Raw genomic sequence first — 144,179 nt, forward strand, 5'->3', positions numbered from 1 at the left:
TGAATTACATATATTTGTAGGGCAAAGAAGGCGTAAATTAGTAAATAGGAAAGAAAAAAGTAGGAAAGCATGGCCTGAAGTGTGTATCTGACACTTGGGAAGTTATGCATAATGAATAGGTAAATGTGCTGTTGAATTTGGATGGTTTGTGTAGGTGGATGATGGAAATTGCACAGCACTGATGTGTAAATAATGCACAATCACTCAGTAACTCTGACCTGTTACTTGAACAGAGGAGAATGTGCCGGGAAGAGCCTGACAATAATGCTCAAAATGAGTCTCTAAATGAACACACACAGCTCCCAGCAGCCATTGCTAAGGCTGTACGACAATTTGGGAATGGTATTTTGATGATTCCTTCACCTCTCCTGCCCTCACTCATCACAAGGGGCTTTTTGCARCTCTCTGCATGAGGGCCTCCATTGCAGGATGTTCAAATACTGAACTTTTCAGTTGCTGGAGGGAAAATTCACTTAAAATGTGTGTCCTCTTTGTGAGCAACTGAAAATAAGTACATACACAGTCTAATTTATTTATAAAATCTCAGAAATGGGCATGTGCTGCTGTAGATGAATCTAAAAGAACAGCTGGCTCAAACTAGATGCTGTGGATTGAAATACTAATTAATGTTTTTCTGAAGGCTGCATCTCATACTGCAATTCACCCCAGGACTAGAGAAAAAAGAAATTCACAGCAAGAGGCTGARCATTGCCAGTGTTTGTATGCTACTGAAACTTCATTCAAAAGCAGCACAAATTTACCCTGAGCTCTTCTTCTGCTTCCACATCCCTAAATGGCTCTTTGCAACAGACCAGTGTTTGTATTTGGGGCAAAACAATTGTAAACACAGAGGCCAGTAGGCAATGTAGTTGTTTTCTATATTAGTGTTTATACTATAGTKCTTTCTATATTTTATCTACTGCCTCTCTGCTCTGGTAATTGCCATGGTGTCAGCAGAGGAGGGACCCCGGGTGACTCTTTTTCATGCCTAGCAGGAGCATGAAAAATTGTGTTGTCTCCAAGAGGGACCACATGCTGGGAAGTTCTTCTTCAGACCTTTTTGTTTTGGTAAGTAAAAATAATCAGATCTTGTGAAATCTGAAGAAAACGAATCGTCTACATATTTTTCCAATTACGAGGATGAGAAASCCCCTTTACCTTCTCTTTGATTTCYACAGATTAACTGGGGGGAAGTGGGRGTACTTAGTTGAAGGCCTGGGTCTTTCTCCAGTTTTGGTCTTTATTTCAGCCCCCAGCCTCTGAGGCACCAGGACTCCTGCTGTCCTGGCAAGTTGCTCCAAAATAAAATAATGCTTTGGTAGCCTCCCATTAGGCTTTTTATTGCTTCACTGGTGAAGTGTCCCTTCCTTGCTGTTTGTGGAGAGAACTTCAACAGCCTCATTCTTTCTGTGTGTTAATAAGAACAAAGGAAGATCTTTCCACAGTACAGACACCCAAAGCTTTGTCCCTGTCTGACAGGCCAGCCAACAAAACTGATAAAGGAATTAAATCTTCCTGAAAGCATCTTAAATAGATGTCATATTTGTGTTTGAAGGTGATGTATGTTTGTCTCTGAATATGGAAAACTAGCTTCCGTCCAGTGCGTTCAGAATGGATAAACAAGTTGTCATACATAATTTCAATGGTGAAAATAACTTTTCATGGGTGACAGAATCAGGATAAATGCATTTAATATGAAATCCTGGTTTATACATGGACATATAGGCTATATTTCTCATACATGGTGGTTTTTGTAACTCCAGTTCTACTCAAAAGAGAATTCACCAAACCATGTGAAAACTCTCCCCTGCCTTCAAGCAGCTTAATACACAGGCAAAACAGGCAGCTGCTGAAGGCAGAAGCCTGACAGGAACAGCAAAAACACCACAAGAGGCAGCAGCTGCCTCCTTTGCTGCTGGTGGTGAGGGTCTTGCTCTGCTGGAGGGGCAGAGGCAGCCCTGCCCCATTCTTCAGTGRGAGCTGTATCAGGAGATGTTCACTGTGAGGAAACAGAAATTCAGTTCTTTCTGCTCCAATCAGGAAGACTTGCTCAGTTTTGTCCTGTCCTGACCCGTGTGAAGCTGAACCTCTGAGGATGACAGTCTGTGTTTGTAACATGACCCTCTGGTCTCAGCTGAGCTTCTCTGGTGTGGTGAGGGCAGCAAATGAAAGCATGAAAAAGGGTTCAAATATATTTGGAATCTTCCTCCCTGATGCCAATGGCCATGATTGCTGCTGAAAGCAGGCTTTTTCTCAATCAAAACACAACAAAAGGGAACAACTCTCARTCTCAGCACTGCATTTTCATTTCTAATGGGTTTTCTACTATCTGAAGCAAAAGCCCAGCACTGCCAGGGGGCTCTTGCATGGTTTTGACTAACATAAACAAGTATTCAGATGTGATTCTTCCTTGGCAAGCTGATCCCATAGTGTATTCACCTAAGCCATTCTCTTCTGGAGGTAGCTTGATGACACACTTCAAGCATAAGAATCACTAAACTAGATTTAGTCATGCATACTTGAGTCACAGTCTTGTGTTACTTAATTTAGTACAGGCCATTAAATATTTTTACCTCTGTATTAGGGTCAGGATAGGAGAACTAATCAAGAGAGATTCACTGAGGCTTTATGTGTCATACAAAGTACTCAAGCTAATCTTCCACACTCAAACTTACTCCTCACCACATGTGACAGAGGAAAACACACAGAGGTCACTCATTTCATGCATATTCACATGCATTTACGTGTGAGTTTGCTGAGACAAGTGTGCATGTGTGCAAGGGAAATATTAAACATGAAATCCATCTTCATTTCAAAGCAAAGCTTTTCAAGGTGAGAATAAAGATGTTCAAGGTGACAGCCAGTGCAGAGGCACAGAATCCCCAGCCTGGTCTGACTGAAGATGTTTTGTTGATACAGATACACCACTGAAGCATTGCAGTGGCACAAAGTACTGCTTAGTTCAGCATGGCTACCTTGGAGCAGGATATGCTGCTTGGGGTTTCAAAGCACAMGGTTTATTAATATATTAAGAGATGGTTACACTGCTGGAAACATCCTTGCTACACAGAGGCCTGAAGTAAAAAGACACATTTGGCACAATCATTTTGGAAATCTTAATCTATTTATCCTCTTTAGTATTCATCTTGTTAAACATGTACAGCACTAGATAAATTGGTGCTACTTAAATATTTATCAAATGTCTCCCTGCATGTTTAAACAGCAAGCAGGCAGCCAGTCATAAACATCACCTTTTTTTTAATCATTCTTCCAGGATCATCTACATTTCTTCTTCGCCCCTCAAAGGCTCAGCAGTGCAGTCAACCCAGTGCCACAGAGCAGGGGGACAAAGGGCAGGGTCTGTCAGGCTGTGCTGAAGAGGTTTGGGAGCAGAGCCCAGAACCCCCTCGGGGTTGAGCCCCAGGACYCTGGCACAGCAACACATCCCCTGAGTGGGGTCAGGGCTGGGGCTGTGCTCCTTCTCCTCGGATGGTTACCCRGTGCTCTTTGTGGCACCAAGCAAGCATTTCAGTGCATTTTTATTCGGAACGAGTTTTATTTACCCCCATGATTCCAAATCTCACTGCGGCTTCAAGCTGTTGTATGATCACAACCTTTTTCTGTAAATAAGCTTTGAAAACCTACTTTGCATCACTATCGGGAAGCTTAAAAGCAGAAAGGAAAGAAGACGACTATTTTAATATGAATTACAAAATCATAGCAACAACCATGAACACAATCTCGTCCCACCTCCCTTTCTCACTGGTGACTGGTACATTTTAGCAGAGCTGAAGTTTGTGCCAGGTGCACGCGAGGAATGGCAATTAGGATTTGTTTCAGCCACGTTTCACACAGCACCACTGCCAGCCAAGCACAAACGTGCGTTCCGCTGCAAGGGACTAGAAGAGGAAATCCAAGCAAAGGATGCTGAGCACACCAGGGCACGGTACAAACCTGGGTTGTGACACCAGCACAGGGCTCCTGCAGCTTCACTGGGCTCAGCACTGTTTGTTTGAATTGTGCGAGGGATGACAGGGCCAGGGCTGCAGTGGCATCTTCCCCTGGGGAGCCATGCACTTCACAAGCGTCTTTGTTTCACTTGCAAAGACAAGGAAATCAGTGAAAAGAGGGGTTATAATAACTTTCTGCCATTAAAAGCTGGGGACAAACAAACCAGCGAAACCAAACCTCTCTGACTCCTAGTTTTGTCCTATTCCCACAAAACCGTGTGGGAATACCCTGATGTGTGTGCAACCAAGAATACTGATGGTGTGTTATTCTTTTAATTGTACACAACGATGTTCAGTATCRATGGTTCAGTGACAATACCTGAATTTGTTTCAAGTAGAGATTTTGGGGGCCCAATTCTGCMTCCTCCAAGACTTTGCTCAATGATACAGGTAAATGAGTGGAGGGTGTCCTTATAAAACATGCAACATAAAACATAATAAAAATTTAAGAGACAACAGCAAGAATTTTTGAGACAGAATTATTCCAAATARTCATTAGAAACTGGGAAAGTTCTAAATCTGATATATGAAATCAAATAAAGCAAAGTGAAAAGGAGGAAAAAAAGCAAACAAGACCCACAAATCCCAACCCCAAAAATACATACCTTAGTAGCAATATTGCATAAGAGATTTGGGATATTGCAGGGACCAAGACACACACTGAGGATGTGCCGACCAAGAAGGCAGATTGTAGGTTGCTTTCCACAGGAAAGGAGCTCTCRGCTGGAGTAGCATGTTTACACAGAGGAACTATATGTTTTAAAGGACACATGCAAATTGGAGAGAGGTCACAAGACAGAAATGACAACATGACTCTTAGGATAGCTTTGAAGAACTGGGCTTTGATCCAGAAACAGAAGACCAGGGAAAGGACAKGAAAATATGTTCCAGTGCATGTTTCAGTTTTCAAACAGGGTTACAAAAATGACAGTCAATTATTTCCCGTGTCCACTGAGAGAAGGATGAGCAGAAATTAACCTAATTTTCRGCAAAGAATATTTAGGTTAAATATTAGGRAAACTTTCTTATTACGGYATAATTAAATGTCRGACCAGACTGCCTGAGGGACACAGTCTGAGGCACTGCCTTCAAGCGAGGTGCTGGAATGCAGGTTGGGCAAGTGCCTCAGAACACCTCAGGAAGACTTTGCAGCTGGGAGGGGGAACTGGGGACCCTTCCCACTCTCTTTCTCTACTCATGTGCTATTTCTCCTGTTGTGAAATCTACTGTCTCAATGAAATATAATATTCTTGATACTACTATCTGTCTTAATAGTCATCTGGTCTTCATAGGAGCTTTTCTGGAGCAAAAGAGAGCAGCTACAAGTTTGTTCCAACTGATTAAACAACTCAGTTGATAAGACTGRATAGAAGTGCTCTAGAAGAATTATTTTGGCCACAAGTTCAAAATGACTTCATACTATGATCAAAGCATTGCTAAATCTGTGCTAAACCTCTTCCTGCCCACCAAGAAGAACTGACATTCTGCAGATTTGAAATACAACAACTGAGGCAGCCTGGATACAAAGGTTAACCTAGACAGATTAATATGAGCTTGTATAAAGCTCTTAATGCTATTCCAAATGCTAATAATGACTGACATTATAGGGTTTCCTGGAACTGATTTAGAAAGACAAGACCTGTTTGCAATAAAAGTCTGTTTATCTAGTAAGAAGAGCAAGAATTCCTCGACTACCCAGGAATTTAACCAATTATGATCTCACTTAACAGAAAAATCATTTCTAAACGTGGCATTTATCTATCTGATTTCCCAAGACACYGTACTGTACCATACAGTGCTCTTCAAACAAGGCTCCAGAAGCTCTGCTGAAACATCTGTTGGCAGAAAGCTGTGAAAAAAGACAAATTTTGTTATAACCATTTTGGCAGTCAGTATAATGAACTGCAGCAAGTGCAGTGCCTTTCTCAAGGTCAGAAACAGTGGGACAGAGAGATTCACAGGGAGGGGCTTTAGATTCCCAAYGTCCATCCCCATGTCTGCTGTTCCAAGCCCTGGGATGCAGAGCTCCTGGTTAAGCAGTAAATGATTCTCAGTACCCTGTGCTCTATGGAGGTGCTTTTAAAGGTTTTCAGCCATGTACATTTCTCCTTTTTATTTCAGTCAAACACATAATTTTCTCTTTGCTTTTTTTTTTTTTTTTTTCTTTTTAGTGAAATAACAAATGCGAGACTATTGTGAATCTGGCAAAGGCATAACAGGAATTTTGAGAACCTCAGGGAGCTGAGCCATTTCACTGAGAGTAATCTTAGCTCACAAATAGAACAGCAGTCCCTGGTAGTATTGCAAATCCTGCTTCAGCAGCAAAAATATCTTACTTTTTTCCCCTCCTCTTAAAGAATGAGAGAAAATTTATACTTTCAATCTTTTAAGTGCTTCTGCCAAGAAGTTGGGACCAGATGATCCTTGAGGTTCCTTCCAACATGGTATTCTATGATTCTGTGATTTAAGCTCACAATTTTAAAATAGTATCTCCCCTCCTTCCTCACAGAAGAATCTCAATGTCAAAAAAGAAATTGAGATTCTCAGTCAAAATCAAAAGACAAAATACTTACAGAAAATAAATAASAAAATGGCTATAATATAGACAAAATACTTACAGAAAATAAATAACAAAATGGCTATAATATAAACTAACTTAGGCTGGAAATTCAACTGGAAGAATTTTTCAAGTGTATGTGGTATGCTGTGTCATTAAGTACAAACTAATAASATTTGATGCACACCAGAATTCAAATTTGGCCAACAGCTAAACACACATATATCTCCTCTTGCTGAGTTCAGTGTAAACTGTATTCATTCCCATCCCAGGGAATGTTTCCCAGTATTTCTGGGAATTTTCATAAGGTCACATAGGCAGGAAATAATTTTGATGTGATCTCTCTGCTCTTGCTTTGGCAACTCTTGGGTGGAATTACTATGCACACTTTCTTATAACATTTTGCTGGGTTTTGCTCTGTGTATTGAGATATTCTGCAATCTACTTAAATCCAATTACAAAACCACTGCACTGTGCATGTTTCATAATATGAAACAGCTGCTAAGGAAAGCTCAAAATACATCTCATGTGCACTTTTTAATTACATGCCTTTACTGTATCAACTCTCAGCTCATACAGAATATATAAACTAATACATTTTACTGCAGTGMATTGTGGATTACTTTTTATAGGATGATTGCTTCTACAACTACAGCACAAATTGGGAATKTATTTATTTCCTTACTACAAATAGCAGAGGGTAACAACTACAAATCTGCAAACACAAATATTCAAGCCTGTACAGAGGCAAMTGCTAGGATGAGCAAGGTTCCACAGAAACAGAGAAAGCTTAACGAAAATATGGTGAAAATTACTATCACTTTGACTATGCCCCTAATTCCCTTGTAAGGCCTTTCTGTGACTGCCTCATCAAGTGGGCAGAATGAAATGCAGAGAAATTTAATGAAGTGGCCKTTTAGTGAGAGAAAAGGGAACAGGAGTTTACCATCTAAGCTCTAAGCTATTAGACCTCAWTTCTTCAAATATCTGTGATTCAGTGTCCAGGGAATTAAAGAGCAGAAAGACTGCTACAATATGACTGAGGCTCAGATTTATAGATAAAGCATTATAATAATAAATAATGGCTTCCAGATTTGTCAAAAAGCCTTTTCTACCTGAGCAGCTCTGTAGGATTTGCAAGCTTCATATACTGAAGAGAATACTGCTGCTTTCTAGCTGGAATTGGCACCAAAATCCCAATCTTTTATCTGCCATGTCCACTTTGGACCACTGCCTGTTCCAAGAACAGACCCTCTTTTTAAAAACTTGTTTTATTATCTAACATGTTTTTTTCCTAATACATAATTCAGAAAAAAAGAGAAAAGCATAGAAGTTCTACCTGGCAAGATTCAAGAATGGTGCTACACTATCCTAGTGTCTTCAGCTTGTCAGGGAAAAGACTAAAATAATCTCACAAAGGTCAAATGGCACCAAACAGTGTTKGGCCAAGATGTAGAGGGTAGACCTGAAAACTTACTGTTACCATTGAGTGGTACCACACCTAATGCTTTGTTGTTGCTTGATTCAGTGGAGCCACTACACCGATCATCACTATGACAAGGCTGTTCAAAAGAGGGAGAAAGAAACTGGAAAATTAAACTAGACTACTGAGGTGAAGGCTAAAATTTTAGTCTTTAATGAGAGAAGATGTCCATTCAGACATTTCACAGTACTCCAAAGTCTACTGTCATCTGAAACCCAGGGACCTCTTCCCAGGAGTCAGCCATACCTGCTTAATATTGAAACTAGTATGAATCTTCCTGGCTTGGTRTCTGCTGTGCATGTGAATCACATGCAAGGCAATCAGAACAGCCCTCTCTGGCTTAAAAAGTAAAAAACCTATAAATCAAGGAGCTTATGAAACACCACCTGACCATTCCTTTCTTCAYAGGATACAGCACAGACCAAAGAATGCAGGACTTGCTTTAGTCCCTTTTGCAAAAGCAGGTGATGAGCAAACTTGATGATAGTCTTAGTTTTGCTCAGATTATGTTGCAATGCCTCTGTGTTCTGTGCCTATGTGGGCCTCTATTYCCAGGCCAAAGGCTGCAGGATGTGCTCGGATGAATGACCTGCACCCCCAGACTTCACTGCTCCCTGAACTGTACCAGCCTGGAGACTATGAGTGAACCAACACTCATGGAGCCAGAGACTGGAAACTTGAGCAAAGAGCAAAAATGCACAACAAGATGGATGTACCCCTGCTGCACWCACCAGCTCGACTGTGAACTCAAGCAGAGATGGAGAGAAGCTGTAGCCTGCAGCAGGGCAGAACCAAGAGGCACTCTGCTGCTCTTGGAGCATGAGGCTGATTCTTGCTCTGCTGCCTGCACGAATACAGCTGTGTGCCACCTTACTCAGGCTACACTTCAAGATTACAGATTAACTTTAAAGCAACAAACCTCAAGTGTCCTCCAAAATGTATGTTCTCTGTTCTCAAAGGCTTAATGTTGGCATGAAATACCTACAGTATGAAAATCATTTGGTATTCTGACATGCAAAAAGACAAAGAACARGGTTAAAGGTCAGCTTTTCTTTTTTATATCTTACGTGATATAAATTCTTGGTCTCTTATAGTTTAGCATCAGGAAGGTAAAACACAGCAAATAATTAATTAGAACTAGGGAAAGAATGAGCCAATCTTCACAAAATTCTGAAAACACCTTCCTTGAAAAAAAACTTCATTATATTATAGGAAAAAAAAGTCATTTTGATTGGATCATGTTATCATCAGGACTGCAGTCTTCTGCTCAGCCATAATGAACAGTTTTGTATCCAACTTGAGAAGGCCAAGGAAGGAGCTGGAATTGTGAGGTGGAAAATGGGAGAAGTTGCATTTCTATTTTGTGTGATAACAGCTTGTGGGTAGTAGGCTGCTACCCCAACAGTTCAGCAGAAATTGGGAACTTGGGATGGAAAAGGACAGAAATGTTGGGGGGATTTTTAATTGTGGAGCTGAGGAGAGGGAAGGAAAAGTTCATCACCTGGACCATAAAACGGACAATGATAAAAATTGCACTCTACCCACACTGTAAGAACCTTACAGCTCAGGTATTCAACACATCTCTGTGAAGGGTTTATAAAACCCAGGCCTTCACTATCCTGCTAATACATTCTCAGCTGAAGAATAGTCTGTATTAGATAAATTGTTATACCTGAAACAGTTCATTTGAGGAGACTTGCACTAGGTGTAAAGTTAATAATAGAAACTAGAGCGAAGGGGCCCTGTCAGGTTAATCCTGCGATGTGTTGTTTATGAGCTTCCTACAAGATGTTGTAGGTGGTGGTGTCATTCTCCCTGAAAACATAATGAACGGATGCCTTCCTTTCTTGTGTTTTGTTGTGCTAAAGATTATTTTATACTGATATTAAAAATAACCTTCTTCCAATCTTCTTTACTCACGTCAGACAGAATTTACTACAGAGCAAGCAGACAAAAGAAGGTCACTGCAGCAGCTAAGCTCCTGAGGTAGGATTATGTTTTGTGGAAAGCATGGGATAGTCACCCTGTGCTGAGGGGGCTTCTGCTTGTCATCGGGCTACAAACAGAGATGAAAACAGATTTTTTTTTTTTTTCCTGACAAGTCACTATTCAGAACAATGACTTTGTTCCTATGATAGCTTTTATGTGTGTACTTGGTTCRGCTGATTAAATATTTCTGTAGTGTTCTGTTCTTACTGACATACAGATTCTTTTATAGGATTCACGGTTTGCGTGAACCATGTATTGCAGACTCTCTTGCCTCTGTACAAGCAGTCCATCTCGGGTCCTGGCTTTCAGAAGAAATTTATAAATGCATTCATTAAAAAAAAAACAACAAACAAAACAACAACAAATAAATAAACCACAAGAGAGAGGAAGAATCTCTCAGTTCTCATTTCAGGTATCCATGACTATAGCCTGWAGTGGGGCCATTGTCTAGGCTCATGCTGTCCCACATACAGCTGCTGGTCACTGGCATCATGACTTCATTAACCAGGGATCARCCTTGTGACTGTGACTGTGCCTGTGGGACCCAGCCCAGTTGAAGCTGGAATATCCCCCACAAGATACCAGTATATCACAAAAAACAGCTGTATTKGTTGCATGTGCTTAACTGGTCACAAGCAAGGAATTATCAGTATTGAGAACAGATGTGTCCCAAGGCAGGACCCTCATTTTTGAAGAGAAGGTACCAAACTGGGTGTTCAACTTTGGTAAACAGGATAATAAATTTTAATAAATCCTTAGTTAAAATTTCTATTAGGTGAAAGTACACATGTGCAGGAGGTTTTCAGGACCTCATCTGAAAGCGTTTATTCAGAGCCATAAGTTGCTTTCTAACAAACTGAAATATTCTGATGTGGCCATATTCTCTAACAGACTCATTACATACAGTTCCCACAGAAAGAACCTTGGGGACCAAGGAACCAGGACCTTTTTGTCACCTGAGAAGCATAAGGTGCTGGAGTTGGAACCAAAATCTGGAGTGGTAGCTGGCCATTGGTCCCTAGTCTGTTACCAAACAGCATCAGAACCAAGTCAGGAATTTGAAGAGAATATAAAATTACAGARGAGAAGAGGGTGGAATGAAGTTGCCGAAAATCTTGACTTGCTGGAGCCAAAGGCATTTAAATTTTCTTTTGGGTTACTAATTTTGTTCCAGTGTCAAAAAGACATGTGCCTTTCCCATTTTTGTTTCAAGCTTTCCTGACTTTGTAGTTTATTAGGATGCCAAGAGCCAAAGCTTGCAAACAGAAATAAAACATAGAAAAGATGGAGAAACAGAGTGGGGGTGTGTGGGGGGGGAGCTCATAAAAGAAGCTACAAGCTCCAAATACATGCATCATGTAATCCCTGTCATTTTGTATCTTTGTTTAGCTGTGAAATCTGTTATAGCAACTACTACTGGTTTGTTTCCTCAGATGAAAAACAACGAATATAATTTTAARGTTTCCTGACGAGTTGACGTGCAGATCTATCACAGTCACAAGAAAGGGGCACAACAGAGTGTAATGGCAMGACATGTGTAACTGAAAAAGTATCAGCCCTCTGAAGGCATCCTAAAGAAATATAAATCTTCCATTCAAATGAAGGCAATCCTTACTGAAATAATCTCCTAAACTGGCATGAATCAAAGCTCTGCAATGAAATGTCACATTGTTTTTCAGGCTTGAGAATTAATGTGAGTAACATTGTCCATTTCATTTTTTATTTTTCCTCGGGAATAAGAAATTAAGCAAATACGTCAGAGTATTCATAGTACACAGCAATTGTACTGTTTCCCATCATTCTTATGTATTCCAATAATTCTTTCAAATTTCATAAGTTTTGTGTCTAATACATCAATGTGTTCCTACTGCTTGCTCTAACCCCAGTTCTCTGCTCTCAGAGAGCCTAGAGAACCTGGGTGAGCCTGGCTCCAGCCTTGAAGGGTTCACAGCTTGGAGTTCGGGTTGTGAACTCATACAGCCTGTAATCCTTTAAGCCTTGCATCCCACAGGAGAATTAAGGATGAGGAAGGCTGCAGCTGTGGATGTCACAGAGAGGAGAAATGGTGACWAYGGAGAGCTGAGCAGAAGGAGGGCATGGGCTATGCAGGTAGCTGGTGGGTGGTGCTGGGCAGCAATCACTAACTGGGAGGGCTGGCAGAATCCTCGGGGCTAAGCCAGGCCTGAAGGGAAGGGTGGTATTGAATGGAAGGAGGGGGTGAAGAGCTGGGCAGGGTGGATGGGGGCAGAGGACAGGGAAGGACTCAGGGGCTGTAACCCCCAGAAAGCAGAGCAAAGTGGGCAGGCATCGGGATAAAGGGTAGAGGTGGCATGAGGGATGGGTAGACTGGCTCGATTTTGGGATGCTGGCAGAATGCTGGACGCTGTCACTCTTTGACACGTTCTTGGCAAAGGGTGTGAGTAAATCTCTTTTCTCCACAGCCCTGGTGCAGGGAAAGCATGCTGCTTCTCTGCCACACTTTCATGTACCTTTCTCTCCCTAAATTAACATCCAGAGGAAGACTAAACACAATATAAGAGGTTTTCTACCTTGTCCTTTTTCTTTTTGGGATGTGGAAAGTTTGGAGTTATGATTTTAAGTCTCTCCAGGCAATATGTCTAGCTTGACTCCAACTAATGAAATAGGCTATTTATCTAATAGACCTTTAATCACAAGCTCTACTTWAAAATCAATTACATGATACAACCATTATAGTTAAGCTCTAAATCTCATGTATCTTCCTGTTATCTGAGGATTTTCCTCTGAGATAACAGAGATGTTTGATAGGCAGCCAGATTTTCAAATGCTCACCACAGAGTACAGGCCAGGTTTTTTCATCCAGCTGTTCCTGTTTTGGATGCTTATATAGCAGRTTTTCTGAGGTCTGAACACCTACTSTGCTGTGGTTTGAAAGACTGCTTCCTCATTTATGTGAGCAATTAGGGGCTCAGCTGCCTTGGGAGCCTGACCTCAGCTCTRAGTGCTGAGATCATTTAAAAGTTTTGGCCATAAAGAACAGAGTTAGAMGGCATCCTGATTAAATTTGGCCCAGTCGCCCTAATAAGGCACAAAGGACCACAGATAGAAAATAATGCATTCCCTCAAGGACAAGTTTTCTTGATGCTCTCTGAGCTTGCTAAGACTCCACAGTTTCACACATTCCGCCTCTCTAGTGTGTCTGTGTTCCACATGCAGGCAAACCACAGACGAGCACATCCTCTGCCGTGCCCACAGGAGTGTGCAGCTAAACAAGCCCAGGCACAGCTGGGGTTTGGATKGCAGGGAGACAAGGAGCAAGGGAAAGGGCTGCAAACTGGGGCAGTATTTCCCACTCCACAGCTGTCTGTCTCTACCTGACRTGCAGTTAGCAGAGAAGAAACATCAAGGAAAGGTCACCAGCTGCTCAGAGCAGTTTCAGGTCAGACACGTGCTTGGGGTTGCCGGCAATGTAATGTGAGGCAGCTGAAGAGGTCACGCTTCCATTTACCATCTCACAATGACAAGCTTTGACATTTTAACAAGGTGCTACCCAGAGAACACATTTTCAGTACCTAATACAATATAAATTATCTTAACTCAGTCACTTCTAGACACCTCAGGCAAGTTCTTTATTGCAGGCTAGACAYCAATAGTACAAAAAAACTCAGATATGACTGGAAAGCATTCTTTTATTGATAGCAACATCCAGGAAAATAAACAGGAGATATGCCATACATGGGTAATAATAATCATAAGATAGGTGTTGGCTTAGTCTGCAGAAGAAATGCCTCCGTTAGTAGTGTTGGTCTTGATTCAGGTTCAATCTTTCTCTGAAAGCTGGTATCTTTTTCCTGTAACTCAAGTTTCATGTCCTTGTTTATGCAAACTACAGACATTTCTCATCCAGAAGTACTGTGGTAGCCTACCATAAATGGTAGAAAGCCTATAACTTGTATAAATTAGTAACCCAAGAGAAAATCTGGCTCCAGCAAGTCAAGATTTTCTGCAGCTTCATTCCACACTCCTCTCCTCTGCATTCCCACATCCTTGTCAAATTCCTACAGACTGTTCCACCCTTGCAGATATCTACCACTGTAGCCATATGCCTTCACTGCATTTTAAAATCAATCCATGAGGCACTGAGGTCAGTAAGACTTGGCCTTTCTGGTCTAACCCTGAATGGAAGCAAGGGCATCAAACTCACCATACTGTCTCTTTAATAGGTTGGGTATTCACAGCCCATTGTTTGGAATGAAAATTCTCTTGTATTTAGAATATGTTTCATCCAAAGCTTAAGACAGGAACTGTAGTTCTCTTTTTTAGACTATCCGACTAATTTAACACATTTGTCCATCTGCCAGGGTGTTTTGTTTTCCTCAAGGCTACTGTGTTGTTCTTCTGTGACACAGGGCTTAGGGTGCTTATGACAACTGTAACAAGAACCTGGACAAAAGCCTTTATTTGAGTTCTGTACCACTCCATTTTGGGTTGTGCCTTTACCTGTCCTCCTGCTGAACAGGACAAAATTAGCTCTGGTCAGGACAATTGCTCTATGTGCAGCCACTTGTTCTTTGATGAACATTGCTGGCAAATGCCCTGAGCTGAAATACAGATAGACTTCAGGAGAAAGAAACACCACCTGTGGGAAAACTGTTCGATGTTTGGCCAAGCTTGAATTAGCAATGCAGAGTGCTGCCTTATCTGCAGCCTTGATTTGTTTCTGCCTGCAGAAAGGAGACTAACTGCCTTCTTTATCAGTTATTTTACTAATTTCCAAGGAACCAGCATAACCTTGGATGTCCAGCAAAAATGCTTGCTTTGTCTAGCAATGCATTTGTGATGATGAATAACAGAGTGCAGTAACAGAGGCAACAATCATGTTCATATTTTAATATTGCAATAGAGGAACCATATTAATATACCAAAGTTGCAAATAAAAATCAAAAGMAAAAAAAAAATCTGCACAAGGCRGAAGGAAAGYAAAGCAGCTTTTAACAGTGYGTGTTRCTGCCTTGCAACCTGTAAGAAAAACACTTCTCATTTTACGAATAAATCACTGGCCTTCAGGAACAGAGAACACTTAGGAACAYAGATAACAGCCCTAAAGGAAATGCTAAACCCATCTGGAAATAAGGACRCCTCTCGAGACGAGTAAAACAAGATTTTTTTTTTCAAAAGCTAATGAGGTAAGTCATCTTGATGGGGTAAGGAAACCCGCCTGACCTCGACCCAACCCCAGAGAATATCGTCAAGGGGAGATGGCACGGCCACGTCTCGGTCGGCGAGGTGGGATGTGCCTCGGCGGAGGCCGGTCCCGGGTCCCGGCGTGGGGAGCACCTTCCCGGCCGGGAATGGGGCAGGAGCCCGCCCAGGATGCAACAGGTCGCCGATCGCTGCGCACTCGCAGGGCTGCGGGTTCATCCTGACCCGCTCAGCTGCCTTGGACCGGCCGCACCACGGTATCTTTCCATATCGCCAGCCCCGCTCGCCCAGCACATCCCGCCGGGGTTAAACCCCTCACGCTCCTCCTCTTCCTCCCCCCTCCATCCCGGCCTGTCGGGGTGGTCCTGCAGCCCCGGCCGAGGGCAGAGCCCGCCCTCCATAATCCATGCGCGGGCGGCACCGCCACCACGGCTGCCGCGGCGTTCTGAGGCGGAGCGGAGCGGTTGTGCTGTGCTGGCCGTGCCCCGCCGCTTCCCGCTCGCTGTCCCCGCTCAACCGGTGAGTGCTGCGGGAAGGGGGGTGCGTGAGGAGGGGTCCCGGGGCAGCTCCGCTGGGGCCGTGGGGGGCAGCAGGCGGGGATGCGGCTTCTCCGCCTTCTCCCGTGCGGGCGGGAGAAGCTCCTGGTTGGGAGAGCGCGGCCCCTTCCCTCGCGGGAGGAGAGGGTCGGCGGGCGGCGGAGCTCTGTAGGAAGCCGGGCGGAGGGGGGCGGGTGGCCGTTGAGGGAGGCAGGTGCCCGGGGGAATGGGGCCGCCCGCGGGAAGGGATCCCGGGGGCTCAGCAGGGGCTGGGAGAGCGACCTGTGGGAGCGGCGGGATGGAGGCGCCCTGAGAGCGCGGGGTGAGGCGGGGGCAGAGCGCGGCCGGCGGGCAGGTCAGTGCCGGGGGGCGCCGGGGAGCGGGATGGCGGGAGGGACGGGTTTGGCCGCGGGGAGGAGGCTGCGGCACGGCGGGGGGATGCGGCCGGTCCGCGGGGAGCCGGGGCGGGTCCACCCGCCGAGAAGAGCGGGGCGGCGGGCGCGGGGTGCGGGTTCCTTCCCCGGTGGCCGTGTGTGACAGCGGCGGCTGGGGAGAGGTCGGGGACAGCTGTGAGCCGCCGGCAGATGAACAGAGAGGAGAGGCAGGAGCTGGGCTGGGAGAGCCCCGGTGATCTCCCGGGAGAGGGGGAGCCACTCCACGGGGAGGAGGAGGAGGAGGACGGCCGCTGAAGACACCTGTCCGTGGCGAGGAGGGAGGCTGGCGGTGGGGCCTGAGCGGTCTCAGGGAGGCGGACGAGGACGGGGCTGTGCTCTCCTCGAAATCGGCTCGTGGGCGAGGAGGGGGCAGGGAGGCGAGCCCCAGGCTGGGCTCTGCGGTGGATGTGAGCAGGGAGAGGGCCCGTGCTCTCCTGCCGGCTCCCCGCTCGGCGCGGCAGCGCTGCGGCGGATGCCACCCGCCTCGGAGGAGTTCCCTGAGGCGCTGCTGCCGCTGGCTGCTCGCTGTGCACCTGGGCAGATCGCGCCAGCCCACCTCGGCTGGTCAGACGTGTTCCTCAGCAGAGGTGAGCTCTGCAGTGAGCCGGGGACCTCATCCGAGAGCTGGGGACAAGGGGCAGTTGTGGTAGTAAACACGGGCTGTRTCTTCTGCACACACATGCAGAGGAGCCGCTGAAGAAACTACCACATCGGTCGGTACTCCAGCAGAGGCWGAGCTGCAGTACCCGCGCTCCTCTGCAGTTTGCAGATCAAGGACTAGGCAGCGTGTTACAGGAGGAGGAGGTCTCTACAGTTCAAGTAATTGGAAAGGCTTGGTCCCAGCTCCTAGTGAGAAACCTGGGTCATGTTGCGGTACCTTGGTGTTAGGACATGTACACGGTGCTCAGCAGTTCACATTYGCCCAAAACTGTTTATGGGCTGGACTCACCGTGTTTTAAAATTTTCTGTGTAATACTGAAATTAATTTCACGAGTAATGCTGTATGAATACTGGAGTAAATGCATCACTTAAAATCAAGCTAAAATATTTTGCTTAGTTAGTGAAAAGCTACTTGAAATATTTAGGCAGTCTGCTGAAAATCAGACCTGCTTATGCTTGGGGGAAGGTATCTCACCTGGAATTTTTACAGGTGTGTTTCTGCTTGCAGATGGCTGTGACTTGTAAAACAGAAGGATTTTTGATGTTGCTTTTTTTAGTTTATTAATTTTGAAATTATTAAGAAGCTACTCAGAGCAAACTGGATTCTGAATGTCCAGTTTTTCTTGACCTGAGCCCTTAATCGTTTTGAGTAAATAGCAAGCGAGTCAGATGGGTACCAGGGCTGCCTTGTGTGGAAGATGCTACTTGTTTAGTTTTTCTCTCTGCTGCCAAGCTCTGTTCTGCAGTCCCTACTGCTTMCTAGGTTTGTTTGCTTCTTAATCCTCCTATGGCAACAGGTTGTAATTGTTAGTCGGCTTAGGGCAAATTTTGTAACAGAAAACTATTCCTTTTTAACCTGCCAGTATCTAATTTGGCTTGCTGTAATGGGTCTCTTGAATGGGAAGGTGGTGTTGTGGGTTTGGTTTTTTGTAACATACTTAGGAGTTTCAGTTTGCCTGTAACAATCTGTTTTGTGGCTGTGTTAATTTCACTTCTGGTGGTTRCTGGCACTGGTGCCAAGGGGATTATGGACTTGGATTTTCAAATGTGTAGTTAAATATATGTAACAAAGGTACGCAAAACCTTTGTCTGGGCTTCCTATGGACAACTGCATTTACCACCACCCCAGCCCATCCTGGTTCACTGCCAGCAGGCTCCCCCATTGAGCTTTAGCAGTCTAGCCCCTGGTTGATTGAATTTCAGTTCACGGGGTTAATCATCGTTGCATCACTGCACTGCAGTGTTGTATTTGCATGGATTGCAGTGTTAAACAGAAGGAGGCCAGTCCCATTGGAACAAAGAGCTGGACATCATGCTGCCTCTGAGCTCTGTTATTCAGGGTTAATATATGGAAGCTAGATGCTGAACTAAAGCATCTAGCTCTGTCTCCTCTTCCCTTGTTAAACTTAAAGCAGAGGGTGGTTTTGGCAAATATTTTTAATAACAGATAGGACAGGATATATCCAAGATGATAATGCTGCTGCATCTTTGGGTGATGGTGTTCTCCAGAGGTAGTGTTTAAAACACCAGGAGTTAYGCTTAGTGACCTGCACACATAGAGTATTAGTGTCAACCACAAAATAGAATGCAAAAGCTTGAGTCTTTTAGAAATGGACATTTGCAAACCACACACATATAATAATTAAGATCTTTACCTTGTTAAGTACTTCACAGGGTGTGTAATAATAAAATTGGCAGCTTATTTGATAATTACTGTAAGCATTCCAAAGTTTCACAGAGCTTCTTTTCATTCACTGTTTAGTTGAACTTGGGGAGAGTTGTACTTATAGTTCCTGTAACTCATTGCAGTGATGCCACACTGGAAATGTGATGGCCACATGCTCCAATGAAGATTAGCATAAACTGCTATTCAGTTCTCTTTATTTGTGTCACTCCTGTGTATGTCATTCTTACAGTTCTCAGAATTACAGATTTCATGGATAGATTTTTCCTCTTTAATGCTGTTTGTATGGCATATTTAACTACTAATATGCTCCCAGCTAAGTTTCTTTTAGATATCAAGAAAAGGAGAACTGCTGGAAGCTTTTTACATCTGAGTTATTTTTAGATAGATTGAATACATATTAGATGCTCAGAGGCATCTTAAGTTATAGGTTTAATAGTGTTTCTGCAAGTTCCTGATTATTATTAATGTAATCTTGAAAATATTAGTGTTTTATGTAGTAAAGAGAAGAACTGGTGTCAGTCTGGAAGAATTGCCCAGTAAGATTGTAGGTACCATGTTTACTGTGATATATTTGCCAAAAAAGGGAGAGGAAGAGAATATGGCGAGTTCTGCAGATTCTTTGATTTGCAGAAAACTCACTTGAATTTTATAAATGCTTGATTGAAAACTGTGTAAATTTGGAGACTTAAGTTTCTCCAGTTAGCAGAACATTGTTCGTTTTCGCAGTACAGGGAGTTGTCCTTGGAATTTCAGTTGTGTCCTTGTCTTGAAATTGCCCACTTTGTCATAGTTAATACATGACTGTGTATTTCTAGCAAGTGTAGAGATTATTCTGTTATATTGGGAGAGCATTTTTAACAGTGTTTTGTTTGACTGTTTGTGCAATTAGATAGACTTTGAATTATCTTTAATCTAAAATCTTACCCAAAAAAGTTGTGTACTTTATCTTCTTCTGCCCACTCTAGTATAGCAGAACACAGTACATACAGCATGTCTTCTAGCTTTGCCTTAGGACATCAGTTAGAAAAGTCGTCATCTTCTCAGTTTCATCTTTCACAACCACACCTGACATTTGCCTGAAATAGATGCTCTAACATCCATTTCTTTAACTTTTGGTATCAAAGCCCAGTTACCATGTGTGAGCCTTTTCTCTTGGCTYGTTGAAGTGTTGCAACTGTACTTGAGAAATCTCCAGAAAACGAAACCTTAGAAAAGCTGTTCAAACCTCATTTTAAGAAAACCGAATTGAACAGTGGTGTATCAGACTTGCACAGTTTTCACTGTTTTGTCATAAAGGCAAAATATGTTTTTCTGAAGTAGTTCTGGTCTTGTGATATTTTGTCCTGTAGAGTTTCTGGAGATYTGGCAATAAACTGCAGCCTAAGCAGTTTTCACTTTCTGACCATTTCTATGTTTAGCCCTAGAGTAAGACATGCAGATGATAAAATTTCACTAAAATATCTTTTAGGCTGAAGAAAACTTGTTTCAGTTAAAAAATTAAAGGGGGGAAATTAATACTTTGGATCTGAACTTCTTTTTTTTTTTCTTTCATTTCATTTATCTTTAACAGAACATTCTTTTCCAGATAGAAAAATACTCATGATATTACGTTTTCTAAATTACTGTGTGCTTATGTTGAGATCATATTTCAGAGTGGTTGTTAACATCACCTTTTAGAATAAGAGTTGGGTAATTGTGCTAATCATAGCCTTTTTACTGTTCATTCTTAGTTTTCATAAGCCATGAAGAGAAAAGATAGGTTTGAGTGTTCTCTCTTAACTCATTTGAACAGTGGATAAACAAAACTGTCCCTAGGTCTTTGATCTGATCTTGTATTCCTTTGTTTTGTATTTTTCTTGCTGGTATTTTACCAGACTGTAAAGCATGGGAGAGCTTTAAGTCTCACCTTACTACAGATTTAAAGTCTTCAGTCTTCAGCMTCTCTTTGACCTGTACCTTGGAAGTCAAGGTGTTGGTGTAGCATTGGTCTGATTGAAGCCATGAGMTGTTTGTGTTATTTTGCTATCATTCTTGGCAGTGAATGTTCTGAACATCAAGGTGGAGATTGAAGGTGATTCTCTTGGATAACGCTGCTGAAGAAGGYAGCAGAGGCCCAGCTGTGCTTGGGGAAGGCATTTGGTCCTGGGTGCTCCCCAGCTGAAAGTCCWTGTCTTGTCATGAGCAGTGTGTTCCCACACGGCCCCACCAGTGGCACTCTGGAGGACCACCAAAGGCATCTAAAGAGAAGCTGGCATGATGGGTGGGAAGGTCAGCATGGTCCTCATTGGCACACTCATCAAGTATGTGCAGCTTCCAAAATTGGAGAAGGGCAGCAGTTTTTCTGTTGCCTTTTATTTGGTTGAGTTTGGTGGTTTCCTCAGAGGCTGCTGTTGCACACTGCAGTGAAGGAGTCTTACCTGGCTTCATGAAGGTCAAGATGTGGGCACTTGATTTGTTGGAAATCCAGGGTTGTTTCTGTTTACATTTCTTAAGTGGTGTGGTAAATTAGGCTTCTGTGATTTTATAGATTCAGAATGTTCTCAAACATCTATAAACCAGAGTCATCTTAATGACACTTGACTTTAGCAAGCTGTGAATAAAAATTGACTTCTCCAATTCCTAGGGAGAGCCTGGAGATAGCTTGAATTAATGGAAAGTAATTGTTGACACCCATTGTCATCTATCAAGAGGGTGACCTTTTGCTGATTTTGAGGGTTTGTTTTGGTAAYTTTTCAGGGACATAATTTTTTTCTTCAGTCTCGGAAGACAGGAGTATCTGGCGTTGAAGGTTTTGTTGAAAGGTTTAGAATAAAAAAATGCAGACTATGACTTGTAATAATTGTCATCAACTATAGAACCGTCAGTTGGTAATTAAATGCATTGTGTAATTGTTGTGACATGACATATTGTACTTAGTCAGAAGCGCGATTCATACACTGCTCCTTTAGTTTTGTTTCCCTTGGAGCTGTACCAACGTTCTGCTTTGTTTTTGAAAACTCACTGACCTGGAACTGGGCATAATTGTTTTTTCCACCTCTTTCAAGTACAGTGTATGCAGTATAGCATATTATTCACAAATCTCAGGTTTTTTTTTTCTTCCCTGTCCTATCTGGCTCACTTTTGCAACTGTTGATATATTCAATTTCCACAGAAGATTGCAGGTTGTCGTGCACTTTCCTATTTGCATATGCGTTAATTAGCTGCTTCTATTTTTTTTTTGGCCAGAGATGGTGTGCTGAGTCATTTCCAAGAGAGGCTGCTGTACCACTCTGAAGTACCTATGAAGAATACATTTAAGAATTGAAGGTGTGAGAATTCACCAGCATTCTCCTGGCTAGAAAGCTAGCCCCCAAGTGAATGTATTGAAGATTTCTAGACTTGGCTGGACGAATATCTCTACCTCCAGTTTTATGAATACTGCTYGCTATGGCTGTGGAACTCTGTTTGCTGCTGCTGCTGTGTTGTGGAAGTACTCTTTCAGAGGTACAGCCTATATACAAACCACCTCCTGGAACTTTGGATTTTGGATTTGTACCAGCCAAGACGTATGATACAGGTGCATACCATGAACCTGGGGCAATTGGAATTTTGTTTAAAATAGTACATGCATTCCTCTACTTAGTGCAGCCAAATTCTTTTCCTCAAGGTAAGCAGATAAACTACTTTTTTTAAAAAATACAGATTTGTTACTAATGCATTCACCCTATTGTAGATACCAAGACCATAATCAGGAAGTAAATGATGTGAAGGGCTTTGTCAGTAGCACGCTTTATGGCTTGGAAATGTTTACAGTTTTGTATAAAACAACATTTTTCTGCTAAGCGTAGTGGGGAGGACGTTGTTTATGAAAATGAAGTATCGGTGAAATTTCACAGAACTTTGCTTACATTATCTTAAAGCTGTCATTGATGCATTTGAGGTTTGTTTTTTTAACTGAAACAACATGAGATAGAAGTAGAGGATAAGCTGCTCTGTATGTAACATTAAATCCATAAGACAGTATTCTGAATTTTGCATATTATGATTAACAGTCAGATGGTTACAATATCATAAGATTTAACCCAGGAAATGGAAAATCTAAAGTAAATTTTATTTGTTTCCATATCTGTGCATCCGTGGTCAGGTTTTATGTAAGAGCAGTTCCATTACACAGCCATGTGTAGCTTCTTGTTGCTTTGAAAGCTGTCAAATTAAGACTTGAAACTGCATTTGTTTTAATAAARTTGTTTTTCCATTCCTTTCCAACTAAGTTGTCCGTTCTAAAGGAAATTTTAAGATGTTGGAGAAGTGGGTGCTTGTTAAGGTTGCATTGTTCAAAAGGTGCTTTTGGAAAATGTGTTTTAGTGGCTGTGGTAGTTGTAKCATACTTTTCAACATACTTTGTGTTTCTTTCAGCTCTTAAAAGTGCAAATATGTTTGTATAATATAATATTTAAAATTGATGTGAACTTTTAATAAATTTTAAGAATGACTTGTAAGTGATTGCTTTTGGTGGTTTAGCTGCAACTGTGTATAAAAGGTGTTTATGTTATTTGTAATACACCTTTCAATTTATACATTTAAACCTCTAGTAATATAAAGCCTCAAATTCTTTAGTCTGCTTGGTCACATATGTATATGATATCTGTGAACTACTGTTTGCTTGGATTTTTGACRCTTCTTCATGCATCTCTGAAAAAATTGTAGAAGAATGAGCTGAAATGAASTTGAATGAATGAATTATGTTTAGACAAGTGCTCAAGAGTCCCAGGGGTTAACCAAAATTATAAGATCTTGGCCTGTTTTCCTGCGGGATCTGTCTTTGGAGCAGGTCTTACACAAGGTGTAATGAGGGCAGTTGCATGAAGGTGACACTAATCTCACCTTCGGGAGGCACTGTTTCCAGATTCTTCTGCTGCTTTTGCCTCTTTCCTTCTGTTAAATATGCAGGTGAACTATTTGTGTCTCTGTGAGACCTGATGGTGAGAATTGCCATCTGGGTTCAGCTCCTAGGCACAGGCCTCCATTCTGCCTGAAGCCCTGCGTGAACATACTGTTCTTTTATGATTGTGGAAACTTGATTTCATTGAGACATTTACTGTTTTTTTTATATTACCAACAATTTAGTCTGTAATCTTGTATATAAAATTTAATATCCTCTGTCCTAAGCATGTGAATAATTAGTGAGTGTAGAATTTATGATCAAAGTTATTGTCCCATGGGGCTGCTCATAATAAGTTCTGCCTTGTGTTGTGAACTSCAGTATTAAAGAAAACATCCAGAAGCAAATAATTTGTTCTTAGCATGTAAATTTTGAACATCTCATACTTCTCCTTCCTTMCTGGTTTGCCAAATCAGTTATTTTCTGAACTTTGGGTTTGTTATTTGCATTAGGTGAAGTCATGTTCCCATGGCCCCACATACTTCACTGCARAATACAGATTTGAAGGATCATGTCAGTTTGAGTCATACCGTTTAATTGGCTAATCCCCATAATCTCTTTTGCCATATGCTGTTCTATTTTCACATTCAGTGTATTAATGGTGTAGTTACATATTTTAAATGGTCGTTYTGTTTGGKTTTTTTTTTAAATTCCATCTTGAAATAGAGTTAATTCTGATTCAGAGATGAAAATAAACATAATGACAAATGGGCACAGAAATCAAGCCTTTTGATGTTTCTATTTCAAACTTCACCGTTCTGATGGGACTGGTGCTTCACAAGAGGTGGCTCCAAGTTGCTGCCCCAGTGTATTGCCTATAACCACAACATGGAGAAGTATCATTTGTCTTCAAGACTTGGCAACAATCTCTTTAGACCTTTGATCTTAGTAGTCTTGTATCTTTTCCTAATTGTTGGAAGTACTCAGTGTTCAGTTTTCCAACCTGTTAGTACTCTTAGCTGGGAGGAAAAKAAGTGATAGGATTGTCTAATTGCAGGTAGTGCATTAGATTGTCTAATTGTCCTGTCTTTGCAAGACATCTTGCAGTAGTGCTCTGAGGGGGCTGAATATGTTACAGGATAACATTCATACTCCTTCAGTCCTAAGTATGTCTTTTAGGAAGGCAGCCAGTATGAACTTTATACTGCTATAATAAAACAAGATATGAAGCATATGAAAGTCTTTGGGAAATGTTATTCTTAATTGTATGCTGCTAAACCTCAATGGGATCACTTCATTTAAAGAAAAAAAAATCAGTCAAGAAATATTTTGTAAGATGGTTTTTAGTTAATCTAGATAAGTAATTATTTATTCCYGTCTAGATTTGTTCATGCCATCAAGTTTGTGGAAATATATCTTTAATCTAAGTTTAGGTTTAATAAGTGAGTTATTAATTGGATTAAATTAGTTCCCATGTAAAGTACAGTAACAGAATCAGGGTAAGGAAATGTAATGCCTTAAGTTTTTTGAAATTGCTGAATCTTTAACACCAGCACTGTGCTCTTTGGATATGGCAAGAGATTAGCTCAAAAGAAGTGAGTTAGGATATCTGATTACAGTGCTTCAGTGAGTCTAAATAGATTTGGCTTTCAACTCCACCAGTCAAATACTTCTGTACTTATTATCARATGATGTACTGCTGTAAGTGGGAGTGAATTTACTTAAGTGTGAACTGTTATTCAGGGAAGCAGCCTCCACCTTGAGTTAATGATACACTGGAGTGGAAAAGACTGTTTGGCCATTGGTTTGCTACCTGAGGCTCAGTAGGTCACTTTAATCTCAGTGTGCCTTTGTTCCTGCATGGTAATGATTGTGCCACTACTTCTTTTGCTGAGGACAGTTTAAGACAGGGCATCATTTTCTTTCTTATTAATAATACCACTTAAAATGAAGAGATGATAATAAGAAAATTACAAGTTGYTTCTGTTACTTAGCTAAGAAAGAGGACATCTGACAAAAGGAATTGTCAGTTTTTCTCTTGTGTAGAAGTTGGCATAAACTACAGCACTGATTTATTAAAAAATATGTCAGTTCAAGACTGTGAGACTGCATATAATCGGTAGTGTTGGAAACCTTCACATGTGAACTTGGTATGGATAGGGCATGGTCAATATGGGGCTGTGGCCGCTATGAATTATCATAGTTTTGTCTTTGTTCCCATGGAAACAGTTGCTAGTTGCAGTAAGAGGATGTTAATCTGAGATTCCACTTGCMAGTAGGATGTGCCCAACAAATCTTGGTCTTCACAGCTTGTCACTTGTAACAAAAATATGAAAAGTTCACAAAGGAAAGAAGCTGAGAATAAAGCTCCTGCTCCTATTTTTAGRTGAAATAAGACAAAAACTTACCAGACTGTTTAACTTCTCCTACTGTAGCTGAACGTACTGCAGAACAACTTTACCAGTTAACTTACAGCTGCCTTGCTCCAGCTTCTGACTTTTATTCTAGATAAGCTGTTCTGCTGAAGCAGGAGTACAACTTTAACGAGAAAGTCAGTTAGTGAATGCTGGTACTTCCTGGGCAAAAGGTAGTATGAAGAGTTAGATGTACTATTTGTCTGTGGGGAACATCAACAAACTGATTTTTAGACCTGGAGTACACCTTTCAACTTTTTCTGACTGTGGAACCTTGCTTGCTGAATAGTTTGAGAATCAGACTGAGGATCACAACTTAAATATTTTGATGTCAGGTCCTGTGTCTGACCCCTTTTGGTCTTCCTTTCTCCTCTTCTAGTCAGCCTTTAAAGCCGCTACAGATTGTGAAGTTAAGCAAATTAATCTTGCTTTATCTCTGTAAGGAATCATGAGTGTATTCAACAATTAAATTATTTTAATATATTTTCAAGAATAAACATGTAACTTGATGTGAAAATAAATTTTATCTGTAGCTATAGTAGAAAATGCATATGCAAAACCCTGTTCTGGGTAGATTTGATGAGCTCCTGAAATCTATTGGCTGTGTTRAGTGTGAAGTTCTAAAGCAAGTGATGAAAACACTTTATCACCCTCTCTTATAAACTCAATAAGACAGAATTATTTTTTGTGTGTGTTAAACCAGCTTCTCTGCCTTTTGTAACTAATTCATCAGTGCCCGTTTTTTATGTTAGTTTTGCTTCCTGTTAGTCGTAAGTCTTCAACAGCTTCCCTACAAAAACAAATGCATGTGTCTGGATGTTGGAGCTAAACTCAGTCATGCATAGTTGGTAGTGCCCTTTTGTTTTTAAACTTAAGGCTTTCCCAGGAATGTTGGACATGTCTGCATGAGGTGAAGGACCGTGCTCTGACTCTGACTCTGCAGATGCTGCAGTCCAGCACCACAGAATTTGGCACAGGTATCTGTAGCCATTAGGACGTTTCATGAACAGKTAAATTAGGATATCCATTTTTTCAGTTGTGTGAAGTCTCAGTTTTCGTTTGGATGTGATATACTGCATTTTTGAGCTAGTGTTTGATAGCTACCCCTCTGTGCAGGTGCATTAGTTTTCTCAAAGCTTACATCCTGGAGCTGGGTTGGGAGCACAGGTGGAGCTGCTTGTGCAAGAACTGAGGGCAAGAGCAATATCTGCCCTTTAGTAAGTTCACTGTTGGATTGGCATGTTAGATTGGCTAAGTTCTGTTGTCAAGTGGCRGTTGATTCCTTCACCACATCCCTCTGTTTTTTTTTCCTACAGCTGTGAGGAGAGCTGTGGTGTGAATTTAGAATAGTGGCTAAGTGTGTGTATCAAAAATGCAAGTGTGACAGGTGCACTGCAAAATGCAGTGATGGGTGTCATATGCAGCAAGGACTGGTGGTGCMATTTGTGAGAAACTGGGATAAGAACAGTGCCCTTTTATTTGGTAATAAGGTGTATACATTGAAAGAAATTTCTTGTGTGTAATGTTGGAAATACTGGTGAAAATGGAGCAGTAGGAAGATACAAGATAATGTAGCCTCTTCTTTGCCCATTCATGTACATTTAAGGAAATAGTGTTTAAAAAAATCACTGCTCATTTCATGTTGGGAAGTTAAGAGCTGCTCTGCTCAGTGATATGCCCATGTAAACGAGGAACCGTCTGAGGACATTTCTGAAGCAGATTTAAGTCTGGCTTTTTAATTTTCTTAGGCATCAGAAGAGTAATTCTTTTTCCCCTGAACTGTTCAGCAGACTAACAGATTGCTTGTCAAAAGGACTTTCAGTGGGCAGGGAGGAGATAGAGGTTTTAGGAGAGGAGGCTTATACAGATTATCTTCTAGAGGCTACACAGAAAACTACAGTGGCAAATGTTAAGCCTTCTCTGATGTCTTCATGCCCACTTCTTTCGGATTACATAAACAAGGAATCTCTTTTGCAGACGGGTATTATATGGAAAATTGGAAGTAATTTTTTAATCAGCATAGCTTAGATTTGTGGAGATCATAAATTCTTCCTCTTTATGCCCATCTGGAATCCTTTCTCTACAGTGTCCTCAGTACTTGCCCTGATCTGATATAATACTGCCTGCCAGCAATTGGAAAACAACAGTTCAACTTTACAATTTCAGCACTGTCAGGAGAGAAGGGAGAAACTAACAAAAACAAACCTCAGGTAGAGYTTGAGGGCATTGGGTTTCTTTCTGTGGGAAGGCTTCTTGAAAGTGGCATTAGCACAGATGGCTGTGATAAATTCCTGCTGGGTACTTCAAACAGCAATGCTTCTTGGAATCTAATAATAATCATAAATTATATAGGTTTACAGTTGTGTGGTATTAAGACAGCTCATATTTCCAAAATCTAAACTGCCTTCTCCCCTTTCCAAATGATGCAGCTATGTGCTTTCTGTCTGTGGGAATATCTCTGGCAAGTGGCTTGGGCACTTTCTATGTGGAGTACTGAGGAACTCAGGAGACCTGCTGGTAGTCACAGCATGGGCAGTCCTTAAAATTGTCATGACCCTGTTCTTTTTGTCTGTGGACATTATATATTTATATTATATATACATATATATTTATATATATGTATAACCAGAGAGCTGGTCAGCAGCATTTCCGGCTTCACTGCACAAGGGATAAGTTCTGGATACAACTAAATCCGGGGCTGCTAACTAGGGAAGGGAAGGGTGTGCAGTACAAGATGGTATTGTAAGTGAACATGACCTTGTTGTTTGTTTATCATTCTAAGAGTCTTCATTGGTGGGATTTGCATATTTTTAAAGAAAAAGCAAAGGTACCATGTTCAAGAAATGCATATATTGYGATAATTAGCGCTAGTGTACTTTTAGGACCACTAAAAGCATGATAGCTTGTTTGAGACTTGCTGGGTATACCTGCAGCATCTTCTGTAGTGAAAAGGGGGACAGAACAGGTTTTGGGTCAGCCACATTGTTTAGTAAGGTGCACCATGGGTGAACCCCTTTGAAAATTACCTGCAATTGTAGACATGGGTTTTCAGGCAACTCTGCTGAGGCTCCATAGTTTTTCCAGCTTAACAGTGGCTACTAATTTGTTTCCTCTTCATTTAATTTTTATAGGCTTATCTATCCAGGTAGTGCTGAATTTCATTCTCATTTCTAACTTGTAGCTCATGGAATTGTTGGGGAAAGAAGTCACTGAATTTAATGGAATAATATTTTCACAAGTTTTTAAGGGACTTCTCAGTTCCTTCATCATCTTGGCTGTTATGAAGCATTTTGYGTTAATCATGTGAAATATTGTACGGACACTGCTTGTTACTGTAAAAGCAGTCATTTGCCCCTCTCTTTTCCTTATTACAGGCCATCATAATAAGATAGCACAGCCTAGCCCCCTTATTTTTGTCTGATAATTTGCTTAGGTGGTTTTTCACAGAACAACAAGCTCCTAAGTCTTGTTCACTGATGGCTTTTTCTTGGATGATATCAGCTGAAACAATGACAGTTCGATAGACCTTTGGAACAAGTCTTTCCACATCATAGTCAATGTTTAGTTACATTGAAAATTATGACAATCAGTATTTTTTCCTCGCCCTGTTTGTCTCTGTTGTTTTTGCTTCTCAAGATGGTCTGTATAACTTTAGATCTTTACCAGAGTGGTGCATTTTCCAAGTGAATGTGCACTTGGAGTTGCTGGAGCAAAATAAATGGGTAAATATTAGTTTTAGTGGGTTTTGTAATCATTTTAACAAAATTAAATTTTTCCATATAGGTGTTAAAGCTTTTGAGTATACTTCTTTTTCCAACAGGGAGTTATCTTCATGTTAGAAAGGAAACCAGCTGCCACAAATGTCAGCCACTGTAGTTTAAGCTGATTAATCTATAAGTATATACATCTTAGTGTAAGCCTGCCAGTTATAAAAAAGCCCCACAAACCTACTTTGACATCTTTTTCAATAAGCAGATAGATTTCTTATCTAAAGACACTTGTGTGATTAAATTATAACTTGTATTGCATCATAACATTGTCTAGATCTGAAAATACACCAAATTATTTTATTTGCAAATAATTACATTGAATCCCATTTAAAATGTTATTCCAGATGTGAATGTGAATATTGTTACTATGATTAAGTATTGTTTTGTCTCTTTAACTCAGCTGAAAGATACAATATCTGTACCGAATAAATCCAAGCATCAGGCCTAATTAGCTCTCTTCAGAGTAGAAACCTTCACTTTTGCTTTGATTTTTGAGTGAAGCAGTGGTTTCTGTAGTATTTCGAATCAATATTTATGCCCCACTTATCAAACATGTGTAAAATTGTGGCTCTTGCAAAAATGGGGAAGCAGAGAAAGGGAATTCTGAGGATCTCAAGGAAGCTGCCCGAATGCYAGTCACTGAGGTAATCTGGTCAGCAAGGCACCAGCATGTCATTCCTGATTAAAGATCTGTGTTCATATTTCCAATAATCCAAGTTATGCAAGAGARAATTTTCTGTGCATTCCTCAGTTTACAGCAGCTCCTGAGGACATAAAGARAAAAAATGTTGTTCATACAGTGCAAATATTTACTTCTTTGATCAAAGTTACAAGTCCAATATGTCTGTGCAACCCAACCTGTCAAGAACTTGCTCTGCCTGTGTAGTGGGCTAAACCAGACAAACATATACAGTGCACCAAGTTAAATCTTTGCCTGTAATCTGTTGTAAATCCTTACCAGATGGTGGCCTAGGGAGAGCTTGAGGTAGCTACTGCAAACAAAACAAGTGGCAAAAAATAGCTGTCATGGCACAAACTGTGTGCTACAGAAGTTTTGTTGCCTTCAGAAAAAGAATGCAGTTTCTGTGTGGAATACTTCTTCAAAGCTTTCAACTTCATTTTGTGTCTGCGTGATGCATGCAAATTCATTGCAAATTCCTAGGGAAGGAGTTTTCTAAAGACTTCTCTCTCTTTTTTCTTCTTCCAAAACTTCAGCAAGAACGGAACTTTCTTTGTAGCAAGGAACAACTAAAAAGCCCCTGCAAAAGTTATTTTCAAAGGAGAAATCTTTCATTCTATGTGTCCTGTCACGGTCGATATTGTGGCTTTTTCTTTTTGCTTCAAACCGTTCYTTGGCCAGGCTCTTTAACGTTGTCTATGCATGTCAATGGAAAGCAGAATGTGCCTGAAAGAGAAAATGTGACTGCACTAAAGAGTAACCTTATGTTAATAACCTCAAGTTTGGGGCAGCTCTAAGGGGTGAGAATTTCCTCTGGAAGACTTAAATTACTGTTTGGTCTTCCTGACTAGTAACTTCCATTTTTGGGAAATGGGGAACTTTTCTGTAAGCATGAATGAAGTTCATTGACTGTTACTCTTATCTAGTCCACTGCTGTATAATTACTTCCTTCAGTAGACCAATGTCATTTTCTGTCAGGAAGAGTGTAGAGGGAGTCTCCTTAATTTCACATTCTAGTTACCTCAGAAGCTGTTGCTGTCCTTCAGTTCCTTGTCTTCAGCAGCTCCACCATGCTTAGTCCTACCTATGGTCTCCCTGTTAGGCCACTCCTACACTTTGAATCCTGCTCATAGCTGTTGATCTCTTCATTACCTCTTTCATATTGCATCTCCGCTCCCTGCTCTCTCATTTTTCCCTGCACTGCATGCAGTATAAGCTAAGGTGCATTTCTAGGTGGTCTGGTAGCTCGTCCTTTCAATTATGAATGAAGCACCATGTGCTTTACAAGTCTGCCAAGACCTTGAAAATGTATTTACTGYGTTTTTGCATGTGTCATACTGTATGTTGTTGGATTTTCACAGCTAGAGTGCTGTATGGTAACAACATCAAATTAAAGAATGCAGAGTCAGAGAATGGGAATGGACAGTGATCATGTTGATGAGAGCAAACTGCATACTGAAGGCAGAAGAGGGTGACATAGCAGSTGAGAGGCTAAAATACTTAAGCAAGTTAGTATGTGTTGAGTTTTGACCTCCATTTGATGGAGTTTTTCTGGGCATTGTGAAATAACAGGCATTAGGGCTTTGTTTTACACGTTAGTGGTAAGGTACAGTAGCAAATTTCCTTTCTTGCCTTTTTTTCTTGTCCAAAAGGCATGGTGATTTTTTTGCTCATTATTTCTTTAATGCATGTGAATAGGCAGTTGGTTGAACAGAGAATTTCCTTTCACCACCTCTGTAATGGAAGCAGGTGATCTTGCATGTGGGCTACAGAAGCACAGGAAGGTCAGTGTGTTGTTCAGGATTTGTGCTTGAAGGGAAGAGGGTCAGAATGGCCTCTTGCATGAAACAGGAGGGTGGAAGCTGAGTCAACCAGATGCTCCCAGTAACTTAGTGGAAAAAACTGCCCATGAATTGTATAGAGAGAGACCTTGCCTAAAAAGAAGGGGGAGGAATTATCTAAGGAGGCTCGGGTTTTTTCTTAGTTCAAGTACAGGGGCCGTGGCCCAGGTCTCTCTGAGAATGATATTGTGAAGAGGGGAGCCAAGCTTTTAAAGTTGGAAAGGAATGGTCTGGACAATATGAGTGAATGCCTGGCTTAGATTCCTCATCTGTGGGCCAAAGTGATCTGTTACTGTGTGGGAATTGGAACATCTCCTTGTCTATGAGATTTCCCACTTGTCCTACAGAGTGAGTTTTCTTCCTGCACTGAACAGAGAGGACAGAGTTTACAGGGTTAGCAGTGTGCCAGGGCCCTCCCTCTTTGCAGTCACCAACCGTGCAKGATGGATTCTTCAGCTATCAGCATTCTTGAGCTCTCACCTTGCTCTGCAGTGAAACCAGAGGGAAGCAATGCTGTGGRATTAGGAAACGGTAAGAGTGAGCAGAACCATAATGGAGGTAGTGACAGTAAAGAGGACAAAGGTAATCTTGGGTTACCTGATAAAGGAGACCTCTTCAAYAGGACCAAATCTGACCACGGTAGAGGCCATTGGCTTGAGGCTTTGGTGAAACACAAGTCAAAGCAAGTATTTTAAAATGTCAATAAGCTGAACTTGCCATAAAATGTGCTGTGAGATACCTAGAAGATTTTTTAAGTCCAGAAGGCTTTCCTGTTTTCTTGGGCTTGCAGGAGATATTCATTAGTGTGACGCATAATTAGGAAAAATTTGAAATAATTTTAATTCATTAATTTCTGGCTGACCTATATTCTGAGAGGTTCTGAACTATTCAGTTGTGTATGTAGTCCATTGATTCTATCTATTATAGATGAACAGGAATGGACTGAAGTATTGTTTTATATATGAGAACTAGATAGTAATAAAGTAGTTATTAATTGATCATTTGTATTAYCTATGTAATTCTCCTCTGTTGTTTGAGAGAAGTCTCCATTTTGTGTGATATGAATGCTTCAGTCATGGTTCTTATTGGCTTATTTGAAGACCTTTYAGAATAGAAACCTAATATATTATGCATAAAAATGCATTGATTTCTGGCATAATTTGATTAATGCTGGAGTTGCACTACAGCTGAACTCGCTCAGTGGAATTTCTTGAGTGAGGTGGAAGCATAGCTTTCCCAAAGGTTTTACTCCAGCTATTTTCCTGTCACCTAGATTTGAAAAGGTTCCTTGGCAGAAGAATTTGTAATTATTTTATGTTGGTACTCARTAGCTAGACAGATTATTTTTAAATCTCTATTATTTTTTCTATCCCTTTCAGTAGAGCAGTTCTAAGAAGCACTCTTAGTGATAACCTAATTTTCTTACCAGAGTAATGAGATATTGAGTGTATACACACAGTATTCTTGCAATGCAGGAGTTGTGATTATGTTTTCTTAACTGTGGATTCTCAGAGGTACTTAATATTTCTTCACAAATTGCATTGGTAAATTAGCAGTTCATGTGGCTAGTTAGATTTACTAGGGCAGATGGCATTTCGTATGTGTGATGAGAGCAGGAAGGAGTCAGCAAAGCAGTAATGTAATTAGCTGTGTAAATGAGCCTCACAAGGTAAATCTCTTTAACCCCAATGATAAAATGTGTTCTGTGCTAAAGCCGTGGATTAGTGGTSCTGTGAAACAATGTGTACAGCTGGTCAAGCCAAGATTTCAGAAGTAATCCAGTTAAATTGAAAATAAAGGACGCCACTTTTTATCACATTTTCCTGACATATATTTGAAACAGAAATCAGCCTCAAGATGGCACTTWGCCAATAATACGAGAGAAAATTGTGTAGAGTTACCTGAATTTAGCTGTAAATAAAAGCTTATTTGAATGCTAGAGATGAGGTGTTCTAGCTAGGGAGGAAATATGCTCCATAAAAGCAGACCAAAATCCTTGGCTGCATAAAATGTGAGCTGAGCTGTGTCCCTTCATTGTGCTACAGTGAGCAGTGTAGCCATATATAGCTCCTGTTTACACAGTACCTGGCACAGGATGTTCTCCAGTTTAACCCTTAAGCTCTGCAGTGATATCTGTGATTACCAYTGATGTGCAGTAAAACCTACACAAACACAATAGTTTGAGTTAGAAGGGACTTTTATAGATCACCTAGTCCAACCATCCTGCAATGAGCAGGGAAGTTTTTGGTGCTGCAGATTCACCAAGGCCTGTATGCGAATGACTGCAAGTAATCTCACATTGAGTTCTAGCCAGTTTTTGTTTTGTTTTGTTTTTTTTTTATTTAATGGGAATATATAAAACTTCCACATTTCATTTGAAATTAATCAACTGGGAATATGTCTAATCCTGTTAATACTGAAAACTATTGAAATAATAAATTTATGATAAAGGCTGGTCAGTTGCTCTGTGCTGCCTGGTTAGTAAAGCACTCYGGAGCATCGTATTACTTAGGAAAAATCATTGCAGAGTAATCTAAGTAGAGAATCTTTATTCAGCAGGGCAATCCCGTGTTTTGTAAAGTTAAGGAGAAAAAGTGAGCTGTGTAGCAACCATTGTTTTATGCCTGAAGCCTGTATTGTTCTTACTATTAAACTTATTCAATTCATGTGGGAACCTTTTGTACCTGTTTTCAGGCTTTCTTTCTAAAGGTGTTTTACTCTTTGATGAACAAGCTTTAGAGTCTCTAAATTTAAAAAAAATGGTACAAAGTGTTTTTTTTCCGCATAAGGTTGTCATAGTGTATTCAGGTTGAYKACTGTAATTTTTTTTTTACTCACASGCTATAAAATATGGGAACAATATAAATAAAACTGTGAATCAGGAACACTGAGCAGTATAAACATATCACAAGGAATCAGAGCAAGTTKTGRATTGKTTTGGYTTGTTGTTTTTTTTTAAGTATTGTCTCTTCTTCTTGGAGATGCTCAAAACCTAAGCGGACATGGCCCTGGGTAACCTGTGGGGGGTCACTGTGGCCTGAGCTGGGAGGTAGGACTGGATGATCTGGAGGGGTCCCTTCCATTCTCAACCATTCTGTTTCTCTTGAGTAGTTACTTTCATAYGCARAATGTATGCCTRTAGAGGTCCATGAATGTGTGTGTGYGCGCRTGTGTGTTTTTATACAAGTATATAAAACTTCATGTAACATCTTTGAGATTTTTTTTTTTAATGTTTTACTTGTTATGGGGACAGACACTCAACTAGGAGAATTGGTAAACACACCCATTTTTATTTCACAGAAAAGCTAGTGCTTGCAAGATTTTCTTGTACCAATTGGCAACAGTAGGAAAWGTATCAAAGGACATTTTTGTCAATAATAAAATCTTACTTTCTTACATGCTTCCTGGTAGCGTTTTCACTGCTGCATTAAATAATTATAATAGAAAGTCATTATGMTTGCAGGATAACTTTGGAATAAATCACATTGGAAGAGGCCTTCAGACATAAAGTCCAGTTGTTTTCCAAAGCAAGATGAACCTCAAAATTAGGAGCAGCCTTCAAGTGAGAGCAGGTTGCTGGGGGCCCTTCTGATTGCCTTCAGAGTAGCATCAAGGGGAGTGATGCCACAGCATCCTGGCAGTTGGCTCCTGCATCTGCTCACCTGCATACAGTTTGTTCTGCTTCATGCACTGAGGAKCACAAAAACTATTGCTTTTTATTCCTTCCTATTACATTCTAATTTACACTGGTCAAAGTTTTTCATCAGTGGCTCTGACACAGGGCTAAATAGTGAATCAATATGTAAAGAAGAKAGTTGTTTTAGCTCTTCTCCTGTATGTTGAAAACCATCTGCCTGTAAAAAAAATTATTGCATTTATTATTTTATGCAGTGATATTTCTTAAATTTATTTATGTAGCATAGATATCAACAGGTAGAAAGAAGTATTACCTCTGCTGAAGAAGAAAAAACTGCTCAACAACCAGTGTGTATTACAGCTTTGGGGTTTGTGCAGTTTTATCTCACTTGGCTTTGTATCTCCTTGTTGCTGAAACTTTTGGAGAGTCACAGGTGCTCTTCAGGGAGAACTCTGCTGCTCCTAGGGGCTGAAATGTTTCAGAATTGTGGCAGTGGATCAGTTGTGTGTTGCCCAGTTATGGGTGTGTGCCCTTTCCTTCAGCAGTCTCATGAGTCCCAGGATGCAGAGCTTGAAAGGAATTGCAGGGGTTCATAACCCTTTTATACTTCCCAGGTGCTTATTCTACACATGTTGTGCTTTTATTGCTCTTATTCTGGAATTCAGCCTTATCGTGTACTTTCTGTATGGTCCTTGCAGAAGGTGGTTGCCTCGGCATGGAGTCCTTGCTTATCCTGCTACCAGCACTCTGAGTGTTTTGGAATGTACTCCCTGTTCAAGGAAGGATTTTTGGCTTGGCATTTCAGTGATGCATTAAAAGATTTTTACTTTTTAATTGGCGGTCTTCATGGCTGCAGCTCTCTTGCAGGGACTGCCTCCCTTAAACCAGCAGTTTGTGCCTTGCTTCTATGTCTTTCTTTGGACAGTTTTCTATGAGGAACTCTTCAGGATCTCTTTAATTTGCACGCCAGTCAAGTCCATGTTCCAACTGCGGGGTGTTGAGGGACAACTATGGACACTGCTTGCTTAGGAATTTGTTTTCCTGAGCCATGTGTGGAGTGAAAGAGGAGGSAGATCATAACCTCTGTGCCCTCCCTGAACATGTTTCACAAGTGCTACAATAAATGCTAAGASGCCTTGGATTTTTGGGAAGTGAACAATCAGTTTCACACCTTTGAGTCCTTTGTTGATCTCTGGGTTAGGTAACTTACTGGCTTTCATCAGCTGTGTTAATTTGCACATGGAGAGACTAGAAACAGGGCAGTAATAGTATGAAGTCCAACTCTGCATGAACATAGCAGGTAGAGTTCCTCCTTGAGCTCTTTGATGTGAGGTGTGCTCCTTCTTAATGTGCTTCCTCTTGATCAGAGGAGACCAAAAGATCAGTCAATTATTTCTCCCAAACATTCAAACACTGTTGTTTTTACACAGCCTAGCATGGGGCATGCCCAGAGCCACTGGTGCTTCTCTGAGGCAGAGGGTCTACAGAGCTGTGGTGCCCCTGCCCCTCAAGTGCAGGGTGTCACAGAAGTGACTGGGAGCAACAGTTCCCATGGGGTTGTCAAACCTTGACAAGGGTAGGCTGGTGATGTCCCAAAAAGGAGATTCATTTGTTGCAGCTGCCAGAGTTTACTGAAGGTGGCACTAGTTGTGTTAAATTCCTACTTTGTGTTTTTGATGATTGCTGTATTTTTTTTAATGTTGTGAACAAGTTAGACTAAGTGCTGGATCGATGCATAGTAAATAGTAACACGTTAGGCTTTCTGATTTGTTTTGGTGGTGTTACATACTCACTGTTGGTCCAAAGATGAAAAAAAAGAATATATAAAAATAAAAATGGGAAAAAAGATTGGGATGATGCTGGCAAGATAAAGGTCTTTGTACCCTTCAAAGTGAAGAAGTCATCATTAGCATGCTTGTTTTGCACATTATGTATCTAATGCTCYGTGTATGTGTACATTTATGCATTTATATACTTGACATAAACATAAAGCAAAGCTGATACCGAAAACATTGTCCAAGTAATTGATACAAGTGTGATGAACTTTTAATCATGATTTTATGGCTCAGAGGATGACCTTGGAAAAACCTTCACTGTATTTCAGTAGTAACTAATTCATTGATAGACAATCTGGCTATATTCCTGTGAGCTCATAAAACACGCAGTTGATTAAAAATGTTGTTACTAGATGGATTTATGGGGACACTTAGATGCCTGCCTATGCTGTTGTTTTCTGTTCTTAACTTCATCTTGCCTACCTAAAAGTAGAACTCATACTATTCTCTTTCCGCTGCTTTTATAAATTATGTTGTTTAAAACTCTGGAATATTCCTTCTTATTTTCAGATCTCATCAGAAAACTAGCACAGCAGCAGTTGGGAAATACACAGGGCGATTATCAAAAGGTAAATTGTCTATGTATATCTGCATACAATAATGAAAATTATGATTTTGAAATTCAGTTTTATTTCTAAACCAGGAATTAGTATTTTAAAACTGTATGTATAGGGTACAAATACAAAATTTTTGAATAACAAGTACGGTGTTTTCATGAAAAATGTTGGGACCAATTACAAAGACAATTCCACTAGCYAGTGTAAGGGAACTACTCACAGTTAAAGCTGATCTGTAAATTCCAGCTGTAATGTGATTGTTTGCACAAAGATTGAAGGCTCTTTGTATTGAAAAATGCTGCTTTTATTTTTAAAAACTTAGAGCCGTTACTGCTTAGCTCTCATGTAAGCTTCCACTATTGTTTCAAAATCATGAATTTATATTACAAATATGTTATTTAGATATTGTCAAGAAGATGGAATGGAATGAATGTCTGATCTTCAGGCTCTTCTGGAACACAGCCTTCTGCTTTTGAAACAGTGTCAGGAGTTGAGTTTCTGCAGTAGGAATTTAAYTGTGCCCAGGCAGCAGACAAGTTATTTAATATGAGCTACTTGTTTCTGGTCCCTGCAGAATGGTTTACCCATACATCAGAGGATGAGTATGGTATTTGCATGCAGACACTGAGCTTTTGCCATGAATCAGGGTAGCCTTATGGTGCTTCCATGTCTTCCCAACAATAGCCTATTTCTCCAGTAGCTTGATAAGTTCTTCACGACATCCTGGTGTGTGGGTATTGTCGTTTTGCTGCATCAAGTGACTCTTAYTGATCCCATCTGCTTGTTTGGTGGGGCTCTGGAGAGTGGTGCATCACAAATGTTCCTGCATACCCAGGAAAGAATGTAAGGTAGGGCTTGGATGGGAGAGTCTTAGAACAAAACTGTTACACTGTAGGTGGTATCCATGACCATAAGCACAGTATTAAGTAACTGGTAGTGAGAAATCTGAGACTAGTCCTTTGTAGGAGATGTGATTATAGGGTGGCAGCTAAAATATTAGAAGTGCTTGAGCAGCAGAACAGATACAGGCCATGTGTCAGTGCAAATTCTCACCTGAATACAGTGCAAAACTTTGAAAGAAATTTGGAAAAGGAAGTTATATCAGGACAAGTAAAGTATCCTTCAAAAGACACAAGCGTTAGTAAGGGTCAGCTGTGAAGCAGCCATCATGGCTGTAGATGTGCTCCTGGAGGACTTTACAATGGAGATAGCAAAGTGTGAATCTTGCTGAAGGGTGTGGATAATGTTAGAAATGTTTGCTTATGGTTTTGATCACTCAGATTCAGGGAGAATAAATTCAGGCTAGGATGAGTTCAGGAAGTGTCCATTCGGGTGGTCTGGGAAACCTGTTTATCTTCAGAGGAAATTGGAAGAGATTGTTTAGCTTAGGAAAAGAGTTAAGAGGTGTGATTATTCTTTTAAAATACATATGGAGAGGAAGCACTAGGAAAAAGATTCTGCTTCCTGGGYAAAAGACTGTGCTAGCACAGAAGCAAGGGGATCAGAATCGACATGTGAGAGGACTTGCTCACCAAGCATTGAGAGCAGCCCTTCAGTAAGTAGCAGGATCAAGAAATCTGCTTCTCCTATTTATCATGTTAAATTTCTGTTGTCATTGCTCTGTATCACTTTTTTTAACCTATTTATAGAATGTATTAGTGACCCAGGAGGCCTTTCTCACTTCTGTGCTCTGTGTCCTAGTGTTCCCACTTGGACTCTAACCATGAMTGTGTCCCCATGCCCTGCCAGGGGCAGCAGTCTGCCAGGACAGCCCAGCAGCTGAGCCGTGCCTGCTCAGGGGAGCCAGCTCGCTGCTGCTGCCATTGCTTTGCTTCTGCTGGGAGGCTGCTTGCTTGAAACGTTCAAAATCATATTTGGTACCAGATTTATAAGGGAGGGGAAGCGTTAGTTATTCTCCCTTTAATACARAAGAAAATGTGTTAATATATTCAAAATACAATTTTGAACATTTWAAGTAGTGCTGTACAGTAGAGGTTTCAAAAGGATATATGTGATGCTGGAAAAATAATCTCTAAAATATGAATGTTTCRGATTCTCACACATCAGACTTTGCAGAGGGGTTTTGCCATCTTTAGCTTGTCTACTTCTCTTCCAGTTAGGAGWAAGGGGAAAGCACTATCAGCTGTGAACTTGTCATGCAGAGGTGAAGGGGAAAATACAATAAATTAATTTTGCATTGTGGAAACAATGGGGAAATTAAGTTCTTCTGTATTTCCTGTCATTGAATATTTAGTTTTCAGTGTTTTTCTGGTCTTACAGATAAGAAAATAGGTAAGAACTGTTAAATGCATTTCTTCAGTCTTTCTTGAATTCCTTTTCTTGTTTTCTTTTGAACAATTTATATTAAATCTCTAATTAAATAACTAATTTAAAGTGAGGTTGAATTTTGTGTGTTGAGTTAAGATCTTAAAACTGCTATTGGAGCTACTAAAATAAAATAAGCACTGAAAATAAAAAGTTAGTCAAGAATATCATATCAGTTATGACAGGTGGAATTCATGAAGAAATCACCAAACCACAAAATAATGCAATCTCTGGCCTTTTGTTATGCTCAGTGTGGAAGTAACTGGTCTGTCATTGTTTAGAGATGGCAGTATTTGTTGGACAAATCCTAGATTCCATTCACTCATCATGGAAACCAGTAAATAGCTGCTGTGTATTTTATTTTAAATATTTCTTCATAATTATTTAACGGTGCTTCTGTGCATTATTTTACTTTAGCAGCGTGTTTGTAATTGTTTCTGTGTTGTTAATTGTTATGGTCTACTCATGGTTAATTATTCATTATTCACGGGATTTATTTTTTGTGCATGCTGCCTGTGTATTATACACACTCTCCATTTGTTTTGACTTCCACAGCCAGAAAATGTTGTCCTGACTCTTCAGGTAATGTCTTATGGTAGATGTACAGCTTTGAAAAGAAACTAACCATATCTGCACTGCTTCTGTTAAAACATCCATAGCCATTTTTAATGTTACTTTAAATACTGTTTTTCTGTCTAACCGATCTTAAAAKAACGTATGCTGTCAAAAAATTTTTGAAGTGTTCAGATAGCTAGGAAACAGTAATTCTTTTGCAAAATCTAGCCAAATTCTTCTCTCAAGCATTCTAGTTCATATTCAGAAGGAAGCACAGGTCTTAATGAGCAGTTAATAATAACTAAGAAAAACAGTTTTCATCCTAGAATTGGTAATTAGGGCAGAAATTTGCAACTCTGCTAATGGTGGTAGTTGCTGTATTTGGCTCAGTTGTTTATTAGGGATTGAGAGGAAGGGCATCAGCAAAGCTGGAACTAGAGCATGATTGATATCTTGTGAGAAATTGTAACTTATTTTGCAGGACAGTTACACAGCCTCAATTTTATCCTTCTGTTGCCACGTTGGCCTTGTGCTGGTGGATCTGTAAAACAGAAGAGCATTTGAAGTACTAGTGTGAGAATTAGTTCTAAGAGAGGGAAAGGAAAGGAGAACAGAGATTTACCAGGGAAGAAGGACTCCTGGGGCGTGCCCACAGTGTGCTATCTCTGTGTGCAGACACCTCCCTGGTCCAGTTTCRGGTGCATTGTGTTTTCAGCAGAGGTGAACGGCACGGCCAGCTCGCAGCTTGACCCTGGGAACCACATTGCGGCTGTGCCAGGGCTGCCTGGCCCAGCTTCTTGGTCCCTGGGCTCTTGCAGTGTGAAAGCAAGTCAGGGTATTGCATTGCATTGTTCCCTTTCACTCCTCCTAGCTTTTGAAAGTGTCCTTTTTAGTTGCTGCTGCTTTGCTGTTTGGCAGCAGAATAAATGTCTTTACCTGACAGATCTTAAAATCTGTCTGGTTCTTCATGTTTTCCAGTCCCTAAGCAGTTTTAAGTTCAGCAGTTTGGAGAAACCTCTACCRTTGTAATTGATCATCCAGTGAAATACTTCCTTTTGGGGTTCATATGAATTTTTCTACTCTTAACTGATAAAAAGGAGAAAAAGCTAAGCCTCCTTTTCCTCCTGATAAAGCGTTGCTTTAGTTAGCCTTGCTGACATTTGTGGAGCCTTTTTGGAAACAGATGTGAGAAACAGTAAATTTGTGGTCTGGGAATTCAGATGTGTTCATTTTTAACCTGTTTCCATTGCACTGATTCACATTTATTTCATGTGAGCCTTCTTTTCTCTTAGCGCTTAGTCTCGTAGTTTGCTTAGCTAATAGTACTAGACAAATAATCATTAGCTCTCAGTATATACARTGTTACCTATCTTTTTGTCAGAAAAGTTGTCAGTTATTGACAAAATATGCCAAGTCCATAACCCCAGTAACTTAGCAGATGGTTTAGTTTGTAGTTTTGATTTTTAATTATTTGCTCTATACTGATTGCAGTTACTATGTTATATCTGCTATTACCACTATTTTTGTCTGAATTACAGGCCATCTACTATGAAATCGGTTTTATAGTCTCCGCAGCCTTGGGATTGCTATTTATTTTGTTACTGCCTCTTGTGGGACTTTGCTTCTGTATGTGTCGTTGCTGTGACAACTGTGGTGGGGAAATGCACCAAAGACAGAAGAAAAATGCTGACTGTCAGAGGAGCTGTTTTGCAACATTTCTTTTTGTTGCTTCTTTAATAATAAGGCAAGTGTGATAAAGAGAACAATATGAACCTTGGTATAGCACTTATTTTGCAGTGTCATATAAAAATACTACTGTATTAACCTACAGATGCAGAAATTATTTTATGAGACTAAGTAAGATTATTGCTTATTGAAGAAATGTAACTGCATTATGAAAATGCTGCTACCATTGCTATCCACAGGTCATCATGTACTTACATGGGCAGAATGTAGGTGTRAAACAGACAAAATGTGTGTATTTGACATTTGACGTTTTGGCCAGTCTCAAAACAGCCGTTGCAGAATATTACGTTAAACTTGTGACTGGAACTGTGTCCAGTTCCCATCCCACAGAAAATCTGAGATACCACATACTGCTGTGTTCTTGGTAGCGTTACAGTGATGAGAAAAGTAATTAAATKACTTCCTTCAGTATTTGCTGCACTGCAAATGTTCTGACTAGTTCAAAACAATGTGTTTTCTAATGGGTCCTGAGTTGTTTAAACCATGCACGCACTCCCAGTAAATCCTGGCGTTTGGAGACATTTTTGCACTGTGGTTTTTAGGAACATAATCTGATGCTGGGTRTATAATGGGTGATGAGGAATTACACCCAACATTTTTCCTTGCTTTAGCTTCTTCATGTTCTCCCTATTATCCTTATTTTGTGATTATATTAAAAGAAAAAAAAAGTCTTTTTGATCTATACTGTATGACTGTTCAGTCAGGTGGGATGTACTTTGTCACTTCACTGTAATCTAAWTTTTTTTTTTCTGCTACTGTGTATCCTGTCAAATGGTGACCTTGCTTATRCTCAAATAGAGGACAAGCTATGGTCCCAAATCAGTATGGGAACATGCTSTTTTCTCCCAGACATCACTAACAAACATGACTCTGAAGAATTTGAAGGCTCGAAAACTAAATGGTGTAGGTGATAGGTGCATCCCTGCCATGATGATAGGATAAAAATTCTTCATGGTTCAAGGGTGCCTTGAACACAGTAAGTTATTAAATTACCTCTCAGCATGTTGAAACTAGAGGTAGGTCACAGAGTTTGCCAGCTGTCTTTCCACCACATTGCAAGATGCTGTGTTGCAGGATGCTGCTTTCTGGCTATAATGGCTGAGGAATGTTGTCTGTTAGTAGAGAAATTACTGGTTTGTCTCCCTTGTTGGTCTCTTTAACTTGTGCGTTTGCTGCCAGCTATCCTTGTGGGATTAAGCATACCTAGCACTGGCAAATGCTTCTTCCCAGTTCACGACTGGCAGATCAGTGATCCCTAGTGATGAGCTTTCCAGAACTAAGAAAATTGCCTCTTTCTCTTTTTTAAAAAATTTAATTTTGTGTGAGACATCAGGAGTATCAGATACTTACCCTTACCCCAAATGGGGGGGTTGAGATCAGTCTGCAGATTGAGTGTAGATAATCTTATATGACTCCCTGGTTAAATCTAATGCTGTGAGTGATGTGCAAAGGGAGAGAGAACTTTACAAGGCTAATATTACTGATCCCAGACTGACTGAAAGCTCATATCTCCAGTATGCCACTCTACAAAGAGAGATTCTCCTGCCCTTCTTGGATCGTCTTTAACAAGGAAGGAGAAGATGCCATGCCTGGATCTATTTAAGCCTTTGTCAGGTTGCTTATTCCTGTGTTGTAACACAGAAGGACAATCCTTCTGGTAGCCATTGCCCCAGCAAAAGCATCAGAGGAAGCCGGAGGTTTACTTAAAACTTAAAACGTGTTTCTACATGTCTTGTACTGTACTCAGAAAAATCTCCTTGTGGATTTATCATCTGATTTTTCCCCAAGTTCCTATGCAAGGTTTACATAGAGGTCTTCCCAAAATCACAAATCTCGAGGACTGTGCCAGAGCTGAATAAGTAAGCTGTGACAATAACCAAAAGGGTTTAGTCTTGTGGGAGTGAAATGCTTATGGCTACTTGCAGACAGAGCCAAAAGAATGAAAACTTGAATGATCTCCAATACRGGGTTACATCGAGATGTGCTATGAAATTACTAAGGTGGGTCATTGTTTGAGTATAATTTTAAGTTCATGCATCACTGGAGGCCTTTTTTGGGAGCACATCTCCTAGACCCCTGCYGTGTGACTGGAATGTCATAGACTGCTTCACCCAGCGCTGTGCTACTTTAGAAGATGGATTTAGCAAGGCAGGCATTGCTCAGAGTACCCTGAGCTCAAACCTCTGCCAGCAGAGCTTTGCTTTAAAGGCACTCCTATGGAATGTACATGTAGACAGCTGCTGGAGGGACTGGGAAGGATTTCTAAGGGGGTGGACTTCTTCAGGATTAGCATTGAAGTGTAAGTTCTCCATCTTTCTTCCCTCTCTCTTGCAGTGCCAGTCATTCTGGGATTCTCTCATTGAGCCTTTTTTTTTTTCCTTTTTTTTTTTTTTTTTTTTTTTTTCCCAGTCCTTGATATGAAAAAATGGTTCCAAACTGCCATTCCTTGGCTGGGAAAGACAGGTTAAACGAACAGTGGAGAGTATTAGCAGGGGAACGACTCTGAATGTGGAGCTTGCAGTAGAGTGTGTATCTAGGCAACAACTCTGGAAAACTCTGGTAACATGGGGTTAGTTCTTCTTGTGTGTCAGGATACAATTTCATACTAACATATATATGATTTTACTATAGATTTTAGACTATTTCAGCTAGTAGGTTTTAATAACAATGAACATTTCTTCTCACTTTTTCACTGATTTAGTACTCTGGTAATTAGAATGAGGTTTTAGACTCAGCTTACTGGAGTGATGTGTAAAGGAAATAAAAGTTTGAGACTTTACTTTCAATTTAAAAAAAGCTCCTACAATATCTGCTTTCTGCAGGTGGAGCTTAAGGTGAGAAGTATGTTGTCCTCAAGGATGGGTATATAAAGCCTGTGATTACATATGCAGTTGTTTATCTTAAACTTAATAGGCCTTTAGGGTGTCATTTTCCAGTGCATGCACTTTCTGTTTGAAATATTTCTTTATAGATTGAGTCAAGAATACATGCGGTGGTTTTGATGGTTCTCAGCTTTTATGCATGAACACTGTCCTACAAAGTAGGATTCTATTGCTAAAAAGTAGAAGATGTGCAAATAATCTATCAAATACATGGCTAAGTAATTYTGATGTTCCAAATTTACCATGAAAACAATCACATGCTTTTCTTCAAACATCAACCGAAAGTTTAGGGACAGAGACCTGCTATTACTCACTAGTCATCTGCTGGCTTAGGCAAACATGTTTTCTCTGGGAAAATAATGTTATTTCATTAGTTCCTGTACATTACAAAGGCAAGGGAGGAACGTTTGAGTTTTAAGAARCCATATATTTCAATACCGAATTTGCTGGTAATAGAAAATGTCCTGTGCATTGAATAGAAAAACACATAGTCAGTTTTCAGTCCTTCCAGAAGAGCTTGTGTTGTAGCATCTTTCTTGAAGTGATGGATGTTAGGGAAAGCCAAGTCTGGAGGAAGGGAATGGTGTTTGGCATCTTGGCAAGTACCTTGAGCAAGCTTCACATTTGTCCTCTTGGCTTTGGAGGDTTGGTAATACATGCTGTTCAGAACCTGGAAATCAACATTCTCTGAAAGAATTTGTTGGAAAAGCTGATACAGAAATCTCTATCCCATTATTTTCTTAAATTCATTATTTAGTAGCAAGGAAGGGGCTATTCTTACGATATGTAAATTGGTTCAGGGTTTCTATTCTATTACTTGAAATTTTTTGCAAGCTCAGCCAAAGGAAAAGCTTGGGTTCCCCCCTGCCACTGGTTTAGTAACATTCATATCCATCCGTGAAACCCGACAAGAAAGTTTTGTGTGGAATACTGGACTCCTGAAGAATTGTTTAGACCATTTTCTTAACCTGTTACAGAAAAAGCATGTCCTTTTTATTCCTGATTTATGACTCTCTCCTTGTAACTGCTTATTGAATGTTGACTCAAGGCTCGGTTACGTAGTAAACAGATTTTTCCTCTCACATGTTTGTTTAATTACATTCAGAGTATWGTCACCATTGTTCTGAATACCTTGACTGTGCAAAGTATCTCTACTATCTTTTTTTGCTCCCATTCCTTTCATTAGGAAGCTGAAGAGAGAGATAGTTGTGCTCAGATCTTACAAAGTACTGTTTTGTTAGCTCCCAGTTGACCTTTCTGATCTCTGAGCATAGCATTGAAAGSACATAAAAGTGCTGTCTGTCTAAAGAACAAGGATGTGATTATAAACTCTTAAGTCTCAGAGCAATATACAAATGTTTGCTTTTCCTGATAGCTTGAGACAGTTTGTCTTCTGATTAACAAAGAAAAGCTTAAAAAGTTTTGATAGCAATTGCCATCACAGTAGAGTGAAAAGAAATAATATGTTGCCTGTATCCAAAATGAAACTGTTTACTATTCTTATCATGGAATTATGAAGTGGTTTGAGTTAAAATTTACTCAGTTCCTTGGTATTTAGGCATTCTGAGTTCTCCTTCCTTAAGTGGTAGCTGATGATAGTGGCTGCTTGAGTGTTGGTTATAGTGGAAATAAAACTGTGCCATTTGCTGTAGGTTAAGTAGGAGGATAAATGTGTGTGTCCCTTTGTTCCATAGTGACTTCTGGAGGTTAATTATTAACCAGTTTTGAAGACACAGCTGAAATTTTGGGTAGAGAAGCTGCCTCGTTGTGTCAAACTCTGTCATCCTGTTACAAATATTTTTGGATATTGAGAAAAATGTTAGTGAAGGAATTGTAATAGACCAACCTGTGGTATATTAGCTTTCCACATCTCCCGGTAACATGCTTTAAAATCAGAATTTTCCTTCCGAGACTTTTTCAGAGCAACAGAAATTCTTGTACTTGAGAGCTGTTTAACCAGAAGAACTAGGCTTTACAATGTTTGGAAAAGCTGAAGTAGGAAGAGCAAAATAAGGATGAAGGTTTGGTTTTGATCCACTGAAGAAGGAGATGAGCATCATGAATTAGAGTGTTTGCTCCTATCTTGCCATGATACACAAGTCATGCAATTTTAGGTACCTATTGGCTCTCCATCATCTCATTTATATGGCTGTATTATGCTTCCTTTGAATGCACATTCTTTGGAACACGAGTTACATTTACCATCTATCTTTTTCTCCATAGAGAGCCTGAATTAGGCTTTTTAGAAGTCTTGTTTAAAAATAGTAGTATGTAAGTCTTCTTGAAAATCCAGTTTAGGAAGTTTGACAGTCTGAAGGAGTAGAGTACCATTTGTACTTGTGAATCCCTTCTGCTGTGTTTGGATGTCCATAATGGCCTTTCAGGGTGCTGCCTCTCTAGTGCTGAGCTGTTGAATTGCAATATGAAGTAAGAGACTGARCAGCTGACTGCAGCCTCAAGGAAGTGTCTGCCCTTTAGGGATATATCCTGCGTGTGGTGAGTGGATCACAGCTTTCTGCTGGCTAAATCTCAGAGTTGGTGCTTAGCTCATCAGATGGGTTTGTTGTCAGCCTGATTTTGAGGCTGTTACCACTCCGGTGGTTATGCTTGTCTTTTCTGGGGCTTGTCTGCAAGGTTAGCTGTTGTGAATGTGAGATGTTTAAAAACTGAAGTCATCCTTCTCTTTAAGTCTGTTTTACACCTAAGCTAAACAAAAAACTGAGGTTCRTGTGTTACAAGAGAGCTTTGAAGTCTCTCATTCAACCTTTAATTTCCTTTTTACTTAYTGTTTATGCAGATCTGCCATGCCATAATGAGACCTTTATAGTGAGGAATGATCAAATAGAAAATTATCACTAGCAGAGCTGACAGGAACTCCAGCTCGCTTTCCACCTTTTGTTTCASTATCAGGAAATGCTTATCATTATAGCATTAATAGGAGCTATTCATGTGCTTTTGAAAGATCCATGCAATTATGTATATAAATTGTACCATTATGAGTAAATCTTGCTCAAGTTATCAGATGAAAAATACTCCTTTTCAGAGTTAACTTAGGAGCATTTGCTTGTAGCTGTGTCAAGGTTAATGATACTTGTAAAAGAGCCTAATGTTTCTGTCTCATACAATTCACCTATTCACATTTTCTAACAATACCCATGCAAATAGATTAGTAATTGTATGTTAATAACTTCAGAAGACTTTGGGTTGTCATAGCTTTTCCTTTCTTTTATTCGAGTTGGTAGTACAATATTGGCTCTTTTGGTTCAGTCTTGTCGTCTGTCTCTACATCCCTGTGAGAAGCTGTAGTAAGAAAAAGCAAATGTGTAAATTTATGGAGTCCTTTCTTTCTTTTGATAATGTTGGCTTTTTTTTGGCTATAGTTTTTTCATTCTGTTTTATGTTAGAATGCGCACTTACATTAACAAATATCTGTTATCTATATTTTTTGTAGCGTTGGAGTGCTCTGTGCATATGCTGCCAACCAACATTTAACTAACCAAGTCCGAGGCGCAAAGAAACTGGTTAACAGTAATTTTAAAGATCTGAAAATTTTCCTTAACGACACTCCAGCGGTAAAGAATTTTTTTCTTTATGGGGAATGATGGTGGGAGGGAAGAGGTATAAATAAGACATACTGCAGAAAAGAAAATAATTCTTTATCTTTTATATAAACTGCACCTGCAGTATTTTGTTTATCCATTGTCTGTCTCACTAAGTAGAATAAAYGGTGCAAGGTGAGATGTTTTTATACAGCTCTAAGTGCTTGGGAGTTATCCTCATGGATCAGCATTCCTTGARCAACTTCTCAGCTGTGCTTTGGGAGTATGCTGCTCTGTTGCTTGTAGTCCCTTTTCCTCCGACTGAACTAATGTAGATCACAAGCAGAAGATAAATAATTGGTAAAAATAAAGTTTTAAAAGTAAAATGTAAAAATTTATTACATGAAAACTTAGATTCCTTGTTGCTCTTTCCTGTTTCCTTTTATTTTGGACATACTTCTGTGTGCTCTGGGACAGAGCCGCAATAACTTATTTTCCAGGAATATTTTTGACTGTTTTTTTTTTTTTTTCTGTAAACCAGAGTACCACTGTACCATACTGAACAGGAAAGATTCTCTCTGTTCAAATTTTCCCTAAAGTCCCATAAGCAGTCTCCTCTGCATATCTTGTTTTGTGTTGGGAAGAAAAAAGGGAAATGCTAGTTAGGGAGACTTGTAGACAATGTGTAATTTCAATTCTTTGTGAATTTATAGGGGGAAAAAAATCTGACCTTTGCTTTCATCAGTTTGAATTATTTGAATTCAATTTCATCAAACTATTTTACTTCTGCATGATTAATAAATAAGTGGAATTCATGCAGTTACATGAAATCCACAAGTGTAGTAGCATCCCGGTCACAGTAACTGTGGGCTCCTTTCTGCTGGGCTGTATGAGAGCGGAGACATCTGGGGGATGCCATCAAATATTTTCCGATCTGGATATGTTCCCCAAAAAATTACTTGTTTGCACATGTTGTGACAGATGGGTGGTGGAGTTATGTGGCAAGAAACAGAGRTCATGCCAATAATCCCACTTGAATCAGTGCTTTTGGTCAGTCTGGATCTGACAGTGGGCACAGGAGGATCACTAAGTCACATTAGAAACCACCAGAGTCCCCTTGATAGCGTGCTGGGTTCTCACAGTCAGAAACATCAGAGGAGAAAATTTGTTATGTAGAAGTGACTACCTTAATAGAGAAAAAATAGACACTATCTAAAATGTTAATAAAAACACTGAATTATTAAATTTAGAGATGTCAGGAATTGAACACTTTTGCCAGAGGTTACTCAAAGTTTCACTTAGTAGTTCTTCAGGTTCAGTGTGGGATTATTATTTTTCTTTTTTAGACTTGGTGCTGATGCAGTCATAAGCTGTATCTCCTGAGTCATTTTGTCACACCAGGCGCATGAGTATCATACATACATACACATTTGTAAAATTTTCTTGAAAAAATGAGGACTTGTTTTAGTTTCTAACTATTGGCTACAAAGCTCTGAAATTTGAACTGATGTCCTTGACTCATCAGTATGAGGTATGTACAGCATGTAAGAGGATTTGGAGAAGTCCTGTATAAAGAGTCCATGTCACAGGAGATTTGCAGGCTATGAATATTGAGCAATAACGCTATCAGTTATACAGAATCATCTTTTGTCTGTGACATTGTTGGAGACAAAGCAAAACCTGTAGCCCTGCAAAATTTTAGTCCTTCAGTTAGCCTAGATAGAAAGAAAAACCCCAAAAAAACAAAAATAGACCTACAACCTTCTTAGTAAGAAACTTTTTTTTTTCCTCCTGTTTTATAAAAAGGAGGTCCACTTCATACTTTGTACTACATACATTCACTGCTGTATGATCAATAGATTGTTTGGAGGGAGGGATTTTTGTCTTCTTTATTTAACAGAAATCCTGAGACTGCAAGCCAGATACGCTTTGGTACATATTTGAATCATGCTTRAAATTGCAAGTCCATTTGTCAAATGTGTTAACCTTTATACCAGTTTTACTTGTTTTCAATAGAATTCAGAGTGCACTATTTTAAACATGCAAAGATCAATAAAGGTTATGTAGTGTCTTTTCAGAATTAGTTGGGAGGGTTCTTTATTGTCTTTTGTCCAAACCCAGGATTTGGATTTGATGGTAACTGAATTGCTGGTTTCTATTGTTGTGGTATCTTGGTAGACCTTAAGTTGAGACTGGGCTAAATCCACTTGGTGGGTAAAGAAAACTATTTGTATTAAGACAAATCAGCCAGCTCCTTTCCATAAGAGAAGCTTTGAGAGGATACCCAGATACAAGTTAGTCTGGTTGGTGAATTGTTTCAAAATTGCCACCACTTCAGTGCCAAGTCTTTCCATGAAGGAGGAACTAATGCCACTGGAAAAGCGAGTAACAGAGTGGAAGGCATGGAAAACTTTATTGGCTTGAAACCTTTATAAGCCTGCAGTTCCTACTGGTTAATATTTTTGAGCCTGATCCTTTACCAGAGAGATATTTTCCATTTAAAGAGGTGTCCCAGTTAAACACCTTTTTTTTTTTTTTTTTTTTTTTTTTTTTTTTTTTTTGTGCAGTTCTGCTAAGCAAATAAAATACTTAGTTAACTGAAAACAGTAGAAAGCTGGTATTTGGACATAAGGCACAAATATTTTGATTGTTTTAAAGTGAAAGTTTGACTGTCAGAAGCATTACTTTTTTCAATTTTTCTAATAGTTTTTTAAATCATCTTCTTCTCAGCAAATTGACTACTTGGTGAGCCAGTACAACACAGCTAAGGATAAAGCACTCTCTGACCTAAATAGTAAGTATTTTTATTTAAAGGGGGTTAGCAATGTGTATTAAAAAACTTCAATAAGATAATTAGCTTATAGTGCAAAGTGAAACTTCATTTATGAAAATATGGTTTTCAAATAGAAGTGCTATTCTCAGTTGTAAATGAGACTAAAATCCTTTTCACATAAAATCACTCAGARCTGGTATAATGCATAATATCTCTCAAAAGTATTTTATTAAACTATTATACAATAAGCCAGGGTAGTATTTTATTTCCTTGTTATAGTTCAGTAACTAATACAGCATTTTTTGGAATATTATTTCTCAGCTTTTAAATTGGAGCGAAATATCAAGGAACAGAGCTACTAGCAGTTATGATAGTTCCAATGAGAGAGTTCTCTGTTTATTTTTCTTGTTCTACCTTTGTCCTCTGTTCAGCTCGGAGGTGAGGTATAAGCTTATCTTCTTTCTAAAGCTGCTTAATGTATTTGCCATTTCAAAATGAGCAGTTGGAGAGCAGGAGATAAAACTTTAAGTAGAACTGCTGCACTTTCCCCATCAGCACAGTTGCAGTATGAAGCATCACTTTTAAAGCTTTCAGTAAACAAAACCAACCAGAAAATGGATTATTTTTTTTTTTTTTTAATTTAGGATTCACTTTCCAAAATTCKTAATAGAAAGGGCTGACCACAGTCAGTACAGATTACAATTCAAGGTGCATTGGTAGCAGGTATTAATAAATGCATACAGGCTTGCATTGTTGGATCAAAGGATTGTTGCTGGGATCAAACAGTTCAACTGTGGCATTTTGCCACTTATAATAAATTGACTTCTCATGCCCAGAATCKCTGCTTCTTTGTGGATTTAAAACGTATTTTAAAAGTTGTTTTCAATGCAGTCAACTTGGCATACCCTGAGGTTGATGTGTCTTGTCTGTGTGAGGCTATACTGCATGTTGAATTAGCCTGTGAAAGCAGTAGTAGCAGTAGTTGAGTAGTCTTCCTACTTAATTCTTAGCAGGAGCACTCTGGTCTGAAAAAATGCATGTAGTCTTTAAGTCTATGATARTAATAATRATRATGWTKATWATAATAATAATAATAAACAACTGACATTTGCATTTCAAATATTAGMTTGAATTAGTTTTCCCAGCCACTCCAAACTGAAATTTCAAATTAAATGTTTGTTTTCAAGGCCAATTTATGGTGTTAGTTAACAGAACCTAGGTGGATCTGTGATGAGAGCAATCATTAAATAAAGATAGCTTTTATTTTCTTGAAATACCAGAATTAAGTGTGTGACACCTGGGTACAGAAAGATTTTTTTGTAAGGGAATCAGCAGTAGCAGAAGTCTCCAGAGAGCTGTGGATGAGTTCAGTTTGCTCACCCTAAGGAAATGCTGAAAAGTGTTTTCTGCTTGGTAAAAATTCTCATTCCCAAGCCAGACATGACAGTGCTTATAGTAAGGGATGCTTCTGTACCATGCAGTATTTCCATCTCATCAAAAGGAAAACAACTGAAAAATCTGTTTACTGGGATCTGAAAATGGAGAGGACCCAGTAATAATCCAAAGGATGTGTCACATTAAAATGCTTCACCCAACTCTGCCTAGCGTTTCTCTGTGGCTTTGCTGAACTAAGGTTCATTTCTCTTTGTGGGCAGTGAGACTGGAGGGTKTGGAGGTGGGGGTAGCTGTGGCTGTGAGGATCCGTGTTGGATGGACTGCATGAGGGTACAGGACTGGGGACATGGGCTTAACACGCTTAAGGGATTTCAGCAGAGCTGACTGGCAGGTCTGGCTTGTGGGTGACCTTGATGCTGCTGGATACACGAAGAACAGGAGAAAGGTCTGAAGTTTCTCTTGCACTATGAAAACATATTGTGTAGTGAAAGAGCATGCCACAAAATTCCTGTCCAGATRCTGGACCTCTTTAAGATAGATTGTGGAAAAAATCCTGTTCCCAAAAWAGTAGTAAATGCAGTGAAATACATATTGTGGAGTTTGTTCAAACTCTGTGTGTCTTTACCTACGTAGTCGAGTGTTAGTGAATATTTTCCACCATATTTTAATTTACTTCTTTTGTTTATAGGCCTGTAGCTAGTTAAAGCAGAACTGTGTCCCTGCATTACCTTTTGTCACTTAAGTCCTGACTGTCAGACCTTAGAAAAATTTSAATAATATRTGTATATRTATTTATATGCATATGTATGTATATATGAAATTGTATATATAATATATATGCATGTATGTATATACATAATATATGTATTTGTTAAGAGTCTGACAGCATGTAGTTTGATAGACAATTTAAATTGAACTAGTATGTAATGTGGGGTTTTTTAATCTCTCCATACTACAGATGTTGGACCTGTGCTTGGARCCAGAGTTCAGGAACAGCTGGGAAAAGAAGTGCGTCCTGCACTTGATGCAGCTCTGTCAATGGCAGGAGGTAAATATGTACACGTTGATRTATAATGTTCTGTTGCCATGGTAAAACAGGCACAGCATGGGATAGCTTTATGCAGTACCATGAGCCAACAACCATTTTTATGTATGCCTTGATGTTTCTTCTAAACTGAGGATTTCAGACATCTTAAGATTTATAAATATAGTTAACTAAACCAAAGTGTATGGAGTATTGTTGATACTTAAGTWTCAACAATCAATRAAGAGGGATGAAATCTGGATTTCCTGCTCCATGTTGCTGTCCCTTTCTTTTGAATATGAGGGATACWAGGAAAACTGTCCTTTTAGAGCTGTTTAACTATTAGAGCCATAACTATTTGCAGATTAGTCTTCAACAGGTCAGGAAATTTGTCGTGTACATTGCCAAGTTTATTATGAGAGTGCTAACCAGCATTTCATCATTGTATCTTTGAGTTTGTCATTGCTYATTTTTAGTTCTCTCTCCCTTTAGAGAAAATATCCCTTTATTATTTTTTTCATTTAAGACTTCTGTTTTCAGGAATGAGGTACAGCTTACTGAACAAAGGGAAGGCACCCATGAACTTGTCACTTTGGTTTTGGGTTGGTTTTTTTTTATCCATGAATTCTTTCTTATTCACTTGTCATCGTTATCCTTTTTTTGCTTTATTTCTCTTATTTGTCTTGAAGTCAAAGTGGAAAGGGCTATCAAAGGTAAAAACCACGATGAAACCTTGTGTTATGTGAAGTGCACTTCATTTTTGTAACTTGTGTATTTTTAGTTGTGTTTGTGTGGTTCTTTGTCTACTAAACACCTATTCAGTGTTCAGGGTTCTTTTGTTTGGTGTGATTAGGATGAAATCTAGAGCCAGACAGTGTGGAACACTCATTAATGCTTGGCAGATGCATCATGATCTTACTGTTCATCTTGTAGCTACATGATTTGTGAGTTGATTATAAGCAAAATACTGAAAATAATGTTTGATGGTTGTGGGCATTTAGTTTCTGATGGCCAAGCATTAAAGTTCTTTACTGAAACCACTGAGAAAGGAGAGCTTGGGAAAGGTTAGAAAAGTGGCAAGTGGATGAAATCTCAGTAAGAKTAACCTGAGCACATTAATTTCTTTGTAGGAAAGCATAAGTGATGTTTTTTTTATGTGCAATAAGTACATATTCTATGCTAGAGGGTTTTTCTGGGAGAGAGGCAGTTATAAAATCAGTATTGTTAAGAATATCATATCATTGATGCGTGTGCACTTTCTCTTCATATCTGTATCACGAGGCTGCTTCTAACACATGTTTTAAAAAAAAWTCATCCTTGCAGCCATCAGAGAGACAAAGGAAGCACTGGAAAATGTGAGTGTCTCTGTAGAGGTTTTGCAGGAGGGAACWGAGAGACTTCATGCAAACCTGACAGATGTTAAAATGCACCTGAGCAACACCCTCAATGACTCCGCRTGCAGTGCGGCCCAGGCTGCCTCAACTTGCAATATCATCAGGAATTCATTAAGTCAACTGAGCATCAATGCCAATTTTAGTGGGGTAAGACCTTTTAAAAAATATTTTTCAGACTCTTCAATGCAATTGCCTTGAATAAGCCCAGTAATATTTCTTCAGGTCAGTGGCTTGGTGTGTGCCATCACTAGTGAGATAAGTGATCTTCCCTTTTTCTGTGTTTCTGGGTAATTCCAGTCACTATTTTCCTCTTCTGTGTAGAAAAGGATAAAATGTGTGTCAAGCAGMTACGTTAAAGTGCTGCTCTGGGCAATGAAACAACCTGCCCTGCCAAAAATGTTGAGAGTTAAGCTTTCCTTTTGTACAGCAGAGGTTTCATGAGTGTGTTAGGAAGATTCTACTACAGATCACTCTAGTTTCTCTGTCCTCTCTCTTAACTTTGAAATATTTACTGAATGAGCAAAACTGCTACTTTGATGTGACTCAGGCATGTTTTTTCCTTCCTAGTTGCCAGGCGTGAGCTCACAGCTTGCAAAGGTCAATGATGTCCTTAAAATAGACCTTTCTAGTCTGGTTCAAAAGGTACGTTTCTTGACAGACTTGTRAACTGTTAAGTAATAAACTGGGATGTGTGTATGACTTGTTTTCCCTTGATTTCTCAAGCAGTATTCTTTTGCTCCCAACTCAGCCTGCGTCTTGGTGGATACCTCTCATTGTTTGGCCAAGATTTAACACTTGAAAGTATTAATATAGTGCTTTGTATCTCCAGGATACTAAAGATCAAAAATGTATTCCGAGTTATCTGCTGGAAAGAACAGTCCCTAAAAAAATGAAAAGACAGAAATGTGGACCCAGTAGCATGCTCTCTACTTTTTGATTCAAGCTACAGAAATTTAAAAAAAATCACGGTTTCCAAATTAGTTTTATTGTATTCCAGCTATTTTAAAATATTTTGAATTCTTTATGTGCATATTTAATATTAAATTGGGTGCAATGGACCAAGTGTAATTGCTATTAGTATTTTTTGGAAGACTTTCCAGAAACACTACAATTTTCACCTAGAAATAGAATGTATTAGTTTGAACAGTTGAAAAATTTAGGAATATGAAAATGTGTACTAGGAACAGGAGGCACTTTCTGAAACCAAAGGCTGTGTGTAGGSGTTTAGACGCCTTCCTGCTTTTGAAGTATTCCTGCTTGCAGGGAGTAAGGTTACAAGCATCCACTGCTTGGTCCCCATGGCATGGACCCCTTTCCCCTTCTCACTGRAGAAGGCATTGCAGTGTTCCTAGAGACATTTGGGTTTCATTGTTTGTAAGAGGCATTTCATGTTTGGAAGGCATAGACTTGCAAACAGGAAGTKTWAGGCTGGTACACAGTAACTCCTTTTACTTAGTGAATCTTCATATGTGTGTTCTGCCTTTTGGATGAGATAGATCTGRCAGGCAACAAAGTTTGAGGTGATTGTGACTGATTCATGTGTATTTAAGTATAGATATTTTTTTCCCAAGGAATATTCTGGAGGCCAGACTGAATCTGAAACATATTTAGAATTCCTGTTTTGCTTTCACCTTTCCTAATATGCAGTCACAAAACTGTTTTTTTCTTTGTATTTCCATATTCATTTTAGTATGTGTGTACTTTGATCCYTGAATAAAAGGAAAAAAACTGCAAACAATTTGACAATGAGAAACATGCCATAATTTTTCCACCTTTGATTCTTAGGGTTATGCAGCATTTAATGATACTCCAGACTTGGTGGTGAATCAAACCAGGAACATTTTAGCAGGTGAGGACAATCTATCTTTTCACTTTGATTAYTGAATGTTTTTGTTTTCTTTTATTGGTAATATATTTTTTTGCTAAGTATAATTAAAAATGGAGATGTAAAAGTTAACTTGTTTTTAAAATTTTATGCTAGAGAAAAAACATAGAAAGCAACTGTATCTTGATGAGTATCCTAAATTAAATCTGAAAATAGACCATGTGGTATTTTATGGAGGAGTTTTATCTGCTAGGCTTTTTACTGCTCAAATAATGAGAAATCTTGTGATCCTCACTTCATACTGATGTTTTATGTGGTTGAAAAACTAATTTTCCTTGACCGATGTATTTATGGCATATACTTAACAGTGTGATGTTAGAAAAACTGAACCTCCCTGCTGCTGTATTGAAGTGTGGTGGATGGCAAAGTGAAAGTCAAAATATGCCTTAAGGATAATTTAAATGGCTGCCTCACTTGTTTTATTACTTGGGCTTTACACTTTTTTGCTCATTGACTGTACCTGTGTGGTAGTATAGCATATGTATACTAATCTGTTTTAATTTTTGTTCTTGCATTGTGGACCTGTTCTGCATTATATATAAGCAGCTGTTCCTTGTAAGTTTTTCTGGTTTGTTTTTTTTTTCTTTCCCTCCTGGGCAAAATAAAGCACAGTATGGATATAAGCATAGTGTACTGTGTGAACTTGCCTGTAATGAGCCAGTTTTCTAAAACTGATATTATGCTTTTTATTAGCCAATCTAGAGCAGATTTATTCATTTTCCATATCTGAGATGTAAAACACCGACAAAACAATTTATCTGTTTGTAAAGTGTTGGGGCTTTGTTTGCGTAAAAACTGGGTTTGAGCTACAAAAGAAATAAAATAATTAGGTTTGCTAGAAAAAAGATGCATTTATCTGTAAACTTCTAAAACAAATGTGATTTGTTACCTGGTTGAATTTGAGGAGTAATCATCAGAACAGACAAAAGCTTGTCCAGTTGTTTTTTGAGAAAGAAGGAAGTGTTGCCTACTACCAAATTACAACCTGTAATTACACATCCTACTCTTTCAGTTGAAAGAAGGGAAGAGTATAGAGAAACTGCATTTTACACATAGACAATATATATAATAAGTGAATGAATCATGTCTTTGTGTACCTAAGTAGTGTCTCTCTAACCTGTAAGTGGAGGCTAGCATGTTTGATCATAATCTGAGGGAAAAATGGCCTAATGGATTGTTACCTCGGGAGTGTTGCTAACTAATTAGAATGAGTTCATTTAAGTAATCKCTTTTAATAAGATAGAAAATAACTAGTATAGATTCTCAATATAGGCAGTCCAATTTCTTTCACAGTGTTGTATTCCCAAGGCATGGAGTTTAAATAGATTTTATTCTTCTCCTTTTTAAACTTAGTGGCTAATTGTCTTTCTCAATGTTGCCATTTGCAATATTGCATGAAAAGCAAGATTTAAGTTAGCTAGATAAAAAGTGACACATTCATTATAGTGAGAGGAAAGAGGAGGAACTCTGGCTCRACGTCTACATCTTTTATCATTAAACTGAATGCTATAAACAAAGTGTGCATTTTGAAATGCCATTTTGCTGCTTTGAAGCTTGATGCTTTTGTTGCCTGCTTGTGTCTTCCTCACACTCGTCTTCGTGGCTTGTTTGTTACATGTGGCAAATGGCTTAATAGCATTTTATAATGCATAMATGGAATGTAGATTTCCTCTATGGATGTGTAACAGTGAAATGTGTTTGTTCTTTTAGATATCAAAAGCGTGCTGGAATCCATTGGCTCAAATATTACTACCTTCACAAATGGGCTCCCTGTTCAGAAGGTTTTAGCAGATTTAATGGTGTATCTTACACAGAGTGAGGCATATGTTCAAGATTATTTTCCAGTAGTGGAGCAGTACGATTTCTACAGGTATGTACAAGAAATAAGGCAGGACTGCACTACCCGGTAACACGTGGTGTTCCATAAATTGAAAGAAGTGCGGCACAGAACATAAAGCCTAGGTTTTTACAGCATTAAATATAGTTATTTACAATGACAAGCCTAACACAGTGCGCAAAATGTTAGTAARCCTCACAGTGAGAGCAGCTGTGTACTTCATCACCAATGGTCAGTCCACATTCATAAATTTCTCCATTGATTCTTGAATAAATACTGTTCGAACATCTGCTTTCTCTGAGTAATTGTTTGCTACACTTGGAGCACTTTGACACTTCAGCAGTCCACCTACAGTAAAACTGGTTTTGGGAACCATGTTCTTCTGGTGCTTGTTCCCCAGCCCTTCAGTAGCAGCTGACTGCAATCCAACAGTGACTGCGTGCTGGCCCAAAATACATGCYAATGTAGCAAATATTTTTGTCTTTGCTGACACTGATTGCTCAGATATAATCACGAGTGGGCCATTTGGGAATATAGTATTGCATGATGTYTCCTGAACGTCTCCAACATATTCTTTGTGTGAAAATAACCAAGCGCTTTATCCTTTATTCCTTAGGTGGCTGGGTTGTCTCATTCTGTGCTGTATGTTGGTCCTGATTYTGGTCTTTTACTATCTTGGTTTGCTCTGTGGCACCTGTGGTTATGATAAACATGCTTCTCCAACAACCAGGGGCTGTATCTCCAACACTGGAGGAAACTTTCTTATGGCGTAAGTTTCACTTATCAGTGAAAAAATAAATAAAGGTTCCTGTGGAAGGTTGGTTTGGTTGAGTTTTTGAASGACATAGATAAGAAAAGAATTTTGCTTGTTACCTATGTACGTCTGCTGAGACAAAATAGAAGTAAATATTTGTTTCACATTCAAAATAGAAGTAAATATTGATTACACAGAAGGACTGGGAGATTTGGGGTTGTTYTTTCACCCATCACAGCTGAAAGATGAAACTTCTGAATCTACCATTATAGGCGAGTGCTGTGGCTAATGAATTTCTGTGCAAACCCCTTTGGAAATGGCAAAAACTGGAGACAAATAATGTATAAGGGGAAATTCTTAGCTTTTAAGTAGACTTGAACTTGCTCAAAATTTAAAAAACCCRTGCAAGGAGACAGGAGACACTTGACCTTCTGAGAGCGTTTCTAGATGTTTGGAGTTAAAAAGGGCGTAGTAATGGTTTAACGCCGTTTCTGCTGGGAACAGGAGAAGATTGCATCTGAAACCTGTCTAAAAGTGATTTGAGAGCAGCAGGCTACAGAGTTGAATTTAAAAAAACTAAATCATATGGCTTTTTGGCCCTGAAATGTAATTCTTAAAACAGTTTGCATGCTCAATGCAGATGCAAGTTTTTAAATGCATTTTAGCTAAAGATTTCAAGAAGACTGCGACATTTAAGATGTTTCAGATGGCAAGAGCATATAGAAAACAGACCATCTATCAGTTTGCATATCTCTTACTATAGCTGCTGTTGGCTTCACTTCATTTGTTGCCCCAAATGTGTTTATATATACATACGTACACACACACACACACACACACACACACACACAATGTTCTTGTAAAGCAAAAACTTACTTAGCTTACTTCTTTTTCAGTGGTGTTGGATTCAGTTTTCTTTTCTCCTGGGTGCTGATGATTGTAGTGGTGCTCACTTTTGTCACAGGTGGAAATGTAGAAAAATTGGTCTGTGAGCCCTTTGAAGATAAAAATTTATTCAAGGTAAGGTTATTTGTGTTATTAATAAAGTAACAGAATCCCCGTGAGTCCCAATGGTCTTGTCAGTTTTGTACAGCATATTGTCTTTATAGGACACTTGAARTGAGTTTGGGTCTGGTTTTACTTTCTCCTTACAAACCAAATAGAGRCATTCATCCTTTCTTGGTTTAATTTGCTTTGCAGTGTTAATACTGCATGCCTGTTTTCCTTTGGAGACAGATTTTTCTGATACAGTGTTCCTTGGTGATGGCGAGCCTTAATATTCACTTTCTTTATCAGAGAGTTTGAATTTGCTGTTTTGCTTGTATTTTCATTAGTGTGTGATAAGCTTAGATATAGTTATATGTGAAAACACCAAATATGAATAAATACATAAAGATACTTGGAATTATAGTAACATTACTGAATTTTGTCTTCYAGGTTTTGGATACACCTTACTTACTAAATAAGCACTGGAAAAACTATCTTGCTGGCATCATCTTTAAAAATCCAAATGTCAACTTGACTTTTGAAAAAGTGTACAGGTATTAGAGTTATGATTAAGATTCAATTCAGATCATATTCAATTATTTTTTATTTCATTCAATTTATATGTATGGGTTTTGTGGCATCTTCTGTGCTTTGTATTTCAGGCACATTCAAAAATTGCACATGTTCCAGAAGACATTCTGATTTTCTAGTGATTGAGAAGCAAAARCAATTTTTTCCTATATATATGAGTTATTGGGGAAAATCATCATAATACTGTATGACAGTACTAGTCAAGCTATTTGATAAAATATTTTGCATCTTTCAGAAACTGTTAATCACTTCTCTTATAGATTGAGCTTCAAAAATATAAGTCTTTTTTAAAGGACTGATTTTCTTAGAATAAGAAAATGTTAATCATTCTCTTAAAAACTGGTTGTCAAGGTGGTTTTTGGACTGATCTGTGTATTTGTATTTTTTCAGTGATTGCAAGGAAAACAAAGGAATTTATACTTCCCTACACCTAGAATACCTGTTTAACATCAATGAGCTTYTAAATATTAGTATGGTAAGCAATGAAACTATGAGTGAGTGCATGATTGTTTCTGAATTATTTTGGCTCTTGAAACACCATATAGCATATCTGGGTTTTATGGGATTTTGTTTTTAATAGACAAAACATTCTGCAGGGAGACAAGAGCTGTCCAAGCTAATCTGAAAGAAAGAATCCTGTTTACAAATAAGATATTTTTTACCASTCTCAGTGGGTCATGGAAGATTTTCTGATGTGCTTTTTTTTTCATTTAACTGATAATAATGTTTAACTTTGAAACTTGCATGGAAGGTTGATGTATATCTTTCAAAGGCTAAATTGAACATTGTGGTGTTCGGTGAGTCTTCTTTTTATATAAAAGTCTGTCTTGGTGTGTTCTCCTCTGATTCCAGTCAGATTTATATTGATCCAGGATATGATATACCTTGGTTCTAAGAATGGTTCTGGGTTTGGTTGGAAGTAATTGGGATAAAACCAGCTTTTCAGTCAAGCTGAAATGATCCATGACTGCACTGCCATTACAGGACTGTACTAATTTTGGGTTGCCTGTAATCCCTGTCTTCATTACAGCAACCCCTTGGGGATACATTCCATTCTGCCAGGCACTGTGCCCACTTAATAGACACAGTCCCTGCCCCAAATAATATACAATGAAAATGAACAAGGAAGATTCACTAASAGGGACAATTATTTTTAGTTTCCACAATGGACTAATAGAGGCAGTGAAGGAAGCCAAATTTTCCGATTCCTCAACTATAGCTCTGCAACCACTGCAGGTAACATAGGTTGGGTGCAGTGCAGGAAGAGTTCAGATAACACTAAGCAAGTCATCTTCAGTCACCACTAAAGGTATGTAGAGGAGTCCTGTCCAGTCCTGTGGCAAAGAGTGTCTGTCCTGGCTGCAGCTGAGATACTGACTTCTCTASGTTTCCTTTCTTAGGGCCAGGGGTAGAACTTAATGTTCTTAAGGATAACATTTCCTGGAGGGATGTTAGTTAGAATGGAAGGCAAGTAATCCATTGGTAAAAAAGGGACAACGGCAGGTTAGAACATGGCATAACTAGGTACTGTGGATGCTGCAGGGAAGAGAAGAACATCACCACCAGCATTACCTGCTAGATTCTGTTGAACTTAATTGAATTAAACTGATATGGGCAAAAATCAATGTATGCTTCCTCATGGAAATGAGGAGTCAGCAAAAGCAAGATGCTTTTGGCAGGAGCTGTAACAGAATATGTGCTGGCTGCAAACTACTTTTATGCTTTCTTTGGTTTCTCTCTCAGTATACAGAAGATGTAGCACTTAAAATTGAACATATTCAGATAAACCTCAGCAAAATCATTCTGCTGGATGAAATTGGAAAGGAGAATCTTCTGAATTTCAGCTCTTCAGGAATAGATGGGATAGACTTTTCAGCATATTTGACAGAGGTGAGACTGTAGTCAACTAGAGATATGACTGGGACAAAGTATAAAATGAAATGTTTCTTTAACAGTGGGCAAACCGGAAAAATCTGCTTTTGTGTGAAACACCATGTTTTGGAGGCTCATAAAARTAGGGAAGAAAACTTCAGAAGTTAAGGTCAATGGGTATTAAAAATAATAAAGAGTAGATGGAGTAGGCTGTGTAGTTGAGTGCAAACTGTCCCTAAGTGTAATAACAGCATACCTCTTTTCTTACTGCTCACATCTTTCAGATCAATAAAAGTGTTACCAAGGTTGATCTTCTCTCATTTGCTAATGATTTAGAAGCAAGAGCAGACCAGTTGGTAAGTTCAATTCAGTAATATCATAATACATAAAATATATTATTTATATACCATGTAAGTATAAATATATGGCAAAGTAGACTTTATATGGGAAAATTTTTGTGCTTCAGATATTTACGTACATGGTGCACTGTCATTTAAGGAAAAACATTGAGGAACAATGTTGCATATGAGCTGTATTTTAAATCTTGCTAATTATTGATTTTTGTATACTCTTGTACATTTTCTGCTTTGAAAGTGAATTTTCTTAAATTGCACCGTTGGCTTGAGAAATGAGGGGAATGCTTCATTTGAGTATTTCCTGTTATGGTGTTTACATGTTRAGATCCCAGATGAAGGAAAAACTGGTTAGGTCATGATGGCAACGGTCATGATTATTTGAATGATTTTTTTTCAATTTTTTKAAAAATTAAAAARAAWTTTCWWTTTTTTTTCAATTTTCTTTAAGGAAGAACCTTAAAGAAGCATCAGAATTAAAAATAGATCAGGCAGACCAATTTCTTCACATAAAAGACATAATTGTCTTCAATAAGTAAATCTTGTAAATGACTAAATGTGTTCACTGTTGCAGTCTAGTCTTTTTCTTTCTTGTGATGCTTTTTAGTGTAATCTGTGAAATGTCTAAAAAAAGAGGTCAAAACTYCAGTAATATAAGGTATTAAAAAAGTTGGAATGTTAAAAAATTGTACTGGTTTTCAAGGATATTTTATAATCTCACTTATTACTAGCGATAGTTCTTAGAACCGTCAATTAAAAAATAAACTAAAAGCTTTTAGAATTAATTAATTTTGGGTATCTAGTTTCCAACTTTTGGCACCGTGCACAAAATTGAACATAGGTTTTTACACTGGAAATAACAAATGGAATAAAACTTGCATCAAACCAAGGTGTCAGGGTATGGAGGAGAGAGCAATACCACTCACATGTGTTGTTAGGTAAATGAATTCATCTTGTCAGTACAGGAGATGAAGCATCCTGAAACTGCTCAGTGTCCCAGCTGAGTGCTTACATGAACACTTCAAAGAAAGCAATTACATCTCTGAGCACTGAAGTCTGCCATTATTACACATCCAAAATGGAGTTAGCAGTGTGTATGCAGGGAGCTAAGTAGTTTTGCTACAMAAAGGAAATAGAAAATAAATTTCTATCTGAGAGTAAAACCGAATTTTTTAGGATTTTGCAATGGTGTCAGCTCCAGTCAGGCATTTGGACTTGAAAAACAGAGCAGAAACTCGTATCTTCTGACTGAAAGGTGGGAGCCACAAAACCAGAAAAAACCCTTCATAGGCAGCTTTCCACGTGACTGGCTGAAGATACTTAAAATTCTGTGCCCCTTGGAAACCAGAGGGTGCCTCAGGGTGATGTCCACATTGCCAAAACAAAACCAAGTATCCATGAYTGGAAGATGCTTATCCCAGCTGGGGTGCAGTGCTGCAGGGCTCTTACTGTGAAGTTTGGCTTGTGGCGAGTGTGAGGGRGATGTGCTCACTCTTCTGTATTTAAAATGACTTAGTTCACCATGTGAAAATTCTCTTCAGTTACATCTGTCCTGATAATGTTATAACCAGAAAAGCAAGGTAATGTATCTGGTTTGGTGCTGAGGTTTGAATTATTAATAGAGRGATTCTTTCCCCTCCTTGTGCTGAGGAATTCAGTTTGCTGTATCCCATTTTTAGCATGAGCTGTTCTGGATTGGATGTGTAACTTTCATTGTTTTTTGCTTTGTTGGAAAGCTTTGAGGTTACTGAACAATACTGCATAATTGCATTTTTTTGCAGCCAAAAGGAGCACTGGAAAATGCCTTAAAAGGACACGCAAACAACATTCGAATGATTCATAACCAGCARGTCGTTCCACTGGAGCAAGCTATGGTAAAACATTATAGTAGTACTGAAACATAAGTGTAGAAAATATAAATCCTTAAATCTCTTAAAGAGGTTAGAAAGCTGGACTTCTRTAAGCACAGATCGTGTCAATGAAGAGTAATCTGACTAAAGTATGTATTTAATAAATAGTTTTGCTACTTAGACTACTACTGGCTTATAATGCTGTCTAAAATAATGGTCTTTTTCTTGCCTGTTTATTTCTATAGCTGTTTGTGATTCTATATGAATAGAAGAAGTAGGCGAGAGCTTTACAAAACTCTAACCCWAAAACCCCCTAAATCACTCRTTTTCTTTTTTGCTTGTYATTTGTCTTCAGTAGTGAAAACCATTAGACTTCAACAGTTTATTTCTTGGAGTTAGCAGTCACTAACAGCATTGGAATTGGAAACTGACAATAGTATTTCGAGCCAGTCTTTTTTATTGATGCTACAAAAGATGAGAAGGGGCTTCTGCCGAATTTTGCCAGACTTGAAATGATACAGTATCAAGCTGTGAATCTCCTACATGTTAGGTGTTGCTTTTTCCTCTACATAACATGAAGACTTTTAATTTATCCTAGCATCTGAGGCAGTATTCCTGCCCCATGAAAGTCCACTTACAGAAAAGTATTCGATCTTCTGGTCCACTCTGATTCTGTGCTATTCTTTCCTAATTAACTCCTAATTATTCTCATCTCTTTTTTCTTTTACAAAACTGACTGTCAAGAAATATGTTAAAGCTAGGGTAAGTGCTTTTTCCCCTTCAGAAATTGCACAGTATAGAATTCTTTTAACTCTTGGATCTGATTTTAACTGTTCTGTCTTCCCTTCAACTAAATGTTACTCAGTTCATTGCTTCTAACTTTTGTTAAATCAGTGCTGTTGGTGARGTATTGATTCGATGATTAAACCCACAATGTATTAATTTTAATGCAGCTGTTGTTGTATATAATGTGATGTGTAGTATTAAAAACAAAATAATCTATAGAAAATCAAAGCCTGAATATAAGCTTAAAACAGGTGGGCTCTTATCTGTAGTAATGACTTGAAGCTCTTTTTCTCCCCTGCTTTCCAATAGAGCACTTTAAATCAGAGCATTAGGTTACTGAAGAGGACATCATCTGAACTTATGGTAAGCTTTTCTTTCTCCAACGGGAACATTTTTGTGTTTTAAATCCTTCCACCTCATATGCAGAGTATATATTTTCAGTACAGTTTTCTAGCTGTTCTAGCTGCTGTTATTGGAAGAGGTTGCTATGCAYTGAGGTAGTAACAAGGATGTAGATCTCTTTTCTGCGTAAAGAGAAAAATAAAAGAACATTTGGGATGTTTTTGGCAGTATGAATTGTAAACTGAATTGTCAGGTGATAAAATAGGCTTCAATACCATTCTAAATAGTGTATTATTCATTTTCTTCAGAATGTAGCATTTTTTTTCTGGAGTTGTTGAATGTAAAACTTGGGGGAAACAACCACAAAACACAATGCGAAAGTATAACTGACTAGAGAGAGCTTTGTGATTCACATCCTCAACCACCTCTTKTCCTATGCCCAGCTCCCACTGGGGTCAGTTTGAGTTGTACTCATTACCTTCCTGCTTCTGCACCATCAGCCTTGCTCTGGGATCCTGGATCTGTACAGGATCTGCTCCAGGGTGAGCCCATGTTTCCCCTCTCAGTAGTGCCTGCAGCACTGTGAGACCAGCTGGCTTCGCTCTCCACGGAGTGAGCAGCAGGATGGTTACTTACCTGAAAGCAAAGCTTTCTGTTGCCACCAGCCTACCTTGGCTCTGGTAGCAAGAATCCAGGCACAGTAGTGGCAAAGTCATAGTCACAACAGCTTTATGAGCTGTACCTACCTTAGTGCTTCCCTTTGCAGTTTTCACCCATCCACCACCACAGAGCAGCAAGGTATCTGTTAGGATCTGTGATTTGAAACTGAGTCAGGAGGGAAGAAGCCATGAAGTAAGGTGATGATAAGAAAGGGATGATGTTTAAYTCTATAGTATAAGTAAGAAACATCTCTACGTTTTCAGGCTCTTTGTACACAATCCTTTATGTGTGTTACATGAGAGACTTTATGGGGTTGTACATATATTGTAAAATCATCTCAGTCCTTCAGGATATTGATTAGGGGCATATTCTGGCTGTACAGAGTCCTACTTTAGTGATCAAGAGCTGTTGTGATAGTATAGGGCCCACAGTTTTTTTCCTGTGCACCTTGTGTGTCTRTCTGTAGTGTATATGTAGATATTGATTTAAGTATTTCTACACTTAAGTAGAGGAAAGAGAGTGGAAGATAAAACTAATCCTAGTATATAGATTAGTTGTGTAGGTTACAGAAAAAGATACCAGGTCATAACCACTAATACATCCTTTCTCAGAATGAGAGAATATTGAGGTGATCATGAATCCTTAGGCAGGCTCATGTTCTGTCTGGAATKGCATTTTTTGTCAGGTTTTGACAAGACAGTGACATCAGTTTATCAAGAGTATAGGTTGCTGGCATTTGCTATAGAGSCATTGCAACAGCCTGAAGGGGATTGGTTTATATTAAATGTCATCTTTTCCTCTCCAGGTTAAGGTGAAAAATGTCATTAGTGCTGTTAATGCTGCTCAGAATCTCATAAATAACAACGCTTCTCAAGTTATTGTCCAGGTAAGCTCTGTTTGATCAAACCACATTAATACATGATGTCATGGAGATAGAAGTTAACTTGCTTTTGTTCTCTTTTGTCTGGTYCTAGGAGACAAAAAAGTACATGGATACCATAGTTGGCTACTTTGAGCAATACACTGAGTGGGTCAAGGAGTCGGTAAGATGCATTTACCTTATTGAGAGAAGCTACATTTAAAAAAAAATAAGAAAGCCAAACAGTAGTAGTAGTAATATTAATAATAATAATAATGATAATGGTATTATTTTGATTGTATATTTTGTAGTTTCAAGTTTTAGTACATTTGTACTTACTGTGAGTGGAAAAATCAGTCTCCTATAGTTTTGTTGRGTTTGCAGAATGGAAATGATGAGTTGTGTTGTTTGGAATGCAGTGCAAATTTAACAGTATCATTTTCAGGGCTAGCCTGAAATATACCATTTGTGCTAATACTGCACTAAACCTGACTCTGCATAGTTCAAATTGATGTCATTAGCATCTTGTTTCATTTTTCTCTCTTCAGCTGCAGTCTTTGAGAAGGTAAATTGATGTTTAAAAGACTTTCAGTTGATAGTATATCCTACTGGTATTTATTTTGAATTTAGATAGGGTAAGACAWAACAATTTAGTAATCTATAACTGTAAGCAAGATTAGAGATTCTTATTTTATTCTGTTAGATACTTTAAACTGTATTTTTTTAATCTTTCTTTCAGATTGCCATGGAAGTAGCAGCATGCAAGCCTATTGCCAATGTGATAGATACAGCAGTAGATATTTTTTTATGCCGCTACATAACTGATTCYGTGGTAAGAAACATTTTGTTACTCAGATTTGGGGCATCAAGTAAATAATTTTTTCAACATACATTTGCGTTTAATTATTMTGGCTATACTACTCTGAAGTAAGAAAATAAAGTTATCACATACAAAGTCATGTAAAGAATATGTTCTGATCTGGATCAAATCCAAAGACAAACCCGCGCTGGACTTTTTAGGTTTTCACTAAACTTAAGCTTCTGTTAGCAAGAATTCTGTAAAATTAACTGATTCTGAACCACCTTGAAATGGAGAATGGAAAAGCAGAAAGGTCTGAAGTTTCATCTGTAACTGTTGCTAACTTACAGGGGTGAGATAGGCAGGAAGCAAGTATCTTTTCTGAAATCTAGAAAACCTGAATGAGGTTTTATCACTTGACTTGTAGCAGTATGCTGGAGACATAAAGAGCACCATGTGCCTGGAAAGTAACTTGTCACTTCTTAGCTATTACTTCACTTTATGGCATCTTAGCCAGATCCTAATGATACTACCAGTAATACGTGTGATCAGTCAAAGCCAAAGCACTCTAACCTTGATAATGCTTAACCATTAAATGTTTTATCTTGACTTTGCTTAACCATGAAAACCTCCTAACCTGTGTTGTACTCACTGATTAGCTGGTACATTACAGAGCTTCTGTTTTCTTTTGTGGAGCCATTAACCATCTGGTGAGAGATGAACCATGATTTTCCTGATAGTAAAATTTAGCTGAGTCACTTGGAAGTCAAAATGCTTCCTGCAAATACAAATCAAATTTGAAAAAACATTTAAACATCAGGTGATAACTCAGTTCAACTGTATAATAACGGAATTAGTTACACAAACAGGGCTGCAGTTAGCAAGTTGTAAAGTGCCTTGAGAAAGTGCTCATATTTTGACAAGAACTTCAAGAACGAATTTCTACTATGTTCTTCTGGTAACTATGGTTAGAATATCAAGCAAGGGTTCAGTACCTTTCTGATTAGTTTTCTCTGTGACTCTTTTTTTCCTTGATTTTGCTTTTGTTTCAGAATACGTTCTGGTTTGGTTTGGGAGGCTCTTCAATGTTTCTAATTCCTGCCATAATTTTTGCTGTGAAACTCTCTAAATACTATCGTAGAATGGATACAGAGGATGTATATGATGAGTAAGTATACATTCCAAAATAAGCTAAATGGCAAATGGATTAAAATATTTTTCTAGTGTTACATGTGAAGGCTCTATAATCCTTAAACCTGTGCTGCCATATTAGAACTGCATGTTCACGKGAAATGTTGCATGTTTGGGTCAGTGCCTGCAAAGTGCTTCATGCAGGTGGCCTTTGGCAGCCTTGACTTGCCATGACTGCAGATAGTACAAGCTCTGGCTTTGAGAAACTTATGTCACAGTGAGATCTTCAGAGCTTTGTGAGCAGCCTTGATATAAATAAGTTCAAAATGTGCAAATAATTAGCTTTGCYAAGTAACCTGTTAAGGTGAATTATGCCTGATTTGTAATCTCCTTGTATTATTTGCTTTCTTACTGTCTTAGTTATTCCTAACCAGTCTTTCCTTTTTCAATTGCAGTTCCTCTGTCTCAGGGACTTGGCATTTTACTTTATGATAACTATTCTTACGTATTTTCCTATCAGTTTTTTTTACTGTTTTCTACGCCTTGTTTTGCTCATTGTTCAGTTTCCCTGTGTATTGCATTTCTCACATTTCACAGTGGTTGTTTTCCATTGCACATTCACAACTCAGTAGAGCAGAAACAGGCATGTACAGCTGAAATTACTCACTTATTAGTGTCTACTTAATTGCTTCTCCTTTTCTGTGTTTTTTAGTGTCAGAAATATACCCATGAAAAYGTAAGACATTTTTGCTGATACTTTTAAAAATTATTTTATTAATGTGGGACGGTTTATATTTTTAATGTAACTTGTTACGTCGAAGGAGATARCATGTTCTGTTTCACCAGACTTAATAAATTATATTAGAGTTTCCAACTCAACAAGAATAGAAAAAGAACTAACTGATTTTTGGAGAATATAAAAATACTATAAAATGTAAAATTATAACATAACTCTTGAATATTAAAAAGGAAAAGTTATATTCTATTGTACAGACACAGTTTATCTTTGCATATAATAGCCTCACCCATGTACATGTCTTAGAAGCCATACTGTACATAGTGCATCTCATAGTTAACATGGTCTTTCTTAGTGTATTTATTTTACTACAGTACGGAAAATGGTAATAATGGTTATCATAAAGAGCATTTATATGGTATACACAATCCTGTTTTTACAAGGTAAACCCAGTCTGAAACTGCATGCCTTCATGTGTCCTTACTTCAGCTTCTCTTTTAGTCACCTGTTCAATTTTCTTCATTCTTCAAAGTGAATCTCTTAATTCTCTGTTCAGTTTTTTTGCATGATTATTCACTATTGCAAATCCTGTATGATATATATTTCTCAAATATTCTTTACATAACATCAGACATAGTAGTAATTTCCTGCAGCTTAACAAAGCAATTGCCTAAATTTGATCTTAAAATCCAAGTAATCAGGTCTTTAGTCAGCACAATGGGTGGTCCTAAATTGACAAACCTATTAAAATGTTCTGATGGAAGATGGAAGTGATAGGATGGGATGCATTTGTACTCCTGAGTAGTTTTATTATTTAAATGGTGGGAAGAGATCTCCTGTGCAAAAGGCAAATGGTCCAGGTATGCCGAAAGCGTGAACATAGAAAATGGGTGTTTGTGCATGGGAGGGACTAGAATGTACCATCTCAAAACAAGAAGCTCAAGTTATGTTTAAAAAAAGGAGATTGGGGTTCTTTTCTGCCTCTACAGCTTCTGTGCTGTAAAACATTAACTAATTGAAAGGCTCAGTTTCCAGAGGGATAATATAGGATGTCCTACAACCTCTTTTTGGGTTTGCAAAAATTGCAAGTTGCTTAAAGAAGGAATAAATTTATGATTGAAATCTGTAGCTCAGTTTAGTTTTAGTGGTTTACCTTGCAATGTCATGACTGAATGTATAGGTTGAGTATTTGCAAAGAAGGTACCACTATGCTTTAAATAACAGTGAAGTACAAAGAGAATAACAGAGCTCAAAATTTGCATCTTGCCAGGGTTTATAGTTACATCTAAATGATGATGATTATGATGATGGTGGTTAATACTGTTAYTTAGAACTGTATTTTACAATAATTATATACTGACCAAATCTTCATTCTGTATCTCCTTCTGAAGGAAATCCTTATATAACAATGTTTTTAGTGATATTTATGATCACAATTGTGATCTGTTCTGAAGCTTAAGGGTGCTTGCTCGCCAAGCTAACTGATAAGGAGTTTAATTCCAAAGTACTCTCCCCTGACATATTGAAGAACTCTCAGTTTTAAGGAGCTTCAATATTTTACATTGAGAGAAAACTAATAATTTCTCAGGCCTTAGAAGTCCTTTTCTGATCTTTGAATCTTTAATATGACTGTTAATACCCTTGAGGTTCATAGCATGTTTTTTTGTGTGATATTGTGTTTTATTTGAGTGATATTAAACTAGTTTAATTTAGTGTTGCTGAACAACCTAAAAATTACTAGCATAAAATAATAATTTACACAAAGATCCACTAGTTCAGTCCTGACTACTTTTCCTAAATTCTAAGTTACTCAAAATGGGCTTCTGTGATAAAATTTAAAGATTCAGTTAGAAGTAGTGCTGTCTTCTGATGTGCTGAGATAATTTGAAAAACTGCTAATTATGGCATGCATGCTTTGAATTTCTCAGTATGGCATTCCCATATGAATAAAATCCTGATTTTAATTTTCATTTCAGCATACTCTTTGCTTTTATGCTATCCTTGATTATTCTCATTTCCTGCAAATTATTTTTGGAGATACTTAATGTGATATGACTTTGAATAGAATTCTATACACCTATACCTTCACAGGTTTAAAGAATCCCATATGGTTGGGCTTGGGGTTTTTTATCCTCCAAAATCAGCTGAATAACTTTGCTGGAACAAGACAATATTTGCAAATATTTTTATAACACTAGGATGTATGAGAGCTATAGGCGGTATATGTGTCTCACACGTGTTTTTATACATGTCAAAGATAAAAATAGCCTCAAGTGTAGCCACTGTTTTTGCGAGAGCAAAACATGAGGCTGGATTAAACTCACAAAAGAGGGGTGTCAAATAAGCAATCCAAGTATTTACTTCTATCATGAAACAAAAATAGCCTGAAAGGTTGGTGGAGAAAACCATGAATCTAATTCCTCTGGTGTGAAAAATGCTTGAAAAACGGGTAAAAGAATGAGAATAGCTTATGCCAACTGAACTTATCTCACCTAAGTTAGACACCATATTTCCATTCTATTTGTGGGCAAAAGAAAATAATGTGTTTGTTTTGTGGTTTTTTTTTTTCTTGTGCAGTTCTTTGGAACAGTGGTAACACATACTGGAAATGTTAAGTGGTAAGTAATAAGCTTAAGTCAATCCTAGATCTACTACTGCTTTACTATTTTAGGAAGGCTGYTCTGCTTTCTGCAATGTGAGTGGTGTAAGGTCTAAAAATAAAAAAAGTTTTTCAGTGATGCTGATGTTTGTATGAAAATCTACCCCTTTATTCTGTTTAAGTTCCATTAAAATTCTGTCTTTATAAAATTTTTGCTGAACTGTTTTTGTCATTTTTTTCCAGGCTATATAAATGAGGCTCAAGACTCTTCTACAGGAGCACATTGTTATTCTTCCAAGCGTATTGGCATTTCCATCCATCTGACAAATCCTGAGCCACTCGTTTAATGTCAGCTGTACTGTAAATCCAAAATGTACTATTGAATGTTATGCCATAAACTACTGTACGGAATATTTTGTGATCAGGGCACTGCCTCTCAAATACCACTGTTCAAGGCTTGAATTAAAATGTTTTTTTGGTTTTTTACTTTTTTACACTGGGCTTTCTACTTAACATCACAGTATATGAATTAATTAGAYTAACAGCCTTTGCCTAGCAATTGTCTGACAATTGTTCGAGTTCTTATCTTTAATTGTTGATTTGTGGTAAATACAGTACATACACGTTTACATAAAAATACATTTTGTATACAGCGACTTTTGTATATACGTTTTTCTTAAAACTTCTAAGTGTTTAGTTAAAATTTTAATATTGTATAATATTCTTCACAAATGAATTTACCAGCATGATCAGTGTTGCTATTTGGTGCTCTTGAATGACTACATTGGACTAAATTTTAATTGTAATGGGATCCACAGTGTCTCTTTGTGTGTCTAAGAAGTTAAGTTGCAGTTTTGTTTTCTCCCTTTTTTTTTAAGTATTTAATATTAGGGGGTTTTTCTGTATAGATCTGAAAGGGACATTTTGGAGAAGTTTGTTTTTAAACTTTGGGGGGGGGGTTGGGAATGTGTGGGATGCATAATGTAGTGAAAAACTAAGCTTTCTAGAGTTCAGTAGTACTCAAAAAGAGCATGAGGGATGTTCTGTGCTGGCGATCTTTAGAATGCTTTACATTCTCCGTCTTCCTTTTTTTCTGTCACACCCACTTCTGTAATGTCCTTAATAGTATCACTGTGGCTCTTTTGGAGACAGTGATAGTATTTTTGCTAAATAATTTTAAGCTGTGATTTACAAATTGAAATTCAAATCTGTTTAGCAATTGGAGTTAACATTTGTACTATTAGAATTATTTCCTTGAATTTAGGCATATGGTTGAGTTGAGAAATTAGTTAACAACAGAATTTATCAACAAGGCCAAAACTGTGTTATAAATATAAAACTTTCCAGCAGGTGAAGTAGTCAGTATATTGATCTAAAATAGTATCTCTTCATATATCAGTATTGTTAACTTTGTTTCAGACAGGGTTCATTATCTTCAAGTAGGGATAATCCTGTAAGTCATTAATATAATTTTAAAGAAATGCTGAAAAGTGATACCAGTCTTTAATCTGGAATAACCTTAAAATTTTCCTTTTTTAGGTCATAAATGGAAACATTTCTAATTGACAGTATGTAGCATATGTGTATATGTAATATTCAGAACTGCAGATTTTTAAAAGTTTCTATTTTTAATTTGAGAAAATGTTCCCAGTTCATTTAAATAAAAAAGAACTTGCTTAACTACCTTATGCTTGGTTCTCCCTTATTTTGTTGCGCAGACATCTTGCAGAAGAGCTGCACAGAGTTAAAATCTTATGAGAATRTATTTCTTTACCCTGATTAAATTTTTTGCTATATTTTACTTTCGCTTTTGGAGTAGGAAGGACTGAAAGAACTTTGACTCTGGGTGAGGGAGCTTCCTATTTCCACCAAGGATGTGAATTAYGCAAAGATGATAGGATTCAAGATAATAAGTTGTGGAGAATATCCACGTGACCTGTTTCTATAGCACTGACAGCAGAATTAAATACTTTTTAGTTCTTCAGATCCCATAGTTCACTGCTGGTATCCTAGCTTTCCTTGTTAAAGGACAACTGTTTTTTACTCATATGAGAGACCACAAACTGTTCCATCTGAAGCACAGGCAGACGCAGGWCTGAAATTTCAGATGGGAGTCAGACAAACACAGGGTGGTAGCATAGTAGCCAATACAGAAATATGGATCCAAGCTTTGGTATTCCTCCTTATCCTTGTAGTTCATTTGTTTTCATGATTAGACCTGAAAAACTTTAAGAACAAGAGATCTGAAGCTGGTGTAAATTAACAACAATTAAGTTGTTTTGGACTCCTTAGCAATTATTACAACTGGAGAGAGAGTTTTTTTTAGTTTCTAATCTAAGAACTCTCAGTGCTGTTGTGTATAACGAAGTGAAAACATTGTCAGTGGAGGTATTTGAGTGCTTGCAGTAGGGATTTGAAATCCTTGAAATTGAATATGAATGGGCAAGATTCTTCCATCTGGCTGGATGAAGGGTGAGATGACTCTCCAGAAAACAACAGAGGATGAATTTGAAGCCTAAAGTAGGCTTATGCCATTGTTCTGTGACATGACATGTGGCTGGAGCCACACCACTGAAGAGACAGGAGAAAGTAATGACAAGAAGCTAGAGATGAGGTCTCTGCTAAAAATGTTATTAAAATAGCCTTAGAAAGGAGATGAAAAGAAAGCAAGGTTGTTCTCCATGTCAAATGGTATTTAGTCATGGGGAAACTTGATGGCACATTGGAAGAACAAGGTTCAGGTGGCTCCATCTTCAAGCAGGCAGCTTTCAGGTTGGCTGGGCTGCCACAGCAGCAAGGCAGCCCTTGTCCCTCTTCTATCAAAGAAGCTTTTATTGTTGTGCCCTGCTGACAGTGTTGAAGGAGTAGTTTTGCCTTGGTATTTTCTTTAGCACTACCTAGTGAGTAAATACACAAAATGCTGTTCTGTTCCATTATGTATGGCCAGTGTTAAACACAGGGATTCTAGCACCCTGCAGTTACTGAAGTATCTGAAATACAGCAAAACAATACAACAGCCCTTTCCAGGAGCTGGTCAGGTCAGGCTGGCTGTAGCATTTTTGTCTTTGGAAGAAGTGCCTAGTAGGGGTCTTATTAACTAGAAAAGTATTGTGTCTTGCCACAGCACAGGAGGGATTTTTCCKCATGACCTTCTGAATGCCAAGGGACTTACAGTGATTTTTCCTTATCTCTGTTTTTAGTTAGTGCAACAGGATTCTGCTCTAAAATATTTCTGTTTCCTTGCCTTTGTTTTATGGCATTTTTACAGCTCACTTGTTATGAACAGGAAAACATCTATATTTTAAAAAGGTGATAAAGTGCAAATATCTATCTGGCATGCTCTGTGGTCTGTTTCCTGCTGCTGAGACCCATGTTAATTCTGCTGTCGTGCTGTTGTCTGAAAGTAACTCATGGTGTGACGATGAAAAAACTTCCAGATGTTTGGTGTATGTTTAGGCATGTAAAACCTTTTGTTCAAGCTTTATTTCTTATCTTGCTTACATATTGGAAGTGTAAAAATCTTTCATGGCTTAAAAAATGGGCAGTTGATCCATGTATGCATCCCCACTGCATGTCATGTGCTGAGAAAAAGAAGTACTAAAGTTGTATCCTTACTGTGAAAATCCACAGAATCTATTCCACAAATCAGCCTTTTTCACCTTTATAATCATCCAGATGTAGCTGCAGAGATKTCTTTGGCACTTTTAGCTTTTTTTACTTTGATAAAGTCTTACAAGCTCTAGCATGAAGATACCTATAAAGCAGCTGTAGAACGGAAAATACCTGTTAAAAATCAAATATGACATGTTCATCCTGGATAGGAATGTGCTGCTCAGTTATACAACTATCGTTCTGTATTTAACTGCATTTACAAGACTTGTCTTGTTACCTTCTTGGGAGTTCACACTCCCAAGGTTATTTGACACTCCCTCAGGCTGTAAATTATGGGCACATGCCTACTGAAGTGTGATTTATTATTTTTATAAAAAAGCCCAACCCTTACATCCCRTGTTTTGCTGGAAAGAGGCTTCTTTGTGCACCAAGACTTTAAATTGTGAGCATCCATTTACTTACTGCTTTCACTTCTTTGGATTGAGTTGTTCAAGGATCTTGATCAACTCTTCTCACCATGAAGAGTTTTGCTCTATTTTTCCTAGTTTTGATCTGTGGCATGGGAGGATTGGGACAGAAACTGAAGCCAAAGAAAAGAAGCAATGGTGAAGAAATCAAATTTCGGACTAAAGCCAAAGATGTTTGCATTATGAGGAGGAGTGGGGATGACGAGGAGATGAAACTTAGAATTGACTGCAAAAGCCAAGGCATGTCCTACTGGTGTGAATTCACTGGCAAGCCATCAGTGTGTCGTGCTTTCAGAAATAATCCAAAGATTTACTGGAATCAGATTGCCATGGAACTCAGAAAGATCCCACATGCTTGTGAATCCACAGAMGTGTTGAAGATCACCATGTGCCAGAGGGCTCATCCAGAGGCTCTCATGAAGCAAATAGCTGCTGGTGTGGAGCCAGAAGATGTGGCAAACCAGGAAGAATCGGTCCAGAAAGGTTTCATTCCTATGAGAGAAGCAGAGCAAAACTCTGACCCGATGCAGCATGGTCAAGGGTCTGAAAATGAAACAGAAGCGATGAAACTGGCACGGGAACATTGCTGGGAATCCCTGCATGGTGTCTGCTCCTACATCATTGGCATCTTTAGGGGTTAAGGATTTGCTTCAGGTAAAACTAATCTGGAAGCACAGTAGAATATACCTAAGGGTAATTCTATTGTACTTTCCTTTTATTTTGATTTTGGGGGTCTCTCAGGGATGTGGACAGGGAGGTTCTAAGCTCGCTTGCTAAAATCTACCATTACAAAGCCTGTTTTGTGGCTTTTGAGGGGATGGGCAGCTTAAATTTCCAGTGATCCATGTTGCTTCAGGGCTCCCTTACAGCCTCCTGTGAGGTCTTCAGTATGTACTGAGATGTTTGCCCTATCTGTTGTTGATCCTGTGGTTCTGTTTGAATTGGGCTGAATTTCAGTTCTGTTTGAATTGGGCTGGATTTTTGCCTTCTGTCACTCCTTCCCTCTTGTGCTGCCTTCTGGATTTACACCAGGGAAGTAAGATAAAGAACAAATGCATCCGATCCAGTAACAAATGCATCAGCGAGAACAAACTACATTCAGAAACTGAGAGAATAAAGTTTATTCTTCAAAACTACTAGTTAATAATTAACTATTTTAATTTTAAATATTAGTTTATAAACCACTTGCAGATATGAGTAAATCCCAGTGGACTGTCCTGGATCATGAGTCTGTTACTGTAAGGGCAGTGGGAAATCCCATGCAGGCACTTGTCTGTTAAGTTTCAGGTTTTCAGCCACCATTTAAAAAGGCAAAGCTCTTTATTGCAGAAATGATTGTTTTTATACCCCTTCCATTCCAGCTCAGAGAGAAAGCCAGGAGCTGGTGACTGAACCTGGCAAACTTTTGAAACCAATGCAAGTATATGCAGCATGAGCTGTGAGGTGTTTAGGCTGCTAAAGATAGTTTATGCCTAATACAGCAAAGTGACTAATTCTTTTCTCTTTATTTCTTTTTGTTTGCAGAGCAAMGTTACTACAGCTGAAGAAGTGTTCTTGCTGCAGTTTAATAATTTAGACATAAGAATTTTGGTTTAAAAATGAGTAATTTCTATAAGTCTTGTAGCTGTTTTCTCTTTAAATAAAAAAAACCAAAACTTTTTAACATCTCTGAAAAATGCATGAAACTGAAGGGGCTATGCTTAAAATGTGAGGATGAACTAACTCTCTGGGCTTGTTACACACCAAGGTGTACTGCATTTATATAATCAAGGATCTGCTTGACCATGCATAGGTTTTTGTGTATACTGACATGTTTCAGTTTGTTGAAAGCTTTTAATGATGATACATTTAATGAAAACAATAAAAATAKGATTTTTGAAAATGTACTTTGTGTGCTTTCTTGAAATTTAAACTGGTGCTATTTGTATAAAGTCACAATATTTGACACTTGTTTCTTAAGAGCTTGTTCGTAGAAAGTGTAAGAAGTTACTGCTCTGAGTCATTGCTTTCCCTCTCTGAACAAKTTTTCATGAATATTAATATTTTCAATGCAGCAAGGTTTATATTACACTAATGAGTTTCAGCCAGCAGAAAAAAAAAAAAAGTATAAATAAGAGAGTAATATAAGAATACATTTCTGAGCATAGCTGATCAAAAGGACTGATGAGTGATGCATCTGCAGAGTTCAGTGTTATCAGGACCTGTTAGTAGTAATATTGATGTTTGGTTTCAGTTGATCCTTTGAAAAGTAACTCACTTGGCAACTTGGACACTTGCCTAAATCTCCTCAAAACACAAAACAAGACCTAATGGCCTATTGTCAGATGACAACACAATTATATTTAGATTACTATTTAACAGTGGTCCCTTTTGTTCCCAAGTGAGCTTCACGGCAGGGATGTAACTGGAAAGATTTCATTCTGTACAATTTAATAGTGCTCTGTRTTTGCCATTGCAAAGTTTCTGCAAGGCATTGTTCACTGAAGTATTTCTCCAGCTTTACTCAGAGATTTGTGATTCTCACCACACAATTCCAGATCATGACTGTCCAATCATTAAACTTTGTGCCTTGTACCAAAAAACGTGAAATAATTTTCTTTCTCCAAACCTCCTGAAATATATGGAAAAGAACAGCAAATCTTGAGCATGGGATCGGTGCAGAAGGTTGTATGTGCAAGGCAGAAATACAGTTTAAATGCTGATAAAATGTGTAAGCTGTATTTTTCTCTGCCRTTAACCCAATGGGTTAATTTTCATTTGTGATCTCAATTACCATTGCCGGGCTCCTGTGCTCTGAGTAAAAAGTTTAGTATTACACCTACTCACCTAATTYTGTCATAGAAAGGAATATAATTGTCCAATTTGCAAACATGAACAATGCATCAAAGTGATATTAGGGAACTACAATGTTAAGGGTAGGTTGTGGGTTTTCTTGAAGTGTGCTTTAAAATATTTTAAAACTCCTTTCCAYATGATGCAAAATCCACTCTGCAGAGTGAATATTTTGCAGCACTATCCACTAAAGCGGTAATGACCTCAAAATGAGATGATGACTTGCATTGGGAGAAGTCTGGGAGAATCTGTTGCCCACCATATTGCTAGTGGGAGAAAAGAGGTTTCATCAGTTTGGCAAAAGAACATTTTCCTCTTTATGCCTTCTTCTGTGTGTATGCAGTGAGCTCAGGAGGCAGCAGAACTGACACTTCGTAGATCTCTTGATACAGTCTAAAATTCCTAGCCATCACTAATTCTGCTCAGCAGAGGACAAATGTCACCCACACCAACATGCTGCTTCCCAGGGAGCTTGTGTCTCATTTCAGTAGAGCAGAGCTCTGCTGCAAAGGGCTCCCTGTACTGTGCTGTCTGAAATGGCCRCCTGAAATTTCACTGTTGAAAGCAGAAATCAAATTCTTGCACCAAAGGCCCATCTTTCATTAAATACTTTGTAACATACACAGGATCATAGTTGGCACCATACTTTAGAAAGAGGTGAAGATTTTGGGACCAAAGTGCTACATGGTGTGTACTGCATTTCATTAGGCAATGCTATGCACCCTCAGCCAGTCACTTAAATACAGTGATCTTGCTTTCAAAATGTTTAAAATTTGGATGTTAACTGTAATACCCCACTTCAGTGTAACAGCACTGTGACTGCATCGGTTGCATTACCATTTAATTGTGTTTAGCACCACAAAAATACCGTCGTCATACTTCCGTTTCCTTCTGAGTATGAAAGTGCTATTCATTAATGAGAGGATGAATTGAGAAGTGTTTGTGGTGAGTTTAGCACAATCTCTGGATTCTCAAGAAAGAATGAAACCTGCTATTTCATTMATTTTAGGTAAATTAAAATGGTCCCTGTATAGGTAAGTACCTCAGGAAATCCGTTCAATCCATCCAATCCGGATGTGGAATTTGTTTTTATTTTCCTGACAGAGGAACAGCAGGCAAAAAAGCTTGTTTGGATTCCCACAGGCAGGGAGACCATTGATGCCCAGGTCTGCTACTTCTGCTGCTGATGCAACGCAGTGCGAGGTGTCCACCTGCCTCAGAATCCTCATGTTCAGGTTTCCTTAGAAGCATCGTAAGTGTTTGCWACTTTGGTAAGGGAAGCCTCCAAGAAAAACAAAATTAAGCATTTGGAGAGCTTGCATATGAAAGGATGTACTTAACATGCATAGTTAAAATCCAGGAATGACTGGAGCAAGTCTAAAGGAGAGCTATGGAGATGGTCAGGACTGGAGCAGCCCCTGTGAGAAAAGGTCGAGGGAAAGGGTTTTGTTCAGCCTGGAGAAGACGTGGGGAGGGAACCTCATAACAGACCCTCAATCCATATGAGAAAGCTGTAGAGAATACAGAGCCAGGTTCTTCACTGACTTGTGTGATAGAAGAAAAAGGCATCCTGGTCACAAAGGGATAGAAGTGAGGCTCTGATGAACTGAAAGGGAAAGCATTCCCATCAAGAAGGATAAACACAGCAGTGGGTTCCCAGAGCAGCTCTGGAATCTCCATCTGTAGAGCTTTTCAAGACCAACTGGACAAAGTTTAAAGCAACATAGTCAGAATTGACTGTGACTCTGCTTTAAGGAGGAGGCTGTACTACAAACCTGCTAAGGTGTTTTCTGTCTTGAATGATTCTATGGTTTACAATGGGAACACAGAAGGAAATGTAAAAGTTCTCATTATTCAGTCATGAACATCTAACCTAGCATCTGTATTTCCTTAAAGTGCAAAGAATGCTCTTGGATCAGCCATTCTGACAAACTGATCAAGAGGGATCATTTTCTTGAGTACTTTCTGATGGCAGATCTGATGRTTAAATCAGATGCATTATCTGGGGTAATTTCATGTTCAGTGCCTCTGACTTTTGGTATATAATTTAGCCTGATTTTGACAGCAGAGAAAATCACTAAGAAAGTCAAGTGTTAAGGAACGCCGAACATCACAACTGCTTGACTTAAAATTAAATAGCCAACACTAAGAAAATTGCTGTTTGCAGTGTGTAGGTTATTTCTGCCAAAGAAGCCCAAATTCACACCTCCACACTATTGCTCAGTCTGCCTGTAAATCATCTCAGCTATGCAGTAGTGCACTCTGGTGTTTTCTGAGAGAATTGTTTAGGTGTGTTCTCTGGTCATTCGTGCATTGCCCACAGCCTTACTTTTTTTGCATTCTTGATTTTTTAGTAGCTGTCACAGTTAATATGGCATGGATTTTAGGGGCAGAGGTCTCCCTCAAAAATAAAAGGACTAAAGAAAAACTAAAATTTCCCAATGCTGCCCATTGCCATTCCTGCTTCTGTAGAAGCTTTATGGTTGTCAATTTCTTTTTTATTTTCTTTTGGGTTTTTTTTGTTTGTTTGTTTTTTGTTTTTCTTGCTGTTGCTTTTCCCAGTCTCTGCTTTCTTCTTGGAAGAGGAGTCATATGCAGAACAGGAGACTTCTTTTTTTTTTTTTTGAGTTCTCTGCCTTTCCATTTAAAAATGGGAATTTTTCTAATCAGACTTAACAGATCATTTTACAGTGATAAAATAATGTGATACATGCACAAGAACAGGAATAAGAGCTCAGAGAGGAGGAGGTGCAGCCAGTAGATGTCGAGACATTGGTATTATCTCATGGATATGTTGTTCACTTTCTCACCTTGAATATAAATTAAACTGCTTGGAYGATAAGCAGGAGGTGGGTCTGGATTTCCAGAGTGGCGGTGCTGCAGGATGTACAGAGGGAGAATAAATTCAGCGGTGTCAGATTTGGAGCGGAAGCTGGAGTTGCCCTCCCTGCCGCCTCCTCAGCAGGTTATAAAAGTGTTTGCATAACCCTCTGCTCCCGCAGGAGTCCTCCCATGGAGCTCCTGTTCCTCGGGACTCACAATGATTGTAGTCAGGAGCAGAAACAGAGGTGTCCTTTCAGATTCTGCTGGTTGCAGATGTGAAAAACCCTGCACTGCTCTGTCACTACGGACATCATCACTCTGTGGCCTCTAAAAATTAATGTGCCAGTGGTGACATTGGTTGCTCCTTTATTTGTCTTGTTGGTGTAGCATGAGGACCCTCCAATAAATGCAGCTGTAATAAAGTGAAGAATGTGCCTGGGAACTGAAGAGGGTTAGAAGCTTTCCAGTGAAGGAAACAGTGAGCAAAATTCAGGCTCTGAGCTCTCCATTTTCTCTRCCAAGCAGCCCAGCAGGAGGGCAGGAGTTCTGCCCCCTTCCTCCCCTGTCACCTGCTCCAAGGCACATGCAGAATACATGGGTGCTCTCACTGAGGTGCTGAGATGAGCCCCTGTCTTTTGTGCTCCAGAAATTTACCACAGTGATCCCCAAATGAGTGTTTGCAGCTGGGAAAAGTTATCAGATGCCCTCGGAATAATGTGGGAGACTTGGTCTGTGTGGGCCAGTGACAGCATAGGATCATGGAGCAGGGTTTCCACACCTGTCCAAATACAGCTTTCAGGAAAGGAAATGAAACCTTGCTATTTCAATGAGCATCAGTTCAGCAAGGTTTGGTCCATTTCCCTGCACTTCATGTCATCTCTTCATTTCACTTCATTCCCTGATTTCAGGAATTCAATGAGTATAATTTTGGCAAGTTTCAGTCCTTTTCAYTGCACTTCATTTTGTCCCGATCCATTCTGTTGCATTCACTCAGTTTCCAAATTTTCTTTTATTTTCCAATCACATGGACATATTATCATGTCTCCTTTCCAGAGTGTTTGTTACACTTTGTTCTCTGATTTCAAGATTTCATTTCCTTTCCTGAAAGGAAATGACCCATCCCTACCACCTCTCTCATCAGAGAGATGCTCCAAGACCTGGTGTTAAAGTCCATCTGTACAAACCCACACGGTGTCTGCCAGGAAGGTGAGCTGCTCCAGGRTGCAGGAGGGATTTTTCACAGCACACCAGACAAGGAGATGTAGGAGGCATGAAACAACAGCAACACAGAGCATCACCTGCTGCCGTGGGTCTCCCCTGCCTTCTTGGGCCTGAAATCTTTTTCCCAGYTGGAATCAATTCAATGCTTTTGGTTTTGCTTCATACTGATCACATGGSATCGGGACATCTCAGCTCAGGGTAAGCCAGCAGCTGAAGGAAATCAGAAACACCATTTGTCTCAGGGAGCTATAAAACTTTTTATAGAACTCTACATATTTCACCTCAGCAGCAGCAGTGTTCTTTGGCAGGAACATACTTCATTTGAAGCCGAATAGAAACAATCACAGTGATTTGAAGGAACAAACATATTTTTTTCTTCCTTCCTTTTTATCTTTTTTTTTTTTTTTTTTTTTTTTTTCTTTTTTTTTTTTTTTTTTTTTTTTTTTTTTTTTTTGTGGAGGATTGTGTCATGTTTCTGACTTTGAAAAAACACAGGATCCTAAACAAAATGTTACTTTTAATCTTTACCACCATACAAATTGTCCTTCTGGGCATATCTGGGCCCTTTTCAAACATCTACATTTTAGTTTAACTCAAATAGCTAAGAGTGGTATATGACTGCCTTGCAGCTACAGCATAATTTACATGAGCAAAGAAAAAAAAAGTCAGCTGTCTTGGACTAGAAAGCAGGGTAGAAAATTGACTGACTTTAGCATCTGTGAGAAGAATGGCACATTGTAAATATCCGAGACACAGGAAGAAATTCACCTGAAAAGAACCTCCTCAGGTAATTGATTTTTCATTTCTGTGTTTCTCCTGCACTATATAACATTTATTAAAACCACTAATTCTTGCCATATAAAGAGACRTATAATATTTTAATTGCTAGTGGGCTTTCTACAACAGCTTTKTGTGAATGCATCACTTGACAGCTCAGAGACCTGAAAAGGAAAAATGAATGCAATAGAATACTGTTTTCAGCTACGAGTTTCTCAGTTGTAGATATTGTTTAAATTTGTACTACATTTTATTTCCACATTCTCTTCTATTTGTACATTTATACATTCRTGCATTTCAGCTTGTCTAAAGAAAAGAAAGAAACATAAATGTGGTTTCTAGCATCTGTGTGACAAAGACATATCATTATCCGTCTTTAAAAGGTTAGAAAAGAGAGACGTAAGGGACCCTCTGACAGCAGATGTGTCGACAGAATCTAGGATGCTAAACAGTTCTACATGTGTATTTAAGCAGAAACAAAAATTTAACACACATTTTTGTGATTCTGYTAGATGAAYATGCACATGGGAACAGAGTCTRTCACTGACTGCCCCAGCTTTGTGCYTGGAACYGCAGTGAGGGCTCCCAGGCAGAGCCAGCCTGTCCCACTGTTTGTTTCTGTCACCAGGGTGTGATGTGCACAGACACAATTCTGCCCTGCAAACCATCCCTCTCAGGTCTTGCTGCTTGTATCTGCCTGCATATCTGTTCTCCCAAACATATCTGTCATGCTGCAATGTGCAGATTAATACATATAGTGTGCCATTAATATATAGGGTGTGCCCAGTGAACACAGACCTGACCATGTGTGCCAGCACTTGGTTAAATGTAAATTTCCCATCTGAATGCAGCAGTGTTTYTCTGGTTTAGTTATATTTATACTTMATTAAAACCATTACWCTTCACTTCTTTCTGTTCATTACCTTAAATACAATGATTCACAGAATGGAGAAAAATCTGATAAGGAGAGGAAAAAAAATTATATTTAAAACATAATCTGTGGTTTTGTATTTAAAAAAAAGCTTAGTGCAAATACTAAGCAGCTGGTCCAGGACAGCTGGATCAGCAGAGAACATATTGATGGGTTAATATAAAAGGGCCCTTGATAATGTCAAGGTTTCATTGATTATTTCCCAAACTAAAATTTACAAGYGTCTGTATGGCAAGAAGACAGCAATGAAATGGATGGCTTTTGCCCTCTGTAATTATTCTATTTTATGTGATGCTTAAATAAATTATGGTTTGAAATTATATTGTGAGATCATTTCATGACTTTTGTTGACCTTCAAAAATCTCTTTTAGTTCTTTCAGAAGCTGTCCAAAAGTTATCATTTTTATTCTTGATCCTGGTGCACCGGATCTCAGCCCCCAGCACAGCAGTGGGTCAGCCATTGTGCCCTTTTCTGGTGCAGACCTTATTTATAGGGAACACTTCAGTCAGCAGCTTGTCCTAGTTCAGAGCAGWTTTGGGCTTTCAGTGATGCCAAAAAGAGGCAGATCTAAGGGTACTTAGAGCCCAACTATACTGTAAAATATTGTTGTCAAAAGGAATTGGCTATTTATAAATCCATTTATGTCCAGATCTTGGTCAAATCCTCACCAAGCACCACTGTATTAACCACTAAACCATATCCCCAAATGCCACATCCACATGACTTTTAAACACTTGGATGACTATTCCACCACTTCTCTGGGCTGTGTGTACCAATACCTCACCAACCTTTCAGTAAAGAAATTTTTCCTAATATCCAGTCTAAACCTCTGGCAGAACTTGCAGCTACGACCTCCTGTGCTGTCTCGTGTTACCTGGAGGCAGAGGCCACCCCCACCTGGCTACAGCCAGGGAGTTGTAGAGTGGTCAGGTCTCTCCTGAGCCTCCTTTTCTCCAAACTAAACACCCCCAGCTCCCTCATGGAGCCTGTGCTCCAGACCCTTCCCCAGCTCCATTCTGTACAGGCTTTAACCCCTCAATGTCTTTCTTGCAGTGGGGCCCAGAACTGAACACAGATTTGAGGTGTGGCCTCACTGTGCTGAGTACAGGGGGACAATCACTGCCCTGGTCCTGCTGGGCACTATTTCTGATACAGTCCAGGTGCCATTGGCCTCTTGGCCACCTGGGCACAGCTGGCTTGTGTTCAGTCACTGTCAAACAGCACCCTCAGGTCCTTTTTTACCAGGCAGCTTCCCAGCCACTCTGTCCCAGCCTGTGGCACTGCCTGGGGCTGTCGTGACTCAGGGCAGGACCCAGCACTTGAGCCAGCCTGTGCAGATCCCTCTGCAGAACCTGAAGTCCTTTGAACTGTGTCATCGATAACACACTGATAATATTCACTATCTGCTAATTAAATATTGCATTAAATAATTTAGGACTCAGTTTCTGARGGCTGTGGACAGGCAATGTGGGAAGTGGTTATGGGAAAGCTGTTTTTTAGTAGATACTAAAGATTTCAGCCCTCTTCCTGAGCAGCAGGTTTGCTAATAATGATTTACGTCATCTTAACCCTCATAGAAGAGAAACATCCTTGAATTTCCTGATGGCATGAAGTAGACTACAAATGTGAGATGCCTGTGATAGAGGTACAGAGGAACAAAGAGAATTAAAAATGAGTAAAAGGTTACTTGGTGCAACTCATGTGACATCAGAGGGGAAAGCAGTAATTTGMACCAGAACTGAAATTGTAATGCTGTACCTTCAGCAGTGACATCCTGATGCACTACTTTTCACCCATTTTCAGAAGATTTCTAGCTGAGCAGGAATGAATACTTCCAAAAAATGTATTAAATATTTAGAACAGTYTCTGCAAACCCATTTTAAAAGAAGCGTAATGATACCTAATGTTTAGGATTATTAATTTCTTTTCTGTTGATGATCTCCACATGGAGGAGCTGTAGAGTTAGAAATRATCCAAGAAAAAAACACTTCAGAGACCTCATATCTTCTCTAGGTTAACTGAGCAACCCCCAAATCTATCATAAAWGCTGGGGTATGTGCATCCTTCCAGYTTTTATAAACCATAAAAAGTTTGAGAACTTGGAAAGAAGTATCAGGAAATACTTTGTTAGTGCCTTCTGTTCACTATTACACCTGAATATGCTGAGATCAGGAAAATGGAAATGGCAAATAAGACTTCAAATAAAATTTGTCCATTTCCTTTGTCCTTTCCCTGTGCCTTCAGAGGGTTGTGTCAGATGTGGAAATGCTGAGASCTGCCAGCCCTCACAGCAGCTGTGAAATGCAGACATTTATCATCGCTCTTCTGCCTTGGCGAACTTTCAGCAGGAGCTTCCACAGCCCCTTCCAGGTGTGAGCTCTGAACATTTCAGCCCATCCTGTGCTTCAAGGATAACCCAAGGATCATGGAGGATAGACTTTATGGCTRATCCTCTCAGTGGATAGGTCACACTTTGGGGCTGATGTGCCCTGGGGAGGCATAACTGGTGTTTGCCCAAGGCCGCTGTTTCTATGCAGATGAAATAGATTCTTCAAAAGAAGAAGCAATAATCAAACTTATAAAAATAGTTGTCTCAGCTGTGACTGCACCTTCTTGTTGTCTTTTCTGGGATAACTGCTGTGGTTCAGGAGCCAAGGTGGGGTCAGTGTGGCTTGGACATCAGTATTGTTAGTGACAGAAACATTCTGGGGGTGAACTCTGTTGGTTCTTTTTTATCTGGAATCCACTGAAATAAAAATTCCTGTTAGTTATTTGCAGTATTGAAGGCTCTGTGCTGGGTGATCCCAGGCATCAGTGAAACCTCCCACCAGCCACTCACTCCTCTCCAGTGGGATGGAGGAGAGAATTGGGAGAGAAATGGAGAAGAAAGAATGTGGGTAGAGACAAATACATCTCAATAAGTGAAGAGAAAAGAGAAACAACATCGAGTGATGTGAAGACATTTACTTTACACCTCATCCAAGCAGGCTGGTGCCCAGAAAGTCTCCARGCTGGGGTTACTCTAGGAGGACCACCCCCAGTTTTATTGCTGTGTGCAATGGTGTAGAGTATGGAATATCCTTGTGGTCAGCTGGGGTCACCTGTCCTGGCTGTGYTCSTTCCCCATCTCTGGCAYACCCCCATCCTCCTGCTGGACAGGAGGTGCAGCGAGAAACAGAGAAGGCCTTTGTGCTGTTCAGTGACAGATAAAACATGGCTGTGTTATCAGCACTGTTCCAGYCACAAATTTAACCACAGCACCATATGGGCTGCTCTAAAAARCTAAATCCATCCCAGCCAGACCCAGCAGGCTCCTACACCATAAAGTCCCTGGTTTTCCATTCTTCTTTCCTGGTTTCCTTTTCCTGGAGCAATTTCTTGGTTCCCATTTCCATTTGCCCACTGCACTTAAAAAGTGTGCATGAAATGAGTGTTTATTCCAGGAAGTGAAGTTACATCTTGCTGTGCTTGGAACCAGTGCTAAACATCCCAAAATTATCTGATAAGGCTCATGACAGTTTATGCAGTGTGGATTCTTGGCCAAGGTGGGTCCGTCCATTCTTCTCTCTCCATGTAGAATATACACTGCTCTTTCCAACAGATATACAAATAAAATCACTAATATTAATGACTATGACAGAAATAAAGAAAATTTTCAATTATAATATAATATAATTATTATAATGAAATACATAATTATTATATAATGCAATAAAATTATTAATATAACATAAAACATAACATAATATAACATTATTATGTCATATCATATCATATCATATCATATCATATCATATCATATCATATCATATCATATCATATCATATCATATTATATGTACAGGTTATATAGGTTAATTTATTTACATACTTAAGCTTTATAGAAAGGGTCATGAGAGTAGACAAAGACTTGTGTTATCACTGGTATCAAAACCAGATTTTTGAAAGTCCTTGTATTCTGACCAAGACTGCATTAGAGAAAAACTAGAAAGGAAATCCAAGTTGCTGTGATTTCTGAAAGTAAAAGATTCAAACCATATGTGGTTTACAGAAGTCCAGACACAACCTCAAAGCAGTGGTCAGCAGCTAGGAAAGGATGTCTGTCTAACATTCCACATCCATCTTTTTGTTATTTTACTTATTTTGTCTCCCTGTAGAAGATCCATCCTTTGATTATGTTTCTGAAGCTCTTCTGGTCAGACAGACAGTCTCTTGCATTGATCAAAGTCTTACAGACTAAGACATCAGTCAGTAATATCTGCTTTCCCTGGCTGCCAAACCAACTTGAGYATGTCCTGAATATCCTGAATCTATGCTAATAAATCTAGCGGTCAGCCTGCTCAAATAAAAACAAAGGGCTTTGAAATGGCTCTTTCTTTAAGCATCTTTAGCTTTGCTTAAGGTAGAGAAGTGATTAACTTATATTAGAGCCAACTGTAAATGAAAATACACAAATTCAGATTTTGAGGACAAAATCTTCCTGATATTGGAAAAATCACTATGAAATGGATTTCAGTCTAGTATCCCTTTATTTTATTTTTATGCTGAGATTTTTTTTTCTTTTTATATAAAACATATCCCCTGTATTCTGTGAAAGATAAATACTACAGAAGGAAAAACAATTGTGGGTTGTTTTTTTTTTTATTTATCTATGAAATACCATCTCTTATTCGGTGACCCTGTAGCATTATCAGAAGCAATCAAAATCTTAAGGTCTGCTTAGATTTGGACATGTTTACCAGCAACTCTTGTGTCTTGTATAGTAACAATCATTTTTATCATGACATCAGCATTTAACTGATGAGGGTAATCATGTTTATTTAATGGCAAATATTTATACTTCTTTGAATTGTTTCAAGGTCTRGGCAAACTTTCTATAAGGTTGGTCTGACATACTTTCACAATAAAATTAAGGGAGAGGAGACATCTCGAATTTCTCTTGTTTGAATTCAGAAGGCCTCCTCCTGCCAAGGTGAAACGCTCTGTAAACTCYATTTAGCATCAAAATTTTCAGTCTTCTGTATATTACATGGGTTTTTGCTCTGTAATATCTCATTAATCAAGAGGGATTTCCTCATTATTTCAGAAACATTCCTAATGGTCATGCTCCATCACAGGCTTGGATCTGCTTGAGTTACATAAAACCGTTTATATTTTTTGTGAAAACACTGCTGTTTCTGCCAACAGAGATAAAGCAACGCTTTGCAGGTCTGAAAGCAAACCCTGCCTGTTCCAGCTGCACATGAGAGTGCTCAGTGGCAGCTCAGAAACAGATGAACAACTGCTGATGCCACACCCGAGCTGGGAGCCAAGGGGGCTGAACCTCTGCTGAGCAGAAACTGCACCTGGGTAGTGATGAATTCTAGGATTTTTTAACCAAAATGTTGCCAGCATAATGCAGCAACTAAATAAAGAAACATTGCAAGTAAAAACTTACTGACTTCATAGAGGAGGAAGGTAAACAGTAATACTGGACCTGCAAATGATGGATAAAATGATCAAGCTATWTCACTGAGAGACAACCACTCTATGAAGCAGCAGTGTTCAATTTACTAATGTTTCAGCAATTTACGTCTTAAATGCAAAAGTGAACCTCTGCATGAACTGGAGTTTCCTATAAAATAACCTCATTATTTAATCCTGTAAAATGCTCTTCTTTTATTAGCTTAAAATATAAAGCAGTCATATGGTTTCTGTTGTACTGTGATTAAGTTACACAGCTGACATTTCTTTAACTAGTGTTTGTTTCTTTTTATTTGGGTTTCACGATATTAGTTTTCATTTGGATACTGTTCTGCCAAGTTCAGTTGTCAGTTTTAGCCACCTTGTGAAATAATTGGAAAGTGTTATGAGAGAGAATTTTTTATGTTTGTTTAACTAATATGAATTTAACCCCAGGTCAGAAGTATCTGAAAATTGTTAAGTTTTTGATGAGTTTGTTTTGACTTCTTTCAAATAATTTTGCCTCCTTGTAGAATAATTAATTAGCAAATCTCAGAGCACTAAAACCATCACCACATTTTAAATTAACCAGCCTCTTCCAGAGAAATGCCAGTAGGCTGTGGAATATTCTTCTGAAGAGCTGGGCCCAGGCAGTGGGACAGAGAAGAGCTGGCAATGGTGTCACTGTGTGTGTGACAGCTGTTTTGTTGCTGTGTAAAAGGGCTGGAACACTCAGGGCTGTTGACTTTCTGTCTTTTGTAAATCCTCGACTCACAATCAAAAGGGAAATCAAGGCAAGAGTTCCTCGCCTGAAACTTGTTCACCTCGGGATGGGGATGCTGTGCCAGGACAGCCCCTGTGTGTCAACAGATGTTCCCAGGGGATGGGGAACACCCACAGCCTGGTTGTGTTTCCTTAGTGGACTGCACAAACCCAGGCTGCTTTGTTTCAATTATAGTGAGAATGCCATATGAATAATGTGTGTACACCAAATATTGCTTGAATGCTGCAGGACAGTACTCATGGACCCCAATCTGAAGTGTCGGGAGCTTTCACATCACTGATGCTGAGTCTGTTTTAATTCACTCTGCCTGAGCATTTGCACAGAGAACAGCATCCTGTTATCCACACCTATGACTGATAAACAGCTGATATTCTATGGAGCCACTTTTGTAGGAGGTAAAGGAAGTTCAGTCAGCTATCCATAAATTAAAGTTTTACTGTTTGCATGTAAAATTTAGTTTTCCTTCTGTGAGGAAAAAGCTGAGTGAACAGGAGCCTCATGATGTCACAGGGATGACACCACCAGAAACTGCAGCTTGCAAATAATGCACCAATGCAACTAATAATATAAATTATAATAATTTTCTGTACAAAAAAATACATATTTTTGGGTAATATTTTTTGTGGGTAATACATATTTTTTGTGGGTAATATTTAAGCAGCAATAAGAACTAACTGAGAACATACTATGCTTCTTCCACACCGATGAATCATAGCTAGAAATAAGGATAAAACCTCTTCCTCTCAGCTTAAACAGCAAAAAGACATTGGCTCGATTTAACTACGTTTGTTCTGAAGAAAAACTAAAGATACTAATTATCTGTCTGAAGTTTCAGTCAAAAGTTACTGGAGTATATCTGGACTGAGATTTTCCACACAAAATTTACACTGGGATTTAGGTATTCATGTTTGTAATTCTCAATGATTACATTTATTCGATATTGTTGCCAATTTTTTTCTATGCCTTTTTATTTTAATAATTAAACAGCTCTCCATAAATTTTACCTTGCCAAATTAGCTGTTCAGGTTTGCTGTTTGTTGCATGGATCAAATTGTCTTTTGATGAATTGTCTGCACTGTTTGTTCTCTGGCAAAACCGTACCTGCAGTTTGCAAGCAAACAGCATTTCAGCTCAGCAAGGGGCACTGAGGTGTATTTTAAAATGTGCACGACAGAAAGAAAATAGTCTGTAAACCTTGGTTTACTGAGATTTTTAAATCATCTGAGCAGGTCAGGCGAGAGCTCCAGCTGGCTCGAGACAGATTATCTCAAAGATGATAGCGCCCATGTCAACAAACGCTTCACTGCAGAATTCTCTACAGAAGTTTCTGCACATTAAAGACAGGAAGAGCTGACATGTCCAGCTTGCCACAACCTGGGGGAGGGAGTTCCAAAGCAGCAGAAAGCAGATCTTTACTTGTGCTGCCTTTTCTCTGCCTGTCCTCCCCATTTTTTATGAAGTAGTAGGGCTGGGCTGACACATCCTATTCACAGTGGGGCAGCTGAACTGAGGTTGACATTGAAATGTATTTTGCTTGTCAAAGCCATCACAATAGGCAATTTCAGAACCGATGAATTAATATTATTAACATTAATTATATTCTTCATATTAATATGAATGAATAATATAAATATTTTCAATATCTTGTGGTTGGTTTCACCAGTAAATGGCATTTTGTAAACACCAACATTCCAACATCATCTACAAGAAAATTCCCTTTCCAGGTGAAAACCTTCTGGTATCTCCTAGTGAATATCTCTGAGAAAGTCTGACAGAGCTGGGACAGGAACACAAAGCTCCTTCCTGTAAACCTTGTGCTTGGTCACATTTCCCATGGTTCCTTACACACATGTAACCTTCCCCTCTTACCTATCTGGAGACATTGTTCAGCTGCAGTAGGAAGGCATTTCTTGGTGGTTTGGGGAGATTTTTGACTTTGGCAGTTCCTTGCCAAAAGGCAGTTTGCTCAAARCTCCTATGGCTGAACCTATACCTTCATCTGTCAAACAAAAATCAATTTRTAGTATGTTTAACCAAGCAATCTGACATGATAAAACCATACCTAAATTAGTACCAGAATTTGAGGTTAGCACAACCTTTTGGTTTTAWATCCCCAGATTAATTAGTCCTGATGAGAGGCTCATTAGCTAAAGCACAGAGCCACACTAACACAGCTGCACTGTTTTGAGAATCCCTGCTRAATACTAAATACTTCAGACAGTACTGTGCCCACTCAGTGGTGTTAGTTTATTCCTGAGCATGATATTGTGTCCCTTACTTACCTCTTACATTGTCCTTCTCTGATTCCCTTCCAACCTGACACATTATTATGTATTTTCTGATCCCTGAGTCATCCTTGCCTCTAATTCATTATCCCTTGACAGTGTTAACTACAAATCTTTCATATTTAGTGGACTGTTGCAAAAAGTTTAATAAATATTCATGCTAATCAAAAGTGCACAAGGCAGATCTGATGGCTGAACTCGGTCAAAATGCATACCTAGATTAGGAGATAGTCCTGATACACAGACCAGACCCTTTGGATTTCAAGTAAATGCATCTCATTCCCGACATTTCTTTCCTGCACATGTTGCAGAACCGCACTTCTTCCTTTTTTTTTTTTTTTTTTTTTTCTTTTTTTTTGTTTCAGTTTTTTTACAGAAATTCAACAGTCTCCTCATTGCCAACCCGTCCAGACAATGTCTTGCCTTTACTCTGTCCCTTTGTATCACTCCATTGCTATCAGATGGGAAAGAGCCAAAGAGGAATGCCTGCTTGTATCTTACACCAGTTTCTGCTTTTCTCTCTTCTTGTATCCCTCTTTTATTCTGGTGTTTCCCAAGCATAAACAACAAAAGTCTTACATCTTTTCAGTAAAACCACCTGAAGCAACCAAGCCACCAAGAGGGATTCCCATCCCCAGCTCTGAGTGTGTCTCTATACTTTTCTAATGATTTTTCTTTCAATCTGGTCCCATAATGAGCACTCATGAAGAAACCCATTTCTTTACACAACCAGAGCTGGCATAGATCATTGCTGTGCAGCTGAGCCTTAGAGCTCTCTGTCACTAATTCTGCAGTGACAGAGGAGTTTGAATTTGTTTCTGAGTTTCCTGSTCATGACTATCTCACCATAGTGAATGCTGCCCTAAATCCAGTCCCAGAATCAGAGAATCCAAGGATGTTTTGGATGGGAAGGGACCTTAAATACCATCTAGCTCCATCCCTCTGCCATGGGCAGGGAACCTTCCGCTAGACCACTTTGCTCAGAGCCCCATCCAGCCTGACCTTGAGCATCTCCAGGGATGGGAAGTCCACAAGCTCTCAGGGCAACCTATCCTGTATCTTAAAAAAAAAAAAAAAAAAATGCTTCCTTATATCCTAACCTCTTTCAGTTTAAAACCATCACCTCCTGTCCTATCATTCCATGCCTTGTGCAAAGTCCCTCTCTGGCTCTCTTGCAGCCCCGCTTTAGGCACTGAAAGGCTGCTGCAAAATCTCACTTCTGCAGGCTGAACTGGGCAGCCTCAGCCCTCACAGGAGAGGTGCTCCTGCCCTCTCAACAACTTATTGGCCGCCCTCTGGGCTGGTATCTCTTGCTACTCAAATAGCTACTTATTTTGGATTTTTGAAGTTCTTCAATAACATTTTTGTGACACAAAAAGTTCAGAGAATAACTTTGAAATGCTTTATGGAATTGTTTTCATTATCATTACCAAATTCTGCTACACACAGTGATAGCACAACTTGTGGAGGGTGTTGCAGGATGCATCCCTCAATAGCTGGTAAAAGACATTTTAGAGAATCTCGTGATCTGATAAAGATGTTCTCCTTGTTCGTGAGGAGGGAGGGACTTGGCTAAAGTCACACCTAAATTACGCAAGCACACCTTGTCACCCCCACAGCCCGGTGCTTTTTTTTGTGCTTAAGAATGAGAACTGGCACTTTTCCAAGGAGGTGTGTCAGAGGTAAGTGAACATGGCACTGAAGTATCCTATTGTGTTGTAACAGTCTTAATGGAGACCCGAAGGTGTGTCCCCGCCTTTATAAATACCGCGCTGCTTTTCCAACGAGCTCCAACGCTTCCAAAAGAGGGGAATTGCATCGGGAGTTGTGTTTGGGTATCTCCGAGATCCGTGCAAGGTATGTCTCTCAGTTATCTTACTTTTGCACTGTTCCACTTGCAGCAGAAGGTTGCTGCCAAATCTTTATTCATTTTAATGTTATTGTTTGCTGTGTTTGCAGCAGAACTGTAAATCCCATATGAGATTCCCTAAAGAGGGGTTTATGGAGTGAAAATTTGTGTGTAGTATAAGGCATGAAGCAAGTCGAGCAAGAACTAAGTGGGGCCTGCTCACGTATGCCACTGCCTAAGTATTCTGCATAATTCTAAATTTATGTTACTAAAGATGTTTGCAGATAACTGAATGTTCAGATGGATTCCTTACTAACATGGCCGCACATGAATTTCTCTTTTCTAACCCAAAAACTTGTCTGCAGAAATGACTATGATGGAAACATTAAAAAAAAAAAAATACGTTCAGCGATGTAATCATCAAAATGCCAGATTTAAACCCTGCTCTGATCCTGAAAGCTTTATAAAGACAAACACCTACAGAAATGATTGTGCTCTTTGCAGATGCAGAGATCAGATTGATAATAATTTGCTAACTAGCTACATTTGAAAACTGAAGTTGCAGATTTATCCCTGGAATTCATTGGCTTTAAACACAGCCCAGTACACCGCAGGTTTTCTACAAAAGCAAAAAGGTAATTTTGTTTGTTTAGCCATTGAGGTGGAAAAGAATGCATCAATAGTTACTTTTTGATGTCTGGAGAGCTTACCATAACTTTGTTTCAGAGCAAATTTGAAATACTGGCATAACCATTGAATTACAGTGATTTTCAGGATGCCTATGAAATAGTTTTTCTCAACTTGCATCAAATGGTTTCCTTTCTGTCTGGCATATTTTTGAAGAAYAGCCGGAGGTTGGAGTAAAAAATGCTTATGAACCATTTTGCAAAACAAGAGATTGTGGGAACAACTGATTTATTGTTATAACTTAAGATACACATCTGAGATTGACAAATCCCAGGTTCAAATTCCTTCTCCAACTGCAATAGAGATTTTAATTAAGGTACCTYAGTCAATGGGCAGCAGCATGTCCTGGCAGTGATTCTTCTGTCCCCCGTTGCACAGATAGCTGAGTGACTGAAAGTAAGCTTTCAAAGATAATTCATAATGGTTCTAGACACTTACAAAGCTAATTCATAATGGTTCTAGAAACCAGGTATTATTTACAGAAAGGACAGATCATTTTGCTGATAACATCACTTCAGTAGATATCAAAGAACAGTGCCATGCCATGTCGGAAAAACTTCAACTGTCAAATGTAATCCAGAATTAAGTGAAAATGTTTTTATCTTTTTGTTTGTTTATTTCTTTATTTTGAAGGCAGATAACAAGCAGAGCAGAGACCATGAGGATCAAAAGCTTTGGACTCCTTTGTGTGTTGATGCTTGTCTCCCAGATGCTACTAGCCAACTGTGAAAGACAGAAGGAAAGAAAAAAGGGGAGACAAGGCATAGAACATGGTGGGAAAAACCAGAAAGAATCTGACCAAGGAAATGAAAAAGGGCAGAAGTCAAAAGGAGGAAAATCATCTCCTAAAGGCAAGTTTGAAACCAAAGAAAATGCTGAGTGCACCTGGTCAGTGACGGACACGAATGCTGTTACCGTGCATGTGCGGTGCAAGCACGGTGCCAGTGAGTTCTGGTGTGAATTCTCTGGAGACCCCTCTAGCTGTGCACAGTATGCAGCAAACCAGAAATCCTACTGGAAACAAATCTCCAGATCCCTAAAGAARCAGAAGCAGATCTGTCAAGACCCCAAAAGTGTACTAAAATCTAAACTGTGTAGGAAAGGCTCACGAAGTGCTCACCTCAAGTTGACTCACTCAAGCCTCCTAACAGCAGAGGGTCCTGCCAAAGAGGACACAGTGCATCACCCCAAAGAGGCTGCTCAGACTCCAGCAGATGCCTCTGTGACTGAAAACAGGCTAGAGCCCAGCCCTCCAGACTGTGTGGAAGATGTAGATTACATTGACCAGAAGAAGGTGGCTGAGGAATACTGTCCTGAAGGCTTGCTTTCTTTCTGCAAGTTTTTTATCACKATGGTCCAAGACAAGCGATGCTGAGGAGGTGTTTCTAAGGCTCTGAATCATGAAAATCTGGTCTTATCTAAGTTGCTGCAAACCATTCCAGATTTTATTCTCATGTTATATAGTGTATATAAGCAAGAAGGARTATATTTTTCTGATTTTGTATATACACAACAGACTGCACTTAACACAGTTGAAGATGCTATAGRTGCTGAGTGCCCACAGATTGCTACCCAAGGGATGTGTTACCAGTGGATGTTACRTACCCTGTGCAGAAGTGTATCAGTGTGTCCTTGGCCCTCTTTGAGCTGTGCTAGCCAAAGTGRTGAACTCAGTGCCATGCACTTCCTGGTTATGTACCATGCTTTTGACATAAAAATTATTGAGGAAAATAAACTTCAAAATACATTAAAAATATTCCCTCTCTCTCTCTCTGTGTTCTATTAGATTTCTCTGTAAGTACTAAGTCTTTGTCAAAGAGTGATCTTTCACAGTAATGAGGTAAAGTGTTGTTAATAAAGCAATTTTAGAAATACTTTTGCAGCTTTGCAGACTTCAGCTTTTGAYAGGGTGCCACATTATCATTAGATTTTCATCATTATAGTAATGAAGGGCAATGAGATTTTCTGTTTTTTCAGTAAGTGTGCAAATCTTTAGTTTTTTTAATCTCACCAGAGGATGTCAGAACACTTTGAAAACATCTGTTYCCTCTTTTCTCCTACAGTGAAGCACTTTGTACTGATTTCTGGCAGGTAAACAGAGATACAGGGTTAGAATGAGTTATACAAGTTTGTACATGGGCCCAGGACTGGATCCCTCATTCAACAGCTAAAGAGTACATATTCAACACCTCCTGTACTGTATTTTGTAATTCCATGTTTTTTTATCTTTCTGCATGGACTACATTAATATTTTTCTGTTCATTAAACTTCATCTGTATTTTAAAAAACAGCCAAACAAAAACCTGCAACAAAAAACTCCACYCAAAACTCCAAGAACAAAGATTTTACAAAATGTAGACCCATATAATGACAACTAATCTTTGCTAATTTTTGAAACTTCAGCTAGAAGAAATGTAAAATGCAACTTAAACTTTGTTGCAGATCTGAGCACAGAAGTATGGAACTCTGCTTGTGGTCCACTTGAAAAAACTTGAAATTTCATGAAAAGCAATTTCCCTGACCATTTCTGGGAAATTGAATTAGTGTTTCAGTTTGTTGAGAAAATGTAATCCATTTCCTTCTGTAAATCCGTCATTGCAAGAATATTTTCAAGATGGGTAGTTATGAGTTGAAMCTGGGATGCTGTTATTAGTCAGGCAAACTGTGTTTGAGATGGATTCAGATGCATTTTACCAAGTACAAATGGCAAGAAAGAAGCAGGTTCYTCTTACTGAAGTCCCAGTCTCTGCATGCGCTGTGGAAACATTGGCTGTTACCAGACTGTGCAGCATAAATTTGGTTGGACTGGTGCCCACAGCAAAGCAAAATTCCARTAAAAAGGGGCATCAATACCAATACCTGTGGAGGCTGGGAGACATAGGTGTTTTTGTGCCAAGCAGGGTGGRAAAACAGCCACCAGCTCCTTATTATGAAGGTCAATACATAAATACAGAGAGGCCAGGTAAGCTGCAGCTGCTAGACACTTTCTGTSTCAGCTTACACCCCCTCACATTAGGAGATAACTGAAATAAGAAAGTCAAAAATGCACAGGAAGTATTAGGAGATTTATTTGGCCCAAGCCATCATGCACTGCAGTAATTAATTACTAATGTTCACTCTGGTGTACAGACACCTCTATTAGTTCCAGGTCATACCCAGAGCACTGGGCAGGCCTGCCTTAAGAGGTTCACTTGCTCCAGATATTTTGGAAAATGTCCAATCCTACCTGCCCTTAGCTGCTGTTACCCTTGGGAGCACCATGGTGAGTTCTTTGTGCCTGGAGCACGATTGCTTCTCTGAGTTTCCAGAAGGCACTGCTCTCCTGTGGCTGCCAGCCAGCCAGGCACAGCAGGCTGGTGACAAATCCCAGAGCAAATTCCAGCCGGGATTCCAGAGCTGTGAGTTACATCTCTGTGTGCAGGACTGTCAGCTCCYGGACCCACGTGCTGCAGTTGCACGTTCCTCTCCAGGGATGCACTAGATTTCTTCTGCCTCATCTTCTTGTTTCCAATCAGGGTTGCCTTTTATCTTCAYGTTTTGCTCTTTTCAGGAGGAAAACATGCTCGTCCTTGGCAGTTCATGGTGCATTTCACCTGCAATGCAAGCACTGGTGCAAGGACAGTGTGGAGCATAAGCAGAAAAAAGGGATCCCTGTGCAGTCTTTTTCCTCGCAAGGTGGGTGAATGTGAGAGTGAAAATCTCAAAACTGTCTCAGCCAAAGTGTGGAATTCTTTACTTCCACGGGTGTGTAGTTTTACTGCTCTTCAGAAGGGTGAATTTCAGAATAGCAGGGTCTGAAGCAAACATACTTGGAGTCAAATTTCATTACAGCCTTTTCTCTAATTGTACTAATCACAACTCTGTGGTTAAGAGGATCCAAGATGTCATTGCACTCACCAATGCTGGTGTTTCAGCCAACATCCACAAAGCAATCACTTGACAGCAATCACACATGAGCCTTTCTTTGGGGCATTTATAGAGACACTGAAGTCAGTATAACTTGGGTGATTCTGGAGTCGAGCAATTTAACATTAAAAAAAATCTTTCCTGGTATTGTTCATCTTAGGACCTCTGCTCATTATGGAAAAGTTCACAGCTGAGCTCCATTTYCTGACTCCTTGTCCCAGGGGCACTCGTTGTCATTGGGTCAGAACTTCATGTTTGAAGAACTTGATTGCTGTAACTTTTCTAACACCTTTTCTATCAGGGCAGGCAGGACCACAATGAAGGAAGCAATGAAAGGGTTTAAATTCTGACTGTGGGGTCCAAGTCCTCTGTCCTACCGTATTGAAATCATAACAATCTCAGTTTATTAGTGTTAACATGAGCTATGGAAAAATCAGCCCCATTTTACACCTGGGGAAACAAAGTACAGGATGGCTGGGTGACCTTGACAATCATGGGAAAAAAAAATCAGTGGCTGGTTCAGCAACCAGAGGTCTGGAATTCCAGTGGTTCCCTTCTCCCACACCTCATGATAACACCATTCTGCACAAGAACTGAATGGRTTTATTGCTGAAGTTACTCAGCTAATTTCTAGGTATTCTAAAATTATTGGGAAAATCTTTGTGAAAAATTAGCTTACTTTCTATAGTTTGTTTCCAGACAACCTTGGGTATTATAATTTGAATATTTACTTGGGAAGGAAGATAAGGCATTTGAAGACAGGAAACTCATTTTAGCTTCAGAGATGAAGTTTCTCTTCCCTTGCAAGATGGAATATATCACCATATATTATCTCCTAACATACGATGTTTTTTTCTGGAAAAATTTCATGTTTCTTTGTATGCATTAGGAAATGGGAAGACATTGTTAATGCCCAGCAAATAGCTCTGGCAGTGCAGCACTGCCTAAAAATCTGTAAAATTTCAGCTCCTTCAAAGTTTTATTCATTACTATTTACTGCAGTGTATTTTACTCCCTTTTTCATACATAATTTCATTTGAATGCRTTTCCGTTCCTTTTGCAACCTCCTTTATTCATTTACCACTTTGGAAACAGGACAGATTACATATCTAATCTCACAGGTTGCTTGACTGCTTGAAGGAGAATAGAACCGAGTGACTCAACCTTTCTGCTTCCAGGAGTTCCCCACCCTCCTGCTCCCCCGAGGGGGCCAATGGGTATCTGCCACCTGATATCAGCTCACCTGGATCTGGCCAACCATAGCAGAGACAGTGTTCAGACAAGACACATTTCACACTGCYCTGCTCGCTCTGTGTAGACAGAGCTGAACCTAGATAATAAATTCCACTCCCTTTGCCACTTTTGCCTTGGTTTTTTTCTGATGCTGCCCTGAGCAAAGCAGCTCAACACTTGTTGGTTGCTGCTGCACCTCGCTCGTACCTTAGCTGGGTTTGCATTCCAGTTCAATATATTACATAGTTTGTTCCCCGGGCTGTTCCAAATGTGATACCACACCAGGAACTGATCAAAAGGAAAAATCCAGCTTCAAGGATGGGAAATTTAGCTAAAGTTCCAGTCTGCAGGGGTTCTTTGCAATYTCATCACTGGGATGATGCTCCTGACGAGAGCATGTGTGTCCTCTGCTTGCTATCACCACACATGCTGCAAATCCTAGGGAATTTCTGTGCTCTAACATCCTGGAACTTCTTTCTGCTCCCTCCTTGACCAAGCAGGGGGACTCTGAACCCTGGCTACAGTCACCACCTCTCTTCAAAGAGCCAGAGAGGGAAGATGGAGTGCAAGATGCCAAATGAGGATGGAGTTATCAGACACTGAACACCTGGAGGGCTCAGAGGGAAATCTGTGYCTCTCCTGCTCCTTGCAYTGCCATGAGTGCAGTGAGACAATAYATRGTCACACATAAAGAGAGGGGACTGGCCACATCAGAAAGATTTTCACCTGCTTGCAGGGCTTTGTAGCAGAAAAAGATGCAGTGGGCCCAGCTTATCTCTTTTACAAGGATGGATACATAAGGGATTTCTTTGGAAACATGCTGCTATCCATGTAAAGCATTTGCTTTATCCAGCTACTAGAACTTCTTCCAAACTTGCTGATCAATCCCACTAGAAATASCTGGCTTTTAAAGAAGGGATGATGAGAGTGGAACAGAAGTGAAGAGGGCCCATCAAGCCAATGTTACCTGTCTGCCTTGGCCACAGATCACACCAGGCCCTGGGTGGAAATGATAAACTTAATTAACCCAACGCTCCCAGTGGAACATGTAACTCTCACRCTGATTTCCAGGCAACAAACAGACACATCAAAGGGAATTTGTTATACAGTGAGAGCCTGTGACRTGTTCAAAACTGTCCACCACTGTATGGTGCCTTGTGTATGCCAAGGAAGAGGAGAGTTGTTCCAGCCAGCCAGAATGTTTGATGTTAAAAGTAATCTTAAAATTCAGGAATTACAATTTTATCTGTAACAGGAATGTGTTCTATACATGCATAATATGTGCACTAATTATATGTAGTTAGTGTGCTTAGATAATAAAATATTATTTAAATAATGGGAGTTATCTTTCCATCTTTTGCCTGAAGGTGCTGTGGTCACTCTAGAGRTGGTGTGATTCCCTGAAAAATCTTGCTCTGCTTTTGGGCTATTCCACAGCAGCTGAATGCCTGCAGATGTACGTGCCATGGTGTCTCTAGAGCTCCCAGGCCACTGTCACTGGCCATGAGCTGAGGACATGAGCTGATGATGTCCTGGCCAGTGTCCAGGGAGGTGATTACACTGTGCTGCCCAAGCTCTTCTCAGAATTTCAATCAGATGCAGCTTTTTTCACTGAATTACACTGTTTTCTGCTCTGTTAATGCCCCAGTGTGGCTGATTCCATGTAGGAGGGGACTGGGAGAATATTTACTGAGGTCCCCTAAGCATGAAGGAGTTGTTAAGGCAATTTCTGACTGTTATTTATAGAGAAGACATTAAAAAACAAATAAAAAGTTAAAAGTGATGGTATAAAAATAAAAGCAGAAAAATTTTTGTTTTCAGAGAAACAGATTTAATATTAACAATTAGAAATGTAGTCTTTGTGTCCAGTGTTTTTACCTTGAACATCCTTGTGCTTGATATTTCCTTTATACTACAGWCCACAGAATCCTATCAAAATCTTTGCTCTCCCAGTTTAAGTAAGGCTTAAAAACATAAATTTGGTCCACATCAGCATTTCAAAAGTCAAATTCCAAACACAAAGAGCCCCCTATTTAYCATAACTTTAAAAATTTCATTCTAACCCAATCTCATAGGGGGATGCACAGCTTTAGAGYGCTTTAAACTGTGAGCAGAGAGATACCAGGCAATCAAATCTGAGCGGTATCAGTAAAAAATACATTTGTAAAGCTGACTTTTTCAAACTAAAATGAGTGAAAATGTACTTGCAAAAGAAATGCTAAGAAATGATCACATGGAATTTGGTAGGAGTGATGCTCARTGGTGAATAAAAGTATAATTCCCAGAAAACAGAGGCTGGTAATGTAGGAGCTTGTGATTCCAGTTCATACTTGCATGGTTCATCTGAATTTGCCCCATACTTGCCCCTGAAGACAGATGTGGCAAGAACACAGCTGACATTTCCTTTACTGCATTGGCTTCAGCCAACAGAAAGCTATTTCAAGATTAAAGCTCACTTACTTTCCTCAGAGCATCATTCTACATATCATCCTTCCTATCTCTYGGATGTTGAATTTGACTTGTCTTTGCATTTGTATTCCTCGAGCAACCTCGTGTTTTCCTGCTGAGCTCCACCYGTTTACACAAGAACGCTCTTTTCRAGGACTTTTGTCTATKTGATRYGAATGAAGCTCCTCTGGACTTGCAYAAGTGCTGCTCAGAAGTAACTTKGGCTGGCAGTAGGATTAATCTTACCCTTAGAAATAGCTACTGTAGTTTACTATTGATGTGTAAGTCACAGGTGGCCAAATAATTAGGTGTTTGCAAATAGAATTATTTGAAAAACTGAAAACAGGATAAAAAGAGAAAGTAGCAAAGGCACAATCAATGCCTGCCTCTGAAAAGCTCTCTTTTTCCACATTTTTGTATGTAAAATATTTTAAGCCATTGTTTTCAGGCTTCTTGATGAATGCAAGACACAGCTGCTGCAGGAGCTCAGCAAACACTCCTGACCCCACAGACACCTGAGCTGATGGATAGGGAACAGYTGGCTGCCTAAAAAGGTCCAAACTTATTCTTTCTGTCTGGTTTTGTGACTGGGACATCCGGTTATCTTGGAGTGTTATTCCCACTCTTAGGCCGGCAGCTCCTGATTTTTGCTGATGATGGGACATTCTCAAGGGTGTTACTCTTTTGCAGCCCAAAATTCACCTGATCATKGGTAGTGAGCAGCAGTCTAATCCTGTGGCTGCTGTCACAGTATTCCTCCTAATTTAAATAYAGAAGGAAGCAAATTTCCCTGTTTGCAGCAACACTTGCAATGTTTGCTTCCTTTAGGCATGTTTTTACAAGTTTAAACGTTCTTGTTACTGCAACCAGCTATGATGAGTTACTRCTCATCACAGTCACCTCATATTTCATCCACCAATTGCAGGTGTGCAAGAGACCACAACATATCTGATGTTTGCAAGCAACACCTTCCAGACCAGACAATTTCAAGTCCTACTTTCTCACTTCTATTTGCCTTGGCCGTGTTTCCAAATGCCTCTGGTGCTCAGAAGTCAATCAACATGCTCTAAAACTTGGCCTCTGAACTCTTACTGCAATAAGAAAAGATATTTTCATGGAATCTGGTAGTCTCGGGGTTTATCCACCAGTTGATGAGTTAGAGGGAGCTGAATTATGTTCCAGAACTCTGATGGAGGCTGTTTATTGCTCTCTCTGCTGTGTTCCATTTGGTCATATGGTAGGAAATCACCAAACAGACACACTACTGGTGCACAGAATACAACAAGAACAATCTGGGCAGTGCATTGCAGTGCAGACTGTTCAGGAGCCTCAGGARCTCCAGGCTGGAGTTATAAAAGAAATCTGCTTTGAAGATCATTGTAGAAAAAGGATTAGCAGTGCTCCTTTTGTACCCAGTTGATTTATTGCACACCGAATATGCATCTGTCTGGAAACAAGCAGGACATATGAACAATGTTTTCTTTGCTGTTCCAGAATCCAGCTTGCTTCACTGAGATTTGAGGAGACTTCTCACTGAGAGGTCAACAGGCAGTGAAGTCTGTCTGATAAAGATACCATTACTGGTGAGATGCTTGCTAAAATCCAGTTTGGAAAAAACTTTCAAAAATACCCTTTTTCACCCACACCCATGTGCCTCTTTTGTGGTCAGCATCTCAAAATCCATGACTGGTGGATGCAAAAATGAAACAAGCCAGTAATCCCAGCCACCACTGTGCTCAGACTTTTAAAATGAACAAACCCTTTGTTTGCATGAATTTCAAACCCTTTGATTTTCTGAGCAATGTGAAAAATTATGTGTTTTCTACATCCACATTTAAATCACAGAAATTTGTATCTTGCCAGAAATATCTTCCTTGGCCTCACTGCTGTTTTAGATTTCTAGACTACACTGTAGCTCTGCAGTATTCATCCTGCCTTGGAGCCATGCACCACATTCCAAGGAAGAKCCCATAGATGGAGGTTAATCCCTTTAATACACCTTACAGCTGAACTTWGCTTGTGCTTCCACTTCAGAGAAGACATGAATTCAAGTTAAATGCTGATGGAGTACTCCACAGTTATCACAAAGATGTWCATATAAAATATTTGCCTTCACCCACATTTTTGGAAAAATCAAAAAGCAACAATAATGTAACAATAGAATCAAATAATGGTAGCTGGTGCAAGACATTTTGTTCAATGGCCATTCATGTGAAGAGGTGGATCAAATGTGGAATGAAATACTCAAACAGTCACACCTAAGATTTCAGTTTAGTTAAAGCCTACAGTTATTCACTACTCTTTCATTTTTYATTATCTATGAATGAAGAAAGATGAAGTGCCTCGGGACGTGAGGGACGTGTTYGACTGCGTGTAACCAAATATTTGCTGTGCTTAGTTACAAGCAGCAGTTCAGAGCACCCTAATGGGGAAAGGTGTTGGTGCTTTGGATCAGCTGTGGCAAGACCTGGGACAGGAATGAGATGGGAAATAATGAAAAGCAGCAGAGCAGCAGCAATGGTCACACTGAGCAGCTCTGCAGAAGGCAGTGGGGCACATTGCATGGGCTCAGCTCACCAACAATCCTGCACAGGCACTCTCAGACACAGGGGCCATCTGAGGATGCTGAACACCTTGTTTGCTAAYAAGGGAGCAAAAACCTGTTAAAATAAAAACTGTGGCGAGAGGGGGCAAGAGAAACCTGTTGCAGCATGGTTTTCCTTTGGGGAAATAAACTGTAAGACCAACGTGCRTGGCCTTGCCTGAACTTCATCAATGTTTCCATCAAGAAGCATAGTCCCAGATTTCTCTGAGGACTGCAGCATTCACCCTGGGTTCTGAACATCTGGTAGTTTAAACATAATTGAGGGAAAACAGCATATGAATAGTACATTGATACATTTTTGACACATTTGTGTAATTTCACCTGCTGTCTGCAACCACAGTAAAAGATGTTATTTTTCTTAGAGGAAGCAGAGAGAGCAGAGACAAACTTGCAGCAGCWCTAGGAGTGTGTGACACCAATGCTAATCTTATCTGTGCTTCTTGGAGTTTAGACACGTGCCTTTGATGTGTGCCATTGTCCAAGGTCCTATAGGTCACAGATTGAGTTTCTGTTACTGCTGTGTTATTTCTTTGAAAGACTTACCCAAAATAACCCTATGGCCTGCAAGCAGCGTACTTTATACAAAACCTGCTGATTGCAGAAAATTTAAAAAAAAATTTAAACTGGAGCTGACAGGTCAAAATCCAACTTTAATCAGCTTTTATTTGMTTAGTACTATAGCCAGGAAAAGAGCCTTTACCTGAAGCTATTCTGTGAATTTTGCAGGCAGGAACATCCCATGAAACTGTTTCTACAGGGAACAGTTTGTCCTGTTGCAGCTGGTAACAAGAGCTGTGGTTTTGTTGAGACCCATWTTAAGATACTACATCTATGACAAGGAAATACATGATTACAAAATCAAAAGTTCTTTATTATGCTAGTCCACCATCATAATTAGTAATGTGTGTAAATTACAAATAAATRTGTAGTATTTCATTCAAGCAATGAATTTTGATTTAAATAAACCATGTTTGCTGAGCATCAGAAAAATGWGGGTGTTTGGAGGGCTTTGCTGGCTGTGAAATGGGAAAGTGGTCAGAGAAGCTGGCTAATCCCCTTCACTGGCTGCACTTTCGTCTGCAGGTTGCATGGTGAAACCTCTCAGAGACTACATCATTTTAGAAGAGCATGACTTGTCTAAAGCAGTTAAAAATCCTGGCAATCAGAGGGAAGAAAAATTCCCCACTGCCAAGGATGCATCATATTTCTTCACTCTTCCTACAGCTCTTATTTCTGGGAAATGCTGTGTCTCTAGTGACAGGGCTCCTATCCAGCCACTGGGGGCTTTTTTCCTGCAGTGTTTCTTGTTTGCTCTTCCCAGGTCTAAGCTGTTGGAGCAGCCCAGGGAATGGCTGATGCCCTCCTTCYCTGGGTAGTCTGGCACTGCCAGCCCTGCTCTTTGCAGTGGTGTCCATCAGGAATTCTGGCATGCCATGGGACATGTAGGACAGCCAGGACATCAAGGGGCTGCTCCCTTCATGAGTGGGGCTGGGCTCTTTCCTGCTTGGACTGGGAACTGGGGACAAAGCAGCACAAAAGGCTGGCTCCTGCCTCAGTAATGATTAACTCTCAACTGGAGTTTTAACTGAATTCAGGTAATMACAACATTCTTATCTCTGGATAGGAATGTTTTGCAACAGACTCTGCCATGAGTTCATTGACCCAGGTGCCTGTCAGCTCGCGGGACAGCCCAGGCTTTAATATTCAGCACAACTCACCCACTGCTGAAAATCAAACAGGGAGTGATATAGGAATAATTTCCTATTCATTTTTAATTTACTACATCGAGCTTTATCATGTCAAGTCATGACCACAGTAACCTTTCCTGAGCTAATTGAAGATTATGTCAGTGAAAAGAGTGAAAAGCAATTTCAGAAAGGCAGGCTGGTATGTTTCTACTATGGGACTGTTTAAGTTTTGACATTGTAATTAAAAAGCAATTACTTTTGCACTGGCACAATTTGTCATGCTGTACATCCCRAGATCAAGATCAGTCATCTCCCAATAAATTTTCTCTGCTACTCTGAGATAATATTGTGAGACTGTGAACACAAATAGTCCAAACCAAAAGGACATCAAATAACGAGAGTTTTTTCTCCTTTTCTTTGAAATGTATATCTTCTCTTTTAGGCTTCAGTGTTCAGTCCATAATCCATGTTCTGTGCCTTCCATTTACTTATGGGCATCTCTGTTTTACTGGAGAACTTTGTAAAAATGGCATAAACACGAAAAAGTGCATATAATTAAGGCAAAATGGAACACATGCAGCACTTTAGCTGGTTGGGAAGTTTAAGGTGACTGTAGAGAATTATCAGGTCTACAGCAATGTTTCCATGGTTCTCTGTGCTTTAACTTAGTATTCAGATCAAGAAATAACTCAGACATCCGTAAAGAGGTCTTTAAATTCCCTGGATTGTTGTTTTTCTCCTGGTAAATTGAGAAAGAGAAATGTTGATGCTGGTGAGAGCTTTTTGGCTTTTAGGAAAGCTAATAAGTAAAGCTTGATACATGTAATTTACACTTRAAGGTTTATTACTGTGGAAAATTCTTTTTCTCAAGAAGGCTGGAATGAAAAAAGATCTGGTAAAAAAAAATCAACTTCCTATATTCCTGTTAAGCTAGAATATTTGGGCTAATAATTAAAGGGARAGGTTATTTTGTAATCAATTAACCATGGTTGAATGATAAGAAAGAATTTTTGTGTAAGTTTGAAAAAMCACCTTGCCTACTGTAATGTGTTAATTGATGCCATGCTGTAAGAAAAATAATAAGTGAAATAGATCAAATGAAAGACATACATGAAAGAGAAACTCCTTGAAACATCCCTGAAGCTGAGTATTTTGAACTACAAGGTCCAACCACTTCTCTTGGTTATTACAATAACTGGGCTGGTTTTACAGTAGAGAATCAGACTCTCAACTTTGCCCCAGCAAACTTGTGAACTCTTTCTGTAATCATTTTATTATAACTCAGTAGTGATAAACACAGGAAAAGTAGGGACTGAATTTCAGTCTAGCTGTGTCAGTCAACACCCCACAGGGAATAGAAGATGAATCTTTGCACTAAAATAATAATAAAGAATAGGAGAATATGAAGTGAAAAAGACAGATTCTAGTAAATGCATCATCTTGAAATATTTACAAAGGTTGAYCTCTTAAATTCACCAGGAATAGAGCATGAAAAGTGCCTGGATTAAGAATTCCTATCAGTAGGAAAAGCTGCCCTTCCCCACAGGAGAAATTATCTTTAACAAGATACAAGAGGAAGTTGTTAACACCTGAGTGTAATCACAGAATGAATCACAGATGGCCTGAATTGGAAGGGACTTTAATRTTCCTCTGGTTCCACCTCCCGTGCCRTGGGCAGGGACACCTTTCACTAGGCCAGGYTGCTCAGAGCTCCATCCAACCAGGCCAATGAGGCAAACTATAAACTAATATCCAGTAATAGAGGTAGGAAATTGCTGCAACAGCCTGCAATGGAAAGTGAGTGCTTCACTGCCTCACATTGTCAGAACACAAGAGCAGTGCTGCTCTGCAAGGTTGTGATAGCCTAAAGAAATAAAGGCATGACATAGGATGAAACTAAGATGCTGTGATATTCATAAGATCAGTTTAAACATTATGATAACCCAAATAATCTTAAAATTGTGAAATACCAGCTTATCATGCCACCTATTCAGGCAGGAAACCTCAAATATGAAGATTAAATTGTTTGCCCAGTGTCCCATAGCAAGTCCCTAGTAGCCATAGAAATGAATCCCTGTCTGCACAGTGCATTCAGTACAGCCACAGCTCAAACAAAAAYGTAGTTGATTAATGAAAAACAGTTTTAAACATCCCAGCACCTGCTTAAACTTATCAAGCCATGTGTTATTATTTTACTTCTCCACATGAAGCAGCCCCATATATCATGTATTGGCAATGTCTGATATTACTCATGAAAGTTACGAACATCTGATAAAAATTTTTGGAAACTGTGTCTTTCTGCTTCCTGTTTTAGTAGCATTTTTAGCATAAGGAATGAGTTGTCTGTATTAATTGCAATGGAGAGCTATTGAATTGATTARTATTCCAAATAGAGTAGGAGTGGAAAAATGTTTTGCCCTAGAGCTTTCTCAGTCCTCTGCAAACCATTATTGTCACTTTCTTATACTGATGAATTGCTCAATTTTCAATTTTATTGATAAATTCTCTCACCCTGCCCCCTTCCCCCAACCTTTTCCAAACTGTAATAAGAAATACTTATTCCACATAGTGGGAAAAAATGCATAATTATTTTTCTTTTTTATTTATTTTCTGTGAATTTGGGACACTTTGTATTGGTTTGGGAGGGTTTTTTCATGGGTAAATCTTCAGCAGAGCAATAGGATTTGCAAGTAYATTTTCCTGGCAGGGCATGTCTGCATGGCATTTCAGATGTGTGATCATGCATAATAAAAATGTTTGTTGGAAATGATCTTGCTCCTGTTCTGCCATGTATGTGATCCCAGCAGCCCAGACTTGCCAGCAAAGCCATCACTTCCTCCAGCACAGCTGCCCACATTAATTGTGCACCTCAGCTTCCAAAAGCACAGTTTKCTTCTTAGCATCTCACTGCATAACCACTGAYAGGAACAGTCATCTTTCTATTATGGCCAAGAACAATACATAAATTTATGTCTGTGTTCAAGATAAAGACTCTGGATGCTTCACTTCCAGCCACCTACAAAGACAATGACTTCTCTGCATCAGAYGGAGAGCACAGCCTGGGGAGGATGTGCTCTGTTTCTCTGCTTTCCTGGGTGGCTGCACATAGTGTTTCATCCATTGAACAGATTTCAGASTTGCTTTCAGGAAGTGGACTATTTTGGTCTTCTGCAGATCTTTCTCTCTTAACTTTCTAAGGTTACATACAAAGGGAAACTGAATTAACAACAGCTGTCATCAGCAATTTTATTATAGATCCTGATTTTACAGTCAATATTTTATATTGCAACAGAAGAAGTACAAAAGTGAGCATGAAGACAAACTTTTGACTGATAGTCAGAAATAACCTATTTGAAAGTATTGGTACATGCCTGTGTCGATGCATCTAAGTAGTTACACAACAGCTGGCAAATAAAAATACATTTCACTTCATGTAAACATTATGGGTGAGGTCTTGGGTTGGTCCAGCCAGGCTCAGTGCAGGCTTTCTATTGCTATTACAGAGATGAGGTTTATCCAGAGATGCTCAAAATTACACCAGATTGCTTGGATCTCTGGGCAACCACTAAAATCTGTGGCATTATAACCTTCTCCCCTTGGGATCCTGGAACCCCAGTGTGCCTAAAGGCTTGGCAGCTGCTGGRTACAGCATCCCCTCAGCACCAGGAGAGCACTGGTACCCAAACCTGCTCTGCTCTGCTGGTGCTGCACAGGGGCACTGCAGCTGTGGCCACAAGATATAYGTTTGCTTGCTATAAACACTGCACTTGAGACCAGGAAAACAGAAATCAAAGGAAATCAGTGAAACCTGCTGTTTCGGTGTGCTGTGGCGTGTCTGTGCTTGTGCATCATCCACCTCAAGGCATCACCTTTCACTGCAGAAACTGAGGGCAGGAGAGACTCCTTATTGTGGCAACCATTTGATGTTTGTTTCAATTCCAATGGATGGCCAAGCTGTGGCCTGAGGGACCTTTTATGAAAGTTGGAAGGCTGGTGTTTACTGCTATATTAAGAACAAAACGTAACCTGACCAGCAATGGTGGATTGCCATTGGATCCATTAATCCAGCAGGATTTTTATGGAGTTATCTGAGTCAGTCTCACTATTTTCTCTCCCAACTGCACACTCAGCAGTTCTTACAGCTGCAGGCAACCCTCTGAGCAGTTTCTGATCTCTTCTTGGCTCAGCTCAGCTGTCTTCCCACCAGCTGCTTAGTGTGATACCCATTAAAAAAGGGTTTCACACTCTGCCTCTTCAATTGCCTGCTTTACCTGCTCAGAAGTGTCACAGTACCTGGGAAAGCCATGATTTATACCATGTGCCACTGGGCAATGCTCCCCTCAGGGGAATGTTTGACTGGGATACAGGAAAAGTGTAGCGTGCCCTGGTCATTTCACACCTTTCAGCAAGAAGGACGACGAGCGCTGATCTGGGCGAGTTCTGCCTCTCCTGAAAGTCTCTCTCTTCTCTGTGCATGTCCCAGGGAATTCCAGCTCTGTGCCTGTGGGGAGCTGTAYAGGAGAGAGCAAACCAGGGCAAAGCAGCTGCCTCCCACAGCTGATCACGGTGTCTTTGTGTGCGTGTGTGTACAGTATCACACCTGAGGATCACCTCCTGCTATTTGGTGTTAGTGTCACAGCAAGGATTTCTGGTTATGGACTCAGTACACACCATGCTACTGTTATCACTCGGAGCTATGCAGCCACATCTTCTCCAGCTTTACACACAAGGAATGAAACTCTTCAGCAGCCTGGAGGACTCTGTTTCACGGAATTGCTGTGCTGTTGGTGCAAAGCCTGCAGTCTGTGTGGTCAGGGTTATGCACACACTGAAGGAGCTGAACAGGTCTGAAATAAGACACAAAACCAAACAAATATTTAATAATCACTTTGCAAGCACAGCAGAATAACTTCACAGCTCCTGAAAGCAATGTGAAAGTCAAAGTGCACGCTACACCTGTGCTTATCAAGCAGATGTCTTTTCTTAGGGTAATTCTTTTTGATCTCGCTGTGGAAAGGTAACTTCRGTGTTTTTTGGTACAAGGGCAAGTCAGTACAGAACAAAGTAGGATTTGACCTCACATAATGTCAGCTATGCTGCAATATAAAAAAAGATTTATGAAAAAGAAGAAAGATTTCTTGCACAGACTGTGGAATTGCTGCCATGCTGGAAGTTCACCCTCTGGCTTGCTCACTGGTAACCCCTACTGCTACAACAGGAAGCTGTTGATAYGAATGTCAGATATGATTTTTTAATAATGCATCCAATGAATCCAGTTTTAGAGTTACTTCTGGRASACACGGTTGGTATGGACAAAAGCAAGAGAAAATGATCAACATCAGTTACTACATGGCATGAAAAGCCAGACACTCAGCTGCTGCAGACCCACATGGTTCTGTTTGCAGTGATTCCAGGGGAAGGAAGCCAACTTACACAGAATATCCTGAAATTTGGCTTTGCCTGTGAAATTCTTATTTTATTAATGTTCTGCATATAAAATAGTAAAATTCATTGTCCATGTTGCTCAACAGAGTTGTTTATGTATTAGTGTTTATGTGTTAGTTGAGCTTTGACAAAAAACCCTATGTGTCACTTTACCTCCAGATGTGAGCTGTGACACAGCAACGAGCATGTCAGGCTCCTCTCTGTGCTAAGACAAGAGGGGTCAAAGCTACAATATTTTTCCCCTTCCTTCCTCACCCCATTATTTCATCATAGGCTGAAATAATCTGTACCTCCTTACAGGTCCTGGRAGTATTGGTTAAATGTTCCATTTACCCCAAAAGAAAGCAACACATGATTTGGCAACAGGACAAGTTTTTTTCACMAAGTGTAGAGCACCCATTAATCAGGTTCAGCAATACCCAGACCCAGGAATATATTGCTCTGCCTTCAGAATTTAAGACCTATCATTTGTCTCCTTTGCAGACCAATTTCTCCTTACTTAAACTATTGTCACAAACTCAGAAGTTCATAGAAATGTAAGTTTACTTTGGAAATGTTCTTATCCAATTATGAGTCCTTGACACTGAAAAGCTGCTCCTGACAGATAAGATATGAGCAATATTGAATGTTGCTGCTTTTCCAATGTCTCTAAAGAACAATTTTGCTCTGTGTGAAGATCTCTGAACCACACAGAGGGATAAAGGGTCTCAGGATTTTGTATTTCCTCAGCAGGAAGATGAAGATTTCAGGCAAGACAGGACTTGGGCTGCTGTTTCCCAGACTCCTGTTTTTTTGCTCCTGACAATAGTAAATTATAGTAATTAGTAATGCTTATCATGTCTCATGTCTTACTCTCTGACAAAGCAGCAGGACAGAAAGCAAGTTCAAACTGTGGTGAAGGAAGCAAGGCCCACCCTTGGCACCTTGTGTTATCTGTATGCAGCAGGGAGGAAAGCTGCCTGTTTAACTGAGATTATTAGATAAAAGCCAAGTCAGAAAAAAATTTGTCAGCTGGATTGCTCCCCTCCTGAAAACACCTGAACATGCTCAATGGGAAGTGTAGGGCAGAGAGCAAGCCTCAGACCGAGCCAAGAGCAGGGCTGGAGCCTGGCTGGAATTCCCTGAGAAGGATCCATGGGATGTCATGGCTGTAAGGAGGAGGACTGCTCTAGCTTGCTGTAAACCTGCAGGAGTAGTTTTATGTTAGCAAAGTTGTCACCAATAAGAGTGGATAATTACCTGTAATTGTCTTCACAGATGATCTTAAAGTTTCTCTCTTCTAAGATGTTTATTAACCTCTTAATGGAATGGCCTGAGCAGGATTCACTGGGGAGAGAAGGCTTCAGTTACTCGTGYTCCTTGTGTGTACAAAATGCTCACCTAAATTCCATGTTATGTCACTGATTCATTATATGTAAGATTCTTTAAAAGCTTGTTTGCTAATGTGCTGTAAAATSCCTTGGGTTTGTGGAGTTTTGGCTGGCCTTTGCTGGTAGAAATTACGTGATGTTCAGCTGTGCACTTTGCATGAGAGCCCTGTGCAGCAGGAGAACTGTGGGAAATGATTCATCCCATGCACAGTCCAGGGTGCTCCAGAACTGCTCCACTGCTGCTGGTGGCTTCCAACCAGAGCAGAACAATGTGAAATCTGTGACAGGGCAAAAGGATCGAGTCCTCTGTGTGATGAGAAAAATGCAATCATGAAAGCCAGCAGCTAAGTGCCAGGTAGGAAGTAAGATGGGAGGAAACTGATAGAAAATAAGGGAGGAAGCGAGCTGTGAGCACTTCTGTCTGACACACTCATGGCTGCTGCTGCTCTGTTTTGACAGGGGGCTGTTTCAACCAATTTTGCATTGGTAGGACCCCTAACTTGTGTAYTTCTGTCCATCCAGATAAAGGTTTCACAAAGCATGTAGCACTCTGATACCTTCCAGATCTTTATCTCTAATTTACTTAAATAGCCCAAGGGCCCCAAAGCTATAGTTTGAGGTTAGACAAATGTCATAGGCACAGAMAGAGACGCTGAAAAACACTTATTACCCCAGGGTAAAAATCATCTYCTCATCCAGAGTGTAGGACACGCTTCTACTCTTGGGGCAAATCCATTTCCTAATGTATGATGTTAGTGGAAAGCAAAGCCAGCTCTTCTTTGTTCAATAGACTTGACAAGTTATCAGTGATTGAACATGGAATACAAATCAGAAGATAAAAGGAATATATACTATTGGGGCTATCCTCYCTCTCTCCCCTTGGAAGTAAGTAGAAACACAAGAGGTTGTACCCTGTGCCTTCCACGCACTGCCCATCACTGTGCACCAGTGTGACTTACCTTTGAGGCCCACCAATGTCTTGCATAAGCCAAATGTGCACTTCAGAGACTTTATCTGGATTCAGGTTAAACACCTCAATGCTTCCAAAGATGCTATAAACATGGAACATGAAACAGCAAAGCACTCTTAGTTAGCTCGGAAAGATGTAGAGAGTATTCTCYCCTAATARTGGATTTTCATAGACTATTTAATTGCCTTATGGGAAAATGTTTYCTCCTCATTCTTATTTCACTTTCARGAAAACTTTTGAAACTGTTTGCAGGCAGAAACAACTGAACCATTGTCATCGTTAGTGCCTCTTGTGTTCAGTTTCCTGGCTATTGATTTGGTTTGGTGCCAGGGAAATGACCATGGCTGTTTCCCCAGGGAGAAAATTCTTCATCTTTTGATATTATTCATACTGCACTTCCAGCCAGGTAACCCGAGGATGCACAATCCAGTGAGGTAAAACCAAAGAAATCATAATAACCAAGTTTGTGGAGTGAGAACACACTGGCTACCCCACCTACATACCCTTTGAAGGATTTCAGCTGCAGTCTCTGCATGGAACGAGTAAAAAGTGTCAGCTTTACAACAGCCATCGGTGAGTTTACCAAAATCCCTCCTGCTGTRGCACTCACAGGCAGACACACTCACCCCATGCAGCCCCACAGAAATTTGGATGGTTTGTGTTGTGTGAATACCTGCTGCTTTTGAAAGCTCCAGCTTCTACTGATCCATTGAGCATCACTTGGACCACACCACAAGCTGCTTCTGCAAACTGAACAAAACCAATGCACATTACACCTGACACTACATGTGGTACCAGGTCAGACTTGGGGCTGGCAGAACTCATTGATTCCTCCAAACTGTCTAATACCAGCAGAGGATCTGGACAATAACTCTGCAGGACATGTCAGTGCAAAAAGCCTCTAAATGCTATGGAAAAACTGACAAAAACTCATTAGACAGCTATGAATTGTGAGTCTGAGGTTGCATGGGACTGGTACTGCAACTTGTCTGGTTTCAGTTTTTGCAGGGCTTTCCAGAGCCCCAGCAGCTACAGCTCTCTGAACAACTGACAATAATCCTCAGACTGCTCCAGCTCAGGAAGTAAGGGCAAGCCAGAACAGAGGCACCACTGGTTTAAGGACACAGATCATCACACATTTGTTTCCTTGTGGCTCATGCTCTGTGTTCTTTTGTGGCTTGGGATTTGTTTGTCAAGTTTTGTTTGACTTGACTTTTAATATACTGGATCATGTAATCACTGCTTTTTTATTCTTTAAAGCTCATGTCCAAATATTTAAAGACTACTAAGGTCTACATAGTACCTACTCTAGATATATAATCCATTGGTAAGACAAAGAATTTTTTAAAAGYTTATTGCAGGTGACTGTACTTCACAAATCTTTCATGTCCTCTTAAACAGGGTGGCTCAAACTCAGATCTTGAGAGTTGCAAAGTTTCAAAAAKTTTCATTATGTGTAACTGTCTAATGTAATAAGCATGAATTTCAGTAGAACTTGAAGTTACATGGCTAGAAAATCTGCAACTGAGCAAACCTGGGTCTATGTGGTRGTTTTATCTCTCCCAGACTCTCAAACAGGGGAGGACTAATGAGAACAGAGAAATCATTTTCACTCCTAGTTTACCCACAAAACAAATTTTTAGACTTTATGGTGAGTAGACCTTTTCTGATGTACATGAGAGCTGGAGCATGCAGGAATGCTTATTTTCCACCTGGGAACTCAGCTACTATAGTCATGCCAAGGGCAATTCTTGAGAGACAGGTAAAATTAGAGGAATTCAGGACACCAGGTTTCTCTCTGGCAGTTTTTTCCTACCAAGTGCTGATTCAAGGAAGCCAGGATAATTGCTTAAYTGGGACTAGCAGGATCTCATTCCTGTGATGGGAGTTGGCATCTGCCTGCGGGTGRGGACATCACAGGAACCTTGCCAGACACCGCTCTTCAGGTTTATGCCGGGAAGAGCAAGGAGATTCTCGGCTTCTTGGAAAACGTCTGTGCCARTTTGGGGGCTGCTTTCCACATTAGCATGCTAAAATACATTTTACTGTAGCAATTGAAGTCCTGTGATTTAATTAAGTTGATTGTTGTAATTGTGAGCGTTACTTGTAGAGCTCCAGCTCTCTGCCAAGGGCTGTTCTAGACACCGACACTCAGCTTTCGTCCCCCAAAAAAGAATCCCTGAACTACAAGGACATTGAATATTATACAGGACCTTGAATTCCAACACCACGATTTTTAACACCTGSAGCTAAAGATTTTGTCATCTTCTACTATTCCATGTTTTAAGTCCAATCTGCAAAATCATGTGTTTTGGCAATATCAGTAACTTAGTGCCTTTCCACACTTTTGGATTCAGGAAGATTTATTCTMGATCCTACCATCTTGGATGCCATTTTCCAGAACACAGAACCAGGGTTGCTCTCACATTCAYTTCTTTTTGGACAAGATTCATAGTTGATTCCTGAGGAAAAAAATACATTTACAGAATAGCTAAGGTTAGAGTGAATATTTTTGCAAGATTTATGTGGCTTTGTGAACAAAACCATTTCCCTCTACAAAAGAAAKAAGGCTGCATGAGGAGAGGGCTCTAAGAGGAAAAGGAATTTGCATGTGTTCAAAAATCTTCCCATTTGCTCAGACTTTTCAGGGAGGGAGCTGAAGATCCCATATCMCAAATAATTCTCAGAAAACTGAGAAGGGAAAACACACAGTCCCAAATGTGCAAAACAGGTTTGCTCTTGATGAGTACTCTCTGATTGCATTGAAGAATCAAATTTTGCCCAACATTCCAGCCCAGTTTAAAGGTTTCTATCCTTAGGCACCAACCCAGGAGTCATGTGGGCAGTGATACCCTCAAGGTACCTGCACATTGCCCCAAAACTTTGACTGACCTATGGCCAGRTCCTTTTTGAATGACATTCCTGCTTTGCAGTTTGTCCCCTGAGAGTCACGGGGTKGAAGTAAGCAAACTGGTAAAGAGGGCTATATGTCACCATTAGTTCAAGCAATAACTTGGTGTTAAAAAAACATACAAAGTTGTGGTTTTCAATTTAACCTGAAAAATATGTATTATTTTCAGAATTCCAAAATATTGGACAGTTAAGGTTTTAAACTAAATCACTAGAAAATAATGTGAAAAGGATTGTGTTTAGGTGTAGATTACCTGGGGCAGAGGGGTCTCCACACCATGAAACTCTATCAGCCATATAACCCAACAAGGTGTCCTCCAAGGTAAGGAAATTTTGATTGGATTTTGTGTAACGATGAACGAGGTCACCCGTCTTGCTCCAAAACAGTGACTGTGAAATAAGGTACAATGTCTGGTAAGTGATAGAGATACTACAGCTGGTCAGAAAATCTTCCAGGAGAAAACCAGAAYGTTCATGATAATGAAGGAGTTTTAGATTTTATTGACATACAGCGTCTTCATCCTAGTGGGTCAGGTCTTATTTGTACACTCTCAGTTGCAAAATATTTTTGGGTGGGGCTTTTTTGTGAAAAAGGACATGTTCAGCTTTTAAAGGATTTTGAAGGAAAGGTTTTGACTTGTTTTCATAGGATATACACCAAATGTGTTTTTGGCTTTTAAGCTGCCCATGGAACAGCTCTCTGGAAGTACTGTCCTTCTAACATCATGATGGCATGCTCCTTACAGAGAGCCACGTGCTCGGGGAACAGGGACATCCCTGCCACTTCACTGGGATGATCCTGGGGCTGGCTGGAGGCAAGCCTTGCACAGGGATGATTCCCAGAGTATGGACAGAGTTACTCGGATCCAAAGGTATAACTGCAGGACTGCTGCATTAAGTGCAAAAGAAAAATACAATCCTCATCAACTACAGACCCTCACAACTATGGATGTTATGGATGAGATCCCATTGCTCAGAGCTGCCATCCCACCCACCCCAGCCCACCGTGGGTTGTGCTGTTACCTTGTTACAGGGTATGGGATGACTCGCCAGCTCCATCAAAGGCTGATAATCTTCTGWTGTGATATTACAGGGATTCTTGTAAATGAACGCATCTTTTAGTGATTCCCATATTTTTAGGCAATCTTTATCTCTGCCAAAAGATTAAAACATGGTTAATAAATATTCGTGAGTATTTCTGTCTGTGAAAGATTCTCCCTCTGGATCAGATGTTAAAAGAATTCCAATTTTGCTCAGGCAGCAAATACTTGTTCCATTACAAAGGCAGAGCATCTTCAACAAATTAAGGATCTATTGAGGAATGAACAGCTCCAAATCATCTTTCTTTCCTGCATTTCAAATTACTGTTTCTTGCGATAGCTGAATGTCATCTATGTCTTTATCCCTTAAAGTGATCAGTACTGATTTTAAACAACCAAAAGATCAAATTTATTGATTATCCACACCAAAATGCGAGAAGCAAGTAGCTTCTCAGACTATAGGTTGTTCATTTTAAAAGAATGTCTAAAGGATACTGGCCCCTCAGAGACAGCAAGCCAAAAATATTCACATGTGCTCCCTGCAGAGAGTCTGACCCTACAGAAAAAAATATCTGCAGTTTTATCYAGAACAAAAGCAGGGATTTAGCATTTGGGACCTGAGATTCTTTTTATTTATGCACTAATTTGTAGCTATTGACTTTGCTGGAGGCACAGCTGATTTGTACACACATAATCAAAATCCAGAGCAGGTGCTGCTGCACAGCACTGTCTGAAACTGAACCTGGGAGCAGGGACAGACCACGTCAGCCTGGAGCATCTYCACCTGGATGGCCACCCAAGGCAGCTCTGGTGCATCCCAAATTCCCTTTCATGTCACTCCAGTCTCTCACAGGGTCAGCCCCAGTTGCTTTAGGGATCACACCTCTCGTTTATCTGAACAAAATTTACCTTGGTAAATAACAATGAGTAACAATGATGGTTTTTAAATAGGACTATTTTCTTTCATTCAAGAGCCTAAATGCACTTTCAGTTATATCACTGTAGAAGTAAGAAGCCAAACTGTGTGTGCTGCAAGGAGCACAGCCATTGTTTTGCTGTTGCACTCTTGTGTCAGCAAGAATTCATGTTTACTTAACAGGATTTAACTTGGGTGTATTAAATTTTCTCCTAGAGGAATCTTTCTCTGCCTGTAAAGCATWAATAACCCACAGAGATCATGCTCCAAACTTTGGTTCTTTATTTAGGGGTTAGGAAGATGTAAATACCTTTCCCTGCCACAAAGGATCACAACTTGGACACAATGATTCATCCAAAAGAGAGGGCTCCTGCTGACTGAGGGGTGACATTAGAGAATAGGCMGCTGTCCCCTTTGCTCTGCACAGTCAATGGTATCATAAAAATAATTTGTAGGGCTTGGCTGTGAGCACAGGCACATCTCAAAGACATTTATATGGCTCACACTTTCTAATTTGTCAAATGATTTGTCCTTCAGGCACGACTTTTTTTTTTTCTTATTTTTTAAGCTACTCTGGAAATCTCTTTTATGTAAGAGCGTTAACAGCCACAGGTGACAGCTGGGTACCCGGTGATCTATCCTTTCATGTGGCAAAGTTTTAAAGATTAATCTCAGAAGACAAAATATTTTTCAAGAAACCATAACCTCCCTCACTCTTTTTTTTTCATTTCCAAAGCACAGGGGTAGGAGACAGATGCAGCATAAAACATTTCTGCTGCTAGACTCAAGTCGTGGCCATGAGAGGCACAAAGAAAACCATCCAGGTGATCCATGATCATGCCATCAGTGCTCTATCCTTTCAAAACACCAAACTCAGCACTGGATGATGGGTGTCAATGTCTGAGAGAACATCTCAGCATCTGAGAGAAGAGCCTTTCTGCACAGYCCTGCCCCAGCTGAGCCAAACTGTGTTTAATGTCGCAGAAGTGGTGGCTCTTTGCCTGCAAACGGGGAGGCTCTTGCACAGCTGCTAATGGGAGTGTCATTGTTTGTTGTACCACACCAATGAGTGGTGAGTCGTGAAGATGGGCTTTTGTAGAAACCAGGCAATTTCAGCATTGTTTTATAAATAAAAATACAGATCATCAATGTAAAAAACATACATACAAAAGCTAAACTACTTTTTCTTCTTTCTGTCCTCACCTACCAACACATATTTTCTTACAAATGAATAACAATATATCACTCATCTGCCATTGAAGAGCTATTTCTCTGATCTGAAGCACAAATTTTGTCTCACATCCCAAAGAGATTACCAGGCACATAGAACTGTAATTGTTTACATATGATTAGCACTGAGAAGCGTTGAGGATCTGCAATTCCCAGCTCCAGGAAGATATCTCATTCTTTCCAGTCTCACTGTTGAGGTAGACTCTGTTAATGAAGTTTCACCTGACCATTTTCCAGGCTCAAAAAGAAAATAATTGTTTGGTGTGCAACATTTAACCCACACTGAGCAGAGGTGAGGGCAGAGACCTGCTGTACCTCTGGGCCTTCTGAAAACAAAATGAAAAGTCTGCTGGCATGAGGTGTGTTAAAAATTCCAGCAACAACAGCTTCAGGTTGAAACAAGAACATGCACCTTGCCAAAAAAATGCCTGAGAAACAAYATTTCTCGTGAGGCTGCTCCCAACTTCCAAGTCTTAGAATGTGTTGACTTAGTTTACTTTCTGGATTAACAAAAGAAAGAAAGGCTGCAAAAGAGATCATCACTCTACAGTTAGTTAAATTTATCTAATTCAGGTAATTCAGGAATCCACGGGGAATACTCTTATGTGCTGTGAGCCTTGGGCATTCTCTTTCTCTRGTTTTTGTTTGTATTTTGGATTGTATATGAACTAATTCTGCATTCTATCTGCAAATATCATAACATCATCTCTTTAGGCACAATGGATTTCTTCCTTTGAGGCTAATTTTGTTTGTGCTGAAATATTTAAGGTCTTTCATAAAATATTGAATCCAAATTCAGTGATATGTGACATAAATATGCTCTAAATTTGTTTAGTTTTTTAAATTTTCTTGTTATGAATCATATTACTTGGGAAATGCTGGTAAATGTAAAATAATAACTAACAGAAAGAAAATCATGAAACCTTTTGTAAACTTGAAAATGGCAACCTTTCTCTAGAAAACAAGGATYGGAGAACTTGCCTTAAGACCTTTTKGAACTCAATATAGCATACAATAAGGGCTGGGATACAAATAAACTTTTCCTTATTAAATCTTAATGTTATACATACTGCAAAGCAYATCCTCCATTTGTCCTTGCATTGGGGTAGAAGTTGCATTTTCCAATAATTTTGAGTATTTCTATCCATTTGCCTTGCATAYGAACATCACATTAATCTATCAAGCAAAAGCTGGGGCCAAGGATATTTCCATTAGCATCTATCCCAGCAGCCAAATTTTAATGTGCAGATTAGAAAAATAGCTTCTGCACCATTATTTCTTGCATATCTATTCACTGCTCTGCCTAACCTTGAAAGGGTATCCTAACACTAAAGGAATGGGATGGCATTGAGCTATCTGGAAAATCACTGTTACTATAGATTTTTTTTCTTTGTTTTACAATTTTTTTTTATTTAACTGAACGTGATGGAGCAAATTCATCTTCAATTGAAACTGATTTAATTGATATAATATTAAGGATAAATTTCATCCCTGCTGATTTCAGTTACACCGTGAACAAGGTCTTGCTTTTGGTTCAGCACTGGATTGACACTGAATGCTGAAAACTTCTTAAGAAGGGCAGTGTTCCCTCAGGCTGTTGTTGTCTCTAGTTTTCTACTCGAGAGAGATACAAGTATGGGACCCATTTCAAATTTAAAACTAAGGAATTACTTCCAGSCTTTTTTATGGAGAGCTCAATCAACTCTGCCCACCTTTTCCAATCACCCTTCCAGGCAGAGATGTTTCACTGGTGAGACCTGTTCTGCCCTGCAATCAACAGCAGCTTTTCCAAGGCACAGAATTTTATTTCTACAACATTGCAATGTCTTCAGGCCACCCTGAATTTTAGTTGTGGCCCTGTGGTGAGGCTCTGAAGCTAGAGCTGGAAACAATTCCCTGAGCCCAGGTATCTAACCTGTGCAGTGAGCAAACCTCTGCAATTTGTGTAAGAAAAGCCTTCTCATTTTCTACCACCACTAGCCAAAACAGTGATGAACCTAAACACACAGAAATCTGACACTTTAAAAAGTCAGCAAGATGTTTRTGGTTATAACACAGCTCCTTAAAGGCATAAAGCCAGTTCTCACTCTCCTGGGGACCTAAGGCATGGTCTTCACCTGTAAAAACCCAGATATCTCAGAAGGAAAATGCATATCAAAGGAACTAAATGGCATAGCAACATTTCTGCATCTGACAGAGCCAGCTTTGCCTGTGTCAATTTATCTGCTGCATTTTGGTAAATTCTGACAGCTGTAGACAGCAGTGCAATTTACACATCCATATTCAATCTGCTTAGGTGTATTTATGTCTTTCTGTTGTCAGAAGTTATTCTAGGAACAGTGACATTTATGCCTGCATTGAGAGGAAGCCCTMTGTAACTCAGAATCCTTTTGCTACCTTTTCTGCCCTAAAGATTCCTGGGGTTTCATTTCTTCATTTTTCCTTCCCTACTTCCAGCCTTGCCGTGTCTCACTGCTGCTTTGGAGCAGTTTTTTTGGAGCTCTGCCAAAGACAGCYCAGGCAGCTGCGGTTGGACGTGTCTGGAGTGAAGCAGGGCTGGGAGCTAAAAGCAAGGAGAACACTGCCATCAGGTGGGAGAAGGAGCTCCTCAGGAGCAGCAGCTGAGCTCAGCCCCAAAGGTGTGGGTTCTTCATGCTGGTGACAGCCCGACCCAGYTCCAGAGCATGGAGTTGGAAAATGAGGGCGTGCATACAATGGAACAGCTTCCTTCATGTTATTGAAGCATCTAAAACCTCCCATCAGCTATCTCTGTCCTAAGAATCAGACAGATGTGAATTAGGAGAGATCAGCCAAAACAGTGTCATTGCTGAGTATTTAAGGACACTACTGTCTGCTGGTGTTAGCATTAGGATAATGGAAAGGGGGAAAACAAGCAAAGAAAAAGATGAAGGAATAAAATCAGACCTGTCAATCTCAATGTCTTCAATAAGCACAAGCCTCTCCTTCCCATTTAATTTAATTATTGCAAAGTGTCTGCCACCAACATTTACAGTAACAGACTTTTTATTCAACATGGAAACATGCTTGAATTTTTTGTCAGCTTGATTTGGTAAGTATGGCTTTCTGCTAATTAAATAGTTCAAAAGCCAGTAACGAAAGCACTGGAGGAACTCAGTGGGGATAGAGACAGAGATCCAGAAGACTGCCTCAGAGAAAGATGACTTCTGGAAAGGCTGCCTGTAGGCAGAGCAATTAAATCTTGCATGGCAAAGAGGGGGAGCCTGGAGGTCTGGAAAAAGGAGTRCTGAGTGAGATTGCTGCAGGGTGCACCTCAGGGCTTTGTATACCCGGTACAAGGAATCACCTGGAGCAAATGATCGCTCCTCATCACACCAGTCCTTCACCTTTGGCAGCAACAGGAAGGTTGTAAGGGCAGGAGTGTTTGTGGCTTTGGTTTATAGCTCCCAGAGTGTTTTATGAGAGTCGGGAATTGGCGCTGCAGGACGACACTGAGCCTTATCCCCWTCCGAGAAGGGCTGAGCCAAGAGGGGACAGCTGCGACCGGGGAAGGGTTCATCTGCACRAGCAGATTGTTCTGCTGCCTGGATTTCAGCCTCTCTGGGTGAAAAAGCAAGCTGCTGAAGCAGATGGTGTTTTCAGAKATGCTCTGTAAGTGGAAGAGAGCCTCCAAAAGGGCAGAAGTCTCACCTGGACTGCATTTTGGCAGAGGGTCAGAGCTGCTTTATAGTTTAAGCTTCCAAGTGAGGGCCATGTCATCAACAGATATAGAGGGAATAAATTTAAGTTGGCATGTTGACCCTTGATCAGAAAGTGTATTTTATCCTTATGTTAATATTAAATGTTAATATTAAACTTGTAAAAACACTTCTATAACAGTGATCTAAATTAAAGTATGTTACAGCAGGGAAATACTCACTTCATTTCCCTTCCCTCCCTCCCCCATGAATTTGCACCACATTGTTTTGTTTTGTTTTGTTTTGTTTTGCTTGTTTGTTTGTTTTTAATAGAATTAAAGCTGCTGGGATGTGCCATAAATACTGTAATTCAGGAGAAGTCCCTGATTCAAGCGTGGTCTGTGTCAGCAGGACACAGAAAAGGGAACAGATTGGGGATTTAGTACAACTGTGAGTGAGCTCCTTGCTGATTCCTTATTTTGTTGCCATCTCCTGGGAAGACAGAATGCATCTTTAACATGTGTATTTATCCTTGGACACTTGAGACGGACTTTTATTTGACCCTAGAGGGAGAAAGGATCCATTCCTCCTATCCCTATGGATAAGCAGAGTTATATTTCCCGTGGTGCTCTGAGAATTAAACAGTTCTTGAGTTTTAACCATACCTTGGCAATGATATCTGTCACCTCTGAGTATGGATTTTTTCGCTGACATCTCTACAGATGTTACAAGAGAACTGAAGCAGGGAAAAGTGGGAGAGAATAGTACTCCCCTTTACATCAACAAGCTTACAAAAGTATTTAATTATTTCAGTCCTAGGGTGGTGCTATAATTTAGACAGCCACAAGGCATTGCCCTGTAGAGCCAATTCTATAAAATCAATGAATGAGAGAGAAGKTAAAGAGCAGGCAGCTAACTGACTGTGTATGACTAAATAGCTGCAAAGAGTTACAGTGGAAAGCTTTGTTGAACAGTATTTCATCAGCAAATACTTCTGGTTAATGTGTAGAAGGTCAGTACTGAYAGAATAATATTCTCTCTAGTATCTGGGATTAAGACTAAAGGAGACTTYGACTGCAAGGATATTTTAAGATACTCATGTGATAYGTATAGACTAACCCACRTGTGAAAAATTGTTTGAAATCCTATGGCATCTTGCAGTAATTAAATACCTAAACACTATAAAACAAATGGAAAAGTCTGAGAAATATGGAATCATTTAATAATGACTTTTATATTAATACCTCAATAAAGAAAACTGACAGGTGAGTTGRCCTATGGCTGTCAAAGTGAGAGAGAAATTCAGATCTCAACAACATTTCTATACGTTAGTAATACATGGATGTTAGCCAGGGAGAAAAGACAATGTCTCTTTYGACATCTCCCCATTAAATTTGCTGAACTCTCAGACCTTAGGTTGTCTRTGGAGTTACAGCATGGGAGGGCAGATTTCCTGCACAGAACTGAGCATGAGCTTYGCACAGAACTGGCTGCTTTCACAGCCTAGCAGTGGCATTTATGYTCCCGAAGAGAAGAACTAAATATGCTGCTGGTTAATTATCTCAAGAACAAATAAGTGMTAACTACCCACTGCCATATGAACTTGTCTCTTGCTGAAAGTAAATGAATTCTTTCTAATGAACTTTAGAAAGAGATGACAATGAAACCCAAATAGAGTCCTGTGTTACAGCCCCGAGTAGTTATGGAAACTAGCTTTATACAGCATGAGGATTCTTTTGAAAGACAAACCACAGAKCCAGCAGYCCTACCTCTATATTCTCAAATACTAATCACTGTCTAATTGTGCCTACTAAACATTGTATTCCAGTTCCCCATTAAAGCTCAATACAGCAYATTTCAATATAAATGTACTTTTAAATAAGACTCAAACAATTGTCAATATTTATAATGGTATCTTTGCTACTAAGAAATTTCAAGAACTGTTGAAGCCAATTGTATACAATTTAGGGGGAAACAATTGTAAAAACATTGTTATAAACATTGAAGAGCAGAAGAAATGAAGAGCAGAGCTATGCATGTTTGATATAACAAAGGCTAACACAGAAAAGGCTTTGAAGTCAGCACACAAGCACRTGAAATAGGGAGGGGAACATTAACAGTATACACAAAAGTTAGGACTTGGGCATTTTAATAAGCAGTGTGTTTTTATGATGATACAGTGCCCATCCTAAAACTGAGAAACAAAGCAAATGTAGGAACAAGATATCAACACGATTTCCATTAGAGATGAGCCAAAATAATCCTTCATTGCTGTTTGTCCTRCTTTCCCAGTGGATCTCTTGTAAGTCTAAAAGCATTTCCTAAGAAATGAAAGATAAAGAAGGCACCTTTGGTGATCATCTAGTTCAGCCTCTGGCTCGGAGAAGGTTGCTCARGACCAWGACCAGTCTGGTTTTGACTRTCTCCAAGGATGGAGTCTCCACAAAATCTCCAGTCAACCTGTTCCATTCTATGATCACCCTCCTAGAAACAAACCCCCATTTTTTTTCCTAAGTTAAATAGAATTTTCTATATTTTTATTATTGTCCATTGCCTCTTTTCCTGCAACTAAATACCACTGAAAAAAAACTTGACTCTCTCTTCTTTACTCCMCTCATCTGGATTTATCATYTTGAGCYRCCCCGWCTCCAGGCTRCACAGTCCCAGCTCTCTCAGCCYCTCTCTGTATCTCAGACACTTCAATCACTTTCATGGTCCTTCACTAGAAGGTTCCAGGTMTGTCCCTGACTCCCTCGTAGTGACAACACCAGAAATGGACCCTGCACTCCAGATACATCTCACCAGGGCTGAGCAGAGAGGAATGATCCCCTCCCTCCCTGCCCCTGCTGCCAATGCTCCTCCTGCAGCCCAAGGCACCTCTGGCCTTTGTCACAAGGGCACATTGATGGGTCACGTTCAGCTTGTCACCAGGCCCCCGTGTCCTGTTCCACACACAAATAAAGTGTGGATGGCACACACTTTATTTCCACACACAAATTCCACAGTGCAAATAAAGACTTTTGTTTGCTCTGGAACCAAAATTATGGCACAGCAATGATAACAGATTTTTTTTTTTTTTAGAAAGCATATTCCTAAAAACAAAGAAACACTAAATCCTATGTGGCTTGATGGATATCAGATTAGGAAGCTTTGGAAATCTGCAGAGCTCTCTAAGAGGGTCTAGTGCGTCACAATTGGGTAGTAATTCATGCTCTTCAGAAGACTGGTTCAATAATTGTTTCTCTCATGTAAAGGCACATTTTCTCAATGAAAAAGCAAATCTCAAGTAAGTTTCAGTTTAATATCATGGCTATAAAAAGTAAAGCTAGGATTTTTGGGACACTAAACCAAATTACGGTTTTTAGTATCRTGCTTGATGTGAAAGCATTAACAATGAGTGAACAAACACAAGGAAATTAGATTAAAAATGCCTAGTAAAGCATGAAGGCAAAATGCAAAAGTAAGCATATAACAAACCATYGATTTCTTTCTGGAAGAAATTATGCTGTGAATGGAGTAGAATCTCTCATATAATCATGGTCCATATGTTCTTTTCGAAAAAAATTATCTCCATCTCCACAGGCTACAAAGGAGCGGAAAGGCAAAATGGAAAGGCAAAATGCATTGATGATTGTGCAGTCAGGTGAATGTCTCCTGGACATTCACCAACTCTTATTAAATTTGATCAAATTATAGGCTGTTAATTTTTTTTTAAAAGACAATTTGCCACTAACGATAAAAACAACATAGGTTGATATAATTATATTTAAGGGAGAATATATTCTGTGCCCACACAAGATTGCATGAAAAACGTATTGGAGTTTTGCACTTACAGCTTTGTCATCAGTTTTTTGCACTGCTTAGTCAGGCACAGTGGCATTGTTGGGTCTGGCAGTTACATGTGTTATTGAAACTGCTCCCTGACTGTCCTTAGTGCTCTCTTCCTGTCAGAAGTTAGACAAAAATCAATCTTGCTTGATTTCAGTMATTTTTAAATAGTAGGTCCTTGCAAGCTTCTCAGGATGCAATCCTGTGCGTTGTGCTCTAGGATGATCCTGCYTGAGCATGGGGTTGGACCAGCTGACCCTCTGTGGTCCCTTCCAACCCGACCCATTCTGTGATTATGGGATCCTGTCACTTGAAGGCTGAGAAGTGCCTGCAGATGTGAGGGAAGAGCAGTCATTAACTGGGAATGAAAATTCTCTTGAGCTGAAGTTGCAAAATCAGTTCTTTCCAGATCCCCAAAAAGCATCGTTTATGCTTTGGGCWTTAGTGACCTTTTAGACAGCGTGTGTTCTTCTGCCTCAGGTCACAAAGTGCTGATGGTACCTGACCTCAGCCTGACAATTCAAACGTGAAAGAGGAAACCTAAACGAGTTAACTTAGGCTACAGCTGTTGCTGCTTTTTCTCCCCCAACAGGAACCAAGGTTGCAAACACCACAAGCAGCATCCTGGGAGCGCTGGGCGAGTCACTGTCCCCGCAGCGGGTCTGTGTCAGCTCCATCTGCTGAACGCCTGAGCTGCGCTGCCCTCTTCTCCCCTTCTGATTGCCCCGGGGATTAATTCTTGGAAACTTTGCGCTGTGTGACCCTGGAGGTGACACTTGCCAGCGGTTTGTTAGCCACAAGAGGGAGTCCGTATCACTGGGAAAAARAGGACGAAGTAATTTGAGGTAATTTTTTTTTCTTCAGATCAAACTGCCTTTGGCTTTATTCAGCCAAAACTACAATACATACCGATGGCCACCAAGGATTTACACAAGAAATCAGAACTTCCAGTTTCTGTTAATGTTGAAAAAAAAGGTAAGACTACCAAACTGTGACAAACTATTGCTTTGGACCAATATATTCCAAGGAAGTCAAAATAGAAATATTGTCCTTTACTATCAGTATGTAGGTGAGTGACTCTGTGTGCAGGTAACAAACACCCTAGGGCCTGCTGCTATACAATCCACATTTGTTCCTAAAAAATAGGGCTAATATTGAAAATTCTTTATTGGAGTGTTTGGTACTCCCTCCYTCTTCCTCATGAACTTTGTCATGACAACAGGAAGACTGTGGAAATTGCATGAGTACAAATGATAAGAGACAGCCAGCAGCAGAAATAAASCTCCACACAGGAGGCTTAACAAAATAATTATGGGCAGATGCTGCAATACAGTACCAGAGAAATGTCCTTTGTGATCAAGTTCAATGCAGAGTTTTGATGAAAATGAAGAATAAGCAAACCATTATGATAAAATCTGACTGCATGAGGTGTTAACAAAACTCTGCTGCAGACAGCAGCAACCTTTCTGTGGCCTCGTTGGGCTTGGGCTCAGCCCAAAGATTGTAGTGGAAAGGAGGAGAGCACAGGCAGAGCTGCTGGGCATGGTTTTAGGGCTCCATGGATAGGGACAGTGCAAGGAGGTATCCTCAAAGAATAAAGAGCCATGATAATGAAGGTGTACACTAACATGTCAGAAGCCTCATCACCTGATCTACAGCGCACAGTTGCAAAAGCAGAGCTAAATGGGGGCTGCAGACTTGTGAGCTCTGTCAAATCCATCTGTGATAGCTAGAAACAGTACAAAACCATAGYTACATGTCAACAATCCCTCTTTTTCCAAAACCTGGCAGCTATTTCAATTTGAAATATGGCACTCCAAAATGTAGTAAATGTCACACTCACTACCACAGTGAATAGACTTTATGTTCAGAAAATATCATCAAAGGGGGAACTTAAGGACTCTGATACGAAAAAAAAATAAAAATAGAAGAAAATGTCCACAAGTTTACTAAAAGCAGATCTTTTTAAACAAATGCACATGTCACTGTAAGATTAAAAGGGCAAAACCAGAATATGTAAAATTTTGTGAGAAAATGGGTTTTCTAATGCAGGCAGTGAGGTTCCCATGGTGGGAAGTAGTGRCAGTAACAGTCCTGGCAGAGCACAGGGCACAGCTTTGCTCAATTCATGAGCCTGCCCACATTTCTGCAGTTCCCTGTTCCTACTCCCTCTCTTTGATTAAGTGCATCACAGATCCCATACAACAGGGGATCCAAGACCTACATTATTGATGAAAGAGAGATGGGTAAAAGATCCAACTCTCTGATGTGTCCTAAAGGCACCCATGCCATTATCAGAAAGTGCCAGGGACAGAAGTGGTTGGCTACACCACAAACTGCACTGAGATCAGTATGATCAGAAATGAGCAATATTTGGTTTGATTCTCAGAAAAGCACCTACATTTAATWCTCTCTTCAGGAAACCTCTGATTATTTCAGATGTACATAAATGAGCAAAAATTGGCTCTTAAATAAAACAAAAAAGGGTCTTACTATACAGAAGTAATTTAATCTGAARGAAGGTAAGCTCAGAGCCAGGAAACTATTAAACACTGTTGGATTACAAATAGCACAAAATATTATGCCTTATAATAACAAACTTTCTRGAAAACTTATGATCATGGATTTGTGATATTTTTAAAACTGCCTTTGAATTAATTGCCTAAACAAATCATTCCTAGAGATATTTGTGGAACAGATCAGAGTGTGCTATCAGTGAAAACATACGTGGCAGTGRCAGAAAGCATATTCACACAAAAGTRTTTTTCACAACTTTAGCACYCCAATTTRAATGAAACAAGCCCACATAATAARGGCTATTAGGCTTGAAAACCATTTCAGATTTAAATATTGAGTGCATACTTCTTTAATAAATTAATGTATACTTTTAGAAACATGCACATGATTTTGCAGGTTTCAGGAGCTTTTTAATTTTATTTGTAAAAAATTCCTCCTTTCCATCACTAAAACTACTCAAATATTTAATGTAAAGCATGAACAGGTCTCCACATGCTCRGGCCATGATTTTCCACATGACTCTTCAAATGCTGCAAATCAGCTTTTTCATACAGTGCAGGATATCCAAAGCCAAAAGAAATCCACATGCAAGCAAACTACATAGAGCTTTGTTCTCATCAGCTCAATGTCATGAAAACAAGTGGTGGCAATTGCCTTTTTTTAGGACAAAGAACAGGATGGTTCTGTCACCTGGCCAAGGTGTGSGGCAGCCCCACAGCACTCAGCCCAGGGTGCTGGAAAAACCTGCCAGAGGCTCACTGCAGACACAAAACAGGGCAGCTGGTGCCACAGAAGTGATGGATGGTTCTCTGTTGAGACACTCTGGCTATCTGGATCCCGTTCTGAGGGTCTGGGTGTCCCCAGTACCTGCCAGGGGAATGGGGCATCCCTTATCTCATACTTTGCCTTTCTCTGCAATGAAGGGGATCAGAAAATCTGCTCTCAGCTCTAATTTCTGTTGTAGACCAGGGCCCACGGAATCTCTTCGGCAGGAGAGGAGGGATGGGCTGCCTGGGTGTTGCACTACCCACTGTGATGAGCTGAGCAAGGACCACCTCCAGGGGAAGATCTGCCTGGGACTGCTGAGCTGGTATTGTGAMCCCCCTCCGTTTCTCCATGCAAGCTGTCTGGGCTCATCGAGAAATCTTATCCACACGACAAAAACATCACCTTTGGATAACCCCAAGATACTTCTCAGTGTTTTTCTGACATTTTTTGTCTGTCCTATAAATTTGTGTTGAACCTTCTACTTTCCCTCCCTCCTGTGTAGTTTTGGTTACAGGACTGCAGTGTCACATTACAGGATTTTTGGCAGATCAGCTTTACAACAAATTGCTTCACCTCCAYACACTCAAACCTGTTAGAATTCAGCTTTTATTTCAGCTGTCATTAGRGAAGTTGCAAAATCCATTTGTGATTATGTTTTGACCTAGGATTAGTGTTACTTTTATTGGTAGTAAAGGTAGTCTCGCTAAAAAGCCACCACTGGGGCACCGAGTTTCTATCTATACATTTCCCTACATAACGGGGGTCTTAACCCCATGATTTCTCCCAGCCACTGCAAACCCAGTGGTCACGGCCGGGTGGAGGGGAGAGACAATTCTCTTCTGTTCTCCTGACACCTGAGGCACGATCCAGAACACTACTCACCCCAGCTCTGGGTGCTGCGCCGTGATGTAGTTGTAGCATCTTCCCAGGACGACCTCTTGCAAGTTTTTAGTGGTGCCCCTGTCCTTCCACTTCAGCATTTGGGGGCTGCCCTCGTGCTTCCCGTGGGTCAGGAGAGAGGCCAGCACGACGGCGAGGACGAGGGCGGCCAGCAGGACCACGATCCCCACCAGGAGCACCGTGCGCTGCCGCGTCCGGGCAGAGCCCTGCTGCAGCGGCATCGCGCTGAGGGGCGGCGGCAGCTGCTCCGGCCCCGAGGGACAGCGGGTCCGGGGACAGCGGGTCCGGGGACAGCGGCGTCTGGGACAGCGGGGTCTGGGACAGCGGCTTCGGGGACAGCGGCGTCTGGGACAGCGGGTCCGGGGACAGCGGCTTCGGGGACAGCGGGCCCGGGGACAGCGGCTTCGGGGACAGCGGGTCCGGGGACAGCGGCTTCGGGGACAGCGGCTTCGGGGACAGCGGCTTCGGGGACAGCGGCGTCTGCGCTCACCCCGCGCCGCCCCCGCCCCGGCGGATGCCCGGGAGGCCGGGCTGACCCCCGCCCGCCCCGGGTCAGCGACTCCCTCCCGAGCGGGGTCTGTCCGGGGAGCGCGGGGCTCTCCGGGGCTCCCTGGGCTCTCCGGGGCTCCCTGGGCTCTCCGGGATCCCTGGACTGACACTGACCGCGGCCGCCGGGGTCCGGCGGGGCAGGATCGGGTCCAGACCGCGGGTCCGCTTCCCACCGCCCCCGCCGCGCTGGCTCCGGCCGTTCCGCTTGTTTCAGAGACAAGCAAGGGCTTTTTGGGGCTCGGGGCGGGAAGGTGAGAGCCTGGATGCTGTTTGCCCTCAGTTTCTCACTTTGCCATGACCTCCCCGATTTAAACTTCGGGAAGTTTTGGGCGGTAACACAGAAAAGTGAACCCCAGGAAATTACTTGTAAAGCTCCTGCAGTCCGTGTGCAAGTAATTGCAGCGACATGCTCTGTCTGAAGTGTGAGTAAAAGATGAATTCAAACACCCCTCTCTGTTTGCTCTAAATTAATYTGTTTGTAAAGGACAGGTGATGAATTTGACCTTACCAAAGGCAAGAAGGCAACTTTGCAGAATCAGCTTTGTTGTAGTCATAAAAACATTGTTTATCAACACACAATGGGTTATTTTCATTCTCTTCCTTGCCCACAGGCTTGGATTAGTTGTCACAAGAATTTCTAAGACAAGCGTAAATTACGGGTATTTGGGGCTGTGTGAAATCATCTAAGGAAGCATTAAGTGTTCTCTGCAAGAGGGAAGTTAGTTCCTTACTGTAATCTCCAGTGAGGGGAAATCTACTTCCTGAGTCAAAAAGTCAGCACGGAACAAGTCTAAAATCTCAAAATCTTAACAAAAAAAAAGCTATGCATTGCCAGAATGTTAACTATAAAATATTAATAGAATTTTAATAATTGCTTACCAAGCATCTGTCTTTAAGTGATTGACTGTGAAATAGGACATTTGTGACATATTTCAGCCAGGCCTAAGCAGTTCTGAAAGACCTGAGAAATGCTGTGCTCTGGCCAAAGCCTGCACCGGAGGTGCTATGCTAAGCATATGATTTGAATTTTTATGATTCCGTTTTCACAGAAATCATGTGAACTTTGCAGAATTGAAACCTCAGCTTTAAAGTGACATATCCCAAAGTGGTCAGGCAGTTATAATAGTRGCTTTCTCTTCATAAGAGAGATAACAGCATTCTCTCTGACACCGCTTGTGGCCCCTGTGGTCCCCAAGGCTGATGGTATGTAAAGTGCAGGAAGATCTGTAGGAGACAGTTCAGTAAGAATTAGCTCATAAAGGAAGTTTTTTCCCATATTCCTTTCAGTAAGCAMATAGGTTTTGCTTTGACAGGCTCCATTGTTTATTATTTTCACCTTCCTGTAAATGTGAACAAGGTATTCACAGCTGAACYGTAAGATATTTTATTATATAAAAGAGGTATTCTTGAATTTAATGGGTTTTGGTCGTTCTGGGGTTTTGGTTTTGGTTTTGTTTTTTTTTCTGCATGTGTTTTCTATTTGTGATTTTAGTTTCATTAACAAAGAAAATACCATGTTGGGAAAACCAGCTAGTTATCCTAAGCAGTTTATGCAGTAACACTGCAGTCTCTGTTTGCTCTGGATATTATAGATACATAGCTTCAGTAAGTGTAAAAGTCACAATGGAATAGTTAATTTAAATGTTTAAAACTTTAAAAATGCTATTTTTCAGTAACCTGAAATTTGTGTAAACTAATTTGTGTAAACTTTTCCTCCTCTTCAGATATGACACCGATTCACCAAAWATGAGGAAGTAAATAAGGTGAGTGCAGACTCAGAAGTTCTGGAAAGTGTYCTTGCTACTGGTTTTGTAACACCTCGAACTACGTGAGGAGTGTCAAAGACAAGTAAATGTCAAGCCTCCTTTCAGCAAGAAAGGCAGTCTCCTTGGCAGACTAATCAGGGTGAATAAATAGGACAAGCAGAGCTGAGAGGGAGCACTAAAAAAACAGTGAAAGCTCATACTCCCAGTGTTTTAGAAGGTGGTAGATTCTTTTCCAACATGAATGCAAGCCTGAAATCTCTCCYTGCAAACTTTCTGGCCYCGGAGTATTTCCATGAGAAGCATAATTAAGATGATAACAGCACCTCAGCAAAGAGATGAAACAATATTGCCTGAATAGGAGGGGAGAGAAGAATGGGAGAAGTGAAATGAGGAAGGCTGAAGGGAGGTCAAAGGTGCAAGGGCCTTTCATTCCCTTTGGTCTGTGGAGTGAGCTGGATTTCACTTTTCCTAAGCAGTTTTCCCTGTGTCGATGACCTTAAGCTGGATGACTCTATTCCACAGGAATTCAGCAATGTAAAAGGACCCCACTGAAATCCAAATCTAGTGTTTCCCCCATGACTGCAGTAAAGGGCTCATGGATCTCTATTCCTCTTGAACAGTTTTGCTAGTGCTTATTTTTGTATTCTATAAGGAAAATCACACTTTTTAAAAGCACTGTACCTCATAAACTGATGGCCAACTTCTGCAGTCCTCTGAGCTGTGTGAATCGCCAAGACAGCAAAATCAAAACAAATATTTTCAAGCTGTGTGTACTTTTTGAAAGCCTTTACACTAAATCTTCAGGAGGGGTGATTAGAAAGTGGGTGTAAAAGATCAGAAGACAGAAATACTTTGGGAACCTAATTGCCAGTCTCTGCCTTGATACCATGTATGACACCATGCAGGGAACTTGATAAAAATGGTCCTGTATTAAGCACAATTTATCCAACAGCACAGGAGTACTGCAGAAGAAAAGCAGCAAGCTCCCACTGCTACCTGCAAATTCTGTGGATGATATTTTTGAGGCAACTAGGAATACAAGATCATTCTCCAGCTATTCCCAAGGCCTGATCACTCAGAAGTTTGATTATCCTTTTCTTTTTTTACCATCAGTTTTCTTTTACTTCAAAGGCAGATAGTCTTGGAACCCAAAGCATGGCTTAGGAGAGAAAGAACCCTTCAAGGTAGAAATTGCTGATAAAAGATGGTGTGCGGCAGGTGTGACTGAATCTTTCCAGAAGAACCACGATACTCACAGTGCCACTAAACACTCCCAGTCACGTGGACACCTGTAATTTCTGGGTGACACCTATCAACAGAACTTACAAATGAGAAAAATTGATCTGAAAAGAGCAGAAGTTGTTATAATAATGAAAGAAATTGTATCTTTCCTGGATTTTGTTCGAATAGCAACGATCTTCTCACTGTTTCCCAATTTCACAGGGCAAATGCAGTCACAACATTTAGAGGTGGTTCGAGATGAACACTGAAAATAAAGTGATAAATGGGCTGGGACAAGGAAACCAGYGAGCACAAAGTGAGAGCTGTGAAGAAATGTGTGCCATCTATCCCCACACACACCAACTCCTGTGAAAAAAACCCTTGTAACTCAGTGTCTGGGCATCCAGTTCAGCTCTTCTTTCTTTCACCTCCTCTGCAGGSACAGCAAAAATGTAAATCTCTCTGGTGAGCTGTACTCTGGGCCCAGGGCATGACCTGCAGCATACAGGAATTATTTAACCTGTGAGTTGCTCTGTGTTTTCCTGGAGGCAGCCCCCACTGCACCTAACCTAGAGCTATAGGCAAAGAGATTGGCAGACAGACAACGATGCCTTAACTCTGAACCTGCCCTAGTGGCCATCTAAAGCACATGAAAAATACCCCATTTGTGTCTCCTGCAAAGCCTTACCTGCTGCTGGGAACATGGGACATGTTATATTCCTGTTTACCAGATGAGCTGCCTGGAGATGGTCTGAGCATCAACATTCCCTTCCCAACCCCAAATATTTTTTGCTCACCTGGTTGATGTTACCCAGCTTTCTTCTCCAGCCTTGTGGTATGGTCTTGATCACTTTGTGTAACTTCACAAAGATTTCTACACTAATTACACTTGCTTCTCCTGTAAATTCTTTAAGATTAYTTAAGATTACTATGACAAAATGCTCTATTACATATTCCAGTCTAAGTGTCTGGTATCAAGGAGGGTTAATCTCTTCAGAACAGGATGGTGTGGCTATCATTCACAGAAATAACAAAAGCAAGACTTCTGCAGACCAGCCCATTAGATTATGGTTGAAATTGGCTAATTAGTTCACAAGAATTTGGGAGGAAAAAGGCTGACAGACAGAGGAACAGATGAGAAAACTAAGTGATTCCATAGGCGTCCTTTCTTTTCTAAACCAGGCTCAAGAGAAATTATTTTCCCACTTGCAAGGCTGCAAAGAGCAGAGACACAAAGTACTGTGCTGTGCYAAATAACTGACACCACTTGCTGCAGGTACAATCTGAAATCTACCTGATGGATGAGGTAACTGGCTGTCACATTTGCCAGCTAATATCATACTACAGTGTTCTATAATATTTTTGAAATTTTTTTAGTCTCTTCAGCATTTTCTCAATTGTTTGAAAGGACATTTCTTGCTTTGGTCTCTGGGCCTTGCTGCATAAAGAAGCTGTTTGAAAGTTCATAAACCTTTGTGTGTTTCCTGTGTGGTTTTTGCACAGAATGCAGGGTCCTGCTGGCGGACAACAACTGCCCTGGATCAAATTGTGGAGTGAGTAAAGACAGACTTTGCTTCCTCCAAGCAACTAAAGTTGAGAGTTTGCTGCATTTAYCTTATAACTTTGGACTACTACATTGAATTCCTGTCTCCTTCAAATGGTGGTTTAATTTGTACCTGACCTATGTCTAAGTAGTTCACTGAAGCAATCAGTAATGTAGATGCAAAACTGACAGTTGAGTTTAAAGACATGTAGCTGTTTTATTTTAGACACTTGCAGCTTTTCAAATATCTAATATTTCAGTTCTGGACTCTTCTGYTAATTATCCTGAAAAATTGTAGAGAAATTGGTTGTGCATCAGTCTTCAAAACTAGAAATGCTTTCTGTGTGTGTGTGGGCAGGCACACTGGCTCACTGCTACTGAATTTTTGTGAAGGGGTGCTCTCCAACTAATTTGTTGAAAAATTCAATAATATCTTAGTTRCTACCTGTCTCTGAGGGGACATTTTTGGACTTGCTAATGCACTCATGTTTAAGCACCCAGGACTTTTCAGTGCAAACAGAACTTAGGCATYCTTATATTTAAGAATTGTGGGATAGAAAAAGTGGAGTGAAACTATTTTCTCGAGTCAGACAGCTCTGTTACACATAAATGTGACTATGCACTCTGTGAGCATTCTCCATGTGGCCACTTTATTTTTATTTTTGCTTCAAGTAAGATCATCATGATTAGTACTACCCTTCCCTGGGAAGAAGGAGAGGTATGGGGCAGATCATTGCCATTACCTGCTGCACACAGGGAACCACTCGGGCAGGAGATGCACCAGCCCTCATCACTGCTGCATCTATTTGTGGATGCACACRCATTGCTCCCTGCTGCTGGTACATTTTGGCATTAACCCCCTGGGTTTGGGACTGGGAAGTAATTTGGGACATCTGCTTCATGCACAATTCCTCCCAGGAGTGCTGCAGGCAAGAGCAGACCCAGCTGACCYGTTAGGTTGATGGTTGGACTCAGTGATCTCAGAACCTTTCCAACCTAAGTGATTCTGTGATGCTGTGACCACAGAGTAACAGGCTCAAGCTGTTGTTCCCAGGCCACAGGAATTCATCCCAGAAACTGAGTTATTATTGGTAGTTTGCCCACTACAGWCTGCTGGGGATTTCCATCTCTTTAATTCGTATCACTTGCAAGCAGCCTGTTTTTCCACTTGGAAGTTGATTCCTTTTGTTTCCTGGGCTGCAGAGGGGTTTGGGTGGGGAAATGAGAGTGCTGGATCAGCCCATGCTGATAATGCCTGTCTCCTCTCAATAATGCACTCTGCTCTCTCGACTGGAACTGACTATTTTTTCCTATGCATTCTCACARGAGGAGAGTGTGGGAGGACCAAATGTCACCACTGTGCCTTGTAGCTTTTGCTGGTGACCTTTTTACTACCCTACAGGCATGCCTGGCTATATGCAATGTGTTTGTTTCTCATCTTGAAACTTGAGCAGGAAGTKGAGGGTATAAGGAAAGAAATAATGATGCAGATAAAATCTAGCAAATTTGGTAGTGTTTCTGCTTTCTGTGTAAATAATGTGGAAAAGTACACATTTCAGGAGCTTAATGCTGAATTGCACCACAARGCTGATGCATCAGTTTGGAATTGTRGAACCAGAGAGCCAGCACAACAGCACATGACAAAGCAACATCTAAAATGAGAACTCTTGATTCAAGACAAAACCCTCCTGTATTTGCACAGGCTCACGCCAGTCTCCTTCCCCCATCCCTTTCCTGTCCTGTTTCTCAAATACAATACTTGTGCACTGCTGAAGGGCAGGGTGGGGGATGACATAAGGCCACCAGCACAAAGCTATTCCATTCTTGTGTGAGTCACTGGATGATCTGGTCCATCTGTCAGTCACCTGTCAGACCTGCAAATGGGAAGAAGCTCAGACAGTACCTCATGGATCTGCTTGGGTTGCTCAGCAAGATCCCCGCTCCATGCTCGCAGTTTCTTCTGCCATCGCCTGCAGCTCTCTGCCTCAGCCCCACTTCTGCAGTTTGCATGTGCAAAAACAGCCAAACAGCCTCTCAGGGCAGAGCAGTGCAGGGCTCTGGTGCTGGGCACCAGCAGTGACTGGGTTGTGTTTCCATGACCTGGCACAGCACAGGAGTGGTGCTCCCTGTGTTTCTTTGGGGATGAATTGATCTAGTAGTAGCTTTTTCAAAACTCATGGAGTCAGTGACCCATTTCTAGATGTCAATCAACAGCTTGGGAAATTTTATGATCAGAACAGACTATTGGTCAAAATTTACTGCTGAGGGAATGTTGAAAAATGGCTTTATGAAGGAGAAGAGATACAGAACTGTAAATGCACTATGTTTGGTGTGACAGAAACATTTGTGACTCAATGACTGTGGTTTCTCCAGAGACCTGGTTGGGTGTGACCCCAGGAGCCACTGAACATCAAAGGAGGCCAAGAGAACAAGTTGATTCAAGGACAATCTTGAAGCACAGAAATAGCCTATTCCAAAAGGCAGGAAGTCAAAGCTGTGGCAGACATTCAGCTTGGCCAAATCAGGAATTCCTGACTGAGCTCAAATGTTGGAAGAAAGAAAAAGGGGAGAGCAGAAGCAGGGAAGTGCTCTCTGGGAGGAATGTAGAAGTATTTCCCGGATTGTTAAATTATGTGAGAAAGTTTATCTGCACGCCCACAAGGGAGCTTGGAGAGACAATGGCAGGGTGAGGAAACCAAGTAATAATGTGCCTGGGATATATTGTGGGATGCAGGAGAAAAGCAGTTCATTATCACAGAATATTTATTATAGGATGTTTGGGAGGCGAAGCAAAGGTTGGACAAGAGAGGGATTTAGGCAGATTGTGAGGAACAAGAGTGGTAAAATAAGTAAGGGACTAGAGAGAGCAACTGCATGTGAAGAGTTAGCTGGTCAGTTCACTTGGCTGTGCTCTGTGCCTGATTTGGCAGTCTGTCCTGACTTCTCCAGCTCCTTCCCAGCTCTTCCCTGGGTGGTGGTTTTCCATTCTGTGTGTGCAGGGGTGTGCATACAGTGGTGGGTCCGTGTCCCTGGTGCTGGTGGCTGCAGTGAGTGTGAGTGTGGGAGTGACTGTGTGAGCTGGTGAGCAGGTGACATGGCTTGGGAGCAAGGAGGTGAATACATCTCTAAGGGTCCATTTTGGGAACATGTGGAAACAGCTGGATGTCTCTGATGTCAGGAGCTATGGGACCAGGGGAGTCCTAGCTGGCCTTGTGTGTGTGACAGACATGCAGGGAGGGAGTTAAGAAAGCCAAATCTAAATCAAAGTTAAAACTGGTGAGGTGTGGAAGGGCACCAGGAATGGCTTCCACAGACACACACAAAGCTGAAAAAACACCTAGAAAAAGATGGAGCCACTGCTGAATGGGGTAGGTGACCCAGTCCCAAAGAACACTGATAAAGCAGAGGTGACTCAAAAAACTGTCACACCCTTCACTGGCAAGGGCTGCTCTCATGTCTCATATGGTCTTTGTGCCTACAATACTGGCATAGGGGTTTGGGGCAGAAAAGTACTCCCCATAGTAAAGATTGATTTGTGGACCATTTAAGCACACTTGGTAAATACAAGTTCCTGTGCCCAGACGAGATCCATCTGGACACAGGAAGGACAAGCTGGCTGACATCACTGCAAAGCCACTCTTGTTGTTGAGAGGAGACTCAAACTGTGATTCTCTGAAGCGATCATTTCGTGATAATGATTTGCAGAATGTTTTCTAGTAACTAATTAATGGAAAATTAAGGAACTTTATCAGACAGGCCCCCAAAGATACTGGGATTTAGGGAATTGAAGACACATGGAAATCTAGCTAATGTTTCCTTGAAGAAAACAGCTGAAGTCAATTACGTATAAGAGAAATCTCCAGGTAGCTTAAGGTTGACAATGAATGCAACATGCTGTGGAATACTATTTGTGCTGCCTAAATTAGAATTTTAAATGTACTTGATAAAACATAAAAGTCATCAGGTTTTAAAATAGATGCACCCAGTATGACTGCTAAAATTCAATGGAAGGCTAAAGATGTTATAAAAATAAAGCTGTCTTTCCAGTTATGCATTAGTGTTATGAAATGAAAAAAAAAGACAACACTATGTGTGACAGGCCCTTCCAGAAAGAAAACATTTAGTCATTGCCATTCTTGAAAAACTCATAATATC

At 39.9% G+C, this 144,179-nt stretch overlaps 4 protein-coding genes across 9 annotated transcripts; 3 read left to right on the plus strand and 1 right to left on the minus strand.

Moving 5' to 3' along the window:
* Positions 1-15,627: 15,627 nt before the first annotated feature.
* On the plus strand, positions 15,628-75,481 carry PROM1 (prominin 1). 3 transcript variants are annotated; one of them, XM_057374457.1, is made up of 27 exons: positions 15,628-15,739; positions 21,763-22,183; positions 38,085-38,143; positions 41,012-41,038; positions 42,550-42,755; positions 49,091-49,211; positions 51,909-51,972; positions 54,305-54,394; positions 55,694-55,911; positions 56,332-56,406; positions 57,550-57,613; positions 59,360-59,519; positions 60,103-60,255; positions 61,137-61,260; positions 61,678-61,781; positions 62,209-62,293; positions 63,562-63,708; positions 63,975-64,046; positions 65,825-65,917; positions 66,989-67,042; positions 68,487-68,567; positions 68,656-68,724; positions 69,280-69,372; positions 70,392-70,507; positions 71,581-71,649; positions 73,784-73,824; positions 74,049-75,481. In XM_057374457.1, the coding sequence occupies exons 2-26, from the start codon at positions 21,964-21,966 to the stop codon at positions 73,800-73,802; spliced, it is 2,583 nt and encodes an 860-aa protein (XP_057230440.1). In that variant the 5' UTR covers positions 15,628-15,739; positions 21,763-21,963; the 3' UTR covers positions 73,803-73,824; positions 74,049-75,481. The 3 variants fall into 3 exon arrangements, with proteins under 3 accessions (XP_057230440.1, XP_057230438.1, XP_057230439.1); XM_057374455.1 differs by lacking the exon at positions 41,012-41,038; XM_057374456.1 differs by lacking the exons at positions 41,012-41,038; positions 71,581-71,649.
* Positions 75,482-77,726: 2,245 nt separating this feature from the next.
* On the plus strand, positions 77,727-79,746 carry FGFBP2 (fibroblast growth factor binding protein 2). Its single transcript, XM_057374453.1, has 2 exons — positions 77,727-78,538; positions 79,409-79,746. The coding sequence occupies exon 1, from the start codon at positions 77,935-77,937 to the stop codon at positions 78,523-78,525; it is 591 nt and encodes a 196-aa protein (XP_057230436.1). The 5' UTR covers positions 77,727-77,934; the 3' UTR covers positions 78,526-78,538; positions 79,409-79,746.
* Positions 79,747-96,699: 16,953 nt separating this feature from the next.
* FGFBP1 (fibroblast growth factor binding protein 1) lies at positions 96,700-99,793 on the plus strand. Of its 4 annotated transcripts, none has more exons than XM_057374459.1 (3): positions 96,774-96,836; positions 97,333-97,463; positions 98,149-99,793. In XM_057374459.1, exon 3 carries the CDS (start codon positions 98,174-98,176, stop codon positions 98,888-98,890), a length of 717 nt encoding a protein of 238 aa, XP_057230442.1. In that variant the 5' UTR covers positions 96,774-96,836; positions 97,333-97,463; positions 98,149-98,173; the 3' UTR covers positions 98,891-99,793. The 4 variants fall into 4 exon arrangements, with proteins under 4 accessions (XP_057230445.1, XP_057230442.1, XP_057230444.1 ...); XM_057374461.1 differs by having other exon boundaries at positions 98,153-99,793; XM_057374462.1 differs by lacking the exon at positions 97,333-97,463 and having other exon boundaries at positions 96,700-96,836; positions 98,149-99,790.
* A 14,188-nt stretch (positions 99,794-113,981) lies between these two features.
* LOC130578393 (ADP-ribosyl cyclase/cyclic ADP-ribose hydrolase 1-like) lies at positions 113,982-135,305 on the minus strand. Its single transcript, XM_057374454.1, has 8 exons — positions 134,928-135,305; positions 121,114-121,243; positions 120,345-120,480; positions 119,560-119,642; positions 117,854-117,930; positions 117,170-117,262; positions 116,080-116,166; positions 113,982-114,242 (listed from the first exon to the last, which is right to left on the minus strand). Exons 1-8 carry the CDS (start codon positions 135,164-135,166, stop codon positions 114,161-114,163), a joined length of 927 nt encoding a protein of 308 aa, XP_057230437.1. The 5' UTR covers positions 135,167-135,305; the 3' UTR covers positions 113,982-114,160.
* Between the last annotated feature and the right edge of the window lie 8,874 nt (positions 135,306-144,179).

This window comes from Malurus melanocephalus, unplaced genomic scaffold (genome assembly GCF_030028575.1).
Source record: "Malurus melanocephalus ecotype Western Australia unplaced genomic scaffold, MMel_1.1 scaffold_225, whole genome shotgun sequence".
In the NCBI taxonomy this organism is placed as follows: domain Eukaryota; kingdom Metazoa; phylum Chordata; class Aves; order Passeriformes; family Maluridae; genus Malurus; species Malurus melanocephalus.